Below are 121,896 nucleotides of genomic sequence, written 5' to 3'. Positions count from 1 at the left end.
AACTTTAAAACATTTTAGCGTCCAAAATAAAATAAATGTAAATATTAAACTAAATAAATCCCTCGCTGTTTTCTGTGTTTTCTTTAAATGAATAAACGTTAATAAATTTGGCATTTTCAGAGTAAAAATGGCAACAATTTCTGTCATGTATGGGGAGGAAACATTTTTAAAATGGTTCAAATATAACAAACAAACATTACTTGTAATCTAGAAAAGAGACGAGTGAAAAGATTTGAAATGGAAATTAAAATAAAACATTTTGGTGGATTTAGTTTGTCATCTTTTTAACTTCTGTTTTTAAAAAGGGAACATTTAAAATGTCAACAGGAACCTTTTGTTTTAGTTTTGCTTTTTTCTGTGGTTCTGGTCATTTAGGATCAGAAACTCTTTATAGAGAAAATATTGTAAATAAAATAAAACAGAAGGAAAAAAGTCAGAGAACGTTGCAGATCAGAATCAAAAGCAGATCTCAGTTTTATTTCCAACGGATCAAAGTTATTTTGATTTATGATGTTTGTTAAAAAACAAACCAAAAGAGGGAAACTCATGCAGAGATCAGATCAACGGGAAGCAGAACCTGAACTCAACCTGGATCTTTGGTTCATATTAAACATGGAAAGTTTTAGAAATCACAGATTTGTTTGATTTTTCAAACTGACTTCAGATCCTCTGGATCCAAACAGGAAGTGGATCCAAACAGGAAGTGGATCTGATGAGTCATATAAAACCTGTACACATCCAGCATCGGCTCAGTCTGCGCCGTGAAAACAGAGATGCTTCACTCAGGAGGGAGGAGTTCCTCAGGGCTCAGAGTCCGGCCCGGTGACACAAACCGATTTAAATCAGCCGGGTTCTGAAGAGGGAATCCCTCCAGCCGGGCAGATCCGGTAGAACCAACATTTTAATAAAATGCTGCGTCTTTCCCTCATTCTAGTCATTTATTCTGAAATATCCAGAATCTGTCCGTGACATCGATGATTAGTGGTCACGTTGTCCAAACCTTTTATTATTAAATTTAAACATGTTAGTTTCCTGTCCTCAGTGAAACATCCCTTTGTGCTGATTTTCGGTGTTTCTTTGGATCGGAGCCGATTTAAAGCTTTTTAACTCTCAGGCACAACGACCTTTAACCTTCAGAGCTTCAACACAAAACGGATCTTCATCATTATTTACACGTCTGAGGCTTTTGGTGCATCAATAAACTCTTTGAGAGAAGAAGAAAGGTGAGTTTTTAAAACATTCAGAGTCGAGTTTCCTTCAGAGGAGATTTAGAAAACAGGAAACAGGAAGTAGAAACATCTGAAATGTGAAGATGATTGAAGTCATGCTTCATATTAACTCTGGGATCATTTCTATAAGAAATCCCTCTGTACATGTATCAACATTAGAGCTGCAATTATTAACGTTTCAAAATAAAAAGTGCTTGCAGCACGATATGAGCAGGAAGATAAATAGAATATTTATGTTTTTCTCTTTTCTGGTTCTACAGTCGCTGCTGTGGGTTTGGACCGTAAACGGGTCGGTGAGCCTCTCTGTCCGTCACCTGGAGGTAAAGCTGCAGGAAGACAATCAGACGCTTTATTTGGCTTTTCAGAAGGTTTTCTTTGGAACAAAGCATGTTGGTATTCCCAGAAGTCTCCAGTAAATATCCGTGTCCAGAACGCTGCGACCGGTCGGATCTTTGGTTTGGTGGAGTCGAGGTTTTCACTCCGTTTCTCTGAACCCGGATCTGTTTCTGCACGAGTCCGACAGCAGAAACAGACCAGAGGATCGGCTGATTTCTGCCGTGATTTTAGATTTCTGTAAACGGGATGAACGTCGGTGGAGTCCGGGAGCGCCGCAGCGGGAGCGCCGCAGCGGGAACGCCGCAGACGTCTGGATGTGTCAGACTCTGAGGTGTGGACATGTCGGCTTACTGTGGACGGATGGATGGACGGTGAGGCGGCGGGCAGCCAGAGGTCAGAGGTTAATCCACCTCGATGGACTCGGTGCTGTCGTTGACCGGTTTGCACTCGTTGGGGAGTCGCTGGTGGCGGCTGAGCTGCGTCGCCTGCGTGAAGCTGCGGTCGCAACGCTCACACCTGATGGACCAACAGACACAAAGAGGACAGGAACTAGAGCAAAACTTTAACTTTCACACTTCTTATTAAAGCAGATTTTAAATTGGAAACAGCAGCAATAATAATAATCACTGATATAAAACTAAACAAGTGAATAAAATCATTTAGAAGAGCAGAAATAAAACATACAGTTAAAAACATTCAGCTTTAATATCAGGAGAAAAAAAGTCGAGATAAACATGAAACTCAATTAGAAGCTTTAAATGTTTATAATTAATTAATCAGAATTAATCAGTCTGCTGATCCAGACTCACTGTAGGCCAATCAGAGTGACCTGCTTCACAGGTCAGAATAAAAATCTGGTCAGAAAACTATTTAAAAAGTAAATCTGACAAAATCTGAAGGAAAATGTTAAAAATACGTCCAGAAAGTCTGAAAACGACGGAAAAAGATCGAATCAGAAGACAACAGGAATGTTGTTTACAAAATACAAAATAAGAACCGGATTATTGGTTGTCATGTAAACAGAGATAAACACCAAATATATTCAACTCAATTTAAAAATACTTTATTTATCCTAAAGAAAATTTAAAAGTAACTCCTATCATGCAAACATGATCAAAGAGTTGCTATGGGTGGAAGAATCTCCTGTAGCAGTCTGTATCGCAACTAATAGTAAGAGGCCTCTGACTGAAGGCTGTTAGCATGCTAACAGTTTGATATCCAGGCAGTGGAGACGACAGTAACATGACACCAAGTTCTGCTGGTCTCCTCTGACCGTTCAGTTAGAGATGTTGGAGTAGGGGATCCCATGGATAAAGAAACGGGTTGAACTTCCTCAGCATCCAGAACCAGAGATGATTCAACTCAAAAGATCAAACAGTCATGAACTAAGTCAACAAAAAGATCCAATCAGAACCAACAGAGCTGCTGTATCAGATCCAAACATCTGATGTGTGACAGAGCTAACTGCTGCTAGCTTCATCCACGTTAGAAAGTTGTATTTTTCTCAGAGCAGCAGATGCTAACAGCAGACTCTAATGACATTACCCAAAAGGTTAAAGGTCACAGAGTGATGGAAGAACAGACAGGCAGATGTCACACCTGATGTCATCACAGGATTTTCTAGGAAACTAAAACCTGCAAAAAGCTGAAAATGTGAAACTTTGTTTGAATAAAAGGCTGAAACATTAAAAAGTTTGTTTTTCAGGAGGATCTGCTAAACTGCAGAGATACAACCTTTAGTTTTGCTAACACATGCAAACACACCCCAACACACACACACACACACACACACACACACACACACACACACACACACACACACCCCTCCAGGTTAACTCTAATGTCCAGCGACAGAACAAAGTGTGTGTGAGGCCCAGCGGAGCAGCAACTGTAATTGTTGCCCTGATCTTCGCAACCTGACCGACAAATTACACTCACACTCCACCTGTCAATAATCTATCTAGTGGGCCGTGGAGGGCATTCCCGTCTCACACACTTTAACGCACCCAGACACACACACACACACACACACACACACACACACACACACTTGCAGATAAATCCCGGCCTGATAAGGCAGCATCACTGTCACTTTCAATAGCAGCAGAGAAGAGAAAGAGCTTTTAGTCTGAGCTGGAGGGGGAGCATTTAAATGGATATCAAGGTGTGTGGGCGTGTGTGTGTGTGTGCGTGTGTGTGGAGGGGTTCAAAGAGAACGCTGAGCAGAAATATTGGACCTAACAGGGCAGAAACAGGACTAACATGCTGTTAGATGGACAGGAGGAAGAGGAGGAGGAGATGAAGAGCAGAGCTCAGCTTCAGGGAAAATCCTCCAAAAATCCTCAAATGTTTGATTCATGTTTTCAGTCTCAGTTACTTCACAGAAACATCGTCCATCAGAAGGAGACTTGGAGTGTTTTCACACCAGCAAGTCCTTCTGTCCTTCTGTCCGCAGAACAAAACTGGACTTTATTTTCTGGGTTTGTTGCTGTTTTCCTTCACATGGGATTTTTTCCCAATTGGACTGTAACAAAGTCAGGTGGGAGAAAAGCTTTGATATGGGCGGGTCCGAACGCAGAACCATGGAGGAAACAAACATGGAGGAAACAAACATGGAGGAAACTAACATGGAGGAAACAAACATGGAGGAAACTAACATGGAGGAAACTAACATGGAGGAAACTAACATGGAGGAAACTAACATGGAGGAAACTAACATGGAGGAAACTAACATGGAGGAAACTAACATGGAGGAAACTAACATGGAGGAAACTAACATGGAGGAAACAAACATGGAGGAAACTAACATGGAGGAAACAAACATGGAGGAAACTAACATGGAGGTCCTGCTTGCACACTGAAGGCTCTCGTCACCATGCTGCTCAGCTACGGTGGCCTGTGAAGTCCAAACAGACGCTGGTTTCATGTAGTTGTTTCAGATTGAGGCTCGTCTGTGTTCACACCAGAACCGGACCGAGACCAGCTCAGAAATGGGTCTGGAGTGGAGAAAAGGTCCAGACTCTGGTGTGAACACGCCGTCAAGGATCCAGGTTTTCACTTCCACTGTTTTCAGACATATTTCATAAAATAATCAGTTCATCTGTTCATCACTTCCTCTGCCTGACAGGTTAAACTTTTGGACCGAGGTTCTTTTGGACCGAGGTTCTGTGGTTTCTGGCGCAGTGTGCAGGACGTATCGACTACAGAGAATATTGTGTTGATGGTTATAAACAGCTGAACTGGTTAATGAACATTAAATAAAGTAGAACTGAGGGTTTAAACGCCACCTGGTTCTGAACTCTAACCATTTTTACCTAAAGTGAAAAATGGTCTCTACCTGAACTCGCCTTACGGTGTTTGTTGCTGCGGTTATTTGTCTGATTTTATCACCGTCTGTCGCTGCTGCTTTGATCCAGCAGGACGAACATGAAGTCGGTTCTGCAGAACAAAGCGGGTCCGAAAGCAGGCGGCTCCGTCTGCAGCCTATCGACCGGCTGCTGCTGAGCAGCAGGAAAAATAATGTTGAGACGTTTGTCCTGACAGCCTGACAGAGGAGGCTTTAATCAGTTTCCCTTAAGGATCAGTGGAGTTTAAGATCTCCTCTTATCTTAATCTGCGCTGTGCAGCAGGTAGAAAATGAGACAAACCGCTTCTGATTGTGTTCATTTACAGCCTGATGGAAACTGACCGCCTGACAGGAGAGAATGAAGCCTCAGCAGCACAGAGGGAGGAATTCAGGTTTTACCCACAGAATCCATAAAACTCCCTGGATCTCCACCAAAACCCAACTGGTCCATTTAACTAACAATATGAATGAAAAGCAAGTTATTCCTTTTGGTGGTAAATCAGATGAAGTCAGTTCTGTTTCCTAACCTGCCAGGTAAGCTGCTGGTTTGATTAAATGTGTTTAATGTAACTTTAAATGTGAGGAAATGAAACATGTTTTGGATCATAAAACTGTTTCACTGTCTTTGAACAATGTGTTGCTTTGGTGGCGTCTCAGTTTAAACAGAGCCTGTACTGTATGCTGGGATAAAGATGGAAACCAGCGTCTCATTTTGTCAGTTTTTATATCTCCAGGTTCTGCTGCGGCCCTGTTCAGTTCGCTTTAGTCCAATAAGTTCTTTTGTTGATGTGTGAACGTTAATCGGACTCAGGTCCGCCTCCAAACCTCAGTCTGGGTTCTGTTGAAATGAACTCTGGTTCATATGTGAACACCAAACAGACTGGAGACCTCTCCAAACACAGGAACCGGACTACAGGCAGTGCATTCTGGGTAAATACAACCAAATCAAATGAGCTAGCTTAGTGCTAACAGGAGGTTGTATTTTTTTTACCAAAGACTAAAGAGAAATCCTACAACAATAAAATCTGATGCTACTCCCTTTTTATTTACATTCAGTGAAGAAGGAAGTTGCTCTCAAAGTCTTCAGAGGTTTTTGTGTTGTTCCCTTCAGTGGTTCTTGGTGCAGCGCCCCCACAGGCCAGGAGGGGAACAGGTTGCTGAAAGGGTTTGCATTGTTTGTGAAAGAGAACCACAGCAGCTGGAAAGGTTTTGTCCCAACTGAACTGATCCTACTGGACCATCAGACAGGAAAACATCCCAAGTCTCTGGTTGTTGTGCTTTGCAGAAAGTGAAATTATGTGGCTGGGAACCCAGATGCCTTTACTGAAACCATTTTATCCTGAAAAGATGGCTAAGGAAGAAATGTTTGTAAGAAATGAAACGTTATGTTGAAAACTTGTCTCCTTCAGTGATGTCTGAGGTTCTGCAGATCATTTTAAAGTCTGAATCTGGAGCAGAAAGTCAGAAACCAGCAGTCAGGATGTGAAAGCGTCTTCTCGGACCGTCTGCCTCCGTAGGAAGATAAAGTCGAGCGTTTTCCTCCTGACAAAGTGACAGTGGCAGCTTTAATTTGTCCGCTGCTCCGTCTGAAAAGCGATAACTCTCGCAGGCCATCGATCCAGTAAGGATTTGTGACGACCGTCGGTGATTGTCTTTGTCCCGGCCGCGCCTTCAGAGACTCTGAAGTGCTGATGAACAGGTTCGGCTCATTAGGAACGCTGATTTGCTTTCAGTCGCTCCACTTTTCACTCCCTGATCTTTTGTTCCTCCTCGAACTTCCTCCGACATTCATTTCATCCGTCGCCCTCATGCTCTTCACGTCAATGACAGAACGGCATCACTAATTGCTTTTTAAGAATGTTAATTGTTTTCCACAGATCTCCCCTCTGCTCCAGTCTTTAATCCTGTTCTCTTTAACTCTTCTTGCTCTCGCTCTCCCTACATGTCGACCTCTTTGTCCACCGGGGGAATCCTGGTCGTCTTCCTCGGCTGATTGGATGACAGCCGACAGCAGAGAGCTTCTCCTTCTAATTGTTTCCATCTTTAGTGAGAGGAAAATATGGAAATGAGGCAGATTAGGAAAGGAAAGATTTATTACGACGTGGCTAACTGCTGAGGTTGAGCTGCGTTCACAGCAGGTCTTCCTGCTCAGTTCGGACTTTTGTTTTCTGAAATCTGATTTTTTTTTTTTTGCATGGACGTTCATCCTACTAGTTAAATGCGACTCAATCAGACTTCTGCATGAACGACCTCAAAGCGACGTCACACAGCAATAAACGGAACAGATCTTACAGTTTTTAATTCCCTGGTGAAACAACGGCTAAAACAAAAACAAATCTGTGAATCTCAGCTGCTGTGTCGATGTATACGAATGTACTTGTGGAGAATTAGTTTTCTTTAATATGCATTTTCATGCTTTTGATGTTCAGAGTTGCAGACATTTAGTGTTTTTATGAGAGATAATCCTGAATTAAATTTTTTCTGTCTTTTAATAAAGATCCAACCAAAGACAAACATCAGATGTTCTGTTTTTAACATATAATGTGGTTTAATGTGATGAAATAAATTTGTGCTCTGTGTACGGCAGTAACAATGGACGCAGCCGCCTGTGGATGGGTTTTCACGTTGTTCGGAGCCGACAGCATCGCCACCAGATCAGAACCAGACAAAGGAAGCTGAGAAAAGGAAACACAACTAAAAGTGTCGGCCCTCAGTGGAGCATCGACTGCAGCCTCTGGAGATACGATGCGTTTCAACAGCTGCCACTCCATTTACTGTTTCCACAATATGAATTTCAGAAATAAATTTGTGTAAAGGAAATACGACAAGCTTTTAAAAACCCACATTTTTCAATGATGAGTTAGAGTGAGGTGGTTTTTCAGCCGTATCAAAACTTGAGTATTTCACAATGGAAACACTTTTCTTAGCATCATTCCAGTTTGGATCTCAGTGATTTCCAGATATAAAACATTCAGGATGTTTTTCCTCCTGATGGTCCGGTAGGCTCGGTTCTACTGGAACCAAAACTTCACCATCTGCTCCACCTCCAGCTGCTGTGGTTCTTTCTCTCTGCTCTGAGTCAAACCAACCAAACCCTTTGAGCAACCTGTTCCCCTCCTGGCCTGTGGGGGCGCCGCACCGAGCACAGTGCAGGAAACGGCTTTAACCGAGAGCGAGGCGTGGAGCTGAGGTTTGGGCGGAGGGTACTCACTGTTACTTACTTGAACGGCTTCTCTCCGGTGTGCGTCCGGATGTGGTTGTTGAGGGTGGTGGCGCCGGCGAAGGCGCGGCCGCAGTATCCGCACTTGAAGGGCCGGTCGCTGGAGTGCGTCACCACGTGGTTCCTCAGCTCCGACGGCTGCGAGAAGGACTGGGAGCAGTGGCCACACTGGTACGGCCTGGAGGGGCGAGGAGACACTTTAATCATTTTAAAACAATCACCAATCATGAAGGTTTTTACAAGCCAAACAGAACCAATTGCAGAACTTTAAGAACCTGAACCTTCCTGGAATCAATCTGGGTTTCTTTGGTCTCTGAGGTTTTTCAATGTTTTGCTTAAATTAATCAGGTTTTTTTCTCTAATTTCTCATCTAATACTTGTTTCTGAAAGCAAGTAATTCAATGTTTTCCTAAAAAAAACAAGGAAAACTTTGATCTGTTTTTAAAGTAAAAATAGTGAACTTTAAATAAATTCATTTTCATGCTTCATATTTTTAATGGTTCAGTTTCCTTATTGATCATTTTTAGTTGTATTTTATGAATGAATCATTTGTGCAGATCCTGTAACATTCATTTTCATTTCAACGTATTGATTAAAATAGTCAGATCAATAGAATACGCTGCAAAAAACAAACAGAAGAAGAACGAAAAAAACAGGAAATGATGTAAAAACTACATAACGAAGACAGAAAGGACAAAAGAGAAAAGACGTAACAACACTGAGAAACAAAGATGGCCTCCACCCACACGGGGCAGGGGGAGTCGGACTCCGCTCCGGTTGCCATGGCAGCGTGACCCTCATCCACCCGGCAGGCCCGGATCCTGACCGGACCATTTATCACAGAGAGAGGAGCCACAGATAGAGACGGAACCACAGCAGAACAAGAGATAGCTTTAGAAATGACTGTGTGTGTGTGTGTGTAGGCGTGTGGGAGTGCGTGTGTGTGTGTGTGTGTGTGTGCAGCCCAAATGGGACTAAATCAGATTGAACCAAAGAACCAAACAGTGGCTACATGAGTCCTAATAGAGTCCTGCTGTTAAACCTGTAAACAGATGAATCTGATTCATTCTCATAGTTTAATAATCTGGACCAGTTTAATAATCTGGATCAGTTTAATAATCTGGATCAGTTTAATAATCTGGACCAGTTTAATAATCTGGACCTGTTTAATAATCTGGATCAGTTTCATAATCTGGACCAGTTTCATAATCTGGACCAGTTTCATAATCTGGATCAGTTAAAGTCGAGATTAAACAGTAAAAGCAAATCATCATCACGTTGAGAAAAACAAAGAGAAAATATGAGAAAATGTTGGATGAAGGTGCAGAGCAGAACGAAACTGTGAGCTTTATAAAACAGTTAGAGCCTTAAAATAAGGTTAAACTGAGGGGCAAGCAGGATAATGATTATTTTAATCCATTATTCTGATGATTGAAGAAGTAATTAGATAAAAAAAATCCATATTCTGCAGATCTTTCATTAAACCGCTGCAGTTTATTATACATGATATTATAAATACATTAAAATATGCAAATAAACAAATAATTCACTTAAAAGTAAACATTATATTGCCTAAAACGCAATAGCAGCATTTCTTTAGTGAATGTTTTGTATAAAGGATGAATCTGCAGCTAAATAAATATTTCTAACATCAACATGTGAAAACTGAATATTAATACGATGTAGGGCTGATCTGCAGGTTAATTTTTTAATTAACCGACATGATTGGATGAAAAACATGATAAGTAGATTCATTTTTTACAGAACTTGAACCAGGTGGAGCTGAAACTGCCACCTCAGCAGTCCTGAGTGGAAAATATCTAAAAGAAGATTTTTCATCTGATAAGCAAATTGTTTATATTTTGCACAGTTTTGGTGTCTTTGCTGCCGGGGTGTTTTGTTCTTTTAGCAAATTATTTAAATAATTATTTAACTAAATTATTTAACGATTATTTGAATAAATGATTGTTTCAGCCCTAACTCAAAGTATTAAAGTAAATCATGATGTAGATGACCAGTATTTAATGAAATCTGGACGTGAAGACGTCCTGTTGGGAGAACCTTGGATGAAATCCTGATACCATCAAACTTCAGCTTATTTAACCTTCACTTGAGGAACATGTTAGCCTAGCCTAGCCTAGCCTAGCCTAGCCTAGCTTAGCTTAGGACCACAGAGTCTGAGCCTTTGGAGGGAAAACCGGGGAGATGGGAACCGAGTCAGAGGAGAAAATCTTTTGACTGATAAACAGCTGAAGCCTGCAGAGACGGGAAACGGAGAAAATCCAGTTTTCCAGCAGCTGCAGGATGTTTTCCTCAGCCAGTTTAGAAACAGATGAAGATCAGTAAAGACTGTCAGCAGACAGAAGTCCATCCCTGGGTGAGAGGCGATTAGCTGCAGTCGCTCACATTAAGCAGCTGATGAGGAAACTCATCACTTTACTTTATATCAGAGACGCTGAAGGATAAAATCACTTCTTTACCCAGAAACCATCAGCTCCCTCTGACTGGATGGTTTATGTAAATCAGATGAAACTGAAATGAAATGAGGTTCAATCCATCATCCTCAGTCTGATCAATAACTGGCCTAATTGTTCTTGTATCACAGCAATTATTATCATAACCACACTAATAAACAGAATAATATATTCAACCAGAAGCAGCTCATCTGGTCATAATGAGAACAAACACACCGACAGACTTTCTTCTACTTGAAACTTTAGTTTCATTGAGGCATAAGAACATTTTCCCACCAGCTAATTGACTCAGAGTTTAAACAGTTCATATCATTTGTAACAGAAATAAAGTCATTCAGTCGATAGTCATAAACTGAATCTTTTGTTTTGAACAGCCTCGACTTTCCCATCAACCATCTGGGAAAACGAGTCGAGTTTGAAACTGTTGGTCAGATTTTCAAGTTTTTAATTTTAAGTGTTAAATATGTTGATGAAATTAGATTTTAAAATCCTTCTAATTGAGTTAGGTGTTTAATTTTTAATAAGTGTATAATTTGTGTGCATTTATAAAGCGATCAGAGGAGTTTTTGTGAATGTTGAACATCTGTGATGAATAATTATGCAGAGCAACATTTTTGTTCCATAGATGATCATCCATCCGTTTCATTTTTCCTATGAAAACAAACAGTTTCTTCTGCTGAAGCGAAGCGTTGAGACGCCTCCGCTTCAGAATAAAGTGATTCATTCTCTGGAACCAATCGGAGCGAAGCGCCATCAGAAGCTCAGCAGCAGGAAAACAGCCCAGAACTAGAACAAAACAAATAGACCAACATCTTCACCGCCTTAATAAATCACAAACTCCTACAGCAGGACAAACACACACACTAACAGTAATAAGAGTAAAATAGTGTAATATAAAATCGAAAAATTCTCACTTGCAGTTTTCCACATAAAAGGCGTCTCTGTGTGGGGGAGGGTTCATTTATCAGCCGGCCGGTCTATAAGTTCACGCCTCAGCGGGCCGCTCCACTATTTATTAGGTGGGTTTTCTATGAAGAGCCGCATTGATTGTGAATAGTTTAAGTTGATGAATGTGTGGATATTATTTATTAAGGCGGCAGGCCGGGAGATTAATGCCCAGTTATTGTTTATTACGGTGGAAAGAGGAGGAGGTGAAGGACACACACACACACACACACACTTCACGTTAATATCTGCACACATAAGAACATGCAAATATGTTCTGGAATGAATGAATTACCACATATGAATCCTGGAACAGCTTTAGAACGGATATTTAACAGATAAACTGTGGAAATAAACCAAAAACGAATAAAAGCTTCAGAGCAGAAAGAACCGCCGTTCTCTGAGTCTGAAGCCCAGATTTCCTAATCCAGATTAATCTGAGAAAACTCAACTCAAAAACTTAAACAATTCCTACGGTAAGTTCTTAGTTCATGTTAATAGGAAAACCTGCAAACGACTGAGAACCAGATGATTCTGGACAGATTCAGTCGACTTCCAGCCGAGAACAAACAAAGTCACAGCGTCTGATCACTTTTCCTCAGCAAAATGAAAAATTTAAACTTTTTAAAAGTTTACAGGGAAAGTTTTCAAACTGTTCCAGCACCGCAGAAACAACACAAATTAACTAAAAAAGAGAAGCTTCAATTCACAATTATATAAAAAAATAGCATTAGCCAACAGAAACAACCTAAAACAAGAAAAGTTTAATCTGATTTAACTTCAGACAGAAAAATGTTTGTGTCTTTTTACTAGTGTATGAAAACATCTGGTTTTATTTTCCACATTCAGGTTTTTAATCAAATCTTACATTTTATTACAAAACTTAGTTTGAATATCAAGCACAGAAATAAAAAACTTCCCAAACCTTAAAAACAGCTCAATGAAATTCCAGCATTTTCAAGGATATGAACCTTGAATGCAGTAAAAATCAAACTGAGTTAACTGTGTGTAACTCAGGTTAATATTCTGCCATGAAGCCGTTTGCTTTTCGCTATTTAGTTGTTATTGTGATTTAATGAAAACGAAGCTTTGTTAAAACCTGAAGCTCGTTTGGTTTTCAGAGCAGCAGAATAATAACCTAAGATAAAAATATCACTGTATCGGAGTATTATGATCATGTCTCTAAAATGTGTTATTTTGCATTTTCTTTCGTGTGTTTAGATGAAAATGCATAAAAGGATTTGTTGAAATTCAACCAGAGAAATCCAGCTCAATGGGAGGAATCCCAGACAGAGCTGTGAGGGAGATGAGAATTTAGTTTAACTGCGAAGGAACATGAAATATTTTTTAGAAACGTTTTAGACCGATGGATGATCTTCAGTCCAGTCGTTTCCTCTCAGCCCTGAGCTGCACTCAGCAGATATATGAAGAGAAATGACGGACAGACGGGCTTGTTGTGTTTGTTTTGACCTCGGTCTGCAGCGCTCCTCTGAACCGCTCGGCGGTCGTTAACATCCAGCAGTTAATCAGTGCGGCCGCGTCACGAGCCGCTGACAGCACAAACAGCCTGATACGCTCAGAGTCAACACGGCTGCTCACTAACACAAACACAGACGGCCACTTCTGTGTGTCTCTTACACAAACTAACAGCTCTTCATGTGGAGCGCCGATCAGAGGAGAACCGCCCGCCGCAGAGTTTACTCCGCGTTGACGTGACGGAGATCCGTCAAATTAATCACCTGGAAAACGTGGGTGAAAAGCGGCTCAGGACAATAAACTCTGCGACGCCTTTCAACACAACGTGTGGTAACAACAACAGGATCGGTGTCGACGTCTCACTGGGCCCACACCTCCAACACATGAGCTGATGAAAGAGGCAGAAGGCCTGTGAGGCCGAACGCCGCTGCCAGCTCCGAGCCGGCGCGGCGGCGTGGGAACAAGATGGCCGCAGCCACAGCACAGACGGGTCAGAGGTCAACGGAGAGGACAGGGAGAGCAGAGGCTTAGTGAGAATGTGTCCATTAGTCAACCATAATGAAACGCTTTCAATAGTTTAAAGACTTTAAAAGTTTTCAGATTTAAAAACCCTGAAAACATTGATAAATAATCAGCCTCCTCAGCTCATCCTCTACAGAAGCTTCTGGCTCTGCAGTTTCAACTGAAACCAAAAGTTTACATACACCAGCTTAATGAATGAAACCCTAAACGTTTGACCAAACGCTGAGGATGTGTATGTAAACTTCTGACTCTGAAGACATTAATAAAGAAGTTCTTGCTCTCATTTTTGTGGCATTTTGTCTTTTTCTTGCAACAAGAACAGAACATGTCTCGCTTCATTTTGACAAGTTAATTAACCTGAAACTCCCAGGTTGATTTTTAATTAAAGCCACCAGATGTTTATTTTTAATTTGTCTCCTTTTACTATAAAAACAAATTCGATTCAAAACACAAACCTGGATGAATACTTCGCGTTGCACCATCAGTGAAAACTTCACCTCAACATGTTTTTAAATCCGCTGCCTGGACTGTAATCAAGGGCCGCTCTGAATTGTTCTGAGGGCCACAAATGGGCCCGGCGCCACACTTTGGACACCCCCGGTTGTTCGTTTTGTTTGTGTTGATCAACAGTTGAAGTTTTAATGTTCTGAGATAAAAACAGTTTCATGTTTTCTAAATCCTCTGCAGGTTGACCTTTAAACGTGTTCAAAACGTTTCAGCAGGTGACGACTTGATTTCCTCTGCTTCAGTGTTAATTCTGGACTAATTGCCTCTGTGTGTGTGGGGGTGTGTGTGTGGGTGTGTGGGTGTGTAGGGGTGTGTGTGTGTGTGGGTGTGTGTGTGTGTGTGTGGGTGTGGGGGTGTGTGTTTGCAGTGCAGTCATGCAGAGTGATGTGCGTCCATGGATCCGTATGGATGCGGTCTAATCCATATGGAGTTCTATCGGAGGACGTCTTCTGTGTCCGACTCGTATGAAGACGTTTCTCCCTGGAGACCAGCGGCCATAAATCACCGCTCTGACCTCATCGATACATAATCAATGAGACAAATATTCTGTAGGAACAGAAACCGACTCGCTGAAATCCACAAAAAGATCAAAATCACTTCTGAGAAACAGGAAAAGCTTCTCCAGCTTCCTTTCGTTTCATCAAACCTCCTTCTGTCTGTTTGTGTTTTAAAGCACAAAGTTCAGATGTTCTTCAAAAAGCCAAAATATGGCTGAGCATTATGGGTAATGTAGTGTGAAAGGACACAGCAATTTAAATACGTATTTCATTACTTTTTTACATATTTTTGTTTTATTTCTGCTTTTGAACTACCAAGTCAAACAGCAGCAGCAACATGAAACGTTTAAATTCAGCAACATGAAGATGGAACAGAAATGATTTTTTAAAGTAGTAAACATCTGCATCCAGCATGGCGGCACACATCTGTGTTTGTGTTAAATACAAATATATCCTCACTGTAAGGTGATAAATCTGCTTAACATCAACAGTTTAATAACACAGAGAAACAGTCGGACATGCAAACACTTTGAGTTATTTCTGCTCTGAGACTTTTCTCAGCTCGACAAGAAAACAAGAAAGAGTCGCATGTTAAAGATTACGGTCAATCAATCATTTTCCCCATCATTTTTACTAAATATTTACGGTGGCTGCTTACCCATAATATCCCACAGATGCAGTAAAAGTAACACATTTATGAAATGGGCTCATCTGAGCCCAGCAGGACCTTTTAAAAGGCTCATTTTGAGAAAGTAAAATATAATTTATCTGCTTGTTGAATCACATCTGTCAGTTTCTGGATGCAACAGAAAGTTTGGTCAGTCAGGAGGGAATGAGACATTCTGAGTATCTGGGAAAGAAACTAAATCACAACTTTTTCTCCCACAAACTAACAGATTGAGTTTTACAGTGTAGAATAATTCAGTCCAGGATTCACCTCTGCAGTTTTCAACAGGACCAGGTGTTTGGTCGTCCCAGCGCCTCAAAATAAACATTTAATCACATTTTGTGACTTAACAGAGTAAAGGTTTCACATATCAGGAACTGTTTTCAGAAATTATTTAGATATTTTCATGTTTCATCAATTCAAGTTGGTCTGAATAAAAAAAATGTTTTCTTTGTTTTCACAAATAAAATGACGTTTTCCTGCTTCTTACAGTATTATTAGAGATGAATCGATCTGATATTAATATCTGTATCGGCCCCAATTCTAGATCTGGTATCAGATCTAGTATCAGATATTCTAGATCTGGTATCAGATCTAGAATAGAATAAATCTGTCCGATCTATTCAGTCTAATTCTACGCTCTGTACTCTGAGCGACGTCATGGTCTATTATTTATTTTACATTATATTTATAATTCCTAATTGCATTTTCAGAACCATTTGAAAGAAAGTCTGTTTCTGTTTTAAATTTTACTCATTGTTTTTAATTTTACTCATTGTTTCTGTGTTTTTAATTTTACTCATTGTTTCTGTGTTTTTAATTTTACTCATTGTTTCTGTGTTTTTAATTTTACTCATTGTTTCTGTCAGTTTTTAGTTTCTTATATAAGAACTACGTACATAAGAGCTAACTTTAGTGACTGAACAGATTAAAGTTGTTTTTCATGTTTGATCAGCTTCTGAAGCTGTTGGTGGATTTCAATGAGCTGTACTGGTGCAGAATTATCAAATAAATTTGTAATTCAGTACATTTATGCTAAAAAAACAACGTTTTAAGTCATTCAGCTGTTTTTCTGCATCGAATCGTATCGGCAGATACTAAACCTCAGATATCGTATCGGAAATGAAAGCAGTGTATCGGTGAATCCTTAATCAAGCTAATTAATGTAAATCTAAATTCCTCATAGTAACATCTGACTGAACTTCGGCGCCATCAGCTGTTGTGGATAGGTGAGGGGCGGGATCACGTGGTGTTATTAGTGATTGTAGATCACCTGTTGCTGACCTAGTGACTTTAGTGAGTGGGTGAAGGGGGAGGTTTACTTTTTGCTGACCGCCTTATGCTAATATGGTATTTTGTCCTTGATCACTGATTAAACCTGCGGATCCGGTTTTAATGCTCTTTTGGACACTGTTCTTGGATATTGACAATGTGACAAAATAAAACCATCTTAACTGCATCCTGGAATGGATGGTTTTGGATCAGCTGGCGCGTCAACAAGGATTCCCCTATTCAGCTGCTCGGCGACTTTGTTTGACAGTCGCTAATATCAGCCATGATGAAAACGTTCGGGTCACATGGTTCATCACGAGTTTCATTTCTGAATTCAAAACTTTCCCAAACTAAGATTTAAACAGTTTATTTAAATCATTTAAGTCAAACAGATTTGACTGAGTTGGTTTTAACTTCATGTTGTATAAATCATAAGACGCCTTTTCTTCTGATCCGGCGGAGAAGAAGCAACACGACAGGAACTCCAGACTCTGAAAAGTTAATTTTGGTTCCTGTTTGCAGAAGTTTTCAGTTGGACTCGGAGGCAGGCCGGTTTTAAACCTCCACTCGGCTCGCTGATGTTTACCTGTGGTTTCTCTCACGCAGTAACTCTAAAATTGTGGCCCTATAAAATCCACTTTAGTTTATATTGTTTTCTATTTGTGCCTAAATTCTTTTTTAAGTCTTTTAAACAAACATTAGATCCTAAAGCAAATAACGATGTAGAGGAGAAACCTAAATTTAACTTTATGAGACCCAGTAAACCAAACCAATCGATATTTGTTTTCACAAAAAGATTAGGTTGAGACGTGGCGTTTCGAAAGTAGGTTTTTATCTTTTAGATAGACGTGGAATAAAGTTTAGGAACTCTTTTCTGTTTTCCAGAGTCTGGCAGCCTGGGTAAAATCCCTGAGGGCATTGTTAGAATAACAGCTCAGAAAAATAGAATGAAATCACATTTTTTATGGGCACTGGTGAAAAAGCTGAAGGTTGCAGACGAGAAACCACAGAAACACGGTTGTCCGGCCCAAAACGATGACAGAAGCACCAGTTAATCCCAGTAAACAGCCGGCTGTGGTGATGCCCTCTCCCAGTCGGCTGTAAACTCTCTGTCCTCTGATTATATTCATGTGCAAATAGCAGCCTGATCCATAAACACCAAGCGCCAGCAGCATGAGAGGTGCAGGCTGCCGATCAAAGCGTTTGGTAATAATAACCCGTTTTCCCTAAAAAGCTCTAATGACTGTTTTAAACAGCAGCGCAGTAAACACATCCATCACAGCAGCCGCGGTTATTAACGCAGCTCGCCGCGGCGGTTTGATGCTGCATCGTTTCTGCAACATGTAGAGACGGAGAGTGGAGTCACAGTTCATTCGTCTTCTCATTTTTCTCCCTGATTCATCACTCATCATCATCGCAGAAGCTAAACAGCGTCCGGCATCCCGACAGCGGTTTAAAAGCAGCGCTGACAGAAACAAACGGCTCCTCTCCTGATGGATTCTGGTCAAATGACACGCAGGGAAATGACAAAGAAGAAAAAGTTGAGAAAAAGAAACAGTCAGCAGAAAAAACAGAGCTGAAAGAGATGGAGCTGGGCTGTTTTTTTACTGACGTAAAGAGCCATCAGTCTTCAGCTGCTGATGTTCCCATCAAGCAAACATCGATAAGTATGTATGAAGAAACAGAGGAGAGAGGGAGAAATCCAGAGGTGGATGAGAGATCGACAGATAAAACAGCAGCAGCCCTGAAGGTGGAATATAGAAATAATTCATTTAAATATGCTGATTATTTTACACCAAAAACACACAAAATGCTCCTGCTGCGTCTTTAGAGGCGAATAAAAACAGATAAAAACTGTAATATCAGTAGATAAGCAAACACCGATCAAAGCTGAGAGCTATGTAAGGCGCAGCGGCGACGTCACACTGTGTGTGTTTCTGTACATGTATCGTATTTTCAGGCAAATAAGTCGCATAACTCAAAAATGTGCCATGAAGAAGAAAAAATAACTTATAGAATTTATAGTCCAGAAAATACAGAATTTACTTCATAGAACAAGTTTCACTTATTCACCCACAAAACGACGTCATTTGCTTTTTAATTTCCCTTTGAGATCACTGAAGTATTTCTGAATTTGAATTTGAATTGAAAGAGAAGACATTTTCCTCACCCTCACTTTTTTTCAGCTCAATTAATTTAAAGCTCTGAGGAGAAACGAGGAACGTTGAGCATCTTGTGAAGTTTACTGTGGTATCAGTTTTACCAATAAGGAAATATTTCATCTTTTCACACATCTGGCTGAACACATTATTATCAGCATCACATTATTATCAGCAGCTGGAGTTTGAAATGACTGAAGGTGAATTTAAAAGAAACAATCATGGACTAGATGAGCTGGTCACATCAGATCTTTAACTATCAAAGCTTTAACTCATTAAAACGTTTTATAGTAATTTTACGAATTTCTTCTGGTAATATTGTGTATTTATTCTGCTAATATTATGAGTTTATTCTAGTACATCTCTTAGTTTGACCCTATCCAGAACCAGCGAGGGCTGATCAAGGTGACAGGAGCAGATTTGGGTCAGCATATCGTTTCTCGGTAATCTCTGGTTCCTTTGGTTTAGTTTGATGATTAAACTAAACTCCAGATATCCGAATCGTCCAGATGACCAGGTTGGGAGTGTGTTAGCACCGTAAACCCTGTTCAGTGAACAGGTGAACATGGAGGCCAAACTTTTCTGCAGACTAACAGGGACGGCGGTGCTGCTCTGCCTGGCGGCTGCATGAATATGAGGGATAATGCAGCCTTGGAGCTGCAGGACTCTGTTCTGTTTGGCTTGTTCAGCTGAATTTTATCTGCTTCTCTGTCCCATAAAACCTTCCTATTGACAGGCAGCCCCCGATCGACCCCTCCGCCCCCCTCCATATCCAGCCCACATTTTTCTTCCCTATGAGTATTAGTTTATTGAATAAGTGGCATCTGTTTTCCTGGCCCCGTCACCGTAAGGCGAGGTATTTCTCACTGATGCGCCGCCGTGATTTATACGCCGCTCTGACTCTCCCCACAAAAAATAAAGCTAAGCAAAAAATTTCCAATACATCCTCCGACCCCAACACACACATATAGATCTCATCTTCCTCCATCCATGCTGCACATAATTAACTTGGCAGATGTTATACAAACTCAAACACTTTACGCTTTCTCCACTCGAATCCACAGACTTCCACACATAAATGTTGAGATGATGAGACAACAAAGATGGTAAGTCACAGCAGAAGAGTCCGACTTTCTCTGAACAGCTACGGCAACAGTTCAGGTCCAAATACAACCAGCAGGTTTCACTTACAGCTTGCTGACTCATTATTATTATTATTCTCTCTCTGAGCCACAATCGTGCATAAAAACAAGATGATTAACCAGAAACGGTGCCTTCAATTCTCATAGTCAGGAAATAAATGTAAAAGAGTCAACAAAGTTTACAAAAAGAGAAACAAGTTGAGAAATAGAGTCCTGATTCCTTCCTGAAGTTAAAATGTTTCATTTTTTAATATTTTTGAATGAAAAACAAAAGGTTTTGTTCAGCAAATCTCACAGCAGGAACCATTTATTAAAAACAGAAATGATTGCAGGACGAAGTCCTAATCAGAACCACGTGTTCACTGGCCAGCAGACAAACAGCTGGGAGTTGGAAACTAACATTATTTACATTCTGCACTTTGACTGTTTTCTGGTTTCAGTGGAATCGTCCAGGGAGTTTCTGACGTGAAGGAAGGAAAATTGATGAGTCACTGAAAGCAACAAACAAAACCTCAATCATGGTTTCTTACATCAGAGAAGACGAAGGCAGGCGGACCTGTCTCCTCTTCAGAACCCCTGAAGAATATCTGCGTCCCAGTGCTCCCAGTAAAAGCAGCCCAGCATGGAGAGAACCAGCACCGCTGGAGCTTTGGAGCTGCAGATCCGACTTGAAGCAGCTACAGACTCTGGCCATTGGTCAATCTGCAGAAACAATCTCCTTCCATGTGGGATCTTCTGTCTTTCTTGTTCAGTTTGACCAGTCAGCTGTTCGTCCCGCAGACGGACCAGATCCCAACATTAACACGATTTACGTACAACAGAAAATCCTCCAGAAACAGATCAGACACATCCGGATAAAAACGTTTCCTCAATCAGAAGCTAAAAGCTGCTGTTGTTCCCAGAAAACTTAAATCAGAAATCGATTCAGCCAGGATGTTTACCACTGCAGTGCCACAACTTTCTGTTGCCTACAGGACAATTTAACCAAACAGCCTCAGTAATTAAATAACCAATCAAGTAGTAATAAACCCTCAAAGCCCATAATCAGCATGTCACTTTGAATCTTTTATGGCTAACAATCATTTTGGGTTTTTATAAACTGCAGCTTGAGTTCCTCCTCTGGACTTCAGGCCTTTTTCTCACAGCAGAGCCTGAACAACCCAGTTCTAAAAACAAAAATCAGACTGGTTCCACTTCCACTATGTGGAACTAAATTGGATTTGAATTGGATAGTTTTCAGAGAGTCTGCAGTCAGAACATTTCATCCGACCTTCATGTCACTGCTGTGAGACAAGCGTCTAATTCTGCAGCAGAAGAAGGTGAATCTGGATGTAAACAATGGCTGACAATAATAATGATGAAATTATGAAAGCAGTCTGTGTCAGTGAACGCATCACATCCCGACCCCACCTCTCCAGGTCCGACTCCACATCCAGTCCGACTTCTGGAGCCAAGGCTCCACTAACAGCCGTTCTGTTAGCGGGACTTTCTTTTTATCAGCTTCATTCGTCTGGTGACGAGTTTAAAATCCATCCGTCGTTGTCGGCAGCCATTATTGCAGCCGTAAACGGAGCGCTGCTGTGTGACGCTTTGGGATCGTAAACCGTTCACGCAGAAGTCTGACTGCTGTCGCAATTAATTAGCAGCATGAACAAACGCAGAAAATAAAATCTGAATTTAACACGAAAATGTGAACGTAGTCAAAGATACACACAGACAAACTGTCCATCTCAGAATAATCATAAAAATGACAAATGAATGTTTCAGACATGGAATGTTTTACACTATAACTAGTTAATGTTATCTATCTTGAACTCCACGTCTAAAAGAATCAATCTACATCTCAGATTAGTGTTACTAAGCCTCATCACAGTGGGTTAGTGGGATCAGATGAACTCTGACCTGTCGGGGTTCTGCGGACAGACGTGCATCTGCAGCAGGATCCTCTGGGTGAAGGTCTTGAAGCACTGGCCGCACTTCCACAGATGCCAGTCGCTGAACTCGCTGCTCAGCTGGCTGGTGGAGGTCGGGCTCGCCAGAACCCGCTGGTTCTTCGAGCCCAGCTGGCCGAAGCCGGAGTCCGACTGAACTCCGACCCCAACCTTGTCCAGCAGCGAGAAGCTCCGGGAACAGGGGGCGTGGGGGAAGACCATGGAGCGCAGCAGGGCGGCCGGAGGGGAGGAGGAGGACGATGAAGACGAGGATGGCTTGCTGTTTTTGCTGAAGGACTGGAGGGATTCCTGTCTGCTCATGGCCTCCACCACTGTAGCTGGAACGTTTACTGTAAAAACACACAGGAAAGGCAGGGAGGTCAGCTGAGGTCAGCTGAGGCCGCATCACCAAGTCAGAATAACGTCCCATGATGCAATATGGTGTAAACAACAATATGATGTAAGTGTGGGCTGACAAACATTAAATAATGGGGCTGTCACTGCTTCACTCTAAAGCAGAAAATGTAAAAACTTTGCTCAGAGTGGAGGGAATCATGAAGCTGCTGCACTTTCAGGTTTTTTTTGTTTCTTTCCACATCCCTGAAACTCTCTCTGTGTATTCCCATGACAACTCGCCCTGGCCCCGCCCCCAAACTCATCCTAGCCCCACCCACAGACTCAACCTGGTCCCGCCCACAGACTCATCTATTCCATATATGGCAGGTTTCTGCACCAGCACAGTCAGTTTCAGACTGGCTGTAATTTCATCAGGTCATCAGTAACATGGGAGGGTCTTCAACTTCTTCCTCCATCGCCCTGGCAACGAGCCAAACCGCGCTGCAAGCAGAGGATATGATGCGGTTGTAGTTCAGTCTTAGTAGAAGACGTTGCTAGGACCCTGCACAGACTGCCGATGTTCTAGCTGATTAGTTTTAAGTCATAGTGGGAATACTAAAATAAAAAGAAGTACATTTATATTCCAACCAAAGAATTAAGCAGAATAACTAAGTAAATTAGCTCAGCTTTCTTCTTCATGAAAGGTAAACAATAACAGTGTAGTGTCTGATTTAATCTTTCAGTCTTTTCATTTCTACCTCTAGCATTAGACTCTTGCGTTTGTTTTGGTTGTATTTACCCAGAATGCCCTACGTTCAAGTTGGATTAAAGTGGACTAAACAAGGCTGGTGTGAACTATTAGGATACATTTGGAGTGTTTTTAGAGGAGGCCTGAGTATTTGTGAATTTGACATTTACCGGGGATCCACTGTAGCATTAAATTAAAACAGTACAATGAAATGGAATCCGAAGCGTTTAATTGAGGCTGCACTTCCTTCTTTCCGTTTCTTGTAGACGTTTCATCACTCACCAGAAAAATATTTAGTTTTTCACATGTCAGAGTTTGTGAGCTTCTAGACTTTGATCTGGAGAAAACTAGCAGCTAAATCAATAACCAATGAAAGGCTCAAATTCTGGCCCTCAAGTTTTTAACTGATTCAAACTGAAGGGCTTCTGGATACTCTTACAAATTTAAAATACTAAACAAATCTTTACAAAATGCACATGTTTGATTTATTTACACGTTGGCGTTTTACTCTCTGAGAAATGTAGCTGCAAATAAATCCAGCACCAAAACATTCAAGTGCAATCAGTGTGAGTTACTACGCTGAACTCAGCCTGACCTTTATTTCCACTGTTTGGTGTAATCATCCTTTGTGCTCTAAAGTTTTATCCACTCCACCTAATTCTATTTTTCCGGTTCTGTTTTTCTTTACAGAAAGAAATCTGAACATAAATGCAGCACGATAAATAAATTTGGCAGATAAGAAGCTCCGATTAAGAATAAAGTGTTGCTGGTGAATCAAACAGTTGAGTAAAATGATAAAACAGGAAAGAAGACGTTATATGAAAGCGTGTAAATTAGATTTGGGGTAAACCAGCTGTCCTCACTCGACCCAAAAGTCAGCTGCTTTGTGTTGTGAGGTCTGACCAACTGACAGATCTGGACTCCATAACCCTTCATCATGTTTGAATTGACATTAGGATGTCTGTTTTTGCTTTAAGTCGCTGCGGATGGTTTTGGTTCTGTAAAACTGGCTTGTTTGTGAAAACGTGGCATGTGGCCTGGCTCTGTTCTCCGACACCAGAAACAGACTTTGTTTCCCTTCATCATTAGTTTGATGACAATGATCCCAAACCTTGACCAACGTTTTCTTTTACTTCTCTAAACTTAAACAGATATTGGTTATGAAGGCTCAAACTGAATGTTGTGGATTATTATGGAATCTCTGGACAAGCTGTTTATTTTGTGAACCTGGTATCGGTTGTGAAGACAAACCAAGGAAGGTGACATAAACAGTGGTAAGCTGAAGTTCACAGTGATGCTACTAATTAAATGTGATCTGTGTGAACGGTTTACGACCCCAAAGCGACCCGCATGCGCAGAAGTAGAACGTAGCCGTCACCCAGCAGCGCGCTGTTTACGGCGGTAATAATGGCCGCCGCCGTCTGTAGATGGATTTTAAAGTCTTCAGGGCCGACAGCATCGTCACCAAATCAGAACAAGACGAAGGAAGTTAATCAAAGAAAGCAACGGCCTGAGTGGAGCGTTGACTGCAGCTTCTGTAGAGAGTCTGTCTGGATGTGGAGTCGGACCAAGAACGGCAGGGTTGGGATGCGATTCACTTCACTGACTCTTAAATAAATTTATAAATATAATCTTACAAAAACTACAGCGGATCCCTGGTGATAGCAGACGTTAGGGACAGGAGTTGACATGAATACCTGACAAATACCCCTCTAAAAACGCTTAAAGTTTACCATTTTATTAGTTCAAATTTACCTTAATATGCATTAATTTGCACAAAGAAAGCCATATACACAGAAGCTACCAACCATAGTCATCTTTCTCTCGGCTCTTTGGTGTTCAGCCAATCAGTAGTAAATAAAATGACTAACAATCCTGGATTAGAGTATTTACAAAGTAGCATTTCTCTGAGGAATTTCAGCTTTCCACATTGAATTTACTTTGGAATGCCTTAGATATGCTCTATAGAAAATCTGTGAATAGGTGAATTTTCCATAAATATCTTAGAATTACTTTCCAAGCAAAGATCTACAGTCTACCGTAGCTCAAAGTTAATCATATTTTCTATAAATCACCTCAACTATAAGTTACATTTTCTGTAGAGAAAAGAGAAAAAAGTGGACAAATAAAAGCTGGAAAGCAAAAAAAGCTTGCAGATAAACATCCTCTCAGTGTTGTATCTCTTCAGTCAGAGCATCATAACCATTTTCCATCCTTCATCAGCTCACCTCTGCCATCAGGCCACCAGGCCTCATTGATCCTCTAATAACCTTATGAGGAGATAATTACACCATTTGTAAGTCGGCCGACGGCACTATCGACGGCCGCGTTTCGCGCCGCTCGCCCTCTCTTAATTCATTTTCCTACAAACGTCGTATTTACAAAAAATGTGAGTCGATATGTTTTGGATTGTGAATGAAATGCATCATCAGAATGGGAGAATTATGCAGATGGAGTTTGCAACATTGCAGAGTCTGTGATTTCTTCCTTTCTGTGTGTGCGTGTGTGTGTGTGTGTGTGTGTGTGGGTGTGTGTGTGTGTGTGTGTGGGGGTGTGTGTGTGTTCTCCTCCAGATGGGTGTGACGTGAATACCAACGGACTCCTTTCTTCAGGATCAGAGAAAAGTTTTAAAAGCAACTTTTTCAAGCTGATGGAGAGCAGAAGATGGGTGGAGCACCACCCTCTGCTCCCATATCAGATTCAGCCACATACCAACACCCTTCGTCTCTCTTTGTTATGAAACCATGTGAAGATCCTCCTGTTTTATGTCAACATGACTTTATTTTACACTCTTAGGTTCAAACATCCATCAACAGCAGATTATCGCTCTTCCAAGAAAAAGTTTTAACCTCAAGTCTCTGGGGTATATTTTAAATTAAATCATCAAAGAAACAATTTGTAGCAATAAAAGTTTGGGGACATAATTACTCTATAAAACAAATGTTTTTATGAATAACAGAATTAAAACATTCATTTTCAGAGACAAACATGTCAAATACTTATGATTAGATAGTTTCTTACCTTTAGCAGATTCTTTACAGATAAAACCAAATTTTTTCAAACTTTAACTTCTGAACTTTATCATGTTTATTTTAACTGAAAATCATATAGATGCTTATAAAAATATGACTCTACAATGTGCCAGAGATTTAATCAAAAAACAAACAATTGCTTTGATTTATTTTAAGTTAAAAAATGTCTGATATTATTCATATGGTAATTAGTGAAATCTGTGGGAAACTTGCAGGTTTCCTGCCGTGAAGAATCCTAATTACCCTGAGCAGCTGGTAACAGCTGTTTTTAATTGAGCTGTTTTACCTGAACAGGTGAAAACTGCAGATTTCTGCAGGTTGTAACGAGTCGAGTTCAGAGAAACCTGCAGCTGAACGTTCTGCCTGCTCATGTCTCAGCAAAGAGCTACAAGGACACGACTAAACGTCTCCAAGTTTTAGAGGATTTAATCAGTTCTAACTCCTTTTGAAAAAGGCAAGACCTTCTTCATGCTGGATCTCACAGAGGTTGGGAAACTTGCTGACAAGTCTGACCCTGAGAAATCACAGGGACCCTGAGAGACCCTGTGACAGAGTGGCGGCCATGTTCGTGACATCAGCTAAAGGCTAACGCTGCGTATGGCTGATCTCCATGGATTCAGACCTGAAGGAGCTTCAGACACTAAGAGCCTGTTTGGCCTTTCTAAGATTTATCTGGGCCAAGAAAAAGACTTTTTCTCTAACAATGACCAAAGCTTTCAGTTTCACTTCACAGAAACTGTTTCTAACTGACAGAAAATAACAGAGAAAAGGTGTGTGTGTCTTTTTATATGGCGGATGTAAATTTTTGCTTTCGACTGAACGTTCCCAGAAGTTCAGGATGGAATGAAGACGTGCCAGTAAATTCACCGCCTTACGGAAATGTTCTTTACTGCACAGCGTCATACCAGACCTGTTACTGTAAAACAAGTTACAGCGAGTCTCTTTCCTCCATCCTGCTGTCACCAGGAACTAAACACCGAGACACCTGAACCGCTCCACCTGGGCCACAGATCGACCCGCTCCACCTGGGCCACAGACCGACCCGCTCCACCTGGGCCAGAAACCGACCAGCTCCACCTGAGCCACAGACCGACCAGCTCCACCTGGGCCAGAGACCGACCCGCTCCACCTGGGCCAGAGACCGACCTGCTCCACCTGGGCCAGAGACCGACCCGCTCCACCTGAGCCACAGACCGACCCGCTCCACCTGGGCCAGAAACCAACCCGCTCCACCTGGGCCACAGACCAACCCGCTCCACCCGGGCCACAGACCGACCCGCTCCACCTGGGCCACAGGCCGACCCGCTCCACCTGAACCACAGACCGACCCGCTCCACCTGGGCCACAGACCGACCCGCTCCACCTGGGCCAGAAACCGACCCGCTCCACCCGGGCCACAGACCGACCCGCTCCACCTGGGCCACAGGCCGACCCGCTCCACCTGAACCACAGACCGACCCGCTCCACCTGGGCCACAGACCAACCCGCTCCACCTGGGCCAGAAACCGACCCACTCCACCCGGGCCACAGACCGACCCGCTCCACCCGGGCCAGAAACCGACCCGCTCCACCTGGGCCAGAAACCGACCCGCTCCACCCGGGCCACAGACCGACCCACTCCACCCGGGCCACAGACCGACCCGCTCCACCCGGGCCAGAAACCGACCCGCTCCACCTCGGCCAGAAACCGACCCGCTCCACCCGGGCCACAGACCGACCCGCTCCACCTGGGCCACAGGCCGACCCGCTCCACTTGGGCCACAGACCAACCCGCTCCACCTGGGCCAGAAACCGACCCACTCCACCCGGGCCACAGACCGACCCGCTCCACCCGGGCCAGAAACCAACCCGCTCCACCTGGGCCAGAAACCGACCCGCTCCACCTGGGCCACAGACCGACCCGCTCCACCCGGGCCAGAAACCGACCCGCTCCACCTGGGCCACAGACCGACCCGCTCCACCTGGACGGTGCATTCTGGGTTGTTCTAGTTCAGAAACATCAACAAAATAAGCACATTTTCAAATCAAAAATCCTTTTTATCGAGTTTCTACCAGTGAAGCTGTTTGGACGTCTGTAACTAAAACTTCTGACCAAAGAAGATTATCTGGTTAAAACCAACTGATTGATCTGAAAACGTATCTGAACCGTTTTTCATTTGCTGTTCAGATTATTGCTGAAGCTTTCCTGATGATCAATGGCCTACCATTGATCATTAAACATTTAAATGCTCATCTAATCAATACAGACCATTCTAACAGTAATAACAATATTTCATTTTTAATAAAGAAGAGATGTGAGGTTACTTTAAGCAAGTCAATATAAATGTAGCGCCTCTTTGTCTAACCAACATTTCTTCTCATTCTCCAGATTTTTCTCCACCGTTCCTATCAGAACCTTCCTCACAGCGATAATAAACACTGAGGAAGACGAGGTGGAAAAGAATGAGTGGAGAGGAGAAGAGGAGGAAATGAAGTGTGTGTCTGCGGACATGTTGTTGTTGTTAGCGGTCCGCTGGGCTGTGGAGTGTCAGGCCGACAAACTCTGATTGGAGGGAACGTTTTTCAGTAAACAGCCACAGGGTGTGTGTGTGTGTGTGTGTTGGGGGGTGTGTGGGTGTGTTTTCTTCGTGTTTCTCTTTCCCGGGTTACAGTGTGGACTGGTGGAAACATAAAGGTGGATTTTATTCACGTCGTGTTTTTAGGTGAAGTTGAGTTTTGATCAGTTGATGGAAGATGTTAAAATTAAATCTATACTAACATGTTTACTAGTTTATTGTTTTCACAACATGAATTTCAGGATTTTCACGTTTCTATTGAACATTAGATTTTTAATCGGGACCGGGAACCACTCAAAAAAAGAAAGGAAGCGGACTACATCGCAAGGCATTCTGGGTAAATACAACCAAAACAAAGGCACAAGTCTGGCGCTAGAAGGAGAAATGTTTAGATTTTGTGAAGAGGGAAGTTGCGCTCAGTGTCTTCAGAGGGTTTCATGTCGTTTCTTTCAGTGGTTCTTGATGCAGCGCCCCCACAGGCCAGGAGGGGAAAAGTTTCTACAAAAGGTTCAGGGGAGTCCAAAGTCGGTCCTCGAGGCCCGGCATCCTGCTCGTTTTGGTTCTCTCCCTGGTACCAACAACCTGTTCAGCATGTCAATGCTCTTCTTAGGCCTCTAACGAGCCATAATTTGATCCAGGTGTGTTAAACCAGGGAGAGAACTAAAACATGCAGGATGCCGGCCCTCCTGGATCGACTTTGGGTTCCCCTGGTTTAGTTGGTTTGACTTTGCAGTGAGAAAGAGAACCACAGCAGCTGGAAAAGAAACCAGTGTTGCAACTTTTGGATCCCAAAGTGTGAAAACATCATTAAAGTGCTTCACAGATTTTCTGATCTCAAAGAATGAAATGTAATTAGTATCTAAGAGGTGAAAAGTCTCTAATTAATTGGCTCTTTAAGCTTTTTGTTACCAACAGTCTGTCATTAACTCTACTTTGGGGTTAATAAAGTACTTCTGAAGCGAATTTACTCGGGTTTCAGTTGTGAATTAGATCTTGATGCAGCAGGTTTTGGATTTATCTGGTTGATGAGGGATGGGAGCTGCCAGTCTCAGTGCGTTCAGTCGGCTCGCTCTGCACCGATACGGGTCAAATAGTTCAACATCTCCTAACCCGAGGACACAACCCTGCTGTCTTTCAGCGTCACATTTAAACATGGACGCCACAATCAGCAGATAACAATGCCAACCCGAGAACAATGCACAGCCTAAATGCAGTTAGTAGCAAAGTGTCTTTAATTAAGACCAGAGTTTCTGGTTTCTATTTGGTACAAAACATATAATCTGATTTAAGCTAATTGGGATGTGAACAAACCTTTGTTCACTGCAGGCTGAATCAATGTGTTGAACATCTCTTTGTGTAGGATTTACTTTGTACTTTCAGGGACTAAATGTCTTCACATGGACAGAGATGATTTAAAATCAGCCTACAGCCTGAATCGTTGACAGCGTTTCTGAGTTGTTTTAACTTGCTGACGTCTTCCACGTCTCAAACTCTGACAGCAGACATCAGTGTCAAAAGGCAGATGACTCTGGATTCAAACCCAGAAGAAAACAAGCTGATTTCTTTATACAGGACAGGAAATGGACCATTTTTAACACAAACAGAACAAACGAGAGGCATCAAAGTAACTGAGTAACTCAGTAGAAAGCAGTAAAAGAAACAAAATCCTCCCATAATAGTAAAGTGATTTCATCTGGTGAGTTGGTAAAGCTGCACTCATAAAATTACATAATAATTAAAATAATGAACAAAAGCTAAGTTAGTCAAATATGGGTTAATTTCTGCTTCTAAACTGATCTGATGGGACGCTGAAAAAGATCTCTGTTGTGTTGAAGTTGTGTTGAAAGGAGTTAGCCTGAAGCTATTCAGGCCTAAAATAGCATCTCAATGCTAAACATGTAGCAGCAGCACAGATGCTAACGCTAGTGTCCACATTTCCAAAGAAGCTCCATGAATAATGAGGAGTTTTTGATTAAACATGCTTAAAGAACATGAATATCAAATTAAAAAATATATTTTTTGACCTCATATGTCCATTTATTCAGTGATTTAGCAGTAAAAATGTTTTTTGAAACAAAAAGGTTATTTATTTTGTCGGTGGTTTTTGATTAATTACGATTAATTAATTACACCAATTAAAATTAACTTAATTACACATTTTAATTGAGTCCCACTTCTAGTTTTAACACAACACCAAGATGGAGAGGCATCAGCAATGTGCAGAGAAAGATGCAACTGTTTCCTGATTGGCTCATTTTAAATGGCTGAAGGTAAAAAAAAAAAACTCTTCCAGCTAAAAACAGCACAATGTACACCTCACACCAAGTATCAGGCATGGAGGTGGAGGAGTGATGGTTGGGGTTTTGTCCTCAACCTGCAGTCACTGATTACAGACTGAACTAAAGTTTCTGGGTCGTCACCATCACACAGATCCCATCAACAGCAGTAGATCTACAGCAGAATGGCTGAAAATGACAACAATTGAGGTGTTGTAATGGCCTAGTCAAAGTTCAGACTTCAACCTGAATTGGGTCAGAGAGCTGTGCAGAAAGTGGCCATTTCAGACACATTTAAAAAGGCATTAGTAATTTTTTAAATTAAATAGAAATGAACCAAGATAACCCAAACTACTGGAAGCCATTAATGAAAAGAGCAGCCATGTGTGGCTTTAAAGAGATACAAACAATAAAGACAGGAAGTATTTGCTCCTTCAGAACGTTTCACTCATGGCAGCAGCTCTTCTTCTTGTCCTAATGCAGAAAGAACACAGTGGAATGTCGGATGTTTGTTTGTGTGCCTGTGATTATGTTTACAGAGGACGCCACAGCGCTGTCATGATGAACAATGTCATGTAAAAGACTCGTTTTGTCTGTAATGCAAACCAGCTTGTGGCCAAACGTCTCTAATTTGCAATCAGCACGATCTCGTTTCAACACGGCTCTGTTAAAGGAGAGTCCCTAATTCAATTTATTTCAGTTTAGATTCCGCAGATTAAAACCTTCTTCTGCTCCTTTTTCCCTTCGAGTTTTTCTTTCTAAATAATTATGTAGAAAAAAAGACAATGTTTGTTTTCCGCCTGCAGGGAGTTATTCTGCAAGATGTACAAGAAAACGTGAATATAAACAAGCTGACAGAGCAGAAAACTGGGGGATAGGTAAACAAAAAACAGAGAAAAGAGAAGGAGGGGTGAAGAGGAGGGATGGAGGAGAAATGGAAAAAGAACAGGATGGAAGAAAAGAAGAAACAGGTGACCAAATGGGAAAAAATATATTTAATATAAGATAGTCAGAAATATGTGACTGAGGAGGTTTTAGCTAAAATTTGTGATGTTTCTTGTTCTATAGACAAACCTAAAGGAAGTTATTATAAAAGATGAGAAAAAAGCAGAGGAGCTTACAGATGTTCTTAGTGTTTATGTGACTTCAATGTTTTATATATTTGCTCTTTTCCTTTAGAAAACTTAAAAAGCAGCAACAATCTGCAGAAAATCCAGCTTTTCCAGTTCAGGAGAAATAAAAAAATTAAGCTTTTGCTTTCCAAAATCAAACTGGAGACAGAATTTCATGCTTTTATTACCTCCCACCGCTATTATTGCTTTTCTTCTTGTTACACTGTTCGCCTACAGCTGGTACAAAACGTTTTTCTCCTTTTGATAAAAACAATAATGTAATAAAACTAATTCTGCTCCATTTTATCTGTCTGATCTGCTCATTCCCTCAGATCTGGACAGCAGCTGTTTTTAGTTAGCCAACCTTTGCCTTTTTACTCAATTCCACTGGACTAGATTCTCATTTCCCTACACTGCTCCATCTGGGATTCCTCCCATTAACTTGGATTCCCTCCGATAGATTTTTGACTGGGCCAATGAGCGAACAGAAAGAGAAGTCGTGAACAATGATGCGTATTTTCTGCTCTGTTTTAGCATTTTAGTCTGCTTGTAGTTTTAGCAGCAGCAGAGGAAGTGAAGGATTCAGTCCATGTTATATTAACATTCGTGTGAGACGCTGACTATTTATTATGCTTAATCCGAAACACTTTGGTCGGTTTTGTGGGTTTGTTTTTTGAGGTGCTCTGCTAATAAATTTGGTCGTTCTTCCTGCCCTCTGTTATTCTCTCTGCATCCTAATTTCTTCTTCTTCTGTGGTTTAGAGTTGATCCAAGTATAAATATTTATTGTAAAATGTTACATAGACTTAATAATTCCACAGATAGTCAACCTGTCAAATTAGAGTTCATGGAAAATGTGCTTCTAATTTCTTCCAGTTGTTGATTTTGCTACTATCTGAACTAAGAACTGCAGTGAGTTGTGTGTCTGAAGCAGCAAATTTAAAGGCTGAGACCAGAAGAGTCAATTCCTGAGTCTTCAACCAACAAACACAGGTAAAGTTGGAAATGTCTCCTCACGGTTTTCGTCCTGAGCGATGCACTGCAGCGGGATGCCGAAGAAGGACGTGTAGGAGTCGTTGTACCAAACCAGCAGCTCCGTTCCTCTGGGGATGTCCATGCAGGCTCTGTAGAAGATGCACGACCTGCAAGACAAACACAGAAAAGCTGACTTTTTATTTTATAACTTGTGTCTTTACTTGTGAGTCTGAGTAAAATCATGAGGCAGGCGGCGGACCAGACCCCAGGTCCACCAAAAACAAATGACTCAACTATTCTGCACAGGAGAAGATGGGAGACGGATAAAAACTTCCATCTGATAACAGCTTCAGTTCACATCAGACCAAACTCGAGATGATTTATGGGAAATATCTGGTGTCTCTCACTTTGCACAGAGCAGCTACGTTTCAGCATGTTGTTCGCTGACGTATCCAGAGAGCTGATGGTTCCTGGGTCACACCGCCACTAGAATAACACTTCCTCCGCCCAAAAACATCATTCTAACAACATGAGCAAAGCCACATTCAAAACCACACTTTTATTTCCAGCGCTAACTATTTTAAAACATTTCCCACATGTTTTCCTCTCTCCCTGCTGGCAGAGTGGCAGCCAGAGCAGATTATAGCGGAGAGGTCACAGGTTCAAGTCCCACAACGGCTCCCTTATTGTGTCTTGAAGCCAGAAAACTAATTCATTTTTTACGTCCAGTTTATTTGTGTGGCACATTTCAGCAACAAGGACTTTCAAAGTCCTTTACACCATAAAAACATAATATAATAAACAGCAACAAACAATACATTTTGTCAAATACGATAAACCCAAAATCATCAAATATATTGATCAATGTCCCAGTAATTATTAATCAAAGGCAACTTTAAACAGGCGGGTTTAAGACTTCACTGTTTCGAAGTTTTCTGAAAGTTTTGTCCCAGATTGGAGGAGCATTAAAACTTTTAAGACAAATAAAAACTAAAGGAAGTCAAATAAATCTAAACTGTTGCATAAAACTCTTCAGGTTCACCTGTTACCTGGCTAAACTGAGCTAAACTTCATTACCTGCTTATCCAACTAAAGTTTAAAGAAGTTTATAAAACCTGAGGAATGAGACCAGACAAACTCAAATGAGTTCAATGCATCAGGATAATTTCCTACTGAATTACATAAAATAAAGATTCAGAGATATCAGCTGGTGATTATGTAAATGAATCAGGTTAAACTAAATGCTGACACACACGAAGCATTTTAGTATGAAACTGTGGTGAGGAAACAAAAGGCAGTAAAACCTGATTTAGTTCAGTCTGACATCATCTTCTCCTAACGTTGACTTTCTGTGGGGGGTGGAGGGTGAGGATTGACGGCCGCTGGAGGGATTTTTGCTCTTCAACCAGTTTTACTAAATAAGGAACTAAAACTCATTCAAGAAAACACAACAGATTCTGGTATTCTCTCTCACTGCCACAGAGTTTACATCACTTCACCACAGCAGGGAAACCAAAGCCAGTTCAGCATTTTTTACTGAGTGGGATTAAACAGCACCAGTCAAATTTACTGGCATCTGTGGTGAAGAGGTGTAAACTTTATTACTAATACTGGTAATGTGTTTAGTTAGTTCAATCCCATAAAAGACGAAAACATAAAACAAACAAAAACCATAACATCACAGTGGCAAAATAAAGTATATTTAATGATGTTATTAATCAGAGGCAGCTCTAAACTGGAAGGTTTTTAGGTTTAAAGGATCTCTGTGTTTCAGCTGTAACTTTAACACTGTTTGGTGTTTTATGGAAACTTGCTCCAGAGTAGAGAACCATCAAAACTGCTGCTTCTACATATATTTTAGCCCTTAATTAAATCTTATGAACTATAGCTTTATGAGGTGGTAAAAGTTAAAATCCCAAAGTAAAGTTGATTAAATGTACATCTTTACGGTAAAATCCACACTCAGACTTATTACCTTTGGGTTGGTACAGCCGCACTGCCATGCTAATAATAGTTATGGTATCTAGATATGTGCTGAAAGCACATAAAAGTTTTCATTCCTGTCATACTTGTCAGCATATTTGGGTCAATGCCAACCAGGAACTCCTCAGTGTGACGCATCCATTCTTTCTCTGAGAACAAGCTTCAGATAAACAGGAAAGATCAGATCACATCTGTGCATTGGAGCAGCAACTGAAGATCTGGAAACAAAGACAGACTGAGAAAAAATGGTAAGCCTAATAAATAATATGTTTATATTTTGTTATGCTCATGACATAGGAAAGATTCAGATCTCTGGAGAGCAGCTAAAATCAGTTCAGATATCAACCAGATTAGATTTTACAACTAAACAGAAAAACCTCAGGTAGGTTCAGAACCTTTGACAAAAATGTTACTAAAAACTAGTCCAAGTTTTAGTAGCAAAGATCATTTTAGATTGATTGACCTTGTTAAAGGCAATTTAAATTAATACTTTTCTAAGTATGAATACAAAAGGGAAATTTACTTATCACTGTTATTTATTAAGTAGTAATTAAGCCGCTTTGTTGTATCTGTTGGTTTATTTATTCCATTAAAGGTTGTACAACATGTTACATATTTGATGTTATTTATTGTGTTCATTGTGGGATGAACATTTAGCAGACAGTATTATAGTGTTGCTTTGATTTTAATAACGTTTGACAATTTTAAATCATTAAAAAAACATAAATGTTTTCCACCTGATCATGATTATAATTCAACCTCTGTAGCTTCCATTGGTTAAACTGGTTTAGCCACACTCCTTACTTCAACATTGTCTGGTTTCAGGTGCAGCTTTTACCTTGCAGCAGTATCAGAGTGGAAATTTCCCTCAGGTAAAAATGGCAACATCACCAGGTGAGTTTGGAACTGAATGCATCTGCAGCACTAAAGGTTATTGCACTAAAAACAATGAATGCAAATCATTAATCCTGCCACAAACAGCTGTGGATTAACTAGATCAACACTGTTAGTAACAATCACAAGGTTAGTTTTATTTAACTATTAATAATTACATAACATGAAAATCAGAAACAGACACTCCTGTTTTACTTGCTTCATCTTTGGAGAGAAAGCTTCAGTAAACTCTAAACTGACTGCTCACCTGCAAACAACAGTAAAGAGCAAAACCTGGTGTTTTAATATGATCATAGTTTAGTTTTATCAACAGCCTCTGGTTTGTTCTTTCTCTCTTAAATCCTGTGGAATCAACTGAATTATATCGAGTCCTTTAAAAAGGTTTTTCATTTTAGCTTTGTTGTTAATAATGACAGCACAGAATTTAGTTTTTGCTCTTCTGGAGGTAAGATTTAAATCAAAAATACAAAAACATTTTTATCCTTCTGAGGAACTTGGAGGCTGGTTTGTTTTAACGAGTAGCAAGCAAAAGATTTCACTTTATGGAAATTGAGATGATTAAATTAGGAATATGACTACAAATAAAAGATCCAAATCCAATTTCTTACTTTAAATTTTTTTTCTTACTTTCTTAAAAATAAATTACAAATGACAGAAAGTATTTTCAAAAACTTGCTTTTATTTTAATCAACCCTTCTGGGAATTGAATTCAAAGTCCAACTAAATACAAAATGAAAGGCCCCATTTAAACGACTGAAACTCCAGTAATAAATCATTTAAAAATGTATATATAAATAAAAAGAAATCCAGATTTTCAAAAATGAAATCTTCCAAGACCGCAAATTGGAACAATTGATAAAAAATGATTTATCGCCCAGCTCTACTGCTAACAAAAAAATGTCATATTAGCTTTGTATATAAATAACATTTGGTTTGTACATTTTGCTATCTCAATATTTGCAATGATGCAATACAGCATGTTACTTAAAGTAATTGTACTTTTGCATAATAAAACTAAACATGTCACAGTAAAAATATTAGTTAGTGAATCAGGATAAAGAAAAATCTAATTCAACTTTTTTTTGTTTTCAGTTCTTTTTTGGGAAAGAAGTCTTTAATTATGCAATAGTCATCACAACCGAAAATGATCAGCGATGGAGGTTTTCTGTGAACCAACTTCAGAGAGAATGTGAAAAAAGATTCATAATCTAAATTTGGATGAAACTGATTTTTCTGCCAATAATCTTGAAGAACTGATGAACGAAATGGAGAATTTGGTGAAAGAGAACAAAAGGCGACATTTAACCTTTGCTGAAGACATGGATCCTATGGATCGTCCTCAATCTGTACAACCCCAACTGAATCTGGTCTTATGTGGAAGACATGCAGTCAAGAAAGCTTCAGTAGCTCGCACCATCCTGGGAGAAAATTATTCTGGTGGTTCAGAGATGATTAGAAATCAGGGAACTGCCTGTGGGTATCCGGTGTCCATAATGGAGCTGCCTGCTCTGTATGGAAGACCAAAGGAAGCAGCGAAGAAAGAATGCTTCCAGTGTGTTTCTCTTTGTGACCCTGACGGCGTCCACGCCTTCATTTTGGTCCTCCCATTGCACTGTTCGACTGAGGAAGATAGGAAGGAGCTGGAAACCATCCAGGAAATCTTCAGTTTAGGAATCAATGATTTCACCATGATTCTTTTTACCATGGAGGCAACTGACACACATTCTGCAGCGCTGAGGTTTCTGAGGGAAAATAAAGATATTCAAGATCTCTGTCAGAAATGTAGGGAACGATATATAGTCTTCTACACCAAGAATCAGATCTCTGAAATGCTGCTTTGTGTCCAAACAATGACAAGATTAGGAACAAGAAGTTTTACTAAAAAGATGTTTCCCAAGCCTGCTGTAGTGCAAAGGAGAACAACATTCAACTCTGGGACCAATTTCAACAAGCACAGACCGAATCCACAGAAGGTGCAGAGGATGCAGCATCCATTCAGGGTCCAGGTTCTACCAAATGACTCTGGATCAGGCATGATACAGAACCTAACCATAAACCAAAGTCTATCCACGCCGCAGAGTAAAGAGCCTCTCCGTATGGTGATGATTGGGAAGACCGGTTGTGGTAAAAGTGCCACTGGAAACACCATCCTGGGCAGGAAATGCTTTTCATCAAAGGTTTCTCAAAAATCAGTGACAAAACATTGTCAGAAAGAGACAGGAGAGGTCAATGGTCGTCCTATTGCAGTGGTGGACACACCAGGACTGTTTGACACGTCTCTGTCTAATGACCAAGTTAAACAAGAGCTGATAAAATGCATCAGCTTGTCGGCCCCCGGACCTCATGTCTTCTTACTCGTCCTGCAGATCGGACGCTTTACGCAGGAAGAAAAAGAAACTGTGGAACTGCTCAAGGATTTCTTCGGAGAGAAGTCAGTGAACTTCATCATTGTTGTGTTCACCAGAGGAGACGAACTTAGAGATCAGACATTTGACAGTTACTTAAACGAAAGCAAGGAATTTGTCAAAAGGCTGATCACTGATTGTGGGGAGAGATATCAAGTCTTTAACAACAATGACCAAGAGAATCAACTTCAAGCCACAGAGCTCCTAGACAAAGTGGAGGCAATGCTAAGGGAAAATGGTGGTAGCTACTACAGTTCACATCTCTTCAAAGAGGCAGAAGAAGCCATACAAAAAGAAACCAAGAAGATACTGACAGAAAAAGACACAGAGCTACAGAAAAAGAAGGAAGACTTAAAAAAAGAAATTGAAGACAACATTCAAAAGAAAAGAAAGAAAGGAGTCACAAAAGCAAAACAACTGGCGAAGTCTGAACAAGGATCAGAAGAGAGCGCCCAAAGAGTCAAGGAGACAGAGGAGAATTTTATGAGGGAGGAAAAGAAGATGAAGATGGACAGAAGAAAAAGAGAAGAGGAAGAAGAGGTGAAGAAAAAGGAAGATGAGATGCAAGAACATGAGTTTGAACAAAAATATGAAAACCTGCAGAAGAAACAGCGACTGAGCAAAGTATTTGGAGAGAGGGCTATATTAGCACAAAGCAGAGAAGACATGACAAAAGAAAGAGAAGCTTGGGAACAAGAAAAGAGGGAATGGTGGGAGAACAGACATCGTGAGGACATACAGAGACAAGAAGATGAGCAGAAACGACTCCAAAAGCTAAGAGAAGAATATGAAGAGGAAAAGCGTATTTATGAAATAAAAAGGACAGAAGAAGAACAAATCCGGAGGGAACAAGAGGAAAGCGAATGGAGAGAAGCAAGAGAAATGTTTCGCAAGCAAATGGAGGAATTAGAGAGGAGAAGTTATGAGGATGCTAGAAAACAAGCAGAACAATGCAATGATTTCAGGAACAAGTATGCCTGCGATGTCTCGGCTGAGATGGAAAAAATTGAGAAAGAAATAAAAGACTTGAAGCAGAAGGAACAGAAACAAAATGAACAAATTATGAAGCAGCTGACTACAAAGAAAGCTCACCAGAAAAGTTTTGAGAAGCTGTTGAGAAAACACGATGAAGAAATAAACCAGTTGAAATCAACGCTTTGTTTCCACAGTGAGACATATATCCAAAATAGAATAACTGAGCTGAAGGAGACCCATCAGGAGGAAATCAACGAGTGGATGCAGGAACAAGTGAAAAAGGCTGCAGAGAAAAGAATTTGTAGCATTTCATGAGATTATTTCTCCCTGAGAGCAAAACCAGAATACTGGAAAATGTTGCTTTTTACTCATTTATACATAAATGCTTTCATTTCACTTGACATGCAAAATGTATAACAGCTTTAAATTAAAATGTTAGGATTATGGGATCTTAATCACACATATTCAATGTAGATTTTAACGGGTATTGTGAAGATTTGAATATGGGTGATATTCTATATCATGTATAATCATGTTTGCAACGTATCAATATGAGATGATCTAAGAATAAAAAAATAATGTGTGTTATGCAGAAGATTATGTGACTAACAGTACAATTGGTGAAATTTTAACTGTTTGTTAAATTGGTTGCAAACAATCACAGAAGACTTTTGTATAAACGTTCATGCTGAAAGAGGTAAAGAAAGTTTATGACTTTGTTAGAACATGTTACTGAATGTGTTTTTGCTCTCACTCCTTCGAAACAACACAGGTAGATTTTCTCAGAATCTTTGACTTGAAACACTGAGCATCCAGTTTGACTGGTTTGTCAGAAGGATTTCCTGGTAAAGCCGGCAGATCCGATTACAACATGCAACATTTGTGTAACGAACATTTTACAGCATATTCTGGTGGATTTATTAATGGGGCTGATTCTCAACACAAAGAAAGGAAGTGTAATGGATGAGGTCGTTCCACCTCATGTACAAAACTATGAAATTATGTTGGTGCTTGAATAACTTGCATGTTTTCTGGGTGTTTTGCTGTGTGAATAAAGAGAAAATGTCAAAACCAAAAAAGGAAACCATGACGTCTTATTGTATTACCCACAGAAACAATGGTGCCAGCTCTCTTCAGGTTATTGACCAGCTTTTTGACTGATTGGCAGATGTTCAAATACTTATTTGCAGAAGTAACGTACAAATAAATTATTTTTTAAAAATCATATGTTGTGATTTTTGAACTTTTTAGATTATGTCTCTCACAGTGGACATGCACCTAAGATGAAAATTTTAACGGCCCCCATAATTTCTAAGTGGGTGAACTTGCAAAGTCACAGGATGTTCAAATACTTATTTTCCTCATTGTATTTGGGAATTCAGTAGACAAGATATGACAGAAAAAACAACCAGAATACTTGACTGTAATTCAACATCAACACATTTTGACAATCCAAAGACAGAAACTGACCCATATCTTCGTAACCCTGGTAACTCCATAAACTATTTTGTTAGAACTTTGCTACTGGCATGGAGGTAAAATTCAAAGCTTTCTGCTTTATACCCATTTTGCTACTAACCACTAATAAACAGTATATTTTGACAACTTAACAAAACAACCAAAGCTACGTTTAGGAAAAACACCAACTTTGCATCAGAGAACATCAGAAGTTCTTACCTGTACTGGACCACCATCATGTTCTGCTCCCCACAGTGCCTCGCACAGCGGATGTACCTCATCCAACTGGATTTACTGGGATCGTTTCCATCTATAAAGTGCTGCAATGTTCCCTCTGAATCATAGATCTAGAACACACAGACACAGAAACAATGGTGTACGTTACTGGCATTTAAATTAGTTTGTATTTAGTTAAAAACAGTTTTACTAGTTTAAATTATACAGTGTCTTATTTTTCAAGAATGAGTTTCCACCATCACCCACTGTTAGTCCAAAGTGGGCCCCACAAGTACCAGACTGGTACCTATATGGGACCAGCTCCTACTTTAGCCAGGTTAGCAGGTCTGGTATTACAGAGAGTTACCAAGAAGTGATACAAAAACATTAAAACAGTTATACCAAAAAAAAAAACAAGAAAAACTCTAAAATTCCTCTAAAACACTAAAACATGAGCATTTGACATTTTCCAGCCTAAAGTAAAACACATCAGTCATGTTTATGAATGAATACATGAATAAATGTATTTCTATTTGTTCTGTTGGCCAGTATTTTTCTGAATGTCTGTTGTTTTTATTTGGCTTTGTCAGGACGGCTTTTTTAAGCTCAGAATATAATTTAATCTGCAGACCTGGACGCTCTGAGCGGCACAGAAACGACTCATTGATGTCGACTTTAGGTGGAAAACAACATGATGATGAAACTCGTACATCAACAGGAAGCCGAGGACTTCACAGCTAACAGTGATCATAAGCAGTTAAAGCGTTTCGATCTCACCCAGCCTCTGTGTGTGTGTGTGTGTGTGTGTGTGTTAGTGTGTGTGTGTTCATTATTAATCCATCCCTCCATCCATCCGTGGTGATGCAGTGTGACTGTATTGAGGAGGCGTCGAGTGTGTTTATAAGGTGATGACCTGAGCCAATAGCCAGCCTCTGTTCTGTCCATACAGCCTGCAAACAATCAATGCAGTAAATGACTGAGAGAATCAAAGGAAACAGCCTCATTCATTATTCTCAGTATGTCGCACTGTAACGTCTGTCACTGTCAGTCTGTCTGCAGACTCTCAGGTTTTAGCTCAGTGGTTATCTGATCTGGTAAAAACCCAACAGATTCATCACTGAACATGAGGAGTGAACCTCAGAAACATAAAGTAAACCACCTTTAGGGGGGAAATCAGTTCTGGTGAACTGAGCTACCCAGTCAAACTGTCACATCTATCAGTCAGGTGATGTAATTCATTACACCTGTTACCTGTCCAAGCCTCTCATCCACAGATAACATCCCTGTAACAAGTCGGTCTTAATCATGAGCTAAAGTTATTTTTTTATCAACCTTGATGGTGGCTGAAGGTTTATTGTGTCCACGTTTTAACTGGCTGTAAAGTTTACGGTGTGCATCCATTCCTAAATGTTTTGCTCACATAAATGAGCTCTGGTAGAGGCAGAGGGAGGGACGGCTCGTCCTGTTTGTCTGACTGTCTGTGGTCTGATGTCGATTTGGTGAAGATTCATCACTTTAAGGCTGCATTCCCACCAGACATGTTTGCTCCGCTTTAATCCAACTTCAGTCCATTTGTCTAGAAGGTCCGGTTCGTTTGGGGAGGTGTGAATGTGTAATCGAACTCTGATGTGGACCAAAAAAGCTAATTCTACTCCTACTCTGGTCCACTTCAACTCTGTTTGGTTGAAGTTAACTGTTGTGCCTTTCAAAATGCATGTGAACGCCAAGCAGACAGTAGGTTGGTCCAAAAGCAGGAAGTGGACTATAGCGAAGGGCATTCTGGGTAAATACAACCAAAACAAACGTGTTAGTTCAGCGCTAGCAGGAGAAATGACTTGAGGTCTTTTACCAAAGACAAAAAAGATAAATCCTCCAACCGCTAAAATCCAATTTGTGTTTACATTTGGCGAAGGAAGCTGCGCTCACTTTCTTCAGAGGTTTTTGTGTCATAATGGTTCTTGTTGCAGCGCCTCCACAGGTGAGAAGGGGAACAGGTTTTTCAATTGGTTTGGTTGGTTTGGCAGTGCAATGTGAAAGCAAACCGCAGCAGCTGAAAATGTAACAATTTTGGTCCCCAATCTAACCAAATACCCATAAGGTGGGTAAACAGTCTAATTAAAATGAAGATGAACTCTGGAATGATGTTCCTGTTTGGCCTTATAAATATTCTGGCAACCAAAGGAAAATTCCCCTCATGCAGGAGTCCCTGCTGGTGCTTAACTCTGTGTTACTAGTGATTTAAATGGGGATGTTGTGAATAAAACTCAAATTAAGAAAAAAGGAGGAAGATTAAGAACAAGAATCTCCTGCCAGTAATAAAACTCTCTAATGCCTGATCCCGTCCTGACCACTTCAGTCAGTCCATGCCTCACCGCCACAACACCAGAGTATGTGGGAACATTTTAAATAGACTTGATGCATGTTCACATATATTGCAGACATTTCAAAACTCTGATGACTCTTTAGTATTTAGGTCAGTTTGTGTTTTAATCCTGTATTTTTCAAGTCAGTGAGAGCGTTCAGAAGGTCTTTATTGTGACGCTTTTTATCGCCTGAGAAACTTTCTGCTGCCTGTACAGTAATGCTGCTGAAGCTAACAGCTGGTTTCTAGCTTCATGCTGTTCTGTCAGGTTTTTTGGCCGCCTGTGTTTATCGAATCCATCGCTGAGAAATTCCATCTGAAAGATAAACGACCAAAGATCTCATATTGTTTAGTTCAACGGCTGCAAAATGTTGCAAATGCTGCCAGGCTCAAAGCTCCAGCTGTCACTTTTCTGTCCGAGCACAAAAAGTTGATTTTTTTTGTTGTTGTTGTTGTTAAAACTCCGTAAATTATTCTAGTTCAGCTTTATCTTGTGTTGAACAGATGCAGCACAAATCTTTATTTTCACACACTGAGATCAGCTGCTGGTGAGTCGATCCTTTTCTCACAACCTTCACAGTTCAGCTGATTATCTCAATATCTTCTCTCTTGTCTGATCAATTATCAGACAGGTAAAGGAAATACTCGGGTACATTTTTAACATTTCTCTTTCCAAACAGTCTGATGTCCCATTATTTAACAGTTCAGGACAAAGAAAGAGGATCAGTCTGAATATTTTCTTAAATATTAGAATATGGATTTATTGATCACAGCTGCATTCTACTTAATTTTAGGAAATAATTCTCATTATGTATCAGGAATACACTTGAAAAACACAACAGAGAATAATGTTAGTCTAAAGTTGATCAGTCAACTTTAGACTAACATTAAAGTGACATTATTATCGATTGACTAACGATGCAAATCAAAACTCAGGATTTTTTTAAAAATCCTGAGTTTTGATTTGCATCAAGATTATCGGCCTTCCTCTAACATGAATGTATATTTTTTCATAATTTCCTGAATTTAAAAAAGAAGTACATCTACTATATTTTAACATTAATTGTGTCAGTTTTATTAAATACTGACTGAATAAACAGAAAATTGTGGTTTTCTCACATTGTTAACTTTGACATGTTTATTAAATATAACCAAACAGGAAGCGGACTGCATTTGGGCCATTTAACTTTCCTGTTCTGGGATGCCTCTGCCATGATTATTTCCCTTAGAACTATCAACTGGTTCTGCTTAAGGATGAGCAGCAGCGCCCTCTTCTGGATGACACCAGACTACAACACTGAAGGAAGGTCCAAGAGGATGTTATCAGTTAATCAATTATAATAAACCATTAATTTAATTAATCATAAGTCAATTATTTGCATCCATATTTTTAAATATCTTAAATAAATATTTCTTCTAAATTTTCTCAATTATAGTATGCTAAAAAATATTAGTATAAGTATAAGAGAACACAAATCTAAACTAGATTTAAACATAAAAGAAAACAGGAAACAAATATTGGATTCTCCATAAAATGAAAATCTCAGATGTTGCCTGTCATTCCATTAATTTAATAAATACAACTGGGCAACAACTGGGCAACCGGAAAAATGTCCAGGTTCCCTCATGTTGCTCACCATAAGGCAACCAGACCTGCCACACTGCCAGGAAACTCCAAAATAAAACAGAGATGACGCATGGCATGAACACAGTTTTATTCCAAAAACGTTTTTCCTTAGAAACTCAGGCGCTGATGCATCCTGAGTGAAAACTATCAGAGAGAGATCTGCACAATTTCAACTGACAGCAGGTGTTTACTGAAGTGTTTTGACCTGTTGACATTATTACAGAGTAAATCTTCAGTTTGTCCCATCTGAATAGATGCTGCGGAGCTATTTCAAAGTTTATGGTGTGTGTGTGTGTGTGTGTGGGGGGGGGGGGGGTGTGTGTGTGTGTGAGGAATGTTCTTCAGTTATCAGTTAAAACCCTTGAGTGCAGCTCTGCTCCACCGCTGGCATGTAAATGGCTGCTTGGCCGTCAGAGGACGATGTGTGTGTGACGAGCGGCTGAGCTTTTATCACAGAGTGGATGTCATTAAGTCACTAATGCAGCTGTGAGTTATCATGTCTGAAGGTGTTCCAGCTCTCTAACACACACAGATCACACACACATAAGTTAAGACAATGTATCTGAAGCGGTTTTAACACCTAATTCTTCATCAGCTCAGCTCAGTCCCTCTGGCTGTTTGTGTCCAAGCCTCAAAGATTTATGACATTTGAGCAGATGAGGCCATGAGATCAAGTTTGGTAAACAGTTTCAAACTAAAAAGCTGAGAAAGCAAGCTATGAAAAATGTTGCTCTAAGATGTATTTCTCTACTTAAAACAATATCTTGGATTTCTTTAGGAATGTAAATCAAAGTAAAAAAAAAAAACTTGAAATGTAAAAACTGTTTACACTCAGGAGTAAAATATGGTTCATAAAACCTACAAATCTATTGCTTGAAAAGACACTTGAATCAGAACAACATAGATCTCTCATGGTGAGACTAGCGCTTCATTGTTATTAAACTAAACTGCAGTTTTAGTGATTCGCCACAGAGGTCGCCATCAGGCTCCAGAACAAGCTAAACATCCTGAAACCCTCACTGGGTCTGAAAACACATAAGGTCGTGTGTTTTCACTGAACTCGTTTCACTCAAGATGTCTTATGGTCACGAAACTCCATTGTCTCTTCATCATAAAGATACAGCGACTCACAGATACCTCCAAATGTATTTTTGTAAATGACTCAGAAAAAAGGTGGGTCCGCAAAACAGGATGCGGTACCACAGAAAATGGTGCAGTAGGTCTGCCGGGCCAATCAGTGGCGCTGTAACACTGCCAGAGAACAGCAAAAACACTGAACAGCAGTGTTGCCAGGTTGGACAGGTATGCGCCCAGTTGGGCTTCTTTTAAACATGGTGGGCTGGAAAAAATGGGTTTGGGCAAAGTGTTAAAATTTAGGCTGCTTTTCACAACTTTTGATGGATTTTTAGGAAGTTTTCAGATGAAAATTATTCCAAAATAGTTGCAATTGTGCGACAGAAAAACCCAAACTTGTGCATAAAATATTTTGTTCTCGCCCTCATTTTATTCATTTATTTTGAAACGTCCAGATCCCTCAAACGTGACATCATCAATGATTTGTCATTTGTTAATCAATAGTTACTATGTGTTCATTTTTCAGCTGCAAGCTTTATAACAGAAAACAGAAAATCCCAGAGCAACTTCATAATTTAAAACAATATAGTGCTGGACACTGTAAAAGTTGGTGCACATAAGGATTCTTCATAAAATAAAGAAGACAAACCTCAGGTCTTCATCAAACTGGCAAACAACAATGTCTTCAGTCAGAGGCTTCTTCTACCTGTTGTATTACTGACTGTTACAGGAGATCCTTCCTTCCTACAGCCATCAGCATTTACAACTCTGAAAATATTTTTGAATTGAATTAAACTGAAATATTTTTGCACCATAACTTGGAGTCATCTCTCATCTGAAGCCATGTTTCTCTTGTGAAAAGTCTTGGTCAAATACAACAGGATGAAGAGTTTGATCAGCTGTTGGTGCAGCTACCAGACTGAAGAAGTTGCTTTAATTCAGTGCAGAGTGAGAAGTTCTGCAAAACAGGTAAAATTCTCAGTTTATTCATCCTGATTTTTTATCTAAACAGTACCAACAGGATGAAACAGTCTGGACGATAGTTTTAAATACCCAACAAACCAAAGCCAGGTAATCCTCTGCCCTCAGCTCATCAGAGTCTTAGTAACTATTCAGGAGATAAATCTCAGAGGAAGCAGCGGTGTGCTGAACACATCGGTGTCTCTTTCTTTTCCATTTTTCTTTTTTTTACTCCAGATTGTGTAAAACTGCCCCTGAGAGCCAATCAATGATCACGGGCTTCTGTTCTACAGCTAATCAATGAACTCTCACTAATTCTACTGTTATCTGTTCTCTTCATCTTCCTCCTGCTTATCCCACCATCCCTCCTCCACCTTCTGCTGCTCCCGTCACCTCATGACAGGAGACAATGATCAAACTTCCACTCTGATTTATTCAGCTTTTATCTAACGTACTTGTGACAATAACAGCACAAACAAATCCATCCATGTTTGTAGCCGTTTATCCAAACAGACACACACAAGTTCCCAACCTCCTCAGCTCATATCTGGATTTAATCCGTCAATCAGAAAAAACGAAAACACAAAGAAACCAGATGGATTTAATAGAAAGTGTTCATCAGATCTCTGTAATTGTCTTTACTTATCTCTAGATATCCAGAAAACACAACTTTTTAAAATTATATTTTTATCCTCAATAAAAAAACCTTTTAATGTGAAAAAGAAATGCACAGAGAAACTTTCTGTTTAGCTAAATATCTGTTGATGTGGAACCAGAATCAGAACGGAAAGCAAAGAGAATCTTTGTATCAAAGCCAGAGAACAAAATATGGAAAAGGAGCAAAATAAAAAAATCACATTTTCATTTTCCGCCTATCAAGAGAAAATAAACATGGCAAACGTTTTTCTGGACGGCATAAAAGCAGAAAAGAAACTAAACAGATTGATTTGAGTTTGGTAAAAACCTATGAAGAGGAAAAGTTTTTATTAGTTTTTATTTGTTGTTTAGTGGGTCTAACATCCATCACTTTTCTGTTGCAAACAGCAGAAACATTTTTCACTGATGTTTCCATAAAACAGTGAAAAGTTTAAATTCTTGAATATGATTCAATATGATTGATTGCCAATATGATTAAATTGGCAATGACTTAAACTAAACACAAGAAAGTCCAAATGCTTGATGTTTGAGTCACAGAAAGATTTTTTTTTGAACTTGGGATTTTTCATGTCTCTGTGGTCATTTATTTTATTCAGTCTCTCCATTTTCAAATCATTACCTCTAAGCTCTGCAATCTGCATTTTCTCTATAACTAAGAGCTTAAAGCTGCTTCTTTGAACAGATTTCTGCTTTTCCATCACATTTCCCATCCACCTCTCAACAACTCCTGTCTTTAAATTAAATAAAAAACCTTCCAGGTTCTTCCGGTGAGATCTAAAACCTTATTTTAATATTTTTTAATCTTCTTCTTTACAAAGTGCTCAACTCCGTGTGAGGTATCAGAGCAGTCTGTTCCCATGCTAACTCTGCTGCAATAAAATCAACGTTGGCCAAACCAAAACAAAGCCACAAAGCTGCTCATTCTTCCTGCTGCTCCCTCCTTCAAACGCAGCGTGTCACTGAGGTGTTCATTATTCAGCTGCAAGCCTTATAAACTCTGCTGCCATCACCGCCACTGCCGCTGTGCCCAAGAGCAACAGTCGGGGCTCCGCGTGAAGCCAGAGCCACTTCAGCGTCTGACCGGGCTTCCAGCGGCCCGCCGGGCCGGTCATAAATCAGGACGGCAATAATCATCAATAATATTTGGATAACCGACTCTGATGCAGCTCAGCGTCAACACCAAGAGGTTTCCATCTGGAGACAGCAGAGAGTGAAGCAACAACACCACCCAGAACAGGGTACCACCACCCACTAAACAGGGTACCACCACCCACTAACACCACCCACAGAACAGGGTACCACCACCCACTAACACCACCCACAGTGTTGTATCCATCTGTCCAAACGGCTCAAACTATTAACTAATCAGCTGCTGTCTCTGTAAGCTTCACATGAAACAAGTGTCACTAGATAAATTTCAGACACAGAACCTGGACGGCTGGTTTTTAAACAATTAACCTGCAGTCCAGACGGTTCTCTGTGATATTCAAACAGAAACTGACAAACATCCCTTTGTGATCTAATGGTATTGCACTGGTGTTGCATTATCCTCTGAACATCCTTGTACAGTTAACGCCTGACAGTGTTCATATTCCTTTCAGATTTAATATTATTAAATTAAAAATACTTTCCACCAAGAAGAAGATTGTTTCTGATAAATGAGACAAGCATCTCCTAAAAGATAAAATAATGTTAATATATCACTTTTGGAAAAAGAAAAAAAAACATTTTTTCATAATTTTTTTGTAAAACAAAACTTCTCTGTAACTTTCTCAATAATTGTTGTAAAACACACACAGCAGCATTTCTGTGCTGATCCAGGTATCACAGTTAGTCTCAGCTGTAAAATCTGTGCTGAGGTTGTGAACATTCATGGCTCTGCAGTGACTCCAGCTCCAGTTTTTCCTCCTGGTGTTCAGCACCATTCCCTCCTCTCTGATGTTTGCTTTCCTACGGTTTCCTTTCTTCTCCTTTCACAGATCTGCTGTTTGGAGAAGTTCTGGATAAATAACGTTTGGCCTCATCGCTCCCTTCACCAGCTGTCTGACTGAACATCTCTCATCATGAAGCTGCAGACGACGTGTTGCACTGACCGCTGAAAACTGCTTTAACGAGAGATTTTACATCGTTTTTGTCTGCGAACCATTGAAGCAGTTTTATGCAGAGGCGAGATCCTTCAGAGCCAAACAAAGCAACACATGTGAACTACAAATCTGCTTCAGACATGTGGGATGGTTTGCTTTCCTGTTTCCAAAATGTATTTTAAAAACCTCCCAGAATGTCACCAACTTTTTAAAAAATTGATTTTTTACACCTTGTCTCTTATTTACAGACTAAACATCATAAAACTTTCAAATTTTCAGACTTAAAGAAAACAGTTGTTACTGACGCTCATCACAGCAGGTGAAGCTGCTGCAGAAACAGCAGAAAGTTTGAGGAAAACATGCAGATCAAACATTCAGCGGCTAATGAAGAGACGGCACACATGAACACATACATGTTACTCTGACACGCCGGTCCTGGTGGAAAACCCCGGGCTTTGTTCTGCAGCGCCCTGCGGTTATCGGGCCTACAGAGTGAAGTCACACAGAGCGAGGAATGAGAGCGGCTTCGATCCGACTCACAGGGAGGGTTTAACCAAACAGCGCCGAGCCGAACGGCGGTTTCACTGCAGCCACAGGCGACCCAAAGGTCACCGCCTCTCCTGGGACCGCCTCGCCGTTTTATGACAGAAAAATACAAAACGAGATGGACGGTGCAGAAAAATTAAACCAGAGAGCTAAAGTTAAAACCTAAAACTAAACAGCAGAGGAGGGCTGTCCAAAGTGCGGTCCGGGGCCCATTTGTGGACTTCGAAACAACTCCGAGCGGCCCTTGATTGCGGCCAGGCGGTTGATGGAGATTTAAAAACCATGTTGGGGTGAAGTTTTCACTGATGGTGCAACACAAAGTATTCATCCAGGTTTCTGCTTTGACTTTAATTTCTATTAACACTAAAAAAAAAAACATCCAGTGATTTAACTAAAATGCAACCTGGGAATTTTAGGTTAATAAACTGGTCAAAATGAAGCTGGACTGATCCATGTTCTGTTCTTGTTACTAAAAAGACAAAATAAATAAATCAGAAGATGGAAAATTTAAGGTATAGTTTGCTGTTTTGCTTTATCTGGCAAACCTTTTTTGTTTTAAATCTACGATTTGAACATCTCGTCTACAGGAATCCGACTGCTTTGCTCATTACATTACATGTCCAGTCGGCTCAGAGCACATTGGTTTCAGCTCTAACAGGAAACATGGCTGCAAGCAGAGAGCAGAAACAATGGGGAGGATTACAGGAGGTAAACCAGCGCAGACAAACATGTCAGCTGTTCTCAGTCAGACGTGTCTAAAGCTTACAGCGTCAAACATAAAGAGAAACTGTTTCACCAAACAAAACATCAAGATGGAAAACTAAAAGCAATTATCTAGAAAACAAAAAAATGTACAACAAAGGAAAAGAAAAACAAATTTCAGAAATAGGAAACGGTACCAAACAGTTTGGTGTCATATTAGTAATAAGTTTTTTTCTACAACATTAAACTGTCTGAACATCTTCCTCAGCAGTGATTCCACGTTTCTTGCCAATGTTTTGTACACAGTTCAAAAACGGAAATTATCATGTGACTCATCTCAACCACAAACTGAAGCTTTCAACAGAAATTCAGAGGATATCAAGACACTTTTTCCCTGAAGAGAGAGAAGTGGAGGAGTTGTTCAAGCTGGGGGTCATCTATCACAATGTTTTCACAAGTTCACTTTTTCTCAGCTTCTGGTTATTCAGACATTTTTTACAGTTCTCAGCAGCTCAAATTACAAACTCTTCCCGGGTCTTTCAGACACCGAAGGACCAACAAACAGCCACACGCTGTTAAATTAGTGCTGGGTCACACCAGGCTTCACTTAACATACAATAAAACATCATACAGTTATTATTTTATGATCCATAATTTGTTACCTTAGAAGCTAAAAACTATTATTTGCACAATTTTCAAAGGGAATGTCAGTTTTTTCATTTATAATATTTTTATTTTAATTATATTCACTGTTTTTATTTTCTGTGTCTTTCAGTCTCTGAAATGGAAAAAAGGAAAAATGACCATAAACTCACTATGATAGAGAGAATTATGTATTGGCTGACAAAATGACAAAACCAAAATCAGTGTTGTATAAAGTACTGGAATCTCAGAGTCAAGTAAAAGTACAAGTACCTCTCCAAAATACGACTTTGGTAAAAGTCGAAGTCACTGACTGAAATGTTACTTGAGTAAAAGTCTTAAAGTATCTGAAACTTCTTGTACTTAAGTATGGAAATTACTGTAAAAATGGATGTACTCAAGTAATGTAATGAAAAGTACAAGTAAAAAGTAAAACAAGGCAAGTTTGAATGACATTTCTTATATCTTGGTAAACTTGTCAAATAAACTTAAAATAATGTACCCAACCAAGTGCAGGCAAAATGAAACCTGCTAATAAATTGTTCCAGTTTTAAAGAGTAGCACATGTTAATGGTTTGTGGTTTTGAACTTGCATGCCTTTCCTATATTCGTTAAATTTAGTCTAAATTGCTATCGCTATGGCTTCTGTCCCCCATTGAACTAGGGTGACCAGACGTCCTCTTTTTCCCGGACATGTCCTACTTTTCAGACCTAAAAAGATGTCCGGGGGGAATTTAAAAATTGTCCGGGATTTTGGTCAATTGCCTCAAAACACATTACATAGCTTACAGTGGATTATAGGGCACGGCGCTGCGTGTCACGTAATCCCTGAGCCGCGTCAGTGCGGGCAGCACTCTTCTCTGTTCGACCCCCCCTCCCACCCGATGCAAGGTGTTCCGATTTCTGATTTCCCCAACAATGGGAGAAGCGAAACAGGTGTATCCTATTGGAGGTGATGAACAAGCCAGGCAAGCAGGCTACGACTTTGTTCGGTAGCCTGCTTGCTAATCAGTAGGTGGGGTCAAAACACTTCGTTTCTCTCTCTCGCTTTTTTGTAACGAGTAACTAAACCACACATTGAAAATGTATCGGAGTAAAAGTACGCAATTGAGTTCGGAAATATAGTGAAGTAAAAGTGAAAGTCATCAAACATTTTCATACTCCAGGAAAGTATGAAGTACTCCAAAATATACTTAAGTAAAGTAGTGAAGTATTTTTACTTCGTTACTATACAACACTGACCAAAATAAGCAGGAAAAGATTTGATACAAGTAGACACCTGCACTGTAAAACATTTGAAGATAGTTTAACTTGAAAAAAATTAAAGTCAACTAGAAAATTGTCTTGGTTTAAACTCAGAAATGAAAAACATTAAGTTGATTTAACAACAAAACAATGAGTTAAACATTGTTTATAACTATATATAGCTCATTAAGCTTATGTTATAACTTAATGCTGTATTTTAAACCAAATTATTATTTCACATTATGCAAAAAACTGCTTTCATCTAGTTGAACAAGCTCACATTTTAAACTTATCGAGTTAATTTATTTATCTTGATTTTCACAAATTTGAATTCTTTATCCAAATTGAACATCATAAACAAAAAACCTGATAATAATAATAATTACAATGAATTTTTGCTCAGATACTTATTCTGAACAGAGCTTCAGCAGCGTGAGCAGACGTTGTCCTCAACCATGAGAAACTGACCATAAAACACAGGAGGAAAGTCAAACCAACACAGGACACAAAAACCTGCCACTAAGCATCCTGGGAAATAATTCCCACTCCTTTTCCTTCTTTAAGTTTTTTGGGTGCCAACTTAAAAACCCTCATTATTCAACTCTTGGAGACAAAATTAATAAAAAGTAAATGCAGCTTATTGCTATAAGTTTATCACACAAGAATTTACACATTTAAGTTCAAAATGTAAAAAAAATGTAAGATTTCTGAGACTGAAAGAGTCGAAGAAAATAAACAACTAAATGCGGCTCAAATGTTTTTGAGTGAACAGTAAAGCACCAGCTGTAAATCAAACAAAAATCGTTTCATTGGACACGGCAGCAAAGCTGCTCCGAGTCTGACTGAGATTTAAAGATGATTTTTAAGGAAAATCCTTATTCTAGTGTAACTACTGATAACTACAACAGAGGTCCAGAGGTAGAGCACCAAGACGTCCACTGGATGTTACTAGAACCACAGATTGAGAAACATCAGTTAAAAAAAAATCATACACAAGCAGAAACAGACGGTGTTAGAAAAACACGGCTGTGAAATTACAGTTCAAGAATGCAATGACATAATCAGCCATGAAAAACACTCCATCCTTTCTCTGTCATGTACTTTAATATCTGGGCTCCATTATTTAAACTAGATACTATCAGCGTAAGTGTGAAAGCATGATGCAACACAAACAGATGCAGCTTTTCACAGGAAGAATAGAAAAGGAGGAAAATAGTGGTTGAGTTTCTGGAAACTTCACCAGAAAACGTCTGAACTTCTGCAGGAAACACAAGTTCCCATCAAAGAACAATAAGCAGAGGAACATTAATAGCTGCAGATTCCTCATATCATCATTGTGATAAAAACACGTTTGCCTCACTGAAATCTAAGCATGTAGAAAACCATCTAATGTTTGACAGAAACCATTTATGATTCTGTAAACAGAGCGATGATGTCAAAGGCGATGGGAGCCTTTAATAAAACCCAGAGAACAAACATAAAATGATGACATCAATCAGAAAGCATAGCAGCGCCGAGGCGAACGCTGGAACCACAAACCGCTGCAAACGGAGTCAGGGGGAAATCTGCAGCAACACCATGATGGACGGACTGACAAACACACACACACAAAGGAAATACTTTACCATGAAGAATAAAGCCAACCTGCCAACCGGCGTTTTGGATTTTTCTCCGTCCTCCAGTGTCCCACCAGCGTCCCACACTGGCCAAATATTTTGCCTGAAGCTGTTCTGAAGTTTAGATGTTGGTCTCTTGTTTTTTCTAACTCTGCTCCAACAGTTGGGCCTCTGATGTCTCCAAAAGAAAAAGTGTGTAAAAGCCAGCGGGGAGGTCAGAGCCGCGAGCATCCAAGCGTTTCTCCTGTTTTTACTGCACATTCTTTTCAATCAGAACCGGCCCGAACGATCCCGCCGCGAGGCCCGGCCCGGCCCGGCCAATCAGCACAAACCGTCCGTCTGAAAGCTTCACTCTCTCTGATACACACCCGATCCTTTATCACATCAACTGTAGCAGAGAACAAACGTCTCATTTTTTCAGAAAAGTTTTCTTATCTGTGTGAGTTTTTAGATGTTTGGACTTTTATCTGACAGGAACTCAGACAAGGCTGCAGAAATAAAAAATAATAATTTAACTGTAACTCAGTCATTTACTTTCCGCTATGGAAATGTGGACTTCCAGCAGTGACTCAACAGTCTCTGCAGTTTGTTTCAGTGAATCCCACTGATACATCGTTCTGAACCTGAAGTGATCTGCACCACTGAACCGCCACGCTCCCACCGCCCCACTGCCACCACCACCACCACCACACTCCCACCGCCCCACTGCCACCACCACACCACCACCACCACCATGCTGCATCGCCACGCTGCCACCGCCACGCTGCCACCACCACACTACCACCGCGACCGCCACGCTCCCACCGCCACGCTGCCACCACCACGCCACCACCACCATGCTGCATCACCACACTGCATCACCACGCTGCATCACCACACTGCATCACCACGCTGCATCGCCACGCTGCCACCGCCACGCTGCATTGCCACGCTGCATCGCCACGCTGCCACCGCCACGCTGCATCGCCACACTCCCATCGCCACGCTGCATCGCCACGCTGCATCGCCACGCTGCATCGCCACGCTGCATCGCCACGCTGCATCGCCACGCTGCATCGCCACGCTGCATCGCCACGCTGCATCGCCACCCTGCATCGCCACGCTGCCACCACCATGCTGCATCGCCACCCTGCATCGCCACGCTGCCACCACCATGCTGCATCGCCACGCTGCCACCACCATGCTGCCACCACCATGCTGCATCGCCACGCTGCATCGCCACGCTGCTACTACCAGCGATGCTGTTCTACAACTGTTCTCACATTATCTCTTTACTTCTGTTATTTTCTTCTTTTTCCTCTTTAACTCAACACTTTCTTCTCATCTTTGAATAATTTTATTTTCCCTCCTTTGACCTTTTTGTCGTTTTATAAATCCTTTTAGTTCACTTTACCTTATAGAGTTTCTCTCTTCCCTTTTTCTTTTTCCATCTTTGTTTGTATGGATCTTATTTGTTTCCTATTTAACATTTATTGACATCATAAAAAAATGTCTTACTTTGAAAAAACCTCAATAGTTTATCTCAAATGTATTTATGCAACTGAAGCTCAAGCTTCAAACTTTGAAATAACACATCTATTAATTATAATCAATCACTATGTAAGGTGTATTTATCTGTTCACTAACCTAAACCTGAAATAAGCCCTTCCTCTTCAACGTTTAGTCTCTTTTTTATAGAAGAATCTCATTTGTCTGTTTACTCAGAGTTGAAGTGTAATCGCCGGAGTGAAACGGAGCGCTGGTCGCGGCGCCTCGGGTCAGAGCGACGCAGGATTATTCCTCCGTAACTCTTCCTGGAAGGAGATCAATTTATCTCGTCGTAAAATACTGCAGCACCAGAAAATCCTGTACTCCTGCATCCAAACGTAACGGCAAGTATCTCAATTAAAGCTGGCCCTTCCTGAATGCCATAGACAACATGACACGAGCTCCCTGATTGGCTATAGGACAGACATCACTTCCTGTTTTGGGGGGCGTCAATAAGAGCGTTTAGCAGCCGCTGGTTTTAATGAGATCTGTGTGCACCGTTTCTTCATCGATAGACCTAATGACCGGTTGCAGCCTGGCAGCCGATACCGTGGCAACGGTTAGAGGCAGATTATCGGATCAGCGTTTCTCCAGGGCCGACGAGATCCAAAGGCTGGTTTGAGGGCCAAACAGGATCCAAAATAAACGCTCTGGGTCCAAATAAACTGTGCCAAAAAAAATTTACTGACAGAATTTATTAGATAATAAGTGGCATCATTTTGTTCTTTAAAATGTTTCCATACAGGACTTCAGTCACTCAACACTTCAGTCCAGGGAAACGGTCACTGCACATTTCCAAACTTCCATACTTTTCCAGACAAAATCCATTTTCTGCCTAGACGACTTCAGGCCTAAAAATCGATCTTCAGAAGATGAACGGATCTGAAAGTCGAGTCTTTAAGAAAAGGAAGAACATGAGGAAGGATCAGATTACTCAGCTGGTTTCTGATGCCAGGTTTTCAGCCAACAGTTCTTTGAGCTAAAATCTGCTCTTTATCTTTCAGATTTTTCATAATTTCAACTAAAGAAATGGAAATAAATCCTGTTTGCGACCGACAGCTCCTCATTAGATTAAAAATATCATTAATAAACCTTTTCCTCCTCGATGTTTAGATTCTGTTTTCTGCTGCTAGACTCGGCCATTGTGTCCCCTTGGTTCCGCTGACCTCTGACCTCCTGCAGGATCCCCTCCACCGTTCAGCAGCAGAGAGACTGATGTCCGGTCGGCAGCGTCTGGCTGACCTTTAGCGGCTCAGTCACCGGGGACTCATCCGTCTCTGTGTCCGTCTCCCAGCATGCCTCAGTGCCGCCCTGCTGTCTCTTGCTAATGCAGCTGTTTCTAACGGCCACATTGACTTTCTCCTGCCACTGTATGTAAATACAATCTGCTCTGATCAATGCTCTGAGAGGTGACATGACGGCGGCCATGACACCTCACTGCTAACACAGACATGCATCCCTCACATCCAGTCTGAACTTTAAAAATCTATTAAATGATTACATTTATCAGCTCTATGACGAGGCAAAATAGTTAAGATCAAAAAGTTTAATGATGGATGTTTGAGGTCAAGTAAGCTTCGCTCAGATCACATGTAAATATGTATTACAGCCATCAGAACTGGGTAGTAACTAGTTACATTTACTCCATTACATTTACTTGAGTGACTTTTTTGAAAAAATATACTTAGAGTATTTTTACTAATTTAATTATGAAAGAAACTGAAATTGAAAGAAACTGCTTTGGAAAAATTTTATTTTGCCTGATTTTGTTATTTTTTGTTACTTTGATGATTTACTGCAATTTTCAACCTTAAAATACCAAAAATTTCCACTGAACTTTATACTTTAGTCCATCTGATGATGTCATTTTTAAAAATTAAATGATTGATAATTTGATCAGTTATTCAGTACTTCAGTAGACTTTTTATCAAAATATATTCTACTCTTACTTGGGTAATTTTCTAGACAGATACTTTTTACTTTTCCCTGAGTAAAATCAAGTCTAGGTTGTGCCACTCTAACATGACTGCAGTTTTTGGGTTCTCTGTCCACCTCTGGCATCGATCTTTAGAACAGTGCAGATTTTCTTCAGCATCATCTCAGTTTGACCTGATCCAGAGTTTCTGTCGTCACTCTGAGGCGTTGGGATGAACTCACCTCCCACAGGTGTCTGGTGTTCCTGACGGCCCCGGAGTGCAGTCTGTCCACCAGGAGGGGGACGCCCTGGAACGGCCCGATCCAGGTTCCCTGCGGGATCCTCTGGGCGGCACAGATCCCATAACCCAGACCGGGAACCGTACTGGTGCAGAGACACACCTGCAGTTAACGAGGAGCAGCTAATTAAAACTCTGCAGTCTGGCTCTTTGATCCACAGCTTAAAAATAATGCAGCAGAAAGGATGATGGAGATAAACTGAGTTTCACTGAGAAATGTTTATGTTTCATCATATAATCATGCTTTATTCTTATTCTTAACTTTATTCATCTTCTTGTTATTTTGGTTTTATTTTGTTCTCAGATTAGGTTTGTCACAATAACAATTTTTTTCTGGATGATAAATCCTCCCAGAATTTACTGCGATAAACGATAATATTATTGTTTAGAGACCATTTTCAATAACATAATGGTAATCACCTAATAATGCCAGAACACATTCTCACAGATCAATAAACTTTAAATTCTGACAAACATTTAACACTGGAACTGGAAGACATTTTAAATATCCAAGATAAATGAACAAAGCAACAAATAAAATTAATTATAAAGTCTCTGTAAATAAAATTGTCCTTCAAAACAGAGCAGATTGAAGACTTTGTTATTCAGTTTTTGGTAGGAAGAGAATAACAATTAATCATGGAAATTTATTGAGCTCATTTTAATTTATCATTATTAAATGATTTATTGTGACAGGTCCAATTCAGATGTTATCTGATCATTTACATTTGTGTATGTTAAAGAACTCATAAAGCACAGTAAAAATTTTATTTGATCAGTAGATTACAGGCTTAGCAAGACACTAAATTTGTAACCTGAAAATATTAAATTTGTCTTTATGTTTGAGTCTCAAGACTTCATCCAAACAAACATAAATATTTCACATTCACATTTCAGACGACAGACAGGTATGTAGACGTCACCTCTCTGGGCAGATCCCTCAGCCAATCAGGGACGTCCGGCAGAGGAACAGGCGCTGCAGTGCTGCTGGTGCCCACCAGGCGGCGCAGCGAGTGAAGAGGGCCGTGCATCGGACACTCACCGTTCCTGTTATCTGCACACATGTCGCAACCTGCAGAGAAACAAGGATTTTACCAAGTTGAACTGTGCGCTCTCTCTTGTTTCCGAGTGACACTTGATTTATTTAGTTTGAATTACACAACTGTGATTAGTCACCAACACATTACTCAATTATGCAGTATTTACAGCAGATCTGATCTTCTCCGGCATCTAAGTCAGATATAAACTTGTTTATCAACTATTTAAAAATTGCTTTAAAATGTCCTGTTCAGTTAAAAACTAAAAACTGACACCTGCTAACTTCCTGTTCACCAGATACAGCCAGACACTTGTTGCTAATTTAGTGCTCGAAATTTTAAAGCTCAGCTCCAGAATGCTGATCATTTTCAGAGTCGACAGATTATTACTATTTCAAACTATTTCCAGTTTTATTTAGATGTATTTGTTCCTCATTAAGGTTTTGTGAAATGCTATGTTATGCTACGCCTGAAGATAACTCCAGAAATTTCTGGAAGAAACCGTTAGCTTAGAGCTGCTAACGCTAGCAAGCTCAACTATAAATGGAAGCAAATCCTTCAAAGTTTATTCTTATCCCTCAAAAACCTCGCACAGTCAGAAACACTAAAGCAAAAATAAATAAATAAAACAACATAAACAATTTACAACATTTCTAAATAACTTACCAGCGTCTGCTTTTGTCAGAAACCAACTGAAACAGAAGGTGAGTACGGAGGCCTCTTTGGGACATGGGGGGAAAATATTTTGCGTTCCCTCGCAAAACTTACAAATTCTTAAGTCTTTGGTGCAAAATCTGATTGAAAATCAATTTATTTACTGCATGTTTATGTTTGTTTGTGTGAGGTTGAGATGGAACTGCACAAACGGTCCTTTATTAACCATTCAGACTGTCAACACAAAGAAAACATTCAAAACGGTCAGAAATGACTTTATTACCCCGTGAAAATAACGCAGAAATGGTTCAGATAGTTTGGATATATATTTTCTTTCTTTTCTTCTTACAGAAAGTTTGTTTACATCTTAGGAGAGATGGAAAGAAATGGAAAGCATGTTTGGCCTGTTTTGCATTTCTATCCAAAAGAAGAAATAAAACTTCAGATATCTCACAAACATGGATAAACCTTACAAAGCTTTATATTATAGCAGAAAGTACTATGGCCACTGTAAGAATGACTTTCAGTATTCATTTATGCCACATGAACTGATCAGTACATTATTGCGAGAGAACTCAAAAGAAAAAAAATTATTTGCTTTGGCCTTTTTTTGCCTGTTGACATATTTCAGTTATGTATTAGCCTGGCTTTTCATTTAATAATGTGTTTGGTAGTTTTTTTTCTTCTTTTTTTTAAGTTAGCATTGTTTGATATTTTGTTCAGTATTAGATTTTCCTTGTGTGTTTTTCACTCACCTTCTTTAAAAACCTGATTTTCTTCAGTTTTCAGTCTCCAGGCCGTATAATAATCTACAGGCAAGTCTACAGCTTGGCCCAGTCTACTTTAAAACCTTTTTTTAAAACGCTCCACGGGAATTATTTTGTTCCTGACTGTGTGAAAAACTGAAACTGATGAAAAAAGGATCCTGTTTCCACAATAAAGTCCAAATGAGGGGAAAAAGTCCTCTGTGGTGTTTTTCTACGCTAATGTAGCGCGCAGCTTATTGCCTGGAGTTAGTGAGTGTCAACATTTACTTACAGATGCAGTCTGACAGTAATGGATGCTAATTGACTGTAGCAACATAATGAGAGATGATTATCTGGACAGAAAACTCCCACAAAGGCTGAGAGAAACAGGATGTGAATGTTGTTTTTTCTGACTTTCCCAAAATGAAAACATTTTCCATTTGATAGACTGGCAGCTGCTTTTACACCATGATGAATGGAAGTTAATTAAATCATATTAAAGTCATTTATTAACCGCAAAGTGCAGCTCTGGTTCATGGCTGAGTAAATGGGAAAAATTCTCCATGTGTTTCTTTTAATGACGGTTTTTTTGTTTGTTATTGTTTTGATTTTAAGGACAGAAATCTGGGATTCACCTAAAGTGGAGACATTTGCGTGAGTACTCGAAATGTTTCCATATGAGTGGAAGAAAACTGACAAAATCATTTAATGGCCAGAAGCTTTGCAGGGATATGGTAGCTGTGTTTTAAATACTTTCTGTTTTAGTAAGTTCATTACAAAAAGGTTTCGTAGTGCTATGAAAAAACTGTAAAAATCTATAAAGGAGTGCAGATGAAATCATCCACTGGTACAATTATCAGCCTGGTTGCTCCAAAACCTGTTCTAAACCATTTTCCTCTTATGCTAGCAAAGAATCATGCAACCATCATGACATCAAAATGACAGAAAGCTGCTGCTAAAAGTGTTTCAGCTGAAAAAATAGATTTATGGATCATCAGAAAGTTCAAGATACACAGAACCCTCAGGAACGGGTTTCAGATTCTCCAGGAAGTAAAAGGATGAACTGCAGAAGAAAATCAGGACCACAGTGACCAGTTAGATTTGAAACAAAAAAACCTAAAAAAATAATTCAGGACAAGAAATGACTCATAAAAACAACAAAACACAGAGTCACAGATTTGACTGGGACCCAAATCAGACTTTTTCACAGCAGTGACCCAGTACTGATATCCAATATGTGCCATTTCCAAATGTGGAACTAAATCAAACTCGTATGTGATTGTTTTCGAAGCGTCTGCAGCCTGAACAGTCGTTTCGCATTTAGTCTGACTTTTACGTCATTGTTGTGAGACATGAATCCTAATTCTGCACCAGAAGAAGACAGAAGTGATAAATCAGGATGTAAACAATGGCTGAAAATTATAATTACGAACTTATGAAAGCAGTCTGAGTGAGTGAAATGCATCACATCACAACCCCACCGTGATAAGACATTTTTCAGGATAAATGATAAACCATATGATAAATGTCCAACCCGACCTGGAAGACATGCTAGCAGCTACGAAGACGTTCAGCTGTTATTTTATTCTGTTCTTTCTAAAGATAAACCTCCTCACTCCGTCCCGGACGCCGTCTCAGGATTACATCCACAGCTTATGTCCTGAACGGTGCGGTGTTCTGCTGAGCCCGGTTAGAGCTGAAACGGGTCGTTCATCTGTGATTCAGGCTCGGTTCTCCGGTCCGCCTCCAGCAGACGGACTGAGTCGCTCTGTTCCCAGAACTCTCAGAGGAATCTGAGGGAACTTTCTAATTTACAGGATTGCTGTTGAGAGATTTTTAATGGTTGCTCTAATTGAAACATTTTACACCGTAGTAATGAGAATTAGCCGGTTTCACAACACGCTCTGTGGCTCCCATGCTAAGATTTTGCATCATTTCCTGACCTGCTGCCAGCTAAAGCATTAAAACCAGAGGTTCAGTAACAAACTCCTGGACTCTCCCTCAGTCCAATCATCTGATGATGATTATGGATGATATCTGTGTTTGTTTGCAGTTTAGATGAAGAGCGGCCACACACTAAGCCCAAACATATTTATCTGATCCGGACTCTCCTGGATGACACTTTCTGGGCTCCTCGCTAAAGGCAGCAGGAGTCAGGTTGAACAAATAAAAGCCTTTATTGGTTAAAGGTGAGACAGAAGCAGTTTAAGCCCACAGAGAAAAATGCTTGAAAAACAGCTAAAAATCCCCAACTCAGTTAAAATTGACTCTTTAGAGAAATAAATTACACATCTATGCAATAACACAGTTAATACCGAATACAGAACCTGTCAGAACCGGTAAAGCAGCAGAAACTAAACTTACGATTTGAGTAAAAATCTGATGTGCGGGATCACAGAGGTCCTCATGACATTCCAGTCACTGATTGGACAATTTTCACATCAGATTTATGGTGTTTTCACACCTGGTAGCCCGGCGGACCGTTCAGTTGGTCCGCTTAGCGTTTACATATGCATTCAAACCGAACCAGAGTTCACGTCAACAGAACCGGTACTGAGGTTTATAGGTGGACCAGAGTTCACTTGGTCTGAATCAAAGTTTGATTACACATTCACACTTCCCCAAGAGAACTGGACTTTCTACACAGTTGGATTAAAGCAAATTAAACAGGTGGGAATAATCCTTCAGTCATTTTCAGTAACGTTTCAGCAACATTTAAGTGAAATGCTCAAGAATGAAAGGCAGGAAGGTTTGTCCTGCTTCTCTGTGCTGCTGCAGACGCTGCATTATGTAAATAATAATTTCCTATTGGATTTTTCAAAATAAAGTTAAAGCAAAACTTAAGAGCATATTCCTTAAATTCTAGGTTTTCTGCTTTTTGTTTGTATTTCAGGTGTCATTATTCCCCCATTCTGAAGTGCAGTGTTCTCGAGGAGTAACCACTTCACTAGAAGGTGCAGAATACAGGATGTGACATCAGCAGCAAATTTCCAGCTGTTAACCTCTGTCTGACCTCCATAAAACTTCACCAAATGCTGCCTGACTGTCAGAGGCTTCTGCCAGGATCTGATGAAGCTCCCTCTAGTGGCCGTTTGAGGCATTCCAGCCTTTTACCAGGGGGCCCATGGCCCCCCGTGGCCACCTCTGGAGGGCGCCACTGCACACTTTCCAATCATTGGTAAAATCAAAGTTGCAGTATTATATTACATAGATTTTTTTTTTAGCTTTACATCATGTTATGATGTTATTCCCTCATCAGAAACACACCTGGTGTGTTACCTTTCATGCATGTATTAGAACTCATTTAATCTCCATGGCAACCATTAAGCTGCAAAACACCTGGGTGGACCTAGCCCCGCCTTGGAGGTGCAGCTCCTCCTCTGACCTGCAGTTTCCAAGCTAACGAGTTTCCACCTCACAAAGCAGCCCTCCACCGTGACCCCCCCACTCAGCTCCTTCAGACTAGCCAGCAGGAATTAGCAAACACCTGGTGGAACAGCACATATACTGAGCTCAATATAGGAGCTGCTTCTCAGTGAAACGCTGATAGAAACATTGTTAAAGGGCTGATAGAGGAGCCATGTTGAGACGACGTCCTGAAGGCGGAGCTTCAGAAAGAGCAGGAGTTTTTAAAGAGACGGAGGCCCAATTTCAAAACATTAAATCAGGAAGTAAATTTTGTTTTAAATCATATTTTATATACAGCATTTTATAGAAATTGAAAGTGACATAGTTACTTTATTGTGCTATAAAATGACATTAAGTGCCTGGAAAAGACAAAACGCTGCCAACAAATCAGAAATTATTTCCTTTTGGAAGCTGAACTTTTGCTCAGTTAATTAATTTTGCTTAAAGTAAAACTACCATGAATTTAACTAGTTTATTGTAATAAGTAATAAGAACAATTAAAATACTGGAGGTTGTCTTCAAACAACTTTCATCATTAATTTAAATATTAATTTTGCTTTTTTAGGTTTGAAACTCTGAATGTGAGAAAAAGAAAGATGAAGAAACTGAACCAAAAGAAGATGAACCCAAACAGACCGTCTGTAGAACCAACAGAACCGACAGAACCAACAGAACCCATGAGGTTCCTGCAGCAGACGGACCCGCTGCGTTTCCTCCGAAACGCTTCAGCCGCTAACGAGGTGTGAAGAGCTGAAGGTGCTTTCTGCTCTTCATCGTCCCGTTTCTCCTCATCCCTGGTCTGACTGGATCTGACCAAACTGACCTCACTTAGAAAATCACTGAAGATGTTTCAGGTTTAATCTACCAAACAAAAAGTCCAAATTCTGCCTGTTTTTCTGCTTTTACTCCTTTTCTTTCTGACTTTTTACAGGGATAAAAAGTTCCAAATTAATTTACTTTCTAACTTTATTGTACTCTTTTCTTTTCATTATCATTATTATTTTATATACCTTCCCAAACACTAAGGTGTAGCATTTATGTGTTTCTGTTTAAATTTACAGTTTGGCGTCTTTGTGTTGCATTTACTTCAGTTGGCTCTTTAGGCCTGGTGTGTTTGTAATAAATCAGATTTTATTAAAAGTTTCAAACCCAAGCCACTGGAAAATGTTCCGTTTTAAGTATAAATTTAAATGTAAATGTCACCGTTGGAGTTCAGTTTGTCCTCTAAATGAAGCCATGCTGCAGTAAAATTTGTGATTAACCCTTTAATGTTTTCATTAAACTTAAAAATATTTTTTCCCCTGAAGCAAATCATTTTTCTCTTCATTAAAACTCAGAGATTTACTGAACGATGACAAACAGATGAGCAACTTTAAAGGATTCAGAGGAAAAACTGAACTCACTTTATTTTAGAACAAAGTTCTCCTGCTGAAATTTATTAATTTATTAGCTTTTCAATAAATCCTGTGAAAATTACGAATGTTCAAGAAAAAATAAAGAAAAATTCCAAAATGTCTGAAAAATTTTAAGATGAAAATGTAACTGAATTTTAAAACTAATTTTAAACTGATATCCTGCTGCATGCTTCAGGAATTATATTTATAATTATTTAATATTTATTCTCAGTGAAACAAAACTAAAACACTTTAAACCTTTTAATCTGATTGTTTTATTAATTCAAATACATGAATATTGATACTAATCACTGCAAACATAAACAGAAATGATTCATTTAAAGACTAAAAGTGACCAGAATTATTATTATTATTATTATTATTATTGGAGGTCAGACAGTGACATGTGAGTGTGTGACTTTATCTATACCTCCCCCCGTCCACACACACACACACACACACACACACACACACACACACCCGCACACACACACACACACACTCACCCCAGAGACCCGCATACGGCCGTGTTGGGATGATAAATAGCGGGCCGGCAGGCCGGTGGATCGATCTTCCTCCCCCTCTCCTCCTCTTCCTCCTCCTCTTCCTCCCCCCTCTCTCCTCCACAAACACAAAACTATATACAGCAATTAATTCCTGCTTGTCCCTCCATCCCTCATCGGGCTGCCGGAGCGTATTGACTCAGATTACTGCTGATGGTCCGTTTTATCACCGCGGGATGAACAGCGAGGGGCGGCGGGGCTTTTAGGCCCGCAGACAGCCGGGAGGAGGAGGAGGAGGAGGAAGGTGATGCGGCAGCGGCGCGGAGATGATCTGAAGATGTTGGAGGTTTTTGATCCAGGAGATCAGCGCTTCCGGCTTCCGGTCCTTCCGGAAGGTTTTCTCTCGGATCAGAATAAACCATCCAGTCCGACTGACGCGGCTCATAAAGCCGCTAATGTGGCAAAAAGGAGCAGAAAATGCTTCACTTTTCACACCGAAAACTAAAGTTAAACTGGTCAAAGAAACGACTAATAAAATCTGTTAAAGGCTTTTAGTGAGACTTTTTTATTCAATAAATGATGAGTTTGAAAAACATTTATGAAAACCATAAAAGAGAAATTTCTCCGATCTCAGCAGATAATTTATTATTATTATTATTATTATTATTATTATTATTATTATTATTATTATTATTATTATTATTATTCAGTAAAATCCGTACAGATAAAAACATTGAAGTCGCCCTTTAACCGAGCGCCGAGCCGGAAACTAAAACCAACTGGTTAAAAGTTTAACAGATTAAACTCGTTATTAAAATGTTTAGTAATTATTTTACGTCTGCTTAGAGACTCCATCAGCAAGGAGCAGTTAACGAGGAATCGATGACGCTTCGATTAATTATTACTTCCTTAATAATAATATTTAATTAAAAATATTTGATCATATATATTGTCCTGCCACAGGCCTTGATAAGTTATTACATCCACAGAAATATGAATCAGCATATCGCTGAATATTGCATAAATGCACTGACTAAATCTAATTAAACCGGGACTGAGACACAAATTAATTTGAAATATTTGCAAAATAATTGAAAACGTAAAAACAAACATTTAACTGAATATTAAAATGTATTTATTCTAACAGAAACTTACGTTTATGCAGAAAAATAGCAAGTATCTACATTTTACACAGTTATTTGCAATATTGGAACTTATATACATAATATTTTAAACTTTTATTATTTATCATCCACATCCTCAGTGACTTTTCTTCTTCTTCTTCTTCTTTATTTATCTGCGCGCTCTAACAGAAACTTCCGTTTTTCATTTCAGGAAAATCATAAAATATAAATTATGAAGTTTTGTGGAAACAGAGCAATTCACGAGAAATGAACTGATCCCACGGGGGGACTGTGACACGCGCCTTTAAATTGATCCCACACGTGGGCCGCTTCAAAGGGCCGCTTGGCGCGCGTTGTGACGGAAGAGCGCGCGAGCTGAACGCCCCACGCCGCGGCGAGAGCTGAGAGTCTCAGGCCGCGTGCGCGTGGAAGTGTGAGTGGTTTTTACGCATGAAGGGACGCTGTCAATGTCGGTGCACGCGCACGAGCGCGCGCATCCACAGGAGGTAAAGATTGAAGCTTGAAGAAAAGATAAAACTCAAGGATTGTTTTTTAATAAATTATGATAAGATGGGAAAATTAGAACAATAGACATTAGTTGGTGTTTTTTTTCTCTTCAGATGAGCAAAAATAATTTAACTTATTTATTTGATTTCGACAAATTATAATCAGACATGGAAAACCGGCAGGAGAAAAAATGTAATTTAAAAGACAATCTGCAGGTTCAGAGCCTGCTGGGCTGCTGGCCTTTGACCTCTGACCCTCCACACCCCAACAACCTTCCTCCTCCTCCTCCTCCTCTTCCTCCTCCTGCAGCTACTGTCCAACAGCCTCTGCCTGAGAAATCATTTCAAATTCAAAGTTTCCGTTTATTTTTCACCTGATTCTGGTTTTAGTCAAAGAAAATGTGAAATTTCAGATTTTGTTTAGAAATATGACAGAAAAAATAGAATAAAGCTTTAAATGAAAAACTATAAAATGATGTAAAGCACTTTGAACTGCCATGCTGCTGATTGAAACATTATGCTTCATATTTTTAAATGATTAAATCAACTCAATATAAATATGCAAAATGATTTCAATGTAGAAAAACTCTTGAGCTTTTTATGCTGCTGGATGTTTTCATGTCGAGATAACAGATCAAAGAAGATCTAAACCCGGAGAGGTTAAAGGTCACAGACTGATGGGTGGATGTCTGCAGAGCGCGGAAACATCTCTCTGTGTGTGTGAGTGTGTGTGAGTGTGTGTGTGTGTGACGTACGGTTGTTGAGCTCCCCGGTGTGGTTGCTCAGCGGGATGATCTCCATCCTCTGCTGGCCGTACAGGTAGTAGTCCAGCTCCTCGGAGGTCAGCTTGCATCGCCCCCCCGCAGCCTTCCCGCTCTCCTCCGCGCCGCCGCCGCCGCTCTTCACGCTGGACGACACCACCCCGACCGCCGCGCACCGCTGCTCCTTGGCCTGCTGGAGGAGCTCCGCCGCCGGGTTGTGGCCCTGCTGGTTGTCCGGGGGGACCACCACCACCAGGTCCGCCGCGGCCCCCGGCGCCGGGGCCAGCGCCTGCCCGAAGAGCGCGATCTGCTGCGGGACGGGCAGCTGAGCGAGGCCTGCGGGGGCGGAGATGGAGGAGGAGGAGGAAGGAGCTGCGGAGGAGGAGGTGGAGGAAGATGAGGAAGAGGATGTGCAGGCCAGGAGGTGCGCGTGCAGGCGGGACGGGCGCAGGGCGTCCACGGCGATGGAGAGGCGGTCTGGTGGAGGCGCAGGTGGAGGCGGTGGCGGGGCCAGCGGAGCCTTGAGCTGGGCCTGCGGGAAGAGCTGCTGCCAGTGCTGCAGGTAGGACGGGTCCACCTTGAGGAAGGCCGAACCGCTGGGGTCACCCGGCTTCAGCATGGCGGCACTGCGGGGGTCAGAGGGCGACATTAAACACAGACAGGTCACAAAACCAACCCGATTCATCAGGAGTCCAGGAAAAACAAAAAGAACCGGTTCTCTACAGTCACTCCGACTTCAGTCAGAAAAGAGTTCACTTTGAACTGAGATTTATTTTCTCTACTGATGTCTGATCAGTTATTCTTCGGGACAATTATAAAAAATAACGTTATGACAGCTGTATACATTTATATAAATGTAGATGAATCAGTGATTTAGTTTATAGGATGAATTTAGAAAAACATTTAAGTTTTTCTAAATAAAACATAATAATTTCCACCAACAATCACTTCCTTTATGCTTAGAAACTTAAAACCATTTATCCATATAATTACCAGGTTTTCTGGAGATTCTGTTTAGTTTTGGTTCAAGTTTTCTTTTGCTGTTTTTGATTTGCTTTAACTGTAAATTGGATCATTACCTCTTGCGCACTGTGCGCTTTTATTTAAAGGAAACAGAGCAATTCAAAGGACATTAGCTTTAGAGATTGATTTCCTATTGGTGAAAAGTGTCAGGAAATCCATGCAATCTCTGCTCTGCTTATTAGCAAATTAAAATAATCAAATTATTTAAAACAGAAGAAATAATAATAAAAACTGTCCTGTTGCGCAGCTTTTAAACGTTTCTAAAGACTTGCAGTTTTGACCCAATAATTTTCTTTTCTAGATATAATTTGGTGATTCTTTGAATAAAATCTTTAGTCTGTTGAAGTTTAATTAATTTAACTCTTAAGCAGTAAATCTTAGTTTCCGCTGCAACTTTGTTGTTTTATTTTACGCGCAAAAACGCACAAAACCAAAACCAGGAAAGGCTCACCTGCTCTGTCTGAAGTGGTTCAGCAGCCTGCTGGAGAACGTTTCATCTGAACAAATGAACTGAAGATCCGTTTGGGTCCAGCGGAGACCAGCGGTGCGCCGCTCCGAGCGCGTCCCGGCAGAGGCAGCTGTCGGCGGGGTGAAGACGCGGGGAGTCTCCGCTGATCTTCCTGGTTTATTCCGGTTTTGTTTTTAAAGCGGAAGTTGTTTAAAAAGCTCGGATCGGTTCCGAACCGACCGGGTGCTGATGTCCAGTCAGCGGGGAGCTTCTCTCCACCTCCAGGCTGCAGAGAACCAGCCGGGACAGTCCGCTGCGTCCAGCGCGTCTCCGCAGCCCAAACTGCTCGACCCGCTCCTCCTCTCGCTCTCTCTCCTCCTCTCTCTCTCTCTCTCTGTCTTCCTCTCTCTCTTCCTCTCTCTCTTCCCCCCTCTCTCTCTCTCTGTCTTCCTCTCGCTCTCACGATAAAACACACATGTTGTTTCTCTAAGCCTCCTTTAAAAAAAACAAAAAAAAATTCACAATTCTCACATTTTTCTCAGTCCTCTTTTTCTCCATCCACATTTCCCCAAAAACTCCCACAGCTTGACTTCCTCATCTCCCCTGTTTTTTTTTTGTTTTTTGTTTTTTGCTTTTCTTCATGTCAGTTCATTCAAAGAGTCTTCGACGTAAACAGATAATTGGGTCGGAACCGGCTGGACTCCAACTCTCTCTGCATCAGCAGTAATAGATATGTAATATGTCATCTTAAATGTTGCCTTTTTCACCCAAACATCAAAGTTTGTCTCAAAAGTTTTGTCCAGTTTTGTTCTCTGGATTCCAGATGTTCCGAACTGATCCTGAAATTTTCATTACGTAGAAAAAAATATCTGAAACTTCTAAACAGAAAACGCGCATTAACCTCGGACTGCACCACCAGTAGGTGGCGCTATTGGCCACTTTTCACACAATATTTACCAAAACCAGGAAAACTGATTGATTTTCTTTGCTGTTCATGTTCAGTCTTCAGGAATTAAAATGAGAAATAACGAGACTCGTTATGCAGTACCACTAGCGACCAACAGGGGATGACTCAATGACGTCACTGCCTCCATCTCAGGTTTGATGAAGAAGAAACTCACCATTGCAATTTTTCCAAAGTGTCAAAGTCAAACTGAGACAAACATGAATTCAATGATGAATCTTCAGTAAAACTGTAGATTCTGACTGAATGAGGAGATTTATGGGCAGATGGAAGACAAAGAAAATAACATCCTAAAGAACAACTGAGGAGTTCTGACCTCTGGAGACTATCAGGGTGGAGGAGGTGGATGGATGGGTGGATGGATGGATGGGTGGATGAATGGGTGGATGGGTGGATGGATGGATGGATGAAAGGGTGGATGGATGGATGGATGGATGGATGAATGGGTGGATGGATGGATGGATGAAAGGGTGGATGGATGGATGGATGGATGGATGGATGGATGGATGGATGGATGGATGGGTGGATGGATGGATGGATGGATGGATGGATGGATGGATGGATGGATGGATGGATGGGTGGAGTAACTCCTCCATCCATCCAGTGGAGGAAGAACTTGTTCATCAGCTAGACTTCCCACTGTGATCAGACAGGATTCAGTTCATTGTGAACCAGTTGATTCTGAACCAGTTCATTCTGAACCAGTTCAGCTGAGGAACTCCTCTCCTGCCTGATTCTTTCTAAGGTTTCTGGTTTTTGCTCCTCTGCTGGTTTTTCTCCTGCTGCTCTCTGCAGGATCTGCTCTCTGTTAAAATGGAGATTATCGCTGTTACAACATTCGCTATCGCCTCCTGTGGTTGGTGGCCGTCCTGTTGTGGTCTCACCTCACCGAGATCCAGGCACTTTCACTCGGCCTGTGTGTGTGTGTGTGTGTGTGTAGATAAGACGGATTACAGCCCAGCTCATTGTGTTTAGGGTCTGACTTGTTATCCAACAGCCTGAATTTTCCCACCCGTCGTCCTACACACACACTCCCAACGGTTGGATACATGTGTGTATGTGTGTCCATCAGCTATTGTAAGTTTCTATGGATAATAACATCAGCTGTGTGTGTGTGTGTGCGTGTGTGTGTGTATTGTTATGACTGGCATTGGCCTGACAGGCCCCATTCGTCATCCCAGAGTCCTCTGCAGGATTGATAAAGAACAAAAACACAAACATCAGCGTCTGAAAATTAACTCCTGTCGGTTTAAAGACACTTTTTCAGCTCAGAGGAATGCGCCGCTGCGACGGGTTGGAAGTTCAAATCCCACTTCTGGCTGCTCCTCATCAACTGTTTTTATTTCATTTCACCTCTCAGACTCTCAGCTCCAAGCATCATCTCTGAATGATCCAGAGAAAAGTCACAAAACACCCATATGGACTCATAATCTGAAAAATAAATGCATTCCTCATTAGCTTAGTGCTAAAATAGCTTCGGTCATATTTGTGTCGTCTCACTTAAAGAAGTTTGACAAAATAACTCAATCGACATGAATAAAACCACCAGCTGACGGCACAATCCCCACCGTGTCCTAGTATTTAAATGAATCAATAATTTATTTTAGGAAAGTTATTTTCAATTTTGCCATTTCCAACCTTTTCTAATGCAATGCTTAAAAATAGTCATAAAAACAGGGATTCATATTTCTTTAGTGTTTAATATATTTATTGAAATGTTTATGTTACAAACGTACAGAAATTACTAATGAGAAAACAGAAATAGCAATAACTAAAAATAATAAAAACTTGGCCCACAGTAATGAACAGACCCAGTTCTCACTGTCATTCAAGTGCTGAGCAAAGAGAATGAAATGATATTTGCTGCTAAACGATACCAGCTGGACCAGAACAACTAAAAACCATCTTTCCTGAACCTGCGACGGATTAAAAAACAGAAAAAAAGATTTCCAAGTCTGGTAAAAACTTATTTCTTGAGCGTCTCGTTACACATCTCATATTCTCCAGTTTTAAACTTCGCATCTTTCTTTGGGGGTAGCAGAGTTTAGGAGGGTGGAATAGAAAAGCATGCCACACTATTGAGATGGGAAATAGTTTTCCTTCCACTTTGAAACCAGGTTGTAGTTAATTTGTCTCGGTTTATATCATAAAACATGAAGCAGTAAACATTCAAACAGAATCATTTTTCATGAATCCCAGATGAACTTATATTTTCAGGAACCGTTCTGTGATGGAAAATGATGAACTTCCCAAACTTTTCTGAGATTGGAGTTTTCTGAATAAGAAACTTTGGTGAATATTTTTAACTCCATGTTTGCTGAGTCTGGAGGCGCCATCATTCAGCTGCCTGACGTTTGGTTTAATTTGACCGATAAAAGTTTCTCTGAAGTCTGACTGACTGAAACTGAATTTCCCTCCACCCCAGGGGTGTCCAACATGTGGCTCAGGGGCCGAATGTGGCCGCTGGCCTGATTTTATGTGGCCTGCCAGCACACATGGTTGATGCAGACGGAGACGTTCAGTCTTTAATTTGGGCAAAATTATTTCAATCAAGTTCAAATGTTTGACACAATGGAAAGTATTCATCTTTTAATAACCACACTGTTTAATTTCATTGTGAATAGAAACACATCTGGCTGTAAATGTTATAAATACTTTTCTGGTTTTATTTAAGTGTTTTATTAAAGTGTAAAGTGATTTTTAAAAAAATGTTAAAGCTTGCTCTTCAGATATAAACATGGTAATCTGTTTTCTGTTGGATTACCTTTTTTTTCTCCGTCTTCATCATCATTTTTAGTTCAAATCATAATTTCTCTCCAAGCGGTCGCCGGGGAGACGGAAAACAGAGAAGAAACAGAGAGAAAAGGGAGGAAAGCAGAGCAGGAGCAGAATTAGGTGTTTTCATCCATTGATTAATGGCTTTCTAAAGCAAAGCACATCGAAAGGCGCCGGCCGATCAATAAATTAACTGCCCAAATTCATCATTTTCTACAACAAAAGCTAATTATTTAGACGGCTGCAGGAAAGACAGGAAAAAACAACGCATTATTAACAAGAGTTTATTTAGCAGAGCTTTGTATTCCTGTGTGTGAGGAGACTGCAGATTCAACAGCAGCCATGAGGAAATGCAACGTTAGAGTCCGTAAAGAAGACGAAACGGTTTCCAACCAGGACCAGTAATTAAAACAACGCAGAAACAAAAAGCTGAACATCAGAAACACCTGCAGATTTATTATAATAAAAACTGAATTAATAATTAAAGCTTTCCTCACCTTACAGCCACACTGACCTCATTTAAAGATGTTTCCACATCATAAAACATGGAGGATTCTGACTGAAAAAACCTGCAGAAACTCAACTTCTACCATTATTCTTCTCCATGTAGTGACCAGATATGTAATATGACCCTGTAATATGACCTTATGTTCATTTCTATAAGACATATTTTAAAGACATGCATTGAATCAGTGAGTTAAAGCCTCACAGCAGCAAGACTTTAAGTACAGAAATTGTTCCATCTTTGTTTAAAAACCCCAACAATGTTTGGCTGACTAAAAAGCTGCACAGCAAGTAAAACAAGACAAAAATAAAAATTAAACACAGAATCTGACGTCATTAAAACACCAATAAATATAAACATCAGACTACTTAGTGGATATAAACATGACTTACTATATATTCCACTCACTGAGACAAGCAGCACCAGTTGACTGGACCTCTGTTGAATTAGGTCAGACACTTTCACAAAGGTAAATATTCATGCTTTCACTTTGTTACATATTTTTATGTGATTGTTATTTTTATAGAAATCAATTTTCCATTTGATATTAAGGATTTTATTCCTTTATTGTCAAAAAGTAGGCAAAAGTTTGTTGATTATTATTGATTTTTAAAATCAATAAAAGTGTAAAACATCCAAAGCGGTGAATACTTTTAACAGGCTCTGAAACAGGTTTACAAAGCTGCATCTTCTTAGAGAAAGTCGAGATGTTTGATGATGATACAGAGCACCATGTTTGTATAAAACCAGAGCACATTACCAACCGCCAGCACGGTGGTGGCAGGGTGATGATGTGGGATGTTTCAGCAGTCAGAGGACCCGGTCCCATGAAGTGCATCATCAACTCCTCTGGAGTCAAATGTGAGTCTGTCTGTCTGACAGCTGGAGTTTCATCCAAACTGGGATCACTACAGGATACGGCAAGCTGTTTTAACATAAAATCAGTTTCATCTGACTGTCAGTAATTACATTCCAGATATCTGAAGAGTAGTTTGGAGACAAATCTGCGGTGATCCTGAATTGTAATTCAAAATATCTGCATTTACATTCTGACGAGTCAAAATTCCTATCAAGATATCTTAAATAATGTCACCAAATTCATTACCTGTAATTACGATTAAAAATATCAAACATAATTATGAGTCAAATCTACATTTTTAGATATCTGAATTAAGAATTTATTTTTTCAGCTCCACTGTCAAAACAGTTGTCTGCAGAACATTTTGTTTCCTGCACAAAATAGCCAGAAAATGCCACCATAGAGAAAGAGCTCAGCAGTTTGGGATATAAACAGAACATAAACTTTGTGAACTTGAAGACACATTGCACTTTTAAATAGCTTAGAAGAGCAAAAAATGCAACTGGCAAAAAAATTAATGAGCTGAAAATGGAGCAATTCTAGAATCATTCTGCATTTTTTCATCAGAATTTCAAAATGCTTCATAAATCTGGGACATTGCGACTAGACAGAATAATTATTTAAGGTGTCCTTAACAGAAAGACTGTCTAGATTTTTTTTCCAGGATATCTCTAATTCATTTGAAAAGTTAAATACAATTCCAGGTATCTCTTATTTAGTTTTGCTGAGTCATTATTTGCTTTCAAGTTGTCCAAAATGTAACTTAAACTAGTTGAGTTTTATGTGCCTCACATATAAAAATACATTTAGGACATTTTAAATTATGACTTCAGTCATGTTCTTTCACTTTTTGACAAATCTTAAATTAACTTTTAGATGAGACAATTGAATTGTTGCTATCTGAAATTTAGGTATCAGATAGTCAATTTAATGTAGATATCCTATAATATATCATATAGTAATAAAATATTTACAAATTAAAGATAAATATGTTGTAATTTATGCTAGTCTGAATGACATTAGAGGAAAATTAATTAACTAATAGTCATGAATTAATTTCAGATATCTGGAATGGAAGTATGGTGAAGATTATTTTATGTCATAACGGCCTGCCGTAGAACTGCAGCTCGACCTCAGGAGTAAAAGGTGTTGAAATGGTCCAGTCAAAGTCCAAAGTGAATTTTAAAAGCAAAACCATGCAGATTGTGTTTATATTCAGTTATCATGGTGAACATTAATTTGTCCAAGCAGCAGCAGGAATGCAGAGGGAGTCGGGATGTTTGACCGTTTCATGGCGATAAATCAGTGACGAGGTTTATAAGCTCTGTTTCCACCGCAGGTTCATTCAAGCCTTATTGGTTTAAATCCGTGAGGGTTAGTTAGTGCACAAGTGACGGTAATTCAATTAAAACATTTGCACTTCACTCTGCAGCCAACACACACACACACACACACACACACACACGAAAACACACCCCCCCACACACACACACACGACCAGGCGCTGTAACCTTGGTATATACAAACACACAGGTTTAAGCTGTGTCACATTCATTTACATAGCAGCATGTTGTTAAGGTCCTGCTTTGACATTCAATTAAAATGTTTACATTTCTGCTTAATTAATTTGGAGGAAGGCGGCAGGAAAAGACGAATGGACGGGCTTCTTTGACAGGAGGCCGATAACTCTCCGTGTGTGTGTGTGTGTGTGTTAAGGTCACGCCACGCTGACTATTATAATTCATCTCTACAGACATGTATTCATCAGGGACTTATATTCTGTTTTTCAGCTTTATTTCCTGCAGCTGAAGCCGGGCCGTTTTAAAGGCTGCTGAAGCTGGACTCCGCTCGGCTGCTCCCGCCTCATTATTCTTCCCTTTAATGTTAAAAAACAACCAGATGAATATTGATCATACGGCGAAGATGCATTTGTTTGTCAGTCAGGAAGGAAAATTAAAAGTCGTTGAGCTGCAGGCTTGTTTTTCTTGTTTGTGTATTTACATTCATATTCAATAAATCACTCAGTTTTACAGCAAACGGTTTTGAAAAGACGTTTTCATTCTGGCTTTTCTTTTTAAATACATATTTTTGTTTTTCACATAAACACTGTTTTATAAAACAAATTGTAAAAAAGAAAAACTACGAAACTGAGCTCAGATTATGAATAATTTGCTTTCTTAAGGGGCAGGATCGTGACTTCTAACCTGGAATAGGATTAACAACAGATTACTCAATCAGTGGAAGAAAATGCACCAAAGATTAAACCTGGAAGATCAAGTTTAGCAGCAGTGGATGAGATTATTTATGGGATTTAGCTACAAAGATTATAGTCTGAGAGTGACAGGAAATAATGATACAGCATTTAAGACCTTCAGCTGGTTGTCTGAATAATAAAAAAATGTTTACAACGAAAATAAAACTATGATGAAAAAATAAGCAGAAGTACTCATACCAGCCAGTAGGTGGCGATTTAATAAATAAAAACATTCTACACATGGCTTTAGTCTCAAACAAAAATATATTTAACACTACTTGTCTTTATTTAAAAGTATTTGAACTTTTCCGCATATAATCTAAGTTTTACTTGGAAAATATGCACAGAGGATGTTTATTCAGTGAGGAGAAAGAACTAATGGATTCTGCTCATCGTTCCTTTTCTGCAGTTCAACCAGCCAAGTGTTCAGTCTGATCCAGGAACATTTCAAAATTTATATTTTAAACCATGACCTCCCACCCTCACTGACGGTCTGACGCCATATGTTTTGGTGATCTTGCTATTGTTTGTTATATTTGCAGCAATTTTCTTTATGCTTCTATAAATAAAAAAATATTTATTTGTAGCATGTTAAAGCATTTTTTGTTGATAATTGTTTTTTGTATTTGCATGATTTAGATTTTGCATCAATCAAGTGTTTCGCCAGTTGCTGTCCATTTGCACCTGTCCTCCTCCTCCACTGTGTGGCCTGTTCAGGTGAAGCTGGTAAAGATCAACACACATCTGCTTCGCTCAAATGGAATGTTCTCTTGTCTTTCCCATCTTTAAAGTGTAATTAATCCTCAAATCAACTTTTTTTTGTGTCCGATAAACTGTCTTCAATGGTCTTTAAAGACCATTTTATGTTTATGTTTCCGTCCAAATCTTGATATTTTTGTGTAAATTTAAACAGTTCTGTAATATTTAGCTTATAACTGTCTGAGTGCTGCCCCCTTCTGGTCAGACGCTAGCTACTGCAGTTGGATATTGCTATTACAACAACACAACTTGGTACGGCTACATCACATAACTCTGATACTCCCCCTGGTGGCGAGTCAGGAGTTGGACTGGTGAGCGTTGATTGATAGTGTTCAGCTTTGCTTTGCTCATGTGTGATTCACATGTTTTACTGACTGCAGCACATTTCCAAGTTTTCACCATAAAAGTCTCCAAGCAGAAAAAAAGTTGCTGGATTTGATGGCAGTTGCTGAAAAAAGTCCAGAAGGTGTGAGAAGTTAATAAATTGGCAACAGAGATTCTCTGGTACCGACCACAACCTCCTCACCTCATCCCCACACTTGGAAACGCCCTCTGTATTTTGGCTCCGCCCATTTTTGTAGGATTTGTTGAAATTTGTGAGGCGGCGTGGCTATGGTTTCATAGAGGGAGTTAATTTCACTTTAAAAGCGACTATAAGGACAAAAACCCTGTCATGTGGTGATGACTCATATAGTCTTCCAAGAGTTTGAGTCCAGGTTCCCTGCCACGTCAGAGAGCCCATGAGCAAGGCGCCTAATTCTAAGATGCCTGAAAATCTGTCATAGTTTGAGTCTGTGTGGGTTTACTCAATGTTAACATGGGATCTGTTTCACCTGAATATTTACTGAGATTAAAGGTTATAATCTGCCGCTGTAATTAAAGGTGCAGCTTTCTGCACATCTTTCTGGGGACCAATAAATATGACGGGTGCTTTGATGGCAAAACTGTTACAACAGTTATTATTGTTATTCCAGCCAATAACATCCATAAAGCAGATGGAAACATGTGGAAAATAAATATTAATACGTTTTTTATCTACTTTTGTCACAAAGAATAGAAAATAAACTGGTTGCTACATAACTATGTTGTTGTTATAAGCCAGATATGATCTCCTGATTCTGACTCATCTGTTATAATGATCTTTCTGTCCTCTTTATGGGCGGTTCTGTGATTCGGGCTCGGCCCACCGGGGGGAGTGGTCTGCTGATGTAGCCGGTCTGGATCGCAGTCTCCCGGCCCGCCGTGATCCTTCTTCCTCTCCCCCGCCTCGTCGTCACTTCCAGCCGGGCCGCTGACGGCGCTCAGTCCGGCTCTGAAACCATGGAGCTCCGATCGATCTTCCCAGCGCTGCTCTGCCTCTCTGCCGCCGCTCTGCACTCGGTGTCCGGCGCCTTTTCACGAAGAGGACCGAAGGTCACCGAGAAGGTGGGTGACATATTTACTGCATCTGTTTAACCGCACAGCCGCCTTACCGCACAGCAGCGGCATCTTCGTGCGTGGCAAGGAGCCGCGCACGGTGCAGGAGCGCGCGTCGAAGTTCGCGCACGCACGTACTCGCGTACATACAGGTGAAGCGAAGGTCCCGCATCAGCAGAAAGAAGCAACCCGTTATTTTATCTCTCCGAGGATCTGCAGATTCTTCCAGAACATCTGGGCCAGCCCACGCACAGACACAGCTGTACACGTGTCCACTCAGATTATGCTTAATGCGCAGTGCGTCTGCCTGCAGGGCATCCACGCACACACACGCACACACACACATACACGTTTATATTACCTCATGGGGAGCACAGAGATACGCATGTTTAATGGGAACCACCATTTCTGAAAGGCTTAAAAATAATTTTAATTGCTAAATTTATTTTAAAATCTAATAAAAAGTTGAAATTTTGTTAACACTCCTATTGAGTTTTTGACCTGACTTTTTGGAACCTCCCAGGACACACACACAGAAACAGACTGCTCGCTTTCTGACCTTCATAAAAATAGAACTAAAACCTGCCTGAAGCCACTGGAGGAATGAACGGTTCAGTGGACTGATTCAGTTTGTGTAAAGAAGCAAACACAATGTTATAAAAGCAGTCAGGGCCAGATATAGCCAGGGGGCAAGAGCCTGTTTTAATTTCGGGATGCATGTAGAGTACAGTTAATTAATAGGAGGTTTAATAAAGATTTCTATGCTTTGTGCATGTTAAAAAGGAAAGAGCATTTCTAAAAATGTCGTCAGTTATATGAAAAATGACCTGAGTAACTCCACCCTGCAGAGCTTTTCTTCACTACCTGCTTTTAAAAGTCATCTAAAAAAAAAAAACAACTATGGGTGGGACTTTTAAATATACATTTTTTTATCAACTAATTACATGGATTTTAACATGTTAAAAGTTTTAATGCAATTAATCACTTTTTTGTTTATTTGTTTTTTATTAACATATAAATGTATTGTGCAGGAACCTTTGCATTCATATGTTTCTGGTACAACAGTAATTTGACGCACAGATTTACCTACAACAGTGATGGAAGACAAAACCGCTTCTCTCGGCTCACTGGGGGTTAATTTCTGCTTCAAAACCATCTGATTGGTCGTTGGAAAAGACTATTGTTTTATCCAGTTTCCTTTTAGTTGTGCTAAAAGGAGATAGCCTATCAGCAAAACTATTCAAACCTTAAATAGCATCTCAATGCTAACCATGTAGCAGCAGCACAGATGCTAATGCTAATAACAAAATGCTATTCTAGTTTGCACCAATGTCTGTATTATGTCTTTTTAAACAATAATTTATCAGCGAAAAGGAGTTTTGAAGTGAGAATGTTTTTTATTTTGTCGATATGTTTTTGATTTGTTGTGATTAATTAATTACACACCCTGCAATTAATTCAATTAAAGATTCTAATTGAGTCCCACCACTATTTAAAATCAACTTTTATCCAACCCCAGATTTAGTTTTGTTTGTTTTTGGTATTTGATTTATTATTGGTGCATATTATGTGTGTTTCTTTTAATGCATGGTTTTAGTATGCAGTTATGTGCAGTATTTGGTTCAGCTGTGGGTTTTTTGCAGTGCTTTATAAATAAAGTTTGCATGGTAAAGCCTGATGTGATGTGGATGGACTTTTGTTTTTTGTCATTTTTCAGTTACTGGTCTTTTGGTTTTCTGCTAAAAAAAATCCATCAAAATTTCTCTATAACTTCTAATAAGTTTTCTATAATATTGCATTATGGAAACTTGTGTGCTGTAGTTAGTTTATGTGAGCGACTGGTTTCTTGATTTATAAAGATCATAAATCTGCCTCACTTAAAAATAAAAACAGAAAATTATGGATTATCAATTAAGGTGCCTAAAATCTGAAAAACCATAAAGGATTGTTTTAGTAACTGGAATATTTTCTTTAAGTGGGATTTTTTTCCTCTCCTGAGTTAATAACTGGAATAGTCCTGATTCCAAAACAGCTGAGGTTAAAAGCATTGCATGGGATAGTGTGGAGTAGTTCTAAAGAGTTAGAACTTTTTATGTTCTAACTTTTTACAACATAAAAAGTATGTTACCCCCTCAGGAGAAAGGTTGGAAACATGAAACAATTTGAAAACCTAAAAGATTTTTGAATGAATGCTTTTAAATATTTTTTACTTTTGTTTATTTCTCACTAATCAAAGATGCAGATATATAAGTTTTAATAAAATTCTGTGTTTTCTGTGTCCAGGTGTTTTTTGACATCACAGTGGGAGGTCACGAGGTGGGGCGCATCGTCATTGGTCTGTTTGGAGAGGTTGTCCCTCTTACTGTTAGCAACTTTGTCGCCCTGGCAACAGGAGAGGTACAGTACCACAGCACAGGCTGCACTATAAAACATTCTTCATGCAATGGTAAAAATTTAAAAAAGGACTAAAAAGTTTCAATCCAGACTAAAATTAATCGGCATTACTTTTTTGCAGAATAAATCTGTTTCAGATTTAAACTACAGTTTCCTTCAAACAAACTTGTTGGTTTTGGAATAAAAACTCTTATTTCATAAAATTCTGCTCTGCTGTCCAAAATTGTATAAAATACTTTGCAATATTAGCTATTTTTCTGCTTTTGTCCACTTTGAGTTTAGGATTATTTCTTGAAGGAGTTATCAGTGATAAATTCATTCTTTTCTGACTTGTGTCAGCAAAGGAGTTTTCACAGCTAACAATTTCATCTGTGTCTCTGTAGAAAGGTTACGGCTACAAGGGGACAAAGTTTCACAGAGTCATCAAGGATTTTATGATCCAGGGAGGAGACTTCACAGCTGGAGACGGAACCGGAGGTGGGAACGAAACCCAAACTGACCGTTTTGATTTACAAAATGAACACAAAAGTCAAACAAATCAATTTGATTGAATCTACTGGGTCTATAAATGTTACCTTAGGATGCATAAGAACACACTGTTGGATCTTAAGTTGTTTGTGGTAAATTAGCTTTTAACTATGCACTTATCTGCAATGATAAGTTTTAAAACTCATCAAGCTCTACTTTTCATGTCACATTTTTGTCCAGGTCACAGCATCTATGGTACAACATTTGCAGACGAGAACTTTAAACTGAAACATATAGGAGCTAGCTGGGTAAGCACAAGCTCTGGACCTAAACCCGGAAAATAGTTCTGGACCAGGAAGTTTGTTTGTTTTTCTCAGATTTAGCTTTAACAATTGTAATGTGTGTGTGGGGGTGCATGTGTGTGTGTGTGTGTGTGTGCGTGCTTGCATGTATGTGTACCAGGTGAGTATGGCCAACGCTGGTCCGGACACCAACGGCTCTCAGTTCTTCATCCTGTCCACCAAAGCACCTTGGCTGGATGGGAAGCACGTGGTTTTCGGCAAAGTTCTGGATGGGATGGTGGGTTGAAGCCTGGAACGCAACTCTGTGTGTCTGTTATCAGTAGAACCAGCGACCCAATGTACTGACTGGTTCCTGTACCAAACCTTCTTATTTAATTTATTTAACACTGCTAAGTATAGCGTTCGAAATAAACTGACCCAAATTCTGTTATTATAATTAAGAATAAATTTGTTCTACCAAGTCTAAAAGAATTTGAAAACTAGATACCTTTCTTTGAACACAGCAGATGTGCAAAAATGTTTTTAAATTTTCGATCTACAATGATTAACATCCCTTTATTTCCTTGATTTTTTTTCTTGGCCCATGAATATATTTGATTCAACGATTTTAGAAGTCTGAAAGTTTGGACACCCTTGGTCTGACCTGCATGTGCATCTCTGTTGGCAGGCCGTCGTTCACACCATCGAGCTTCAGGACACCAACGACAGAAACCTGCCGTACACCGAATGCGTCATCGTCAACAGCGGCCGGATCCCGGTCAAAGAGCCATTCGTGGTGGAGGTGGAGGGCTGGTAAACACCGTATTCTGGAGGACAGACACTGAATATCAATGTGAAACTCCATTTCAGTTAGTGCCAAATTAATTTTTTCAATTCATTTGTATAATTTAACAGTAATGCTAACACATATGACAGGATATGTTTGGATTTTCTTAGAGAAACTTAGTTTTTCATTTGAGCTACTAAAAAAGTGAAACTATTCCAACAATGGATTAAATGCAAGCAAGCTAGCATAATAGACACATCACTGAAAAGCTAACTAAATCCTAGCTAATGTTAGCATGTTTACATGATCCAAAGGTATGCTAGCCTGCTAGCTGTGGGCTAGATGTTAACACATGGAAAAGTGGGTGAGCTAGCAAATTTAGAATCAGTGTTGTGTGGGTTTGGCCTTCATATTAACTAATTTGAGGTTCAGTTGACACAAATTCACAAATTATTCATGTTAATATATCAAATCATATCAAGGATGAATATTATAAGACAACTTTTTAAATGTTTGTAAAAGTTTAGTTAAAACCATGTAAGGCATCATAATACAGTTCCCAAATATTTCTCTCTATTTCTGTTGTCAAAAACCAGAATAAAAAGAAACTGAAATTCAGACTGAAAATTTGATCTTTGCATTACAGTCACACTGAAAGCACTACTGGCTGTTTTAATATTTAATCCCTTAATGTTTATATATTTAAAAAAACATTTTAGCTGTTGAGCAGGTATTAAATCAAATACTAATAGATTATGAACAACCAATATAAATTATTTATGATGCAAATCAGCGACATTAGGCATCAATGGGTTGAACAAATGATTAAATTTTCTCATCAGGAATTATAGGACTCCTGGTATGTGTAGAAAAGGCATCAACAGGCAATTTGGCTGCATTAAGCCCCAAAAGGTCTGAAAGTAACGGGCGTGAAAATATAAACTCCATTTGTGAAAGAGCCTATTTACGCACAACACTGGTTGGAACGTGACATACTATCTACACGTTATGCAGTTGTGTTATTAATAAAAGAGCAAGCATGTTTGTATAAAAAATAGGGTTTTATTGATGCATGTTAATTCAATTTTACTGATCTACCAGATTATGATACTTTATTATTCTCATATGTTCCCATAAGATTTTTATTTCCAAAATCTGAACAGAAACAATATAGAAACCTTTTGCATTGGACACAAATTACAACAAATTTTAGTAATATATGCGAGCACATATTCAACCAATGTCACCAGTTAGTTTTATTTAATACTAATTTATCAGGTTCTCTGTAGTTTATGTTGGCATGTGTGTATATTTAGTATCTTTGTAAACATAAAATAGGCTGTTTTACTTTTTTACAGAGGATATTATTATAAATGCAGAGATGATGCTGTGAAGTAATAAAACCCAGAGTTGTAGCTCTCTGTGCCAAATCGTTCAGCTCTATGAAACACATCTTATGCACTTAATCTGAACATATGAGACTTTCAATGCCTGTTTTTAACTTTATGCCAAAAAAACCCAACTCAGTAGCAAGTGTCAAATGTTGTTGTAGCAAAACCATTTTCATTGCATTTTCAAAAAGTTTATGCATCATATCATGTTTACTAAAACTACAGCACAAATTTGCATAAGTGAATATTAAATAATGTGGAATGAGTGATGATAATTTTATTGCCCTGTCAGTACTGATGTTAACTGTTGCATTATGTCAATGACTGTGATCCTGTTGGATAAGTTGACTGTTATTTTTATCCAACTGTCTTTATTACCTGAAAGACTTGTTGTAGCATTAAGTGCAAACAATGCTTATCCTCATATTGAATCTTATGCAGAATTTATCAGAAGAGCAAAGTGCCAACCAATGATGTTTTTCTACAATAAAACTGTGGATTATTCTAAAATGATTTATGTGTCACAGATTTTTTTCTTTTCATTTAAAATGTAATTCACCTTTCAGTGACTTTATCCATTATTGAGATGCTGTTTATGTCTTTTTGGCACTTCCTATTCAAAAAATCTGAAAATTACATTAAGTTTTACAGCAGTGGTAGATCATCAGAAAATACCAAATCATAAATATTTAGCTCTGAATTAAATAGTTAGCTTCTAGCAAATGAACTACTTATTGACAAGCTAAATAGTTAAACTGTTGTACAAGAAAAGAGGAAAAGAAACGATTATCTTCATCAGTTCAGTCTCTCCAGCTGGAGTAGAGGTCCACAATAGCCAGCTTTAATTTTGGTAGTCCACTTTTGGCTACCGGCAACTGAATTTGCATATTACCTAAATATTTAGCCATGACGTAAATATTTAGCTTTGAATTAAATATCTATATTTAGTTGAAACTGTGATATTTATAAATTAATGAAAAACATGGTGAAAATATGACTATGAAAGATGAACCACTATTTTTCTCTTGTTGCTGGTTATTTAGTAATATTTCAAAATTATTGCTGTTAATTTTTGATTGTGTAACTTTACAAATGGAACCTCTTACATGTAAGCTTCATATGGATGTAGAAGGAACAAACTGCAGACCAAACATGCTGTACTTGTATTTTGCTACTAATGAGGTAAATGACGACTGTTTTAGACAAAATTTGCTTTCATCTATACTCAGTTTCGAACATGCAATAAAAAATCAAAACACTTTTTACATTCCGACTTTATCCTGAATAAACCAGACCCATTTGGGTCGGCCGAGTGTTTGTTGGGAAAGTGGCGCCGTTAAACGGTGTAATTATCGTCTGTAAAAGGTGAAGCTGCAGAGGCTGACAGCTGATCTCTCAGCGCTGACACCAAACCACTGCTAATGAGAACTACAGCGGGTGATTTGTTTTCCCCTGTTCTACAACGCACACACGCACACAGAAACAAACGGATAAACGGATCCGAACGCAGACGCGGCAGGAAAACGGCTTCGAACACAAAGGTCAGAGCGGAGCAGAAATCTCTGGAGGAAGACAGGAAGTCAACAGAAAACAGTGAAATATATCACAGCTGTCTGATCAACGCAGCCCCCTGCGAAAAGCCAGATCTTAACATGTTAACAACAGCAAAAACAGCTAAAGGTGAGCAGATTCCTGACTGGAAGTTGAGCGTAAAGCCTCCAAACAGACGTTAGTGGCTTGCTACATTCATTTTTACTGAAGGCCAACTTATTTACCCACCAGCTGTCAGCTGGATGAGCTGCAAGCCAGTAAAATCAAAACCTGATTAGAAAATGAGTCAGAACAAATCACATATATTCCATTTACTGGTGTGAAACACAGAAGGTGAGGTTAATATCTTTCGACTCAATCTTTGCCCTTTTTCTCAGGTTTGTCAGGGTGCAAGGCCGGTTCCTTTATTCCTTTATTATCCTGCATATTTTGTATTTCACTGAAGTGCTGAACCATAGATGCTGTTGCCAATTTAATGCCAAGTCCCCCTTGTCCCAACAATAATCTCATTTTACATTCAAGAACTGATTGGTCAGTCCACACAAGACCTACGAGCCCCAAGTACATACATGGCAAAAAAGGGAGTAAATTTCTGCCAAAAAACTCAGAAATTTTTAGAGTAATCTCAGAAATTTTCTAGAAAAAAACATGGAAATTTCTGTGATCCAAAAGATGTTTTTTTTTTTACTTTTTGAAATCAGAAAATTTCTGTGATCCATGTTGTAAAATTCCTGTTTTGTCATTGGAAAAAGACTACGTGTCGTTACTCTCACTGGCACTGGTCTCACATGTTTGTCCTGGTTGCATTTACCCAGGATGCCCTGCTCTGTAGTCTGCTTCCTGCTTTTGTATTTACTGTCATTACAAAATGTCACATCTTCTTCATCTCTTCTGATTAACTGAAATATTAGCAAAGTTGTTGCGAATTTTGAACAAAAAATATAAAAAATCTATATATCTGTTTGAAAAGGAATAAACTGAAGAAGCTGATAAAAACCAGTGTTTACATTTTAAAATGCACATCCCAGGGATTCATTTGCACTTTTTCTCTTTTGAGACGGCAGTCTAGATTAAATGTTACAAACTGAGATAATAAACTGAACATGGAGATTGTTCTAAGACGTAAAACAATAAAATGAGTTGTTGCAGCTCATTTTCAGCTTTTATAAACAGGCGATTGAATATTGTACAGATAAACAAATATCAGGTTCTCAATTCAGAGGTGGCATAACTGAAAACCACTGATGTAAAGTAACTTTCCTTTGGCTGAAACCTCTCAGCTCGCTCCATTTTTTTCGTGCTCTTTGTTTTTTGTTTTTTCTGCAGAGGACCACCAGGTGAGACGAACGGACAGATGGACAAACTAGCACCTTCAGCGTTGGGAGAATATCGGAGAAAGCCCTCTTCGTTTGTCAGCCGACATAACAAGACTGTCTCAACTCGGAGATGGAGGGCAGAGAGGGTTTATGAGGACGACGGAGAGAGAAACAGAAAGCAACGGAGAGGAGGAGGAGAAAGTGGTGGTAGGTTTTTAAATGGTCCAGAGGGATGAATGTCGAGGAGGAAGAAGAGGAGGAAGAGGAGAAGCTCCCACAGCGACTGCTAGTTGTTATATTGGGGATCCGTTAGTGGATCAATGAAAGAAGAGAGATGGAAAGAGGAAGAAGGAGGCAGAGTGGAAGGATGACAGGCCTCATTACCACCAAACCGCAGACAGTGATGCCTCGGTGTGTGTGTGCGCGTTCATGTGTGTGTTTGCCCATTTTTACATGCATAGTGTGTGCTTTCATATGTTCGCAAAAACATGTTTACATGCAGAGTGCTTGAGCTTATATGACTGTCTTCCCTTGTAACTTTGAGTGTTTGTGTGTTCGTGTGTGTGTGTGTGATCCCTGTGGGCCCTGCGAGAGCAGCAGAGGATGATGGGACAGAGTTGTTTAAAGGTCAGCAGCAAACATCATCAGATTGAGAGCGCCGCTCAGAGAACGATCAGTTAACCGACACACAACCCCAAAGTGAAGCAGCGCGGCGCAGCAGCCGCGGCTCCAAGCTACAGCCCAGGATTCAGATTAATCTCAGCCAATTCTGCAGCTCAGATTAGGAATTACGACATCTGTGTACTCATTTTACAGAATTAGAAACACAAGAAAACTCACAGACAATAAAATCAGAGGACAGCCGCAGATGCAGCATCATTTGCAGAACTAAAATTCTGTTCATTAATGAAACTTTAAGGTGGAGGCAATATTACTTGTAATGCCACTGTGTGAAATATCTCACTATCGTTATATGATCTTAGAGAAACTAGATAAAAGTTGTAATTTTCTCATAAGAGACATTAAAACAGCTTATTTGTTGCAAATAAACTGATTGAAAATGAAACTGAAATTAAAACAATAAAAAAAACAAACTTGAAATTACCTTGTAGAGGGAACTAACAGATTCAGAGGAAAACATTTATTACAGTTGGTGATTCCTCAAAATCCGCTGATCCACTCACACCTGATCCGGTAGAGTCAGAGCAACTGGAAACCAAAACTACATCATCCGTTTCATCTCCAGCTGCTGTGGTTCTCTTTCTCTCTGCTTTGATTCAAACCAACCTGTTCTCCTCCTGGCCTGTGGGGGCGCTGCACCAAGAACCACTGAAGGAAACGACAAGAAAACCTCTGAAGACACTGAGCGCAACTTCCTTCTTCACAAAATGGAAGCCAAAAATGGACTAGCATCAGATTTTAGCGGTTGGAGGATTTCTCTTTTGTCTTTGGTTGAAGACCACGAGTCATTTCTCCCGCTAATGCTACGCTGTTTTGGTTTAATTTACCCAGAATGCCCCGCACTATGGTCCACTTCCTGCTTTTGGAGCAGTCTTCAGTCCACTTGGCGTTCACATATGTATTCAAACCACACCAAAGTTCACTTCAATCGAACCCAGACTGAGGTTTGTAGGTTAACCAGAGTTTGATTATGCATCCGCTACCAAAGAAACTAGAGTTTCTAAGCAAACCGACTGCAGTTAGATTAAAGCAGACTGAACAGGGCTGGTGTGAACGCACGCTTATGTTTTTAAGACCTGAAGGAGGATCTGCAGACCTAAGAAACAGCTACTGTCCTCTGAAACCCCTTTATTTGTCTGATACGTGCTACACAATCATTTTTGCAAAGATGAGGAACACAGATTCACCCAGAGGTCGGCTGATCTGACCTGCGGTTTGATCCAGGTCCAGGGTTACTGATCACTGAACTAATGCCTGGGTTTGGTGCTTCATCTACATGCTTCTGCTCACCTGTAGCCATTTTTAACATGTTTAATCACTTTAAACATTGACATTAGCTGTAAAGGTTTTGCTCTGTAAGGATTTGCTCTGTGCAGCTGCAGCACCGGTTAAATGGAGAAACCCTCCTACCAGTGTGTTCTTGTTAAAAATGAGCTTCTCCTCTCCAGTGAAACCTGGAGCCACGGCGTCAAACATTCATTACAGTCTTTTTAAAAAAAACTATTTAGTCTTTTCTTTTTAAGAATATTTGGATTAGAAATCATATACCATTTAGCATTAAATCCTAAATCTTTCTCCTGAGTATTTAAGGCATTTTTTAGTGCTAGTTGCATTTTGATTGTGGTTAAATGCTGTAAAGCAGATGTCACCCAGAAGACTTTCTAAGTTTTGGATCTGGAAGCCGTCCTCTCAGCCACGCTGATAACACTCTCCTCTCTGTGGCGTTCCCACCTGACTCTAATGACCGCCGGCCTGTCTCTTCTTTCCATCAACAGTTTTCACCTCTGTCTCCTCCTCTTATCCCCACCTCGAGCCTCGCGCTCCTCCCTGACTTCAATTAGACGGAGGAATAATCATATTGACAGGGCTGACAGGTCGGGGCAGGGGAGCAGGAGCATGAATACTTACACGCGGCGACGCAGACGGGCCGGAGGAGGGCTATCACCGGCTCTTATTGTACATTTGATAATATGACAATGACACACAGTCAATTCAGATTCACAATCACCGTGGGGCCACCGGCTCCTCTAACTGCTCATGAATTAGTCTGCTGACATTTCACAGACATGCTGACATCTAACAGTGGAGCGGTTCACTTTAAGACAATCAGCCTCTATTTTACTGAATCCCATCCTGACTCACAGGGAACTGAAAGGGTTTGAACTGGACTTCAGTACCTGGCAGGTGAGGAAGATCTTCAAACCATTTGTCTATTTGCCTTTAACATTTTCAGAAAATGTGAAATCTAAAATCTACTTCAGATAATCAATAGTTTTTTATGATAGTTTCCAACAATCTTAATCTGTTGTGATTCTATACACCTAAAGCTCAGCAGGTCAGTTTATCTGTTTATTTTGTTATTTTATATATCTATTTTTACTTCTTGACAGTTGTCATCACTGAGCAGTTATTAGACTCACCTGTGTTGTGTTCCAGTAACCTCTATCCACATCCCAAAAGCCTCTCAGTTTAGTGTATCTTTGTCAGATCCTCCTGTTTCCTGGATCTCAAAAAATGAATTTTATCTAAGGTGCAGGTCCCAGCAATCTTTCGACTTGCACCATGTTCCCACACCACAAAACCCTTCACAAGGTGCCACACCCTCAGCCTCCACGTCTTTTAACGAACCACAAAGGTCACAGCGTTTTAGGGAGCGGTCAGAACCTGAGCAGTAGCAGCTCTCCCTTTGTTTGGTTAACAGCTTCTTCACCATTTCCAGCTTCAGCTCAAGCAGCAATCTCCAGAATCAACGGAGTCTGAAAATCATGGCTCCATCATGATTACCTTCAGATCCTCCATTATCTCCAGGCTCCTTCACCTTTAGAGATTCCTTTGCCTCTAAAGGTTCCTTCACCAACACCACAATGTCCATGTCCAGCAGAGTCAGTATCCTTCAGGGTCAAACTTTGAGGTCCAAACCTTTTTATTAATTGTGGCAGAAGAGCATACCCATAGTTATCTGGATGGAGCAACCTGGAACTAACAAATATGCTGAGAGATTGAGGAAAAACTGGCCACTGAAAGGTGCAAAAAGACATAATTGGAGCATCAACCACAGTGAGGGAAAGACGGCCAATGGACACACATCCAACTTTGCTGGAACTGAACCAGAGATTAACAGGTTAGAGAGAAACTTGAAAATGAAAGGGCTTCTGGGAAGCTACATCGAGGCAGTTGCATATTATGGTGACCCTGTATCACCTAAAGCCACAATGTGACTCGTCTCAAACTGCATGAAATGCTGGTAATGAGTCGACGAGGCACCGCTGACCTTCTCTCGCTGTTCTGACCGACTCCCGGACCATTTAAAACCGCACCAGCACCACTTCTCTCTGCTCTCCGCTCTAAACATCATTTAGTGTTTGTTTTTATTTTTTAAAGTGTATGTATTGCAAACCTGCTGTAGTTTGAGCAATTACCCTCCAGGTAATTTCATCTTGCGTTCCTGTCTCATTGATATTCATCCCAACAACAGATGCTCATCTCCTACTCGTTCTCTCTTACATTAAACATCAAGTTTTCTCTTTGAATGCCTTTTCATCATTAATTCCTAATTGTTGAGTAATTTTTTTGCCTTCCTGCTTGCAGTCCTGCATTAAGAGTCCTATTTTTGTCTGCTGGTCTCCTCTGAGCTACGCATATTAAAAGCCATTTTCCTGCTTCATTTCTGTCTTAAATACATGCATTCCACCATTAAAAGCTAATTTTCTGACAGTCGTATCCCCATCTATATGCATAGCCGCTGTGAAGCCTAATTTTTCTACTTTCTCTGCGCCTCCGCCCCTCCCGGCTCCATCAGTTGAAGGGAGCTGGCCAGGGAAATCGTTAGAGCTCCTTTCTTTTTAAATTGGGGAGGTGGACGGCAGGTGAACAGCGCATTGATCGCCCTCTCAAGGCCTCTTTCTCCCCCCTTCATCCCTCTCTGGTGCATCCCTCACCACCAATTGTCTGGCCTTTACTCCCCTCATCCTCGCCCCCCCCCCCCCCCCCCACGCACATCACCACCAATTGCCGGCCATTTTCCTCCCTCTATCCCAGCCGTTTTTTCATCTCAAGCTAGCGGAGGACACACACTTACAAGAGAGTGAAGTGGCAGAGGGTTTAGGGTGGGGCTACTTTCTGTCTGTCTTTCTAACAACCCCCATCATGGGGCGGAAAACAGAGATATGGGGGGTGCAGGTTGGAGAGAACCAGGACAGGGGAGGTGGGTGGTGTAGGAGGGAGGGGTCTGAAGTAAACACGGTGATGATTTCCCTCGAGTTTCGTTCCTCGGTGAGGAGGAAGAGAGTCACCGAAAGAAAAAAGAAGAAGAAGAAAGAGAGAGCAGCTGCTGTCCTGTCACAGACAACAACTGGAGCACTCGGTGACACCTCCTCTTCCTCCTCCTCCTCCTCCTCCTCCTCTTCTCCCTCCTTACAACAAGCAAAAAAAGGGACAGTACAGAAAAATCGAAACGTTCACACAGATATGCTTCAAACACACACACCAAACACCCTCAGCGGGACCCTCATCGTCCAATTAGAGTCCTAACAGAGGAGAAAGGCAGAGAGGTTCCTGTGTCAGACTCCGTTTTACTAAAACTACGACTTTTCTCAAATTTTACTTTGTAGTCTCCGACTTTGACTTTTTAAAACAACACTGGAAAAAATAAAACCCTTTAAACAGAACCTGGGTCACTTGGCATTAGAGCTAAAGAGACAAACTTTTATTTGGAGCAGAAAGAAGGATTTAGGGGCAACAAGATAAAGTTTGGATGGAAAGAGAGAAGACAAGTGGACTTTAATACTGAAGTTGTTTCAGGTGTTCACACCAGCCGTCTTCAATCCAAAACCAGTCCGTCTGCAAGGAAAGTCCAGTTCGTTTGTAGAGGTGTGAATGCGTAATCAAACCCTAATGTGGACCAAAAAGTGGACTTTCTGTCCCCGTTGCTCATGCATAAACCCCACATGATGCTGCAGCCACCACTGTGCTTCTCAATAGAAAAGGCTGCTGCTTATCAACATCCAGCTGGTTGGTCAGAACCAGGCTGTTGGTTTGTATCTGGAACCCAAACAGGATCTTAGTTCGGTTACTTTCCCCCCATTGGGAGGTGAGTCTCCAGTTCATATTCCTCGGATGTTTCTCCACCTGGTTGTGGCGTTACATCGATTCCCTTCCGGCCAGCAGCCAGAGAGTTAGCAGGAAATCAGGCTGCCGTGCTGGACACCCAGGATCCAAACCTGCCTGGGTCACATATGATGATTTATACCGTCTTCCTTAGGAAAAACCCTTAATGCCCACCTCATAGCATGAGAGTGAATCAACTGCTCAGCTGAACAGAAACAAAACTGAAGTTATTATCTTTTGGCCTAAAGAGGAACAATCTAAAGGTATAGATCTATAGTCAACACACAGCTTCAGTTCTTCCAGCTAGAAACTAGAGATCAGTCTGACCTCTGACCTTCCAGAGCCACATAATGCCTTCTGCAGAACATTTCCAGGACCAGAGACTAAAGTCTCAGATCAGAGAAACTCATCCAGGCTTTAGTTTCTCTTTAGTGGCTTTGATTCCTGCAGCAGCACCTTCACAGGTCTGATTGACAACCCAACGGTCCAGAACGCTGCTGCTGGAGTTCTGACTAGAACCAGGAGGATAGAGACACCACCCATCTCTACACCACCTAGTTCTACATCACCCAGATCTACACCACCTAGTTCTACACCACCCAGATCTACATTCCTTCAGACTGTAGAACTAGAGACTTTAAATGCTGCTGATAGTTTATAAATCACTGAACAGATTAGAGATCTGCCTTCTGACCTCTCAGGTCTTCTGGACCTGACAGGTTCTGGTTCTGGTTCTGGTTCTCTTCTGCAGCCCCAGAACCAAACACGGAGAAGCAGCTTTCAGCTTCTATGCACCACAAATCTGAAACAAACTTCCAGAAAACCAAAAAATAGCCGAAACACTGAGTTCCTTTAAATCAGAACTAAAAGCCCAGCTGGTTAGAATTGACTTTGATCAGCAGTAAATGGATCATTGATCAACATATTTCTGTGTATTGATGATTTTAATGAGGGTATTTAACAAGATGAAATATTTCTGCATTGTTTTCACTATTTGTGACTTTTTGATGTTTTTATGAATTAAAGCAAATAAACCTGAACTAAAATAATGTTCTCTTCCTCTTGTTCTCAAATGTTTAGATTAAATTTCCAACATCGACTGTCCTGATGCTAAATAAGAACAAGTTTTTCTGTCGTCATGAGAAAACAGATGTCAAGAAAAGAAGCTTCATTTTCTCACGACAAACATGAACTCAAAATGAACATTTAATAAACCAGAGAATGAAATAAATACGTCATTAACTCATGTTTTGGTTTCTGTTCTCTACTGAACTAAATCTCTGCACCTCTGCGACACAGATCTCTGGTTGTAAAGCAACAACATGATCTTATAAATAGTGACCTAAAGATGGGAAACTGAGCTAACTGCATTCTGCCTTCTGGCCCGGTCACCTTCAGTTACAGCAGAAATAAGAGCAGCAGTTATACAATTAGTCTGATCTGCGGATGGAGAGAACATCTTTCCCCTCTTTGTCTCTCGGTTCTCCCTCTCCTCATCCGTCCTTTTTCTCCTCCCTCCCTCGGTCCGCTCCCTCTGAAACTAATTATCAGTGAAGTGGGGAGCAGAGGGAGGAGCGCGGCGCGGAGACATGAAGAATGTGAGGAGGGAAGATACCAGGAGGAGGAGGGAGGAGAAAAACAGGAAAACTGAAAAAAGGTTCAGATATGAGGAGAAACCGTCCAGATCCTCATCATCCTGCTACCGAGGAGACGAATCCTCAAACATGATGTTTTTATTAAATTACACATTTAAACGACGTTGTGAGGAGACAACGAAACGGCCGTTTTTTAAAACTTGGGAGAAAATCTCTCCATGTTCATGTCACCAGACAGAGATGGAAATTTTTACTTTTTCTGGCTTTTTTATTGAATCTACATGAAAAACGTTTGGTTTGGCTTAACTAATGTTTTTAAACCACAAAGTCTCAGATGTTGACGTGCGTCTAAGACTAACATGAACTGATATATAAAAAATGTAAAAACTACTGACTGACTTAAATAAATGCAACAACAATCTATAAAAACATGTAACAGCTGGTTTCACTCAACTGTCCTGAATTTCTGCCAAAAACACGAAGCAGCAAAATTTATAAACACATGAAATATGACATTATTCTACTGGATCAAACCTAGAAAACTCTTACAGTCCATTGTGCATTAATAAATGAAATGAAAGTTGGTTTTTGGTGTTGAGTTCTTCCGATGAACAGGATGTAAAAAAAGATCAACAAAGTAAAAAGAAAACTGTTTTTGAAACCCTGGTTTTCCTGAACACCATTCAGATGTTTAAAGTGGATTTTTATTTTTCTCTGCTGTTTCAGAAAACTCATTTTTTAGGACGATGCTGCAGCAGCAGACGAAGCTTCTGCTGGAGCTGAAGCTGATTTTTCTGCCAGTAAACAGCTGATTGGTCCTGCGGTGTGATGCTGCGGCTGATCAATAACATTATGCAAAAGAAAGAAAAATATATACGGAGTAACGCAGGCGGGGAGGAAAGCAGCAGGTGAGAGGAAATCAATGCATGAAGCGTTTTTCCTCTGAAGGCCGGGAGTTCGTTTGGTTTCTGCAGGTTTGGGAGTTTAATACGCAGAAATTCATCTACCTCCACTCTGATTATTTTCTTTTATTCAGATTTTTATTCCAACTTTTAATGAAGCAAATTGGATAAAAATGTGTTCAGAACAAACATGACTACCAACCTGAGAAAGAAAAACCCGATAATATCTAACTGAATAAATCTTAGCTTAGTAAAATCTGGTTTCCTCCTGAATCACAGAAACTCTCCATGTTCAACAGTAGAGAAGCAGACTGTGACCTCTGACCTTTAGTTCTTTTAATCTTTATTAAAATTTTATTTCAATTATATTTCTGATCAAATGTGTGATTTTATTGTTGGAGCAATTTCAACTAGAAATCTGAACACATTATGAAAAACTTCTGCTAATCTGCTAATAGCACAGCTAATTCTTAGCTTAGCGCTTTAGCATTTTGCTAACTTTGAAAACATTTAGCATACTTAGCTTCCCCTAAATTAATAGATACATTCCAAAGCACAAATTTACTTGGCCGTTTTGCAAACTTTCAGTTGAATAAAGTTTAAAATCTTTATTAAAGTTCTACTGTTAAGAAATAATTCAGGTAGTTAGACTTTTATAGTCATGCTTTTATTTTGACGTGGGTGAAGAATGAAACAGTTGTTTGGTGCAGGTATCATCATGGTTGAAAGTAGAGCTGAAAACACACGTTATCTACTGTATAGTGGATATTTATCAGAAAAGAAAAGCAGTATTTTTTTAAAAAAATGTTGGTATTTATGGTTTTAAGTTAGTTTCATTCAGGCAGATTGAAGGCAAAAATGGTTCTCTGGTTTATAGTGGGGATGGTGTGATGCTGACCGCGGAAGAGGGAGGGACGTCTGGGCCTCCCTTCTGAAGCTGCTACCCCCGCGACCCGACCCGGATAAAGAAAATGGATGGATGGATGGATGGATGGATGGATGGATGGATGGATGGATGGATGGATGGATGGATGGATGGATGGATGGATGAATGGATGGATGAATGGATGGATGGATGGATGGATGCAGATCTTTGGCCTTTGACTTTAGTCTGGAAAACTACAGAATTAGAAAATTCAGACAAATGTATGTTTTAGCTGAATGGGAAATTATTTAACATTTCTCATTAATGTGATCTAAAAACAAAAAAATAAATCAGAAAAAACAAAATAGGTTTGTAAATCTTCAACGCTGCTGCTTGAGCTGCTGTTCCACTGAGAATATAAAAATATCTTTACTAGAAAACATGATTAAAGGTAATTACTGCTGCTGTGAGTCAAATGAAGTTTTAACTGTTTCATCTCCCATCCCAATTATAAACAAATTAATAAATGTTCACGTGATTTGTGTAACGCCGAATCATAATCACTTTATTAGACAAACTGGTCCAAGTTCATATTAATTTGAATAAAATAAACTTCTCTTATTCTTGTGGAAAACACGGATCAAACTTCAGTAATTGGATCCAGTTTTAATGAAGCAGAGAAACCTTAATGCTGCTGCTTCCTGTGGGAGTTTGGCTGTTTTTAATGAGCTCTTCATGAAGTCTCAGCTGTAAATCTGAAGCCACCAACAGAGAGAGGAAAAGATTTTTTAGGGATGATGGAGCGCTCTCTCTCTCCTTCCTCAGTGGGATGGATGGACTTTTCATCCTCCTCCATCTCTCTTATTGTTTTCACACTTCAGTGGGACGAGATGCTCCACTGAATGAGCCCAACCCCTGCGGACTCGGCACCGTTTCTCTGGACTTCTCGTCTGATCAAACCCGAGCTACTCGTGACCTCACACTGAGGAAACTGAATCCAGCCGACATGAATCAGGTTTAATTTCCTTTTAAAAAGTAAAAAACCTGGAAAACAAACTCAGAACGGAGATGGAAACAAAACCGGTTGTGTTTGAATAAATAAAAACACCATAAAGTTTTTTCTGTTTGCAGGATTTCAATCAGAAACCAGATCATTTGAACAGAACAGAGATGAGAAATGAAAACGTCTCAGTTGAACAAACTGATCCACAAAAACAACAAAAACTGAATTTCAGTCACTTCTTTTTCTAACATTTTTACTTCAATAAATTTGATTCCTCAGTAAAATTATATATATATATATATTTTGCCAAATACTTAAAAATGTCAAATGAATTCCTTCAACGTAGAGAAAGAATTTGAATCTTAAAACCAAAATGAACTTGATTTTATTTTTTCTCATTTATATTTTTTTTCTAAGCTTTTGTTTGTTTGTTTAAAAATATTGAGAAAAAGCAAGAATAAATAAATAAATAAATAAATAAATAAATAAATAAGTCATCTACGTCTCCAGGGGAAACCTGTCTGTTGCGTTTCCATGGCGTTCCCGGGGCAGATGGGACATGTAGTCCAGAGACTGAAAGCATGACCAGTTTAGTGCAACTGGAGGCAAACTGGCCGTTTTTCTCTCAGATTTCCACTTAAACTTCCTTCATGCTCTCAGTTTCATCCTCATGTTTAGATTCAATCATTAAAACTGGCAGAAAAACTGAATCTTTACAGAAAAATCCCATGAAATTCACATTTTCACATTATCCACAGTCATCTCACATTCAGTTTATTTATATAAAGATAATTCATCACAAATGTGTCAAGACACTTTCAAAGTATTTAATCACACAAACATCCCAGTTACTGAACACACAGATGAACATCTGATCACATATTTTATGTGTAAACATGAAAATATGTGGAGATTTTCACTGGCAAAAATTTAAATCTCCTAAAAATGAAAACTGTTAAGAACAACTCATAAAATTATTCCATGTTTTACATCCAGTCATTAAAGTGGGATGAATTAAAATAAAGCTCTTATTTTTCTTGCTGGGAATAAATTAAAAACATTTTCTAGAACAAGAAACAGAAAATATTTGAGTTAGAAAACTACAAACCTTTCTGTTGTTAAGGGAGACTCGTTTTTAGATCTAAAAATCATTTTAATGTTCTATTAAAATATGATATTGCATGTTTGATTTACTGCTGAATAGGCAAAAAATAATCCACAAAAATAAAAAAAAATATGAATGTAACTTTTTTATAAGGTTGCAACTTTTAAAATCAATTTTCTATCAATGATTTTGACAATTAGATAAAAAAAAATTCACATTTTGCATATTTTCATTTAACCACTTTAGCTTATTTTGTACGATATTAGAAATATGTTAAAGATGGAAATAAAAAGCTGAATTTATTTTTTAAATAGGAAAACATTTGAACAGATTTCATTCAGTGAATCTGAATCAGGTGGAGATAAAAATGCAACTAAAATATTAGTTTAGACTAAAATATGTTTACAGACAAAGAAGGTTTTATTATAAAATAGATTTTTGTAAAGTTTTATCTGAGTTACTAATGTGAAAATGTCTTTTTTTTCAGCAAATTGACCTTTTTTTGCATTAAAAATTAATTGATTACTAAATTATTTCAATAATTTGCCTTCCTTCCCTCCTTGCATCTGCAAATGAATCCTAATTTCCTGAGTTTTTATCGTTTAACCTCTTTTTTGTTCTCCCTCATCGCTCTCTCCCTCCTCCCTCCATCCGTCCGTCAGTTATTGTTTAAAAAGCGGAGCTGCAGTTTGATGGTTAAAACGCTGGCAAATCGATACCTTCACACATGACAGACCGCTGGCGGACGGCAGGACGGAGGGCGAGCGAGGCGGAGGGGGAGGAGGGAGAAATAACAAGCTGACAGCGAGGAGGCCCTTATTTCCACCGGCTGAGACGGATGGAGAGCAGAGGGACGAGAGTGTTTCTGTCTTCCGGCTTCGCTCCATTACTTCTTATCTTCACTGTTTGTTTCTTTCGCTCTGCCTCTTCTTCTTCCCTTCTTCTCCGGTTTCACCCTTCAATCCGACATCACTCCCTCCTCTTCATCACTGCTTTTATCCACTTGATTTGTCACTTAACATGTTAACGTCTTTTCTTCTCGTCTCTCTAAAGTCGTGCGTTTAACTCTGATGATTCATTTCTTGACCTTAAATTCAACAATGTTTAATTGATTCATTTAAAAATAATGATAAAACTCCAAAGATTTCAATTTGAAGGAGAAATCAGAGAAAAGTTATTTTCTTACTTTACATCCTGAACTTTCTAAATAATAAAAATTTGTTGAAATTAAACAGACAGAACAATTTCAGCCACAGTTTCTGTCCAACTGATATTAAACATTTGGACAGCTGCTGATTAATTGTGGCCTAAATTAATCCGTTCATTCACTCAATTTAAAAGATTTCTTCATTAATTCACATCCAAACCTGCATCTTTCTCAACAATTACAAACATTTTCATGGCCGCGTACATTAAGTTGCAAACATTATATAATTCTCTCATTATTAACTCAGAAGTGATTATAGATGATTGATTATTGTGATAAAAATGATCCAAAACAAACGCAGCATCAGTTGAAGTTCAGGATTTTTTCTTTTACATTTTCAGTGAAAAGAAAATGGAGGTTGCCAACAAAATGGATCAGTTATTATTAAAACTCTCACTAAAGGACAGTCTCAATAAAATGACTGCAAAGATGATTTGTTTTATATTTCTAGTTTAATTTTTAAGTTATGATCTACAAACAGCTCTTCATCTTTTTGAAGAGGATTAAAGTGTTTAAATGTGGGAAGAGGAGCAAAGCTCAACCTGCTGCTGATCCAACTAAATGTTAGAAAACATTTTCATTTGATTTTGTTTTTTCTAATGTTAGAAACAAAATAAAAGTTTCTGTAAATCAGATTCAATCAAACCAGGAACCTAAATAAGCTGCAGGTCAGAAAAACAAAAAGTGATTTTTATTTATTGAAATTTCTTCAGTGATGAACAGAAAACATGTCAGAAGAAATTAATTCCTAAAACTTTCAGTTTGTTTTATTTTTGCTTTTCATCTTTTATTGCATAGTAAAAATATGAAATTAAATATTAAGTTACTTATAAGTTATAGTTGTTTTAAAAAGCAGCTGAAGATTTAAACATGTAGTTACAAATATTTGATTCATTTTCCCCATTTTAGTTGATAAAGTATAAATTCTTCTTATTTTTATCTGTAGAAGTTGATATATCACAAAATAAATCATATAAACACTAAATTAAAGCCTGATTATAAAACTGTTCCAATGTTTCCCTTACATTTTAAAAATGCTATTTTAATGAAAATTATTAATTTAAATCCTCTTTTTGGAAAATTCTTATAATCAGACAATATTTGACTTTTCCTGCAGGTTTTGATAATAAAAAACCAAACAGAGATGAGAATATTGTGCATAGAAAAAACAAACTGTGGATGTAACTTTGGTTAAAAGGTAAACTGAGAGAAAGACTGGCATGATGTCCGAGTGTGGGAACGGAGGAGGATGAAGAGAGAGAACGGAGAGAGAAAGGCGGAGGTGATGGAGGGAAGGAGGCTGAAAGCTGAAAAATAGAAAGAGAGTAAAGAGAGGAGAGCTGATTAACCCTTTCTGCAGCCGCTTGACAAATGGACGAAATCAACAGGAGCTGCAGAGCATCTATCACGGCTGAAACACACACACCGGCGCTCACAGGGGGGCCCAGAAATAACTAGTTTCTGCTAATAAACCCAACTAGCATGCCAGGACACATTACTCTGTCATAGGCCACACAAGCTCACATCCATCTTGTGCAGAGGAGGGAGCGGCGGCTGATCGAGCTTCACTGCAGCCGCCGCGTCTGATGGGGACATTTGTTAAGGACGCGCTCCGCTCAATAGCAGTCATAGACCGCCGCCGTCACTTTAAAGCCTCATCCGTCTCCTCCTTTCCACCTTAATTTTTCAAAAAAAGAAGAGCTTTGTGAGGAAATATGACTTCCTGTTTTTATAGCTTCATCATTTGTTAGCAGGCCGGATGTTTCCCGCCTCAGCGCGTCGATGCACTTCAGAGCTGATCTGTGCGGAGCGAGGAGGCCGATCGCAGGTCAGGACCGGATCCGGGAACAAATCCATCCTGCTTGTTAGCTGGAGGAAACTCCAATGCTGCTCCCATCCCACGCGGACGCTCCAGGTCCGTTTATAAATCTGAATCCGTGTCGGGTGGCATTAAAACGCTGCGGCGGAGCCAGCTTCAGTCCGGAGACGGATCAGAGCCGGTATAACACAAGAGCTTCATCGATCATCTTCTAAACAAGCTGCTGGGAAAGTTTCTCTCCTCCGCCATGTTTCCTCAGAAAGAAAACAGAGAACCGAAACTTTTAGGAAACAGGAATCCAGTATTTACTCCTAACTAGTGAAAAATTCAATTAAACTTGAATTAAATGATCTTAGCTGAGATGGATCGATATGAAAATAATCCAATATTAATATCCCTGTTACAGCAGATTACTGATATTTCACTGTTTCTCTACTGTTTCAACACCTTTAGAGAAGAAAATGAATAAATGAACCAGAAACTGACGGAATCAAGTTAAAAATAAACATTAATTCATTTAGCAATCCGATATCGATATGTTAAAAAATCATCAATATTGGTTGATACCGATGTTAAGTGCTGATATATTAACCTTAATCTTAACCACCTAAAAATCTGTTTAAAATTTGAACTGAAAAACATCCAATATTTTTATCACAGGCCTCACAACAGCCATAAAATCCTGAAAATCAGAATTAAGAAAATAAAGTTGCTTTTTATCAAAAAACTTTTTTGCATTAGGTTGAGGTGGTTTTTTGTCTCTATCAAAATTATTTTGCAATACTCCAATAGAAATATTGATCGAGTCAAATGATCAACAACCAGATGTTAGAGGTGGAAAAGATGAAGAGGAAGACAACAGGAAGTGGTAGGAGGAAGATGGCGGCGAATGTGTTTCATGACTTGTCACTTGATTTTAATGGCGTTTACTTACTTTCTTATTAAAAGCAGACTCTCCGTAACTGGAGAAAAATAAATAAATCAGGTAAAAAGCTGTGCATTGTGTTCTCAGCTTTACATGTTTGGATTTTCATGCTCATATTTGCTAACAGAACTTCCCAGAAATCCAGATTTAAATCTGAAAAACAGCTTAAGACTCTCCTGAAAAATCCTTCTGTTGTCAAACTGGATGAACAACCTGGACTGACCGACTGTTCTGTGCTTTGGAAAGTCAACTGGTTCCCAGCTTGTTTGGCTGCTTTTTCTTGGTCTGATGCTTGTAAACAAACCCAGTAAAGCCGAGTCGGGTCGCTGTGGGTCACAGGGTTTCCCTGCTGGTTTGTGTAACGAGGAGTCACACACATCCATCACGGCTAACGCTAGCAATCTGAGGCTAACACGCGCTCACAACACCAGGTCAATTGGCCTGACCCGGCTAATTACAGAGCGGCCACCTGACACACACACACACACACGCACACACACACACCCACCCCCACACGTTGAACCAGTTGGTGTAGCACGGCGGTGTGGAACGCAGGTCCATTAAGCAGAGTGTTGGTCCAAATGAAGACCAATGACCAGGAAGCTTCAGACAGGAAACAAAACGAGGTGAAACGCCGAGCAGCAGCCGAAAGACAAGATGGCCGCCGGAAGGAAAAACACTCTGAGGAACAAGAGTGAGAACAACGATGGAGGGAGGAACAAAAATCCAACGTTAATCCATCCAACTAGACATCCATCCATCCTACTGAACATCCAACTAGACATCCATCCATCCAACTGAACATTCATCCATCCATCCAACATCCATCCATAAAAGCTGAATTGATTCTGAGCCAGATGTCAGGAGCTGCTACTCAGCGTCCTGATGGCATCAGCCACCAATACCAACATGTTCTAGTGTTTAATTAACCAATGAATAATAATTCAATCACCTTACAGCGCCCTCTGCTGGTCTTTATTTAAACTACTTTTAAGTTTTTAACCTTTATCAGGTGTTTGACTTTCCAAAAACATTCAAATAAAATAACATCTATTATCTAACACTTTTAAACCTCAGAGTTTAGCAACGTTTCCAACCCCGACTCACCTGTTGACCAACTGACGGCTGTGTGTGTGTGTGTGTGGGTGGGTGTGTGTGTGTGTGTGCCTGTGTGTAGGGGTGTGTGTGTGTTAGCGCAGCCACCAGGTCACTCTGAGTAATTAGTCTTTGAGCTTAGCAGAGAGCCAATTCACAGTTTCTACACTGGCCGACACTCCTGAGACTCTCTCTCTCACACACACACACACACACACACCAACGCAGACACACACGCACACACACACACACACACACACAGCGACACAGCAGTAGCAGGTTAGATTAATGTGTGTTGTGTTTGCCGTCCCGGAGGAAAGCAGCTCACTTAATAAAGAAAAATAATTCGTCTCTCCACAACCCCCCATACACACACACACACACACACACACACCCACAGTAAACATGCTGGTTTGGTATTAGTGAAACTCTCTTGCTAATATTTTGGATCAACACATTGATCCAAAATAAAAATATTTTAATAGTTTTTAGTCAAAGGGAAACAAATGCTAATAATAAAGAACAAACCTGAATTCAACTTAGAACCTGCTCTTAAAGGACTAAAGCCCTCAAGCACCAATTTATTTTTGATAATATAGTTTACATATTCTCTAACATCCTTAGATATTGTACTTATAAATATCTTCTCATCTTGTGTCTGTTTTATTTTATTCCTGTTTAGTTTTTGTTTGAAATAAAATTATCAAGGAAAAAAGAGAGGAAACGGAAATGTTGTGTAAACAGCTTTCACCCCCTTCAAAATAAGAGCATGAATCAAACTACTTGAGAAATCCTTAAAGAGGCAGTATCACATAAAAGCAACTTTTTAAAACTTTCCATCAAGTTATAATGTTTTTCCCTGGAGTGTTGCTTTGATTCTTTCATGCATGTTTGAGAAATCCTTTAATCTCCATGGCAACCATTCAGCTGCAAAACGCCTGGGCGGACCTAGCCCCGCCTTCGAGGCGCAGCTCCTCCTCAGAGCTGCAGTTTCCAAGCCTCGGCCTCACAGAGCCCCACTCAGCTCCTACAGACTAGCCAGCAGCAGTTAGCAAACAGCTGCTGAGCTCCTTACAGGAGCTGCTGCTCAGAGCAACGCTGGTAAAAAACATTAAAGGGTTAATAGAGGAGCCATGTTGGGATGACTTCCTGGAGGCGGAGCTTCAGACAGAGCAGGAGATTTTAAAGAGACAGAGGCCCAATTTCAATGTGTCTTATTTCTTTTACATCATATTTGATTTAACATTTTACAACAATAGAGTTAAAGTGTGAAGGTAAATACACAATACACACTTTTTCTTTGCATTTCAATTTTTCCTTCTCAATGATTAGAGGAACTTTACAGGCAGCTTTTCTTTCCCTTTTAGTTATTTAGTTCATCCAAAGTAAAAAGCTTATTTTTTACTCATGTTCTTTATTTATATCTGATCTCTTCTATCTTCCATTTTTATTACATATTGAGTTAATTTTTTTTTTCTCTCCATATCAACTTGTTTATTCCCAAATGATTTTATTTCTCTCCACTATGACATTTTGAAATGTAATCAAAACCTTTTCATGGTTGAACTGAAAGTGAAACACTCAGTTCATCTCAAAACCAAGTAAAACAAACTATAAAAGAAAAAAACAAAAGGTTAAAAAAGGAGAAATCCAAGACTTTTCCTTTTCAGAGTAATAGGAAGGACTCTGAGCTCAACATGGAGGCGGAGAGGTGGAATGAACAAATGCAGAGCGGAGTAAATAAAGGAAAAGAGAAGACGAAAATGAACACGAACAGATAAAGTGGAGGGAATAAAAAACACACACACACACACATGCACACACACGTCGGGCCCAAACCGAGGGAAACAGTGATGGATTTCAGTTATTAGCCAATCAGAAAGATGGATGGCGCCGCGCTCCGTCCAATCAACGTCATCATCTAGATCCAGTTAGCAGATAGCGCCTCGCTGCTAATCAACTTATTAAAGTTCCTGATAATATCGCCGCAGAATAATCTCCCTCTCACATAAACACACACACACAGCGCGGCGGAGGAGTGGCGAGTCGATAAAATCACTTGAGGCGAGGCCGAGCTCAGAGGAAAGTAATGACGCTAGAGGTCATTAATATTATTTAACACCTAAAGGCACAAACGCTAATGAAGAAGAAAAACTGGACCCCCGCCTACTTCCTGCCGCCTCCTCCTCCACTTAGAGGGAGAAACGCTGCACACATTTCAGATTCATCACCGTTTAAACGTTTCTACACAGCTGGCTTTTTATTCAGCAGGTAGATCCAACGAAACCTCACAGAAATCACGAAACACGTTTTACTGCAGTGAAACGCACGACGACATTCAACAGTCACAATGAAAACAAGATAAAACACACACACACACACACACACACACTTCCAGTAAACTAGAAATCTAAACTTTCAGTCAAAACTTTCAGGGTCACAAAAATCAGACTTGTTTGTTTTTTATTCAAAAGAAAATTTTAATTTAGCCTGGATTTTAATATTCTTTTAGATAATGAACCTAAGTTTTCTACATTTCTTTGCAGCAGATCATTTGAAGTGTTAAGTGTTTTCCAGGCACTGACTGACATTTTATAGCACAATCAAGTAATCAAGGATGACTGAGAAGAAATTTGACGTTGCAATTTAACACCTGTAAATTGGGCTTCTGTGTTTTTAAAATCTTCTGCTCTTTCTGAAGCTCCGCCTCCAGGAAGTCATCCCAACATGGCTCCTCTATTAGCCCTTTAACAACGTTTTACCAGCGTTTCACTGAGCAGTAGCTCCTATAATGAGCTCAGCAGGTGTTTGCTAATTACTTAAAGCTAGTCTGAAGGAGCAGAGTGGGGGAGGAGCTGCGTCCTGAGGGTGGAGCTAGGTCGACCCAGGCGATTCACACAGCTGAATGGTTCTCATGGAGACTAAAGGATTTCTCAAACATGCATGAAAGAATCAAGGTGTGTTTTTGATGAATAACATGATGGAAAACTCAAAAAAGTTTCTGTTAATTTGTAAAGAAGATGAAAGTCTGAGTGTCCTGAAGATCAGGAAAGAAAACACGAGCTGCACAGCTGTAGCGTGATTGGATTGAGCTTTGATTGATGCGGAAACCCAGAAGGAATCGAACCTGAGACTCCGCAGCGCCTGGATCACCTGCAGCAGTCTGAAGACGAAGAGGCGATGAAGGATCCCTCCTCATCGTCAGCAAGGTTTAATCTGAACAAACGAGCAGGAGTTCAGCAGCAAACGGGAAAAGGAAGAAAACTGCTTTTCTGCTCATTCTATAAACTCCTAGCGGAGCATCAATCCCAGTTAAAGACGTTTCCTCTGCTGGACACCAGGCTGCAGGATGGACAGGATTTTTATTCAGCTCAGGGTTTTTCACAGCAACTTTGACTCCAAACTCTTTACATTTACAGACCATCCAGCCTCCTGAGTTACACCTTAAAGATCTCTAAAAACTGCAGCTAACGGCTAATTCACACGTCGTTTCTGCACTGAAGATGTGATGAAACCCATAGAAGTGGCAGGAACATCATCTTTTGTCTCGGGTTTTGTGGTTTGTCTGGTTTTTTCTATACTTGTTCACTCTGAAGTTGATACCATCGAACCATTTAACTAACTTTTCCATTTCATGCTGCTACACTAAACTAAGGAGCAAAGCAGTTTGATGGATTTGACCAGCAGTCAATGAGTTAAAAACAAATTAATTAATAAAAAAAATTAAAAAGTATTGCATTCAATTTCTCATCTTTTCTCCAACTTTCTTAAAAACTTCCCAGTTTGAAAAAACTGCTCTAATTATTTACCATGCAGTCACTGACCTTCATATCTCCTTGTTTTCTTAAAAACCTTTAAAGTTTCTCCTCTCAGGAATTTTCTCCTCATAAAAATTTCCTTCAAGCTCCGACTGAGAATGAAGAAACCAACCTGGAATACAAAGATCAGCAAGTCAAACAACTAAAATCACTGAAGAAACTTTGTTTTTTGTACCTTGAAACGATAAACTGCAGCTCAGAGTCCTTTCTGGTTGTCAAGATACTAAAATGTAAAACTCCACACTGATGCTAGAGAACACATTCAACCTAAAAAAGAGAACAAAATACAATTAATTACAATATGACGTTATTTTAATTTAATTAGATGAAAAATCAATAAATAGAGGAGAATTCAGCTCTTATTTAGAGAAACTATTAATTTAAAAGTGTCACTTTCCTGTTTGGTAAAACAGCAGACATCACTTAGCATAGGAGCTAATTACGTTTATTTTATTTTATTATAACTGCTCATCTTCAATAAACTCCATTTGATGGAAATATTTTTAATCCGATGTTTAAACTGTGTACAACACATATTGGTGCCAACTCATCACGCAACGAACAAGTGGATGGTTTGGCTTTCAGCAGTTCGCCCCCACCAGGATGACACTCTGAGCAGTGAGCCATTTTACCCACATCTAAAAAAAACACCACAGATGATAGGAAATGATGCAGGAAAACAGGATTCATGAAAACTGATTCCGTGATGCTTCAGAGGCAGCCATTTTGGATTTTAAAGTCAGAGATTTAAAATCTTTCAGTCAGAATCCTGGATCATTCTCCAGACTCGGACCTCAAACTCTGACTTCCTGTTATAGACCAGCTATTGTTTTAACTACCAAGTAACCATGACAACATGTGGACACAGACATTTTGTGTCTCAGCATGCAGCCCGTCCTGAGAGACGGCTGCGGTTTGATCGGGTCAGCGTGGAGGATTAGAAAGGTTAGGAATGACGGAGGTGTCGCCGCCCAGCAGGCTGACACTGACAGACGTCACCCTGGGAAAACGACTGTCACACCGCCGTCACACACACACACAGAGGCGTGTGTGTGTGTGTGATGTAGGGGGGTCAGGGTCCCGGTGTGACCCCGGATCGATAACGGGGCTGACAGATGGCAAACCTGAGCCTGACTCCACCAGAGAATTTCTGCCACGTCCCGTGTCTGACTGACAGCGAACGCACCGTGAAGCTCCGCCCCGTACCTGCCTGAAGGCGGTCAGAGGCCAACGTTTGCAGACGACTGTCAGGTCATTTGGCTGCAGTTCTGTCCTTCATTTTATTTATTAGTTTATCTGACAGGAAAAATTCATACAAACTTGGAACAGAAGAAATTTGTAACTCAGAGTTTAGAGCTGCAGCTATTTCACAACTCCAGCCTGTGGTTGGGACTTTCTCTGCTTTATATACACATAGATATGAATTTACACATATATATGAGTTTACACATATATATGAGTTTACACATATATATGAATTTACACATAGATATGAGTTTACACATAGATATGAATTTACACATATATATGAATTTACACATATATATGAGTTTACACATATATATGAATTTACACATAGATATGAGTTTACACATAGATATGAGTTTACACATAGATATGAATTTACACATATATATGAATTTACACATATATATGAGTTTACACATATATATGAATTTACACATAGATATGAGTTTACACATAGATATGAATTTACACATATATATCCCTGCATATTAATGTAATCAACCTTGCAAATTGCAAATTCACTAAACAAAAATTATGTAGAAATAGAAAACAGACAATTTATAAATCAAGATTAAATAAAAACACAAAACCTTGGTACCTCCAAATGTATAAATATCCTCACACATTCAGCTAACGTACTAAAAACTGTTTTGTCTGTGGGATTTTTTTCATTAACTACTAATTATGTTGCTAAGCGTTCATCAGCCATCCTTCCAGTTCGAATTAAATAGTTTAGTTTTGTGATATTTTACGTCTGAAGATAAATTCAAGCGGCTCAGCGGAGAGGAACGGAGCGCCGGACCTGGACGCAGCGTGGAGAAGCTTCAGGTTTGAACAGCATCGTCTCTGTGAGGAACAACGGACAGAACAACAGCAACTCCATCCTGGCTGGGGATCAACGCGCTCTGCAGGAATTTATTTATTTTGCTTTATTTTCTAAAGCAAGATAAATCTGTTAATGTCTTAAATGTTTTGTTGTGTGTTTTCTGACAGTAGTGAACTGATTTATGGATCAGGTGAATAGTTCTATATAATTCATCATACATCCCATCGCTCTACATTTAAAGGGTATTTTTCTGAAATTTAGGTGATTTGTAACCTGGTGTTCATTAGTCTTATTGACTTTCCTTCAACTTTACTGGATGTTTCCCGTTACTTTTACCTGCAACCTGCAGGAATATTTCAGGTTCTGGGTTGTGACTAGTAACCTCATTTTAAAGGTTAGGTGAAACATCTTGAATTACTGAAACCTTGTAGGACCAATTTGGACCTGATTAGGAGTCTGATGGCCAGAACTTTTCCAACAATCACTGGGCTGTAGGTGCATTATACCCTACTGACACCAGCCCATCACACACACACACCCCTACACCCCTACACACACACACACACACCAGGCCACTTTACAGGACCAGTAATCCCAACACGCCTGTCTCTGGAAGGTGGGAAGGAGAACCCGGACAAAAGGTGCAAACTCAAAACGCCTGCAGCACAAACCACAGATGTGGTTATTTAGGTGTGAAGATTTGTTGGAGGAGTCATAAAATTCCTCAATAATCATTTGTAAAATTGTCTCTGGATAAAAAAACTGAACACAGCTGGTACCTGAGTGCACAGGTGTGAATGTTTGCTGCTGTTCGTTTTACTGATGCTCAGTCCGCCTTCACTACGGGTCACACATGATGCATTCCAGCAGAATAAATCACCTTCTGATTATAACAGTAATAAAATAAAACAATCAGAAGAAGCAAAGTCAAAGAAAATGAAGAAAAACAAGTTGCAACACTGAGCTGCTGTGTCTAGAGATGAAATCTTTGCTTTGTGGAGAATCTGGAGCTGGAAGTCTCCCAACGGCTCCAGACCAGCCTAATGATGATCCCCGACACACTCCACTGAGAGGTCAGAGGTCAGGGGTCAACATCACAGCCAGGGAAAGAAGAATGTGGGAGGATTCCTCCTCCCTATCCAGGAGGCTGCTGGATTTTTTTGTTCTTCAAAACTGTAAAAACAAAAAAGCCTTCATAAACTTCAGAAGAAGCCTGATCTGCTGAAAATCCGTCCTGATCTGACGAATCGCAGTGTGAGGATTTAGGAGGAGCGAAGATGCAGATGTGCATCTGAAGAGCGACAGACTGACCTCTCCTCCTCCTTTGATGAACACAGACAAACAGATTCTGACAGAGATGGTTTTACTGATCCTGACAGCCGTCTAGACGTCCGTCTGCTTCGTTACCATGGCGACGCAGCATGGGGGCGGCGACAGCCTCGTTTCGGCTTGACCCATTAGCTGAAAGTCGCCAGAGTGATTACAGTTAATCCTGAGATTAATGACTGTAAAACAGGAATGTAAAAGACTAAAGGCTCCCACATACCCGGGCCTACGCAGCGAACCGACGGGACTGCTGAGATTTCATGGTTCAACGAACCGATTTCTGACATTTTTCATGACAAATTCCTTCATTTCCCACAAATGACGTCAACGGAGAAGAAGGAAGAGAAAATAATTCGCCTTTTAGCTTAAAGAAAAAAAGAAGGTGAAGGAAAATGCTTCCATTCCTTTTTCTATAGTTTAGAATCTCTTCCATTAGATGTTGTTCAAAATTCGACTGCATTTCGTCCACAAGGTGGCGCCGACTCAACCTTATCAGCTCGGTGTCGCATACAAAACAGTTCGATGTCAACAGGTCAAAAAAACTCAGAAATGTAACAATGTCACAAATCAGCAGGCATTGCCTGTTACCTAGCAACCCTAGCAAAGCCCAACCTGTTACCTAGCAACCCAAACTGTACTCCAGTTTGTTTGGTCATGTAGTTTCACCGCACAATGGCTGCTGGAAAAGACAAGCAATTGGTGGTTGTCTTACCATCCACAAACCACTTGCTACATTCTTGTTGGTTGTGCAGGAGGCTCCACTTCTGCTTTTCAAAGATGTACGGCTGTATAATTTTATAATAGACCAAAATAGGCAGAACTCAATAGACTAAAATCTCATTATCTAAATGATTTTGTGCAAAAATAAGCTTGAAATCTAAACAATTTTAAAGGAACATTGATTTGGAAGCTGAAATACCAAGAGGAGCAAATGGATTTGACCTGCAGCTGATCTGGAAGAACCATTTGTTTTTGTCAGTTCATGTTAGCTTCTAGCACAAAAACTGTTTCAATGTGTCTATGAATGCATATTAGATATATTTGGTGTTTCAACGACTTAAAATGGGCAGTTAAAAGTGAATACTTGTGATTCACTGCATAACTTCAGATAAGAAGTTTCATCCATTCACCAAATGAAGTATTCTGATCTTAAATGTCATGTTTTCATTGACTGTAATCAAAAATATCATCACTACTAACATTCTAATCGATAAACTGTCTTACTTTGTGAACTGAGCCACTGACATAAACTTTAATATCTTAATGTACTGAATATGATTGTAACTAGCTTGTCACGTTTCAGTAAAACCTGCAGGAATCCCATCAGTTTGTGTAAAAAGCCTTCATATCTTCTGGTTGCAGTTTTGATTCTACAGCAGTTTGTAGAAACTGGGAAATGGAGCAGAAATTTCGACGCTACAATTAGTTTTTAGCTTCAGACAGGCCACACTTTTTTATCTAGGTCTCTCTCTGTCAGCCACGTCGGCTCGCTTCCTGCACATCTGTGGCCTCAAAGCTACAAATGATGTGATTATGATATATCATGTAACAGAGAAAGTCTCTTTGTTTCTGCAGATAAAAAAAAAGGTAAAATCAATACCAGGGAGGTGTGAAGCCTTCAGGGGCCACGGCGTCTTGCCTGGACTGACCAGGTAGGGGTTAGGCCCAGCCGGAGGTTCGGCCCGCTCAGAAATGCTGATTCCACATTTAGGCTGACAGTGATGCATGCTCCAGCCTCTGCTTCCGGTTATCCTGGTACCTGAGGGCTCGGCCGAGGAAGATCAGCTGCAGAGCAGGACGGGGTTACGGATGGACGGGGGAGCAGCAGCGAAACGGGGCAGCAGAGAGAATTATTTATAGAGCCAACAAAGACTGGAGGGAGGAGAGGAGACAGAGGGAGGATGTTTTATGGGAATAGTTGATGAGGAAGTTGAAGAAAAAAATAAGAGTTCAACAGTTTAATGTGTTTGTTAGGTTAGGCATGATGTTAGTAAACCTTAAAGCGTAAAAAAATGTATTCAACTTATCCAAACATTTTTACTTTCAGTGTTTGCTTTCTCTCTGCTCTGAGTCAAACCAACCAAACCCTTTGAGCAACATGTTCCCCTCCTCACCAGTGGGGGCGCTGCAGCAAGAGCTACTGAAAGAAACGACACATAAACCTCTGAAGGAGACACTAAGCGCAACTTCCTTCTTCACAAAACGTAAACCAAACTGAAGTGGAGTCAGATCTTAGCAGTTGGAGGATTTCTCTTCTTTTTTTGATATTGGACCACGAGCCCTGGCGTTTGGTTTGGTTGTCTTTACCCAGAATGCCCTGCACTGTAGTCCACTTCCTGCTTCTGGAGCAGTCTCCGGTCCGCTTGGCGTTCACATTCAAACAGAACCAGAGTTCACTTCAACCAAACTGAGGCGTGTAGACGGACCAGAGTCAGATTTTTTGTTTGGGTTATGCATTCACACCTCCCCAACAAACCGGATTTTCTAAACAAACGGAGTTTAAAGCGAACCAAACAGGACAGATGGGAATGCAATCAAAAAATAAAAACACGGTAAAAAAAAGTCAAAATGTTCATTGTGGTGTCTCCAAGAATATCCAAACCACTAAACTGAATGATTTCAGAGTTAAATGATCCATTCAAAATGAATAAAAAATTTTATTTTAAGAGAAAAACGCTAAATAAAAACTATCTGTTCAGCCAGACTTTCTTGTAAACTTATCTGGTCTTGATCAATTGTTGTTTTTAAGTTTACTAAATCTTTTAGTTTTTCTTGGACGTTCTCTGCTTTTTTTAATCCACCATTTTCAGTGAAACTATTTTTCATTCAGTATTTTTTCATTTCTACATTCAGGGGGTCTCAGTTTGTGAGACAAAACGTTTAAATAAACAGAAAAGCCAGTTAACTGTCAGAGTTATTAGTTCAGGCTTATAAACTTGAGAGGAACGATTGTTGCATCAAATCATCAGCCAACATAAAGAACACCATGTTTTAGTTGATTTTCTTTTCAGCAGTAGGTTGTTAAACTACTTGTTCCCATTTTATTGTCTAACTAAATAACTAACACAGCAAGCAACCACTGTGGCTGACAGCAGTCAGTTGATTTAATTCATACTGAAAAAAACAATAATATCGAAGATATATTTCTACAGAAGAATAATATTTGCTGAAAACTAAAGGATCCTCTCCAAGGATTTGACACATTTATAGTTATTGAAGTGGAAATTATAATTTATTTTGTAATTTACAGCCTAATTTTTACTCTTTAGACTTCACCATGAAGGTTTCGATTCAGTTTTGATAAAAAAGCAATGACTAATCTGAATGTTTGAAGTTTTCTGGTGTATATTCTGTGTATGGTTATGATAATCAGAGGTGCTTTCAGACCCTTAATCAGTTTAAAAACTCTTGAGGCTCATGTGAAAACTGAATTTATGCTCTCATGCTCCTAAGCTATGGATCACTTCAACTTTTAACATAAACAGCCATAAAGTGTCGGGATATGTTCACACAGCACAATTTATGAGGATGAAAATTAAGCAATTTGTGGAAAGAATTTTCTGTGTTTGGCTTGTTGGACTGCTGTGTCGCGCTCAGAGCTATGATGGATGGTTTCCAAACAAAAAGCACGTTTGAGTAAAACACAGCAGAGAGTCTATGAGGCGATGATGGATGGATCAGTTGGCTGAAACGCCGGGCCGCAGCGCAGACTTCACTCCACAACACGTCATCCAGCTCTGAGTAAACCTGAAAAACTTGAGATTACAAGATAAGCTCACACTGACTTTTTAAAAATACACAACCTCTCCGTCCGGCATGGGACGCTTTCCCTGCGCGACATCAAGCGTGAAAATATAATTGAGCTAGTGAAAATCAAGTTTCTTCAGAAGGCAGGAAAGTTGGGCTTTAAAGTCCATGTTTACAGTAAAACACATCAAGCGAAGGAATGCAAACGTAGCTTCAGCGGAGGCTGATGGTTTCCTTTCATTGCTGCGGCGACAACTCAGAGCAGGTTTCAGTTTCACTGCTAGAAAAACATTCACTTCAGACGTGGGAACCATCAGTTTAAGGCCAACTTCAGCTTCTCATGGTGTCAAAACCTTGTTGTTTCTGTCCAGAATGTGGCATCAAGGTGTTTATTTTATAGAAATATCAGAAATGGCAAAGGCAACAATATCCAATGTAAACAGTGGAATAAGGTAAAGGTCACAGGTCAAACAAACATGACCTGAATTTGAGACAAAGACGAGTTTTAATCATCATCTTTCTGTCACATTTTGGGTCAAAGGTGTAGAATTAGAAATTGTTTGTTAAATTCAATAAGTCGACAAAACTTTAACCTGCAGATTTGGTAGCAAACCAGGAAATTCTGCATGTAAACAATGAATTAGACTAAAATGTTGGGAAAGTTTTTCCTTCTGAGCAGTCCGTCTCCATTTGCTCCTGACGTTACGGTCTTCAGAAAGCGGCCCACTCCACCATGACAGACGTCAACAGGATTTACGTAAACTCCTGTAAAGCTTGTAAAGAACAACTGATCGCCTGATATCACTTTTATTTAGTCGGTTATGTTGTAAAAAATTTCATGGGCTGCTGCATAAACAGACCAGGAGGAAAAACAAACTTTTACTTTATCATAAACGTTTTGATTAGGAAATCAGACGGATCACATCGTCTATCACTTGGTGTATTTGCAGATTTGCAGTGAACATTTTTTACAAGGTAAGAAGATTAGCATTCATAGGCTTAATAAGTGTCACTATGGAGAAAGTAAGCATCTAATCTAATTTTCCTTCATATTCCAGTATTTCCACTTACTTTGACAGTACCTTTTCCTTACCCTGAGTCTGAGTTATTTCCAACCACAGTTTGTTTTCTGAAGGTCCTTATATTCCCTCATTAATGTATCAAACAAGTTTCTATATTTTATAATCTCTTCCATGTGATGTTCTTCAAAATTTGACTGCATTTCCTCCACAAGATGGCACCGAGTCTCAACCTCATCAGTTTGCAGTAAACGATGGTTCCCAAGCATTTTACTGTGCAACATGTGGATCTAAAAATCTCTCCACTCGGCGTGAGGTGAAAAACGCCGACAACTAAATTCATCTCAGTCACTTCAGTAACAACTGACCAGAAACTTCTTGTCTGAATCCAAGTAATTCAAAGTTTCTTCCTTTGAAATGTAGTTTTAATAATCCTATTTATGGAACGCAACAATTCAAGCACATTTAATACTCTTTAAAAAATAATAGAAAGATGTCAGACTGCCTTTTTTTAACCAGTAAACTCATCATTGTATTAAAAATTGGTTTTCTATGAAATGAATAAAGTCTTGTAGATGATTAAAAGTCCTTGAATCTGATGCCCAAGTGTGCAGAAACATCATTAGCAGCAGAGGCTGACGCCAGCTGAACTCTTAGTAACTCCTGTCACCGAGCGTCAGGGGAAAACACGTTCGGCCGCCGAACAGAGCGACTCCGACTCACTTCATATAATCAATACCAACAGATCCCAGAGCCCCGCGCTCCTCTGAGACTCCAGCATTTACATTTTGATTCAGGTCCTGGATGAAAAGAGGAGGGAGTCATCAGAAAAAGAAAGGTTAACTCTGCGGCCTCCTCCTTTGGTTCAGGAGATGAAGGCTGGTTTGATCCTCCTCTCAACCCGGCCGCAGACACCCGCAGCATCACAGATAGTTTGCCTTCGTTCTCTCCGACAAGTCCGAAGCACTTCTTCTGATTCGTGGCTCGCTGATGGCTTGTCAATATATAGATTCCCCCCGAAGCCCCTCTCTGTATTTTAGTGAAAAAAATCTAGTTTTCCATTACTCTCTGGCCCGACAACGGTACCTCGACCTTCTGCACCTGTAATTATTAAAGACAGATTCCCGGAAAGCAATCAACTTGCCGGCATTTGTATCTTTGAGATCTTAATAAGCCGAAAGAAGAGAGCGGAAGATGTGCAGAAAACAGGAGAGAAGGGAAAGGAAGAAAATGGAAAAATAAAGAGGTGGTTTGGTGAAATAAGTTCACAGAGGAACAAAACAGAAGAAAAACGGCAGAAGGAGAAAAACTGCAGAAAATCCAAAGGAAAGAGTGGAACAGCTCCACAAATTGAGTTTATTTGAAAGATATAATTAGGATTTTCTGTGTTATTTCAAGTCAGTTTATGTATAGAAGCCAAATTCACAACAAAAAATAATATATTTTATTTATAACGCCTTTAAATCTTTAGATCCCAAAGGACAGAATGTCCTATAAAGGCACTTTACCAAAAAATAAATAAAAAGTTAAATCTGGCTTAACCAAGTTCTGCTGGAACTGAAACACTAAACTCCTCCTGGATTTATCTGACAACCAGGAACTCAGCAAAATCCAACAGATATGAATGTTTATAGATCTGAGTCAACAAAAACCGTTTAGTTCCATCAGAATCTGATCCAGAAAACATCACAATATCAGCAAAACATGATCAGAACAGCAGCAACTTCAAAAAGGCAACAAGAGCATCATCTTTAACTTAAAAAATTAAATATTAGCAACATTTATCTAAAGCTGCATTAGCATTATGCTAACCAGAGCAGCATTAGCATTACTCATTCAACCTTTATTTAACCAAGTAAGCTGTTAAAACAAGTTCTCATTTTAAACATGACAATCAGGGTAACCACAGCAACACAAGCATCAAATAAACAGCAACGTTCATAACTAATTATCAGCAAAAACAAATGACTGTAGCTGAAAAACAGCAGAGCAACAAATTGGGTAAAACTGATAAACCACTCAGAGGACCAGATGCTGCAGCTTCAGGCCATCTGGAAAATCTTTCCCTCTACCGTTATCAACTTTATCAACTTTATCACCATAGTGACACAAAACTTTCCAACATTTTCTACGGAAGGTCGAAAGACAAATTCATCGTCGCTGATTATTTTTCCGACTGGCTATTTACCGACGTTCTCCTCCATCTTGGGGAGTAAACAAAGATGGAGTCCGGTTCTGGACTGCAGGGGAAGAAACACTTTTAAGTTCATGGTTACCACGATGCAACAATTTTTAAAGGTTGTGACCTTTTGTGATAAAATCTCCCGGAAACTTTCCCACTGATTTTTTTACCATTTGGCCACTGATTTCCAACCTCAAATGTGTTCAAGTTTTTATTTTAAATGTTAACGTCCTTCTCTAAGTTAGTTCTATAAAAGGACATAATGTAGATTAAAACTGTTGAAATATTTCCAACATGTCTGTTTTCATCTGTAACCAGAGTTTCTAAGTGCAGCAGTAAGAAGCTTTTTAAGCTTCACTGTAGTGAAGAAGTTTTAAAGTGGGTCAAGAAGAAGAAAGTACATCATGTGATCGTTTCCCCGGCGATTCAGTTTCCCAAAGGAAATCCCAGGAGAGACGGAAGAAGGCAGAACTCGGATTATTACTGGACCCTCTGGGTTTGCAGGTAAAACAGGGTCAGACTGTTAGGGTTTAAAATAGTTATTAACATTTTTTGTTTTTAGGTCAACTTACAAAATAATCTTCAAAATCTGTCAACTAGATAAAAAAATTATAAACAACTTCATAAAATTCTACTGAACGAGAGCAGCGATAGTTTAAATGTGAACAGAAATCTTAACTGAAGTTATTTAAAGGTTTAATCAATATTAAAATGTAATGATTATGGATAATTCTAAGACTTTTTAGATTTACAAATGAAACTAAATCTGGTTATGTCACGAAGCGGTGTGTTGAGGTGGTGAGGCAGACACTGTAGACCCAGGATGTGATAAATGAATGATTTTAATGGGGAATGTCCAGCAAAACACAGTCCAAAATAACGGGCAGCACGGCCGAGCGGAAACCAGGGCTCGACGCCGGTAGCAACCGTAAAAAGGAACGGACAACGGAACAACACGAACGCACATTAGACGATTGCAAGACATTGACAACGAATTGACAAGGACCCGACGAGGAACAAGGAACACAGGTGGAGTTAAATACACAGCGGGTAATCACAGAAACGAGACACACCAGGGAATAATCAAGGGGAGACAGGACAACACTGAGACACAGATACACAGGAAACTCAAAATAAACACAGAAAAACACGGAACATGACAGGTTAATAACATTAACTAGCAGGAATAAAATGTTAGACGTTTGTTCTGTAGGGAGGAACTTTCACGGATCCCAGTCGGCTGCTGCAGATTGACGCTGCAGCAACCGACTGGGATTGAAGAAAAGAAAAAAGAAAAGAAAGATGGAAAACGATGCACTGGAGATGGTTGATGGTCAAGTCCACTCCGCAAAGAGCCGGCCAAGTAGTTGCACGTTGAACGTTCACGTTTCTGAAAAACTGTGAACAAGGATTTGTTCTGACTAAATCTGAAGTCTGGCGAAGACGTTCTCTATAATCTGAAGTAAAAGGTCGGATCTGAGGTCTGTGTGTCGACAACCTTCAGAAATAACAGCAGCATCAAGTTTCCCAGGGACTCTGGTTGATCCCTTCTGGTTTTCACCAGATTAAACATGTTGATTGTCGTTTGATCTGGAAGGAAAGATGATTTCTGAGACGAGATTTTTTCTGTCCGATACTTGTCTTCAACGATCTTCAAGACATTTCCTCTGTGGGGATCAGATATAATATTTTGTACCCAATTTCTGACATTTTAAATGTGACTTTTGATCTTAGTTGTGGTCACCCAGCATTCATACACTTGATATGAAACAATCATTGCAAAAAAAATCAAAAATGACCATAAAATGGCCCCTTTTATTCAATATTTATATGCTCCCACTAGCTCAGGTTATAACAGGAAATAATATTAGCTACCATAACTATGCAGATGACACACAGCTCTACATTACGATGTCACCAGGTGACCTTTGACCCCATCCAATCACTGAACAGATGCTTAGAACAGATAAATGTGTGGATGTGCCAAAACTTTCTCCAGCTGAACAGAAACAAAACTGAAGTTATTATTGTTGGACCTAAAGAGGAACGATCTAGAGTTATAGATCTAGAGCTATAGATCTAGAGCTATAGATCTAGAGTCAATGCACAGCTTCAGTTATTACAACTGAAAACCAGCGATCAGCCCGAAACCTGGGAGTAGTGATGGACTCTGACCTGAACCTCCAGAGCCACATAAAGACAGTTACAAAGTCGGCCTTCTATCATCTGAAGAACATTTCCAGGATTAAAGGACTAATGTCTCAGCCAGATCTAGAGAAACTCATCCATGCGTTCATCTTCAGTCGTATTGATTATTGCAACAGCGTCTTCACAGGTCTGTCCAACAAATCAATCAAACAGCTGCAGCTGATCCAGAATGCTGCTGCTGGCGTTCTGACTAAAACCAGGAAGATAGAGCACATAACACCAGTTTTAAAGTCCCTCCACTGGCTCCCTGTAGCTCAAAGAATAGACTTTAAAATACTGTTGTTAGTTTATAAATCACTGAACGGCTTAGCACCACAATACATTAAAGATCTGCTGTTGTTGTATCAACCTTCCAGACCTCTCAGGTTCTGGTTCCGCTCTGCATCCCCAGAACCAGAACCAAACGAGGAGAAGCAGCTTTCAGCATCTATGCACCACAAATTTGGAACAAACTTCCAGAAAACTGTAAAACAGCTGAAACACTGACTTCTTTTAAATCTCAACTAAAAACCCACCTGTTTAGAGTTGTATTTGAAATGTAATCAATTACAAATTTATTGATGGAACTTGACTTAATGATTGATTCTATATTGCTTTGTGATTCTGTGTTTATAATGATGTAAAGCACTTTGAAATGTCTTGCTGCTGAAATGTGCTATACAAATAAAATTTGATTGATTGATTGATTGATTGATAAAATACATCTCTAAAAAAGCTAAATAATAAGTTCAGTTCAGTTGATGGATGATCTTTTCTTTCTTAAGCAGCAGTTTTTCATGTTATGTCACCAAGAAAAATGTTGGAGCCGTTTTCTTTCCCTCACAGGTTGCTCTTAGTTTCATTTAGTTTCTAAAACTTTTTTATTTCTCCCCTCAGAAAGCAGAAATCAAAGAACTTTTCTTCCTTTTCTGTCTTTGCAGTTTCCCCAGCCTCTGGAGAGAGATGAACTTTACCGGGTGTCCTTTCACATCCTCGTCTTGTCAGAGCACAGAGAGAAAACTTTGATGGAAAAGGTCTCCCTCTCTCTGAGAAATGAGGCCTTCACCCCGTTTATTGCTGAGCCGCGGCGTTTTCGCGCTCTGGACGCTGACAGGAAAAGTGTCAGGCCAGTTTCTGATGTGAATTTGCATCCCTCAATGACGGGTGACAGAACCGAAAGGCCAGGAGAAAACCGGCCCATCGATCGGCGCGCGGAAACTATTCAAAGAAACAGATGAGAAGAAGGTGCAGAGGGCTGATCGTACCGTGGCTCCATCCCGGCCTTAAAGAACAGAACTTCATTAAATTCTGCCACTCTGTGTTTGTATCAGGGCGACGAGGAGGGGAGGGGCGGCGCTGATGAGAGCTGGACCGCAGCTTTACCACAGAGCAGCTATTAACTGGGCTCCGGCACCACCGGCCGTCTCCTGCATGCACAAACAGCAGGTTGTCACGGGTCGTTCCCACGGCGACGACACCAGGAACACCTCCAGGTGAGGAGGGAGCCGCACATGCTCAGATGCAAGCAGTCAGGAGGCAGCTGGAATAAAAACACTGCCAACAGCAGGACGCTCAGGTGGAAACGTTGGTGTGTTTCCAGTTTAAACCGGATCATAAAACCAGAACTACAGGCTGAAACGGTTCCTGAACGGGACGTACGGGATGATATCCGACTTCTTTGGATAAGATTACAGAGACATTAAGGCGTAAATGTCATAATTTATAAAAAGACTTCTAATAGAGACTTTTATGTTACATTTCATGTTACAAAACAGCAAATAATGTCCAATACATGTTAGTTTGTGGAAACGTGAAATCATAACTTCTGAACAGCAGGAGAGAATCTGTAGAAGAACTTTAACACGAACGTGTCCAGAGCTGAGGACAGTTTTGGAGAAGTTCAAGGAGCCTTACACATCAGCAGGTCTGAACTGATCCATGTTGTATTACCTCCTCTAGCCCAGTGCTCCCCAA

At 39.9% G+C, this 121,896-nt stretch overlaps 3 protein-coding genes and 1 long non-coding RNA gene across 4 annotated transcripts; 3 read left to right on the top strand and 1 right to left on the bottom strand.

The window, feature by feature from the left end:
- Positions 1-443: 443 nt before the first annotated feature.
- On the bottom strand, positions 444-69,893 carry prdm6 (PR domain containing 6). The gene is made up of 9 exons (XM_032578907.1): positions 69,550-69,893; positions 68,070-68,701; positions 58,866-59,014; positions 57,887-58,045; positions 40,691-40,818; positions 32,799-32,923; positions 21,695-22,073; positions 8,133-8,309; positions 444-2,081 (listed from the first exon to the last, which is right to left on the bottom strand). Exons 2-9 carry the CDS (start codon positions 68,692-68,694, stop codon positions 1,967-1,969), a joined length of 1,857 nt encoding a protein of 618 aa, XP_032434798.1. The 5' UTR covers positions 68,695-68,701; positions 69,550-69,893; the 3' UTR covers positions 444-1,966.
- LOC116729984 (uncharacterized) lies at positions 14,097-19,324 on the top strand. The gene is made up of 3 exons (XR_004341228.1): positions 14,097-14,151; positions 14,944-14,945; positions 19,314-19,324. It is a non-coding gene; the product is annotated as an uncharacterized LOC116729984 (long non-coding RNA).
- LOC116729982 (uncharacterized) lies at positions 34,890-40,235 on the top strand. The gene is made up of 3 exons (XM_032578906.1): positions 34,890-34,987; positions 35,565-35,633; positions 36,726-40,235. Exon 3 carries the CDS (start codon positions 36,890-36,892, stop codon positions 39,326-39,328), a length of 2,439 nt encoding a protein of 812 aa, XP_032434797.1. The 5' UTR covers positions 34,890-34,987; positions 35,565-35,633; positions 36,726-36,889; the 3' UTR covers positions 39,329-40,235.
- An 8,952-nt stretch (positions 69,894-78,845) lies between the features above and the next one.
- Positions 78,846-84,912, top strand: ppic (peptidylprolyl isomerase C). The gene is made up of 6 exons (XM_032579174.1): positions 78,846-79,087; positions 81,362-81,475; positions 81,856-81,949; positions 82,181-82,248; positions 82,403-82,519; positions 82,910-84,912. The coding sequence occupies exons 1-6, from the start codon at positions 78,983-78,985 to the stop codon at positions 83,036-83,038; spliced, it is 627 nt and encodes a 208-aa protein (XP_032435065.1). The 5' UTR covers positions 78,846-78,982; the 3' UTR covers positions 83,039-84,912.
- The last annotated feature ends 36,984 nt before the right edge of the window (positions 84,913-121,896 follow it).

The sequence above is a fragment of the Xiphophorus hellerii genome, chromosome 12 (assembly GCF_003331165.1).
Source record: "Xiphophorus hellerii strain 12219 chromosome 12, Xiphophorus_hellerii-4.1, whole genome shotgun sequence".
Lineage (NCBI taxonomy): Eukaryota > Metazoa > Chordata > Actinopteri > Cyprinodontiformes > Poeciliidae > Xiphophorus > Xiphophorus hellerii.
This window is presented reverse-complemented; position numbering and strand designations above follow the sequence as displayed.

Coding starts and splice junctions, on each gene's coding strand:
- LOC116729982 (XM_032578906.1), top strand. CDS start 36,890: ATGAACGAAATGGAGAATTTGGTGAAAGAGAACAAAAGGCGACATTTA.
- prdm6 (XM_032578907.1), bottom strand. CDS start 68,694: ATGCTGAAGCCGGGTGACCCCAGCGGTTCGGCCTTCCTCAAGGTGGAC. Junction 32,924..40,690: donor ATGATGGTGGTCCAGTACAG/GTAAGAACTTCT, acceptor TTTGTCTTGCAG/GTCGTGCATCTTCTACAGAG. Junction 2,082..8,132: donor ACCGGAGAGAAGCCGTTCAA/GTAAGTAACAGT, acceptor TTGGTCCATCAG/GTGTGAGCGTTGCGACCGCA.
- ppic (XM_032579174.1), top strand. CDS start 78,983: ATGGAGCTCCGATCGATCTTCCCAGCGCTGCTCTGCCTCTCTGCCGCC. Junction 79,088..81,361: donor GACCGAAGGTCACCGAGAAG/GTGGGTGACATA, acceptor TTCTGTGTCCAG/GTGTTTTTTGACATCACAGT. Junction 82,520..82,909: donor GCAAAGTTCTGGATGGGATG/GTGGGTTGAAGC, acceptor CTCTGTTGGCAG/GCCGTCGTTCACACCATCGA.